At 48.5% G+C, this 141,214-nt stretch overlaps 6 protein-coding genes across 12 annotated transcripts in view; 4 read left to right on the top strand and 2 right to left on the bottom strand.

Annotated features, from left to right (window-relative positions):
* BCORL1 (BCL6 corepressor like 1) overlaps positions 1 to 14,705 on the top strand; it is a 38,651-nt gene extending 23,946 nt beyond the window's left edge. For all 3 annotated transcript variants that reach the window (XM_067548492.1, XM_067548490.1, XM_067548491.1), the window contains 2 exons: positions 5,526 to 5,679; positions 12,711 to 14,705. In XM_067548492.1, the coding sequence (XP_067404593.1) occupies positions 5,526 to 5,679; positions 12,711 to 12,990 (434 nt within the window). In that variant the 3' untranslated portion in view covers positions 12,991 to 14,705. The remainder of the gene's footprint in view (positions 1 to 5,525; positions 5,680 to 12,710) is intronic.
* Positions 14,706 to 15,693: 988 nt separating this feature from the next.
* Positions 15,694 to 23,418, bottom strand: ELF4 (E74 like ETS transcription factor 4). 2 transcript variants are annotated; one of them, XM_067548494.1, is made up of 8 exons: positions 23,340 to 23,418; positions 22,048 to 22,219; positions 21,613 to 21,705; positions 21,058 to 21,231; positions 19,818 to 19,901; positions 18,594 to 18,786; positions 18,049 to 18,357; positions 15,694 to 17,185 (listed from the first exon to the last, which is right to left on the bottom strand). In XM_067548494.1, the coding sequence occupies exons 1-8, from the start codon at positions 23,409 to 23,411 to the stop codon at positions 16,444 to 16,446; spliced, it is 1,839 nt and encodes a 612-aa protein (XP_067404595.1). In that variant the 5' UTR covers positions 23,412 to 23,418; the 3' UTR covers positions 15,694 to 16,443. The 2 variants fall into 2 exon arrangements, with proteins under 2 accessions (XP_067404595.1, XP_067404594.1); XM_067548493.1 differs by lacking the exon at positions 23,340 to 23,418 and having other exon boundaries at positions 22,048 to 22,360.
* A 37,788-nt stretch (positions 23,419 to 61,206) lies between these two features.
* AIFM1 (apoptosis inducing factor mitochondria associated 1) lies at positions 61,207 to 103,377 on the bottom strand. 4 transcript variants are annotated; one of them, XM_067548485.1, is made up of 18 exons: positions 103,219 to 103,377; positions 87,526 to 87,668; positions 82,130 to 82,220; positions 81,049 to 81,078; positions 80,128 to 80,160; positions 79,497 to 79,621; positions 79,224 to 79,354; positions 78,280 to 78,370; positions 77,474 to 77,558; positions 75,627 to 75,703; positions 73,530 to 73,638; positions 72,199 to 72,306; positions 68,686 to 68,774; positions 68,454 to 68,594; positions 67,709 to 67,851; positions 66,002 to 66,126; positions 61,988 to 62,184; positions 61,207 to 61,460 (listed from the first exon to the last, which is right to left on the bottom strand). In XM_067548485.1, exons 1-18 carry the CDS (start codon positions 103,307 to 103,309, stop codon positions 61,389 to 61,391), a joined length of 1,881 nt encoding a protein of 626 aa, XP_067404586.1. In that variant the 5' UTR covers positions 103,310 to 103,377; the 3' UTR covers positions 61,207 to 61,388. The 4 variants fall into 4 exon arrangements, with proteins under 4 accessions (XP_067404586.1, XP_067404587.1, XP_067404589.1 ...); XM_067548486.1 differs by lacking the exon at positions 87,526 to 87,668 and adding an exon at positions 85,913 to 86,040; XM_067548488.1 differs by lacking the exon at positions 103,219 to 103,377 and adding an exon at positions 85,913 to 86,040 and having other exon boundaries at positions 87,526 to 88,639.
* A 210-nt stretch (positions 103,378 to 103,587) lies between these two features.
* MARS2 (methionyl-tRNA synthetase 2, mitochondrial) lies at positions 103,588 to 109,133 on the top strand. Its single transcript, XM_067548484.1, has 3 exons — positions 103,588 to 103,831; positions 104,206 to 104,540; positions 107,759 to 109,133. The coding sequence occupies exons 1-3, from the start codon at positions 103,594 to 103,596 to the stop codon at positions 108,926 to 108,928; spliced, it is 1,743 nt and encodes a 580-aa protein (XP_067404585.1). The 5' UTR covers positions 103,588 to 103,593; the 3' UTR covers positions 108,929 to 109,133.
* Positions 109,134 to 116,737: 7,604 nt separating this feature from the next.
* RAB33A (RAB33A, member RAS oncogene family) lies at positions 116,738 to 122,056 on the top strand. The gene is made up of 2 exons (XM_067549782.1): positions 116,738 to 117,147; positions 121,482 to 122,056. Exons 1-2 carry the CDS (start codon positions 116,812 to 116,814, stop codon positions 121,935 to 121,937), a joined length of 792 nt encoding a protein of 263 aa, XP_067405883.1. The 5' UTR covers positions 116,738 to 116,811; the 3' UTR covers positions 121,938 to 122,056.
* Positions 122,057 to 129,777: 7,721 nt separating this feature from the next.
* Positions 129,778 to 138,749, top strand: RBMX2 (RNA binding motif protein X-linked 2). The gene is made up of 6 exons (XM_067548481.1): positions 129,778 to 129,912; positions 130,093 to 130,208; positions 131,891 to 131,942; positions 132,175 to 132,304; positions 134,502 to 134,682; positions 137,622 to 138,749. Exons 1-6 carry the CDS (start codon positions 129,908 to 129,910, stop codon positions 138,068 to 138,070), a joined length of 933 nt encoding a protein of 310 aa, XP_067404582.1. The 5' UTR covers positions 129,778 to 129,907; the 3' UTR covers positions 138,071 to 138,749.
* Positions 138,750 to 141,214: the final 2,465 nt, after the last annotated feature.

The following is a 141,214-nucleotide window of genomic DNA, read 5'->3' as shown; positions in this document are numbered from 1 at the left end:
AAGAGAGAACCTTTTTATTCCATCAGGGAGTTTTCTGAGGTACTGCTGAGGCCAAGCCTCCAGGCTTTAAGTCATGCCCAGACCATGAGGCAGCCATTCCTTTGAATGATTGGCATTTTAAATGTCTAGTGCTCGATTTGTAGATCTTTTTCGAAGCACATTCCAAAGGCTAAAGATGCACATTTAAAACTATTTTTGCTAGATTACTCCATGAAGGGAGGATCCGATTCTGAGATCCTTTGGCAGAAAGAGGCCCCTGCCACTCCATAACAGCATTCAGTCAGTGCCTCAGCTACTTGTGAGGTTGCTCTCGGATTTCAAGCCTCTTTGTGTTCAAAAAGACCAAGCATTCGTCAAAGGCTGCTGATACTCTGGTACAAATCCCTTCAGGTGAGTCTGTGGCTCCTGCTGCCCTTGACAGAAAAAAATACTTCTCTGAAATTGTCCTGGAATTTATCACCATCCCCAATATTAGCTAAAAACACAGTGAAAACATACCTCTCATCTGACTTTGTGCACTGCATAGGTACTGGAGTAGAAATTGTCACCAAACAGCATTGCAGACCTTGATGTCAATTGTTTTCAGCACATCTGGAAACTTGAGCTGGAATCTTCTCTACTTGATGTTCCTCCCTTGTCAGTAAATCTCTCACTGATAATGGAACCCAGAGACCCAATAATGAAGATTTTACTGCATCCAGAATCTTTCGCTTCAATTTCAATATCACATAGTATCAGGTTCTCCACAATTTTCCTCAACTGCACAAAGATCAGCACCTCCTTCAGAAGAGAGGTATTCTTCTGCCTCATCATCATTTTCAGTCTACAGCAGAAGTCCATCTCCTAGAGCTGCCTCCTTTTCTCCTCAGTCAACCTGTGAAGGAGATCCTGAGAGTAAGGTTTCAAGATATTCTTCTTATCATACAAGACAGTTGAGGAAGTTCTCAGAATTGTTGGATCCCTCCTCCTCAGCCCCACATGCTATATCCATATATGATGCAATCCTGGCAATCTATGGAGCCCACAGCTCAGTTCACTCCATGTTTTTCTAAGGCCCCTGTAGTTAGAGAGGAATCTCCTGAGGTGGATCTATTGCGACCATCTCATCCATCCCCACAAAGTGCTCCTCAAGATGTGGTTCAAGAATCCCTGAATGAAGAGGATGATAACATGAATTGTTATGCTGACCCTATAGTTCCATTAGCTATTTCTTCTTTATCTCTTTATGAAGTTATTAATCCTTAGGTACCTTCCACTGTCAAGGACTTAAAGGCCTTTCAAAGCCCTTTGAAGAGGACGGCTGATACTTAGAAATTACTCTTCAGGTGGTGCAAGAAAGGTCATATAGATTGTTTGATTCTATTGCACACTGATACAAAGGATGTCTTGTGGCACCTATTAATGGAGGCATTCTCAATAAAGCCAGGGCCCTCTGGCAGACCCTAGCCTCCATCTCAGTCACCTCTAAAAGAGCAGGCTGTCGCTTTCAAGTTCCACATAAAGGCTCTGATTATTTTATACTCACCTAGTTCCAGGTTTGTTGGCTGCTGCCCATGCACAGTCAGCCAAGGTTTACTCTTGGAGACAAAGACCCAAAGAAGTTGGACCTACTTGGGAGGAAGGTCTATTTCTTGGCTAGCCTTCAAGCCAGTATTGCAAACTGCCAGGTTTTGCTAGTCAAGTATGACTGTCTCCAGTAGGAGAGTCTCCCAGTTTTTGTGTAAAGTTCCTCAGGACTCTAGGGTTGAACTTAAGTCTCTATATTTAGAGGGCCAGCTAATTGCAACAATGGTTCTTCAAGCTGTGTTTGATGCCAACAACACTGCCGCAAGATCAATGATAATTGCAGCCACCGTGCATACAGTGTCTGGGCTCCAGTCATCAGGGAGCCCAATAGAGGATTTATCCATTGATAGTCATTACCTGTTTAATTCTAAAGCACAGAAAGCATTGCACTCACTGAAAGATTCCAAACTGCTGCTCCATTCCCTAGGCCTTTACACCCCAGCCCATAGGAGGAAACTGTTCAAACCACAGCACCAAATGAGACAGGTGCCTCCTTCCTCTTATTTTTACCACCAGGGACCATCAGAAACCTTTAAGAAGAGGCCTTATGATCAGAAGCAAAGGGATTCTGCTGCTCCTACGGTAACCTCTCACAAAACATCAGGCCCAAGGCAGCAGTTTGATGCCAAGGTTGAATGTCTGGACCAAATCATTGGGAGCTATACCCTTTCTTTCCTCCATTTGGCATCTGCCTCTCTTCCTCCCCTCCCCCCAATGCGTTGGCTGCAATTACTAGACTGCTGGGTATCAGTCATCCAGAAGAACTATGAGGTACAATTCTAGTCCATGCCTACTCCCCACACTCCACCCAATCTTTTTTCAGGGACCTTCCTGTGAGAGCATGTTTTCCTCACTGATCTCATAGAACGTTCCTCAAAACGGCTGTTAGGGATTGATGTTTGCCTCTCCAACTCCCACAAACACTCTGGTGACAGATGCCTCCACACAGGGCTGGGAAGAGCACAGTTGACCCAAGCTTTATGGTCCTCCTATGGAATCCCAACTACCCATAAATATCCTAGACCTTCAGGCTGTTTGTCCAGTTTGCAGGGCATTTCTACCTGTGATTCAGGACACCACTGTCCATGGTTTGACACACAGTACTACCGTGAGGCACTATGGACAAAGAGGAGCAAGATGCCTCGCCCCCCCACCCGCCCCCGTGTCTGGTGGCTAGTCTCCTCTGGGAGACTTTTCTGGCATCCAAAACAATGCAGTGGATCTAGTTGATAGAAAATGCTCTTCTCCTGTGAATATTCCCTCAAGGACTCAGTTTTCCTGAAAACATTTCAGAAGGGGGGCCTTCCCACCTGTTTGCAACCAGTCCCACTCTCCCATCTGCAAACCAGGGGAGGAAGAAGTCCAGGCTCCCCCTCAGAGGCTCCCCCTCTGATTGACTGGGATAGGAATCTGCTCTGTGGGTTTTCCCCCAATCCCTCTGATCCACAGTGTTCTTACGGCAATAAGATTAGACAGGGCTCGTGCCATCTTAGTAGCCTTGGCATGGGCATGACAATTTTTGTACTCAGAGATGGTACATCTATTGATTCAGCCACAATTTGAGATACTGGTCACTTTGCACATCATATCATAGGACTGAGGTCAAATTCTAAAACCGAGGCCCAATGTCTCTACATCTCATGGATTGGAGGCTATCTGGTTGAGCCTGAAGATAGATGTTGCTCAGCAGAGATACAGAACATTCTCATTCAGAGCCAAAATCCTTCAAGTGGAAATGGTTTTCAATATGGGCTTCTCACTGTAACCTCCCTTCTGTGGATGTGTCTGGTCCTGTTCCTGCTGGGTTACCAGTTTATCATTGAAGCTTTCAGGTTTCTCCAGCAGTTCTATTAAGTGCACTTAGCAGCAGTATCTGCTTGCCAGCCTCCAGTAAAGGGATGCATATTTTTTTTCCTATTCTCCAGTAACCAAATTTTGGAAGGGGCTATTAATGGTTTTCTGCCTGGTAAGGAGTTTTTCCCCTCCCTTAGATGTACATGTAGTCCTCCTATCTCTGACAGAGCCTCCATTTCAACCTATGCCTGCCCTCCTGTTCTTTGCATTTTGTCTATTAAGACAATATTTTTAGATTGGCGCTCTGCCCACAGACTGAGTGAAATCCAAGCACTGATGGTAGGGCCACCTTATACCACCTTCCATAAGGACAGTTACTCTCCATGCTCATCCTAAATTTCTGTCTCAAATGGCCTCGGTCTTTCATTGAAATCAGTTTATTCACTTACGAGTGTTCTTTCCAAGACCTCACTCTACCCTTTCAATGTTGTAAGTGCTATCTTCTCTTACCTCAAGAAGACAAAACCATCGCACAGATCACTCAGGCAATTTTTATCATCTGGTGATAAGTCCACAGGACTGGCTGTTTTGACATACTCTCAAAATGAGTGTCAGACTGCATTAGAATTTCTAATGAACTGAATAAAGAGCTCAGGCAGCCTCCTCAGCCTTTTTAGAAGATGTCTCTATACTCAAAATCTGTAGCACATCTCCTTGGAGCTCCATGCATACTTTCATAAGCTGCTATTCTCTAGTGTCAGACTTTAGATCTGATGCATAGTTTGGCAGGTAATTCTTACAGACCTTATTTAACTAGGACTCCGGGCACTCACCACTTTAGAGAGACAACTGGGCTGCCAATCACTTAAAGTGGGATCGGTGTGAACAGATACTCAAAGAAGAAAGAATGGTTACTTTATCTTATAGTAACTGCTTCTTTGGGATGCTTTGTCTACATAGATCCTACAGTCCACCCTCCCTCCCTCCAACGGTGGAGTCTCTTTGCCTTGGGGATTCTGTATTGGTGAAAGAACAGAGTGGAGTTTGGAGCCACCAAGCCCTTTATGTCCTCGGGTGAGGGGCTCAAGGGCATTCAGGGCGCGTGAGTGGCCCCAGCAGATACTGCTGGCCAAAAGAGCAATATCTCATGTGCATGGGCACCTAGAATGGGATCTGTGTGGGTAAAACATCTCAAAGAGCCATAGTTACTGTAAAGAAAGTAACTTCTTTTTCCAGCTATTCATGAGCCACAATACAGTCACCACTGCAACTCGGCCTGCAGAGTAACCAGCTGTCTGTTTCACTCAGCCCGGTGGAGTGCTTCAGTCTGAGCCATGGGACTGGGCAAGAGGATCAGGCAAAATCTGGTGGCACTGGTCTAGTAGAGGCTGGTGGGCATGGACTCGGGAAAGAGGAATGGTCCTGAGCCAGCATTGCAGAAAGGGACGAGAGCAGGAGCTCTGGGAGGGAATTGATTGTCCCTGGGGCACAGCCCTTCCAGTGGGAGATGCTGTGGTGGGCAGGAAGTGTGAGACTCAACTGGGTTTTATTTCTGAATTTGTTGTGGCATTTTTTGCTCGTGCAGGTGAGAGGCTGGTGTCACTGGTACAACTGGGCAGTTTGGGCAGACATGCCAGTTTCCTCCCCATGTCCCTTTGCTAGCACCCCTCAGTCCTGACCTACAGTTCTGGTGCACCGCAGTCCTGAGCCACACGTGCCCCCCCTACTTCTTCACAGACTGGCTTCTCAGTCATGTCATGTTGACCAGTGGTTTGTGAGGCACATAAATGGGCAATAAAGTAAAGATATGTCCTATTGAAGCCTGGCTTCTGGCAGTGACTGTTCAGGGCAGTGGGCTACTGTGTGCTGGGTTTCCTCCAGCAAAGAGTTTGCAGCCAGCAGCACGGGTTTCATTTGTCTGTTGGTACCTTTGTGACAGATCACAATCAAAGAGGTGAAACCCCTTCTTTGGAGGTGCGGAACACCACGTGTAGTGTTCTGAGTGGTCTGGGAGCAGAAATGTGCAGTAAGTCATGGCTGCCTACACCCAGATTCTTGCCGGGGCACTCAGAGCTTCCATCTCCTCTCCGCTTCCCCGGGAAGCACTATGCACCAGCAAGAGTGAGAATATGGGAGATGCCAACACATAATTTTGCTTGTTTCAGAGGGGAAGGATGGAATTGGGTGTGACCTTCTGCTCAACCCTCCCGGAAGTTCTGATCAGGAGGAAGAGGAGCAAGAATCAGACAGCTTCATGTTTGAGTTCTCAGACAAGCCACTGCTTCCTTGCTATAACCTCCAGGTGTCGGTCTCACGTGGGTGAGTGCCATTTCCTCTTTGCATAGGAGGTCCTGGGCAGAGCAAATTTGGGACTCAGTGACACAGGATGGGGACCCAGTGAGCTAATTGAGAAATGGGAGCAGGAACGGAGGGTTAGCTGAGAGTGGAAGTAAGCACCAGGCTGCCCAGAACAGGAAAGAGCAATATTCAGAGTATATGGGCTGTCCCTATACTAGGCAACAGATGATGCCTGCTTGAGCACTTCCTAGAGCCTTAGGCGATTAGCCACCAAGGTAGAATCCCAATAGAGGACGTTAACACTTTGCATGTACCATGCACATTCCATTGGTAGGTCTCAAAGCACTTTACCAAGGTGGGAGAAATGTTATCATTGTTATCTGACCAACTTCTGTTGGTGGGAGAGACAAGCTTTTGAGCTTACACAGAGCTCTCCCTCAGGTAAAAAGAAGAACTCTGTGTAACTTGAAAGCTTATCTCTCACCAACAGAAGCTGGTCCAAAGCAGATATTACCTCACCCACCGTGTGTCGCTCATACCCTGGGACCAACACAGCTATAGCATCCCTGCAAACGTGTTATCCTTATCTGACAGCGGGGTGGTGGAGGCAAAGAGAGATTGCAAGAGAGATCCCCAAAGTTACGCAGCAAGTCCGTGGCAGAGCCAGAAAGAGTACTCAAATCCCATTCTGGTGCTCTAGCTACTGTACAGAGCTGTCTCATAAAGGCATGGAGTGTGGACCATTATTCCACTGAGGAATGGAAGGGAGGGAAACAAGCCTTACAAACCCCAAATCAAAGAAACAAATAAGAGGTCGGATGTCAGGAACTTTTGGGTGGAGAACTGCACAGGGACTGCTGTAATGTCATTATCTAACTCTGTTGGGTCCATTCCCCTTCAGAGGGGCATTGTGGAGGTGTGAAAGGTCCAGACAAGAGCATGACTCCTGAAAGATGAGGGAATTCCATACAAGAAGAGAATAAAAAGACCCAGGCTGTGTGGTTTAGGAAGGAGCTTAGACCCAGGCCTATAAAAAAATGAACAATGCAGATGAGAGCAAACTTTTCTGTAGTTCATTTGTTTTTGTGGACTTCCTGTTCTTAACTCTTGTTTAGTATTGCTGTACACTTTTAAAGAGCTGGGTGTGGTTCAGTGTTGTAGAGGATTGAATGGAGCTCTTTCAGTATAAATTTAAAGTTATTCTTATTTATCCTTTTCCATAAAACAAGCACAGGGAGGCATTGGATTAAAAGACATGTCTTTTCAAAATACTTAAGAACTAATCTTTATCTAAGTGAAGTTCTTTTAAGAACTACTTAGGATGCAGTCTAGGAGTTCCATGATAAACTCTCTGCTGCAAGACACTGAGGCAAATGAGTACATTTCATAGCTAGAATAAATGCATGTATATAAGTTACATTAGCTGGGATAAAAGCACAAGGCCTAGCAATCTTCAATCTTTCTGGTGTAAGCAGACTTCCAGTTGAAGACAAGCAGGGATATCCCTGTGGGACAGTACAGTACGGCAGTGGCAGATGCATTCTCCTGGGAATTCATTACTCTTGACCTGCCATACTCAGGCACCTAGGCTGAGGAAGCCTGTCCTTGATTTTCCCTCCATAGCTACTCTTGTCTCTGTTCAGCTCCAGGAGTGGTAGTAACAGCAGCAGCTTGTTTAGACTTACCTCGAGGATGCCCCTGGGTTTTTAAATCACGTATAACATCTGACTCTGTTCAAATCTAAGCGACAGTACTAAAAACACCACCAGCTGCCTGTCTACACTAACACCTCCACAAGTGGAGCTGTCCCTGTTGTAGCAATGGGGGAAGCATTCTAGTGTAAACAAAACCTTAAATAGAGTGGGGCAATTAAGTGGGTTTTTTCGGTTTGCTGGCAAGCCTGAAAACATCAAAAACAACTTTCAGCTCATGTTGGGGAGACACCCACACTTACCCAATCTAGCTTGAAAAATATTTCTGGCCAACATTTTTTAATACATTTGTGTCAAATTCAGGGATAGTTTTGGAGCGACCAAAACTGCATTTTTTTGCAAATAAGCTATTTCTCTGAAAAATTTGCCTCGCTGTAATTTTGAGCATTCAGCTTCTTTTTCTCTATCTCCAAAATGGGGCCAATACCTACCGCACTGTGTGTGTGGAGGGGATTGAGGCTCACTGATGTTTGTAAAGCATTCTGAACACAAAAAGTATTAACAGGCTCAGTCAAGCTCCCCTAGTTATGGTTGAGACTCTGCTTCTCTTAGAAGCAAGGCCCTGTCTGTCATGGCAAACTGAACCTGAATTCTCTAGGATGGGCCCTGGATTCTCTTATCAATATGTCCCAGTTTTTTTGTGTTGACACCATGTAACTGCATCATATAAGTACCCAGGGGCAGCTGGGTAGAGGACAGTTGGGCCACTTGGCACCTGGGTAGATTGCTTGAAACTGTAGGATAAACACAATTTCAGTTAAAATGATCAGCAGTAATGAGTTAATATGAACACTGCCATTATGTTAGGCTTCAGTATTAATGTCCGATTGAGATGAACGAGCCATTCAAATTTCTTAGGGTACGTCCATCCTGCAGCTGGAGGTGTAGTTCCCAGCTCAGGTAGATAAACATGCTAGCTCTGCACTAAAAACAGCAATGTAGCTGTAGCGGCTCAGGCTCATCATCTGAATACATACTTAGGATCTATGGGATTGTACTCCGGGGAGCTAGGCAGAGCAGCTGCCCCTGCCGCCATGGCTACTCTGCTATTTTTAGCACACCACCTCAATAAGAGCTAGCACATCTACATCTACCCAAGCTGGCCATTGCACCTCCAGCTACAATGGCTAACCAGCGGAGTAAAAGAGGCAGTTAGAGGCAAAAAGATATTGTTTAAAAACTGTAAGTCAGATCATACTGAGGGAAATGGAAAGGAGCATAAACTCTTGCAAGTCAAGTGTAAAAGTATAATAAGGCAGGCCAAGAAAGAATTTGAAGAGCAACCAGCTAAGAACACAAAACTAATAGCAAAAAAAAAAAAATGTAATTTCATCAGAAGCAGGAAGCCTGCCAAACAGTGGGGCCACTGGGTGATCAAGGTGCTAAAGGAGCACTCGGAAGACATGGACATTGCAGAGAAGCTAAATGAATTCTTTCATCGGTCTTCACTGCAGAGGATATGCCATACACCCAAGACATTCTTTTTAGGTGACAAATGTAAGGCACTGTCCCAGACTGAGGTGTCAGCAGAGGAGGTTTTGGAACAATGTGATAAATTAAACAGTAATAAGTCTCCAGGATCAGATGGTATTCACCCAAGAGTTCTAAAAGAACTCAAATATGAAATTGCAGAACTACTAACTGTGGTACGTAACCCATTGGTTAAATCAACCTTTGTACCTGATGATGGGAGGGTAACTAATGTAATACCGATTTTAAAAAAGGCAATCCTGACAATTACAGGCCAGTAACATTAAGTTTAGTACCAGGCAAAGTGGTTGAAACTATAGTAAAGAACAGAATTATCAGACATATAGATAAACATGGTATGTTGCAGAAGAGTCAACATGGCTTTTGTAAAGGGAAATCATGCCTCACCAATTTATTAGAATTCTTTGAGGGAGTCAGTAAGCAAGTGGACAAGCATCATCCCTGGATATAGTATATTTGGACTTTCAGACAGCCTTTGACAAGATCCCTCACCAAAGACTCTTATGCAAACTAAGCAGTTGTGGAATAAAAGGGACGATCCTCTCTTGGATCAGTAACTGCTTAAAAGATAGGAAACAAAGGGTAGGAGTAAATGGTCATTTTTCACAGTGGAGACATGGAAACTGCAGGCTTCCATAAGGACCTTTACTGAGACCTGTGTTGTTCAATGTTTTCATAAATGGTCTTTAAAAAGGGGGTGAACAATGAGGTGGCAAAATTTACAGAGGATACGATATTACTTAAGATAGTTAAGTCCAAAGCTGACTGCAGAATCTCACAAAACTGGGTGACTGGACGACAAAATGGCAAATGAAATTCAGTATTGGTAAGTGCAACGTAATGCACTTTGGAAAATATAATCCCAACTATATATACAAAATTATGGGGCCTAAATTAGCTATTACCATTCAAGGACAAGATCTAGGCATCATCGTGTATAGTTCTCTGAAAACATCCACTCAATGTGCAACTGCAGTCAGAAAAGTGAACAATGTCAGGAACCATTAGGAAAGGATTAGCTAATAATACAGAAAATATCATAATGCCACTATATAAATCCATGGTACGCCCATACCTTGAATACTGCATGCAACTCTGGTTGCCCCATCTCAAAAAAGATATATTAGAAATGAAAAAAGTGCAGAGAAGGGCAACAAAAATGATTAGCGGTTTGGAAAGTTTTCTACATGAGGAGAGATTAAAAAGACTGGGACTGTTCAGCTTGGAAAATAGATGACTTAGGAGGGATGTTGATAAAGGTCTATACAATCATGAATAATATGGAGAAAGTGAATAAGAAAGTGTTTACCTCTTCACATAACACTGAGTCACCCAAAGGAATTAATAAGCAGCAGGTTTAAAATAAATGTAAAGAAGTACTTCTTCATACAGCGCACTGTCAACCTGTGGAACTTGTTGCAATGGGATGTTGTGAAGACCAAAACTCTAACTGGGTTCAAAAGAGAATTAGGTGAGTTCTTGCAGGATAGGTCCATCAATGGCTATTAGCCAAAATAGTTAGGGTCCCAACCCCATTTGGTCCCTAAACTTCCAACTGCCAGCCCTCACTCAAAATTGGCATTTCCTCTGAAGCAGCTGGCAGTGGCCATTGCTAGAGACAGGATACTGGACAAGATGGAGCATTGGTCAGACCAAGTACGGCCATTCTTATGTTCCACTGGTTCTCTTAGAACTATAGTTCAGCTGAGGGTTCTGGAGCACAGATATGCAGCAGTAGGGGGGGGGGGGGGGGGGCTTTTCTTTCAAACTTTTCATGATTGCTGGTGGGAGGGCTGTAATATTTTGCTTAAACTGCAAAAAACAAACAAAAAGGCAACATAAAAATGATTGCCGTGAATGTTCCCACATTTACATGCCATTTGCCCGCGGGCCGTATAAGGCCCGCAAAATCATTTCGGCGGCGGACACTCAGCCGTCTTCCGCATACCACCATCAGGCCCTCCGCAGAAAAAAGGTTCCCCACCCCTGGTCTAAATAGACATGCATTCGTGCATAAGATAGATAGCTAGAAAGTCAAAATCCCTTAGCATTTCTCATCACTGAGTGGGTCATAGTTACAGCAGCAGACCTTTAAAGTTGTAGTATTTAACTTTCAGTTGCAAAAGCTGAAAGGTTCCAGTGTAAGTAATTTTTGACAGGGAAACGTGTTCAGTGCCAATTTGCAGAGGACAGAGTAGAGGCAGAAATAAGTAGTATTTTCCCCAAGCTCCATCCATATTCTGAGCTTCACCCGTTCATGATGCCAAAATGAGACAATACAGACCTTCGTAACTAGAAACACATCCCACTTGATGATTCCCTGTTCACTATTACATTGTGAGATGTATCAGACAGTTTTTAATCCATTTAATGTGTGCCATGTTAATTTTCATCTTTCTTGTTTTTAATCAAAATGTCATGCTGTACCAAGTCAAATGTTTTACAGAAATCTAAGTATCAACAGTATTACATTTATCTACCAAACTTGTAATCGCATCAGAAAAAGATAGCAAGTTAGTTTGACAGGATCTATTTTCCACAAACCCATGTTGAATGGCATTAATTATATTATCCTCCTTTCATTTTTTATTAATCAAGTCCCATATAAGCCACTCCCTCGTCTTGCGGGGATTAGTGTCAGACTGACAGGCCTATAGTCAGGCGCGAATCATCCCATTTACCCTTTTAAAATATTGGCACACCATTGGCTTTCTTCTAGGTTTCTGCAACTTGCCTGGTCTTCCAAGATTTATTGAAAATCAACATTAACAGTCTAGTGAACTCCTCAGTTAGCTCTTTTAAAACTCTTGGATGCAAGTTATCCAGACCTACTGAGTTACAAATGTCTAACTTAAGTAGCTGCTGATTAACATCCTCCAGCAATACTAGTAGAATGGAATGATTACATCATGTTTTTTGCCAAATAGAGAACAGAAATATTTATTGAACACTTCTGCCTTTTCTGCATTATTATTGATAATTCTATTTCCATCTAGTAGTGGCCCAATATCATTGTTAGAATTCGTTTTGTTCCTATTATACGCTGAAAACTCTTTCTCATTGTCCTTAATTCTGCTGGCTATAGATATCTCCTTGTATCTTTGCTTGCCTTATCAATTTTCTACAATTCCTAGCTTCTGATTTATATTTACTATCTAATTCCCGTTTTAAAAAAAAGTGTAGCTACTTTCACTTCCCCTCTAAACCAGTTTGTGTGTTGTTGTTGTTTTTGTTTTTTTAAACCAATTTTCTTTCTTGATTGTGTCTTTTTTAGGAGTCTAATAAAGCTTGCTTAAACAATTCCTAATCATCAGTTACATTTTTCTGAATAAATTCTTCCTCTCAGCTGATTTGGCTTATGATTGTTTTCAGCTTTGGGAACTTGGCCCTTTTGAAGCATTAATTATATATAGCACTGATCTGGACTTTATTCTGTTTGCACTTTATAAATGTGATCAAGTCATGATCACTTGCACCTTAAGTTACCATTAAATTTAGTTCAGTGATCAGCTCCTCTTTGTCTGGTAAGGTCTTTCATAGAATTCCCCAGTATTGGCTGCAATGCTTTTTGAGTTAGGAAATTGTCATCTATAATATTTAGAAATTCCAAGGACATTTTAGTCCTGGCAGCATGAGACTGCCAGCATGTGTTAAAGTCCCTCATTATCATGCATCTTTTTTTCCTATGTATTCTAGATAGTTGCAAAGGAGCCAGTGTTCCTGTGATTAGTAGACACCACCCCATCTTGTGCTTGATCTGTGTGGCTGGGCTGTTCCCTTTGGAACTGGTGGAGGGACGTGGAATCAGTCCCTCCTCACTAACCTGTGCCTCTCTCGCTGCTCTCACAGGCCCTGCAATTGGTTTCTCTTCTCTGATGTTCTCAAGAGGCTGAAGCTTTCCTCCCGCATATTCCAGGCTCGCTTCCCGCACTTTGAAATTGCTACCTTGCCCAAGGCGGAGTTCCAGCATCAGGTGTCCTCAAGCCAGCTGCTGGCCCAGGAGGAGGTGCTGGAGAGCCCAGAGCCGCTCCCCCAGGGCCCTGCAGAGACAGTGGAGCTGGTGCGTTACGAGCCGGAGTTGCTGCAGCTCCTGGGCTCATCAGTGGAGTTCCAGGCCTGGAGCAGCTGACGGGGGATGGAGCTCTCCCTGCATTGGACTGCATCATGAGGCAATAATATGGACTAATGGGAAGCAGCCTTCTCAATGCCAGCAGCACGGCCTGGAGTCTTTGGCTATTTTGTTCTCTCCTCGCGGCCCCTGAACTCCGACGGGAGAGACTCCACATGTCTCCGAGGACTTCCCTGGGTCCCTTTGTGATGAGCAGCAGCAGATGCAGCTCTCTGCAGGTCTCCTTCTAGCTCAGCCAGGAAGCTTGGACCTGCCCCCTGGGCTACCTTAGCTGGGCCCTCCTGGCTGTAGGACCATGGGCTCTGTGAAATGAGGGGTAGTGGGTGCTTCTGACCTGCCCCATAGAACCACACCTCTCTCTCAAGCTGCCCTCCTCCCGCCCCCATGTCTTCCATGGTATTTATTTAATTAGTATTTAATTTGTAATGTTTCTTTTGTTTCTGCTGAGTCTGTATCACTGTGATTATTTCAGCCCCGGGCTGCGGTGAGGAGGGCTTCCCTCTCCCATGATGCTCCCAGAGGACACTGCTCTCCCAAGAGGAGCTAGCTGTCCAGTGACAGAACTGCTGCCTGGCAGTGAAGGGACCAGCTCTCACAACAGGCCCCAGCTTAAATACTAGGGCCTGTGGGCAGCCCCCTCTCTCACCAGCTTTGGAGCTGTTCCCTTCCCAAAAGCAAGGCCAGTGAGAGCTGTTCCTCAGCCCGGGGTTCAGTCCCCCCAGGTGCCTGCCTGGCTGTCTCGTGCATTTCACTTACATCGCTTGTTTTGGGAGCCTTCTGGGCCACTTTTGAGAAGCAGCTACAGCCCAAGAGCCTGAGCTGCTCCAAAGCCGCTGGCAGGGACTCCAGCTGCCTCCCATCCTCATGAGCTCATGCTGCTGCAGACAGACCAGCCTCCCTGACGCAGTGTCTGCCTGCAGCCAGGCCTCTCCCTCTCCTCCGACTGTGCCCCTTCCTTCTGTTCAGAGGAGCAGTTCTACTGCAGAGAGCTGGCCTGAGGGGGCAAGTCCCTGCCCTGGCAGGAGCAGAGCAGGGCTGCACCGCTGTGTAGATGGTACAGTTTTATTGTACAGGTGCTAACGAGGATGCTGAGGTTTGGACAATCTGGTTCCTGGCTCTCCCCTGTCCTGCCCTGCAATGGGAGTGTTGGGTGGTTTTTTCTTTGTGTTGTGTTTTGTCCCAGGCGGGGCAGTTGTAGCCTCCCCCAACCACCATGTGTCTGCCTCCCCTTCCCTGGGCCCAGACAGCTCCATTTTTAAGCTGAGGGTTATTGCCTTTGGGTGTGTATTCTGGCTGCTCTTTCTCATTTCTGTTTTATTATAAGCAACCGGCTGTGGTGTCAAAAAACACTTCTGTACAGAAAAACCTGCATCAGGCCCTCTGCCTCCTGACTCTTCTGTTGCTGTGTGCATAGGGTGCTTTTACAGGGGGAAAGAGGGATTGGCAGCATCGTTCCTGGGGTGAAAGATTCTGTGTTGGCAGGGTGGGGAAACAGAAATGACCCTGCGCACCAGGCCCTCCTTAGTGAGCTGCTGGTCTCCGTCTGCATTGTTACTGCTGGGTAAGCCAGAAGCACTAGCCTCAGGAAGAGCCTAACCCTGCACTGGCCTAATGGTAGCATCCTGCAGTGTGCTTTCCTAGAGCCTCCTAGCTGCCAGGCAGGGGATCAGCTGGGGCAAATGCTAGCAGCCTTCTACCTCCACCACTCCTCCCTTGTATCCCGAATTGCTTTAGTGCAGCCTGGTCCTATGCCCCAGCCTTGTGTTCCTTTCCCTGCAAGCAGCGTGGCACCTTCCATGCTGATAGGTGCTGCTGGCTGCGGCAGCTGTGCATGGAGATAACACAAAAAGGCAGGCCCAGGCCCGCCCTCACTTACACTTTAACTCTTCAGCTGTGCTTCAGCCTAGCTCTATGGAGGAGCTGCATCATGGGGTCCAAGGAGTACAGGCCGTGGGGCCTCAGTCTGGCCTCTCAATGGGGCGCCACATCATACACATGAGCAGAAGCCACAGGGACCTGCTCGCGGACCAGGATGGCAGTAGAGAGTAGCCTGAGAATGAACATCCAAGGGGGGTGGGATGGGCCACTCCTAGAGCAATGACCAGTGGTAGCAGAGGTGGGGAGCAGCAGGAATGGAACCCAATGGGTGCTATGGGCCTTTTCTCCAGCCCCAGCCCTACTATTGCCCTTCATGCCTATGCATGGCACAGGTGGGAGGGGCCCAGCCAGGGGTGGATACTGGGCTGTGGGAGCAATAAATATGCCAGCACAGCCACTGCCATGGTAGGGGCATGTCACTCCTTGGTGTGTGATTTGGAGGGGGTGTATTGCTGCTACAGGTTGGGGGGAGAGGGGGACAGGGACAGAGGTTTCTCCAAAGTGCATTTGCTACTGTGTTGCATGGCAGCAGGGCCAGCCCTGCGGCAGGAGCAGCAGGCCACAGCTCAGTGCTGTTGTCACAGACCAGGCCCTTCCACCAGACCCCTCTGCTGGGAGTGTGGTGGGGATGCTCAGGGCTGGGTGCTTTGGGGGGGCAGGGGGGGGTGCCTCATGGCAGGGGCCTAGGGCATGTGACTGCAACACCAGGAAGCCTGACCCTGCCTGGACGCTTGTAGGTGCTCTGGCATGGCCTCTGGCTGGCACAGCCCCTCGGTCTAAGGCAGTCCAGCTCCTGCCCCCTGCAACCAGGCCAAAGGCTGCTGGTCTCAGTCCACACAGAACCCAGCCTGCATGCTGTGGTGCAGAATCAGCCATTCGTAGGGCCCAGTGGGTGACACAGGGGGTGCTCTAGTCCAGCTGCCTGGGCATTGGCCCAGCAGCAGCCACCAAGCTCCGGGGGGTGGGTACTGCTACTCAGAACCGCCCTGTGACTGCTGCCACAACAAAGCCCTACCACAGGCGTTGCAGTGTGCTGGGGGGGTGAGAGGGTTGGGGCCTCCTTTTACTCTAGCAGCCCCCTGGGCAAGGCCCAAGTGAGGGTAAGAGCTAGGCCAGCCTTACCCTGTGCTAGGGCCACAGCAGCCCTGCCCTTGGAGACGCCACGCCCCTGCTGCCCTCATGCTGGAGCCCAGATGAATTCACTCCCTCCTGGCTGCCAGGGGAACAGCTCCCATTCCAGCAGCTGCACGCAGGACAGGGCCCAGCAGCTAGCTTGGGCCCTTAGCGCCAGCCACAATACTGCATACTGGTGTCTCCACCCACAGATGGCAATTCGGCTGTAAGATGAGGCCCTGCTGCACAGAATAACAGTGTCAGGTGCAAAAAATGTCTCTTTAATGGGTGAAGGCAAGAAGCAAACACCATGCAGCCTGAGGGGCTCCTCCTCTCCCAGTGCCCCTTCCCTGGCAGGCCCCAGCCGAGTTGACCCGCTCAGTCTGGTGTGCTGGATTTTTCCAGCATGGGGCTGCAGGCCGTCTCCTTTGCTGCTGTTGGAGTCGGGGGTGTCTCTATGTACTAAGCTACCCCATCCCAGCACTCCTTACTGCCCTCACGGCCCCGAGCCAGCAGAGGTGCAGGGCTGCTCGGAGCAGGGGCTTTGGACGAACCGGGCTTTGCCAGGAGCTGAGCTATCTGCTCCCCAGGACCTGATGCCTCCGAGCTGATGGCTAATTCCAGTTCCACCACTGGTGTCAAGCCCACCTGTGGGCAGAGGAGGGGGGTGCTGCTGTCAGTGCCTCCTGCCCGCAGAGGGGCTGTTGCTTTGCTATCCTGGGTGCTGCTTAGGGCTAGCGGCTGGAGCTCCTGGCAGTTTGCAGTGCCGGGCAGGCTCTCCTGCGTCGGCAGCACGCTGGTGAGCGTGGCAGGATCATCAGAAAGCAGGCGCGGGAGCGAGCGATCCAGGGAGGCCAGGCAGCTGCTGTTGGGCTCCATTGTCCCAATGATGGTGGAAACAACAACCGTGCTTGGCTGCCCCGTCAGAACCATTGGCTGGAGCAGGCTGGGCAAGGAGGGCAGAGAGGCAGGCAGAAGCGGCTCAGGCGCCCAGCCTGCTGCTGAGATGCTGCTGCCCAGGCATGGCCGTGGCTGGGAGACGCCATTCACGGGAATCCCCGGCTGGAGGGTAAGCATGTGCTGAAGGGGGGCGCTGCTCAGAAAAGGCAAACGGGTGGCGTTTCCCAGGGCCAGCACTTTGGTGAGTGGGATGGGCTGGGGCGCCGGGGGCCCCAGCCCCATGCAACCAGGCAGGAGCGGGGAGCTGGGGAAGGAGAAGGAAAAATGGTCACATGCAGGTGGGGGGGGAATGAGAACCCCACCCTTCCACCCCCACCCAGGCCCCCGCTGCACTGCATGCTGCCCCCTCTGCTCACAGCTGGAGCGCCAGCCCCTTGGCCCCCCTAGAACCTGTGCCCCAAGCCCCTGTGCGGCCTGCCTCTGCTGGCTCTGACATGCTGTTCTCCTGATCATCGCCTGTGCACCAGCCCCTGCCCTGCCCTGGCTTACTCAGCCTTGTGTCCCCCCCCCCCCCAAAAACTGCCTCTCACTGTTCTTCCCCATTGGGCCTCCAACCCCCTGCCCCGCTGCACAGCTCTCCTGACAGGCCTTGCTTGGCTCTCCTGCTCCTTCTCTCACCCAACCTCCTGTGCCCCTGCTCCCCAGCCACATCGGCTTCCTCCAGCCCCATCAGCTCCTGCAGCCTGGCCCCCCCCCACCCTGGGGCCAGCCAACCTCCACAGAGCAGGCTATGGAGGGGCCCGCTCTCCGAGTGCGCAATGGCAGCCATGGTCCTGTGCCCAGGGCTTGGCGCAGAGGCTGTGGCCCTGGCTGGATCCCCTTCCCCACTGCTGCTCTCAGGGTGCTGCGGGGGTCCTGTCTGCAGCAGCCAGGGCACCGTCAGCCCTTCCAACGCACCCTTCTCCCAGGACCAGCCCCAGCCTAGGCCTGGAGGCTGGGCTGCTCCACTAAAGACAGCATCAGTGCCACTAGTGGGTGAGGCATTGCGTGGCCAGCGGGTCCATGCAGACCCCCAAGCCTGTGGCTGGCTCTGCACCCAGCAGGGGCTGTGCTGGGGTGCCCCCCTGCTGCGTTGTCACAGACCAGGCCCTTCCCCCAGGCACTTACCCCAGGGCCTGGGTGGGCGGCCTGCTGGTCCCCTGCTGCACCTTGGGGTCAGGACAAGGGGCAGCTGTGGGCACCTGAGTCTGGGTTGCTGGTGCAGCCTCCCTCTTGCCGTGCGTGGGGGAAAGGGCCCTCTGTAGGGAGGCACTCCGGGCCGAGGACTTGGGGCCAGAGCGGCTGGCTCTGGAGTTCACGGTGCCTGCTCCCTCCCCCTCATCCTCAATCACCACCAGGTCCTTGGGCATCTCCTTGAACTGATACACAAGCCGCTGCCCTTCCACCTTGGCCAGAATGCCACGCTGGTAATAGTACCTGGGGGGGAAGCCAATGCAGCATGAGAGCAGGCCCCCCACTGCCGCAACCCCCCTGCCCCTCCTCAGCACCACAACCTCCACCACACAGCTCCCCTGCAGCCCCACCCTGCCCTTATACCACCACGCCCTGCACAGCTCACCCCGTCTCCCCCCCGTGCCTCAGCCTCCCTCATGGCTCCCCCCCCCCAGCAATGTAACCAACCCCCACAGGTCCCCCCCAGCTGGAGGCCCTACCGCAGGGCCCGGCCCATGGTTTCATAGTTCATGCTGGGTTTGTTCTTTTGCTTTCCCCACAGCGTGGACACCGCCTTGGAGTCCACCAGTTTGAAGATGCCCCTGTCTCGCTGGGTCCATTTGATGTATTTGGGGCAGGTGTTCCTGTCCTGGAGCAGCGCCAGCAGGAACTCCCACAGGTGGAGGGCGCTACCTGGGGGGGTGCACGGGTGTTAGGGGCAGGCACGGCACAACCCAGACCCCTCCTATCTCTGAACAGCCCCCTGCGCAGAGCCCCGTGCAGCCCCTGCTGCGCCACGGGCCTCACTGTGCCCCCCATTGCTCCTCCAGCCCTCCCTCTGCAGCCATGGAGGCCCTAGTCCACAGCCCGGCAGGGTGGAGGTTGTCAATCAGTGCGCTGGGGGAGCGGGCCGCAATCAACGAGCCAGGACGTGGCCCTGCAGCAGCAGCCCGGCCTGCAGAATCTCAGCTCTGCGCCCCCCCACCCCGCCCCCCCGCCTGCAAGGAAACCACAGAGTGGAAGGCACAAGCAGGAGGGATGAACCCTTCCCCCGCCCCTCCCTGCATCTGCCAACACTCGCTAAGCGGCTCAGCGCTGCAGGCGAGCACAGCAGAGCCCGATGGGAAATCCTTTCAGCCTCAGCCTGCTGGGTGTCCAAGCTGCGCAGAGGCCTGGATACAGCTCCAGAGAACCCCATCGCCGGGGGCTGGCAGCCCAGCCTGGCTTCACCGCTGGGCAGAGGGCAGAGCCTGGGAAAGTGCAGCCACTTTGCTCCCTGCTACTCTGTGCAGTACGGACACTGCCGCCTGGCCCAGGGAACTGGTCTGGGGACATGAGCAGGCGCCAGCAAGGTCGCCCAGCAGCCCCCAGCAGAGAGCGAGTCGCCATGGCTGCTCCTGTCCACTGGGGCCAGCGGGCCCCGATGGGGCTGGTGCTTTCCTGGGCTGCCAACCCTGCTGCGTGCTGTTTGTCCTGCTGTCAGTGGGAAGGCAGCTCTACCAGGGCTGGGAAGGGCTACACCACCTTGCGTCAGCATGACCTGGGGCCCACCCAGGAGCGACGCGTCTCCCGTTCGTGCCGGAGCATCTGGCTGATGATTTGCTTTGTCGGGCGCTGAGCCAAGCACGTCTGCTCCCTGCCAAGCTACAGGCGCTTGGCTGTAGCCCTGCCCGACCCGACCTCTCCCAGCCTGCCCCGCCGCCACTTCTCCGTGCCACTCTTACCTTTGCCCTGCTTGCTCTTCCTGAAGATTGGAAAGCCAGGGGCAGTGATGGGGGAAAGGCAGCGGGGGGGCTTTGGCTTCCGACCTGCAAGGGGAAGAGAGGGGGAAAAGGAAGAGCATTGACTGATCCCTCCGCCACCCACCCTGCCTCCCCCAGGCCATCAGCTATTCCAACAGCAGGCCCTGGCCCGCGTACTCCTGCAGCAGCTTTGGAGCTGGACCCAGGCTCCGTCCGTCCGTCCCAGGAGGCTGGGCGAATGGCCCCTGCCCTCAATTCACGTCAGGAGCAGTTTCCCTCTCTGTGGGCCCACAGCATGTCTATCTGTCCATGGACAGAGCGTGTCTGTCTGTCCATGGACACGCGCGGGGACTAGCCTCTCTGCCCTCCCCACTGAAAGGCAGCTGCTGGGCAAGGGTGCGTGACAGAGGGCAGGCGCTGCCCGCGGCGGGATCACTGCCTTAGTTGCTCATCCTGCCCAGCTTGGGGCCCTGTCATTTCCTGTGTTTCTAGTGCCACCTTGCCCACGGGCCAGGCGGGGCAGCGGCAACGTGTGGCGCACACGCAGGGGAACGCATGGCAGCGGCCCCAGAGTGCGGCATAAACAGCCAGCGACACTCGGGAAGGGCACCGTGGGAGTCATAGCGGTCCCAATGGGGCAGGAACTCAGCTCAACAGCGCTGCACTGGGGGGAGAGCACCCCCTGTTGAGTCCACCACCTCCCTGCATTGCAGCGCCCCCTAGTGCCTTACTCCTGCCCCTGCATTGCAGTGCCCCCTGCTGAGCTCCCACCCGCCCTACATTGCAGCACCCCCTAGCACCCCACCCCCACATTGCAGCGCCCCCTAGTGCCGCACTGGGGCACCAGGCTCAGCCCGGACTGGGGGAGAGCACCCCCTGCGAGGTCAAGAAAATTCAGATGTGGCCACAGTCCACAGGAGCTGTGCAAGCAGCAGTTTGGAGGGGCGCTTTCTTTTTGGACAAAGGGCGTCGCCAGCCAGTTTCTCAGTGAATTCAGGCCTGGCACACACAGGCTGTACAGCAAGCAGCCACGCAGCTCTCGCACTGAGCCCTGCCCACCAGCCTGCTACCCTGCAATGCACAGAGCTGGGGCAGCCCTTCTCCCCAGGTGCCACAAAAGCTCCTGTGTTAGTGTGCAGAACAGGCCCGAGAAGCCCTGCCGGGAGAGGAGGGCACCGCACACGCAGGCTGCCTCGCGATGGATTTAGGGGACGCAGGTTACCTTTCCTCCGGGGCTGCTTCCCCATCTGCTCCCTGGTGCAGCCAGCCACGGGATTCTCCTCGTCCCCAGACCTGCACAGGCCGCTGGCTTCTCCCGGGCCTTGGCTGGGCCTCACCCACAGCTGATGCTGCAGGGGGCTGGCCTCTCTGTCCAGGGAAGCACTGGTGCCTCCAACTAAAGAGGGGCACAATGGCAGGGAAGCCTGGCTAACCATGGGGCATCAGGTGAGCGTCAGGCCCCCAGGACCCTCCCTGTGGCTGGGCCATGCCAGGGACTTCCCCACCCACCAAAATGCAGCTGCCCTGATCAAAGGCCTCTAACCTGCACAGTTCAGAGTGTCTGCAGTGCAGGGAGAGCATCCAGGTGTGAGCACCCTCCAACACCCCCGCCCCACCCGTGAGAGCAGGGAGCCACCTCCTGCTGCTGCTTGATTGAGAGGCCCCCTGAGAGGGGGCCCCAGCACCCTATTCCCCCCCCCCCGCCCCTGTGAGAGGGAAGGGGCCCCAGCCCAGGTGGGAAGGAAGGGACCTGCCCCGGAAGGGCCAGGCGACTCACGCAGGCGCTGCTCATCCAAGATGTTATTGGGAGACTCCATCCAAAGCAGGCCCTCGCCCACTGCAATGGGAGGCAACGGCTGCTCGGTGTCACCTGCCAGCAAAAAGCCTGTGTCAGTCCCCCCACACGCTGCATCAGGGGCACCCACCTGCTGCCAGCCTTTCCATAGAGCCCAGCCCCCAGCAGCACCCCTTGTTTCAATGGAGGGGGTGATTCTCCATTGTTCTTGGGAGTGCAGGGGGCGGGGCAGGAATACGCACTGGGCGTGTATAAACACCCGGGTTTGCTAAGCTGCATCATCACAGCCGCCAGGGCAGAGCTGCAGCTAGACACGGGGCCAGCCTGGAGCTCAGCTCTGCTCATCTCAGCAAAGGCCTGGCGTTTGGAGCCGGGGGATCTGCAGTGGACAAAACGCCCTCCCTCCGTGTGACCCACCTGGCGCTGTGCCACTGTCCCCGATAACCTGCAGCTCGGGCCTGTCCAGCAGCCCATCCGCCATGATGCCACCGGGCCCCTCATCCAATTCCAGCCCCGAATACACTCGCAGCAGGTCCGTGCAGGGAAACTGCTCCTCCAGTGGGGCAGGGAACGCCAGTGGGTCATCGAGCTGTGGGGGGCAGACATACGGCACAGAGAGTGCAGCTTGAGAACATCCCTGGGGAGCGCCAGCCGCTCCAAACACCATTCTCCAGGGGCGGCGCTCTCCCTGAAACTCATCACTCCCCATGCAACAGACAGTCAGGCTCTGGGCTGGAAGGAGGGACCAGGACCCCCCAACCTCTGCACCGCTCCCCCTCAATGGTGCTGCTCTGCTGTCTGCACAGAGCCCCACCCTCGCCGCTGCGTGTACGGCTGGGCTCTGTAGCTCTCCTGGCAGCCCCACCCCAGGCCACAGGCACCCCACACACTCCTAGCAATGCCCCACTGAGGACAATCTCCAGCCGGCCAGCCCTTGGATTGGCCGCTGCACAGCTCGCTTCTGTCGGGTCACTGTGGCCGTGGGATCGGCCCTGACCCGTTCCAGAGACACGGGCACAGGGCCGGGTAGCAGGGCTCTGGCTGCAGGGTAAGGGCCTCACAGGCCCCAGGCAGGCTGGCTGCACAGAGCAAGGGAGATGCGGGTACATCCACCGGAGGGCAGCACTGCATCTCCGAAAGGAGCATCCCGCAGGAGGGGCCGCGGCCTTGTAGGCGACTGGTGAGAGCCGTGCAGTGCACTGATCCCTCCTGCTGCGCGGTCCCGCTGAACGCGCTTTAATTCTTTCCTCACACCACCCTGCATTTGGTCGGAGCCAGTCTTTCTTAGGTGCTCTCACCCCTGCCCACTAGGTCCATGGGGACACAATAAAATGCTCTCCGGAGTCAAGAGAAAGGGCTCCAGGGTGTTTAGAGCTCCTCCAGGGACAATCATTGTACACATTTCCATTCCCTGCCCCCAGCACTAGGCAAGATCTCTCCATAGGGCTCAGCCCCATGGCATCCAAACACCAAGCTCAGAGCTCAGCTGGCCGATTCCCACTGTACAGCTGAGGGGAATGCAAGGGGGACCTTGGCCCTGACATTCAGCCCTTCCCCTGCTAACCGCACCAGCGGGGTTGGAGTGTGATTGCCTGACATCCCCTGGCAGGGATCTAGGGCCCTTGCACATTTCAGAGTATCCTCTCGCACCCAGACAAACATGGGCCCCTCGTGTGGACAGGGTAGGAATGGGAGTAGATGGGCCCTACCTGATGGATCTCCTCCAAGCTGCTGCTGGCAAATTCAAAGCCCAGCTCAGAGGGGTGGATAGCTAGAGACATGGCCCAGCATCAGAGACGGGCACCAGCAGGAGCAACGGAGGGAGCAGTGGGGCTGAGAACAAGATGCCTTTGCCCTGGGGCAGCTGGTGTGACAGGACTGCGCGTGGATCGCAGGGAAAGGCCACCACATACAGCTGACCCGACCCAGGGATCTGGATGAGGGATCCCCTCAGCTACTGCTGCATTCTCAGCACAGGCCAGGGCCGCCTAGAGAGAGAAAGGGACAACATTGCTCTGCTGGGCAGCTGACAGGTCAAGGGACCAGCTCGCCAAACCCCAAAAGATCCCACTCACCCCAAACAATTCCCGCCCCCACAATCCTCCTACTCCCCCTGCCACCCACCCCATGTCCCCCCCTCCTATCGCTGGTCCAAGTCCCCGCAACCCCTCTCCCACCCACCCTCATGTATCCCCTTCCCCTAGACACATTCCCTTTACTGCAGTCCCACACCCGCCCCTCTCCCCCCACTCCTCTGTCCCCACTGCCTGCCCTTTTCCAACCGCCCACATACCCCTCACTGCTCTGACCCTGCACCCATAGTCCCTAGCTCTGCACCAAAAAGGGTGATAAGAATTGGAAAATGTCATGAGCAAAGGGGCTGTTTACCAGGAGCCCCTCAGCCAAATGATCCAGCACCTCGTTTTCCTTTGATCAGACTTGAGCCCACTTTTCAGGAAACATGATTTCTTTACCCTACCTGCTTACTGGAGTCTTTCATCTTCCCTCTATTAACCAATGCTAATTTCCTTGACAGTAATTCTGAACTCAAAGTGGAGTCTGCAGAGCACTCCGTGCTGTCTGCTCTTAAACCAAACATTTCCATCTCAGGGCAAGACTCCTCAAAGGACCCTGCAGTGGGCAGGCTGAGAGCCGGCTACACAACCTGCCAAGGCCAGGGCTTGAACTCACAGTGTGTGGGTGCAGCTCAGATCTCTGCCCACAGCACGGCACTGTGAGGTACCCAATTACTGCAACAACACACCACCTGCAAACTCTCTGGTCCCAGCAGAGCCCCTCTTGCTGCACATGTGCATTTCACGTGTAGGTGCAGTAGTCTGCCACATGCTGCCCTCAAGTTACAAACTTTACACTTACTAATGTTTTCTATACAGCTGCCCCCAAGAGACAGTGGGTGTCATGCACAAGCTGAGAGAAACACTTGTGACTGAGATCAGTGTGGGGAAGTTCTGAGCCCCAGCTGCGTGCAAAAAATGGTAGAAGAACAAGATGATTTTGTAAAGTGCTTTTTTTTTTTTTTTTTTGCAGAGGCCGTATCTCAGGAGCCTCTTGGTCAAATAAACCCAAATTTGGATCTTAACCTGCCCCATGCCCTCATGAGGCATAATGAATTTCAAGACAATCCAAGTCAGTATGTGGATTTTACAGCATGTAGAATAATCCACCTGTAAATAGAAAACAATGCTCAGGAGGGTGGCAACATGGCCTAGTGGATAGCGCACCAAACTGGAACTCAGGAGAGCTGAGTTCTATTCCCAGCTCTCTCCCAGGCCTTCTGGGTAACCTTGGGCATGTTACCCCATCCCTCTGTGCTTCAGTTTCCCCATCTGCAAAATGGGGATAAGGATGCTGATCTGCTTTGTAAAGCATGTTGAGATCTACTGAGGCAAAGTGCTGTGTAAGAGCAAGGGCTCAGTATCTGTTGGCTATGAGAGCAGGTAGCGCTGCTCCAACGTGAGGGTCAGTTCAATGAAGGTGCTGAGTGCAGCTCTTCTCCTGTCTGTTCCATGTAGCAGAGGTTGGTCTGTTGCTGCATTGCCGGTGGGTCTGTAGTGCCTGAGTGGGGGCTGTGCTAGAAGAGGCGTCTGAGCCGAGCGCTTGGTGTGCTGCGTTTGCATGGTTGCGCACACTGCTCCCAGACACAAATAGAACCGGCAGCCTCAAAATAGATTCAATAGGAAACTGAAACCAAAAGCCACCAAACACGTCACCCCACAGCCTCTTGCAGGGACAGCTCAAAATTGGAGCCAACAGCCATGCTAGCAACTGTCTCATGCAAAGGGAGGGGACCAGGGGCAGATCCCACCCCCTGCTGCTGCTCTGGGGCAAATCCCTCACAAACACAATCCAGCAGGATGAATGGCAAAACACCCTGATTCCAAGGAGTAGCCAAAAGCAGTTTTGTGCACCTCTGCCAAGTGTCAAGGCCTCGCACATTGGCACCACCACGCCAGCCGGTCAGAGCAGCCACTGCATCCGAGGGCTGGGTGCCGGCTTTGAGCGGAATGGCCTGTTAAACGGTCAGATCGGCACCATGTGGGATACGATATAGTCCCATGTATCTGCAATCCTCTTAGCAGAACCTCCACATTATCCGAAGCCGCTTTTTGTCCTGCAGCATGCAAGAAACAGGATACACACCCTCTGCAGCATGCATCTCACGCGGGGCGCAAGGGAAGGATTGGGAAAATGCAGAGGTTTGGGTAACAGAGCAGAGACAAGGAGAAGGATGATCCCCTTGCTGCCTTGCTGCCCGGGCAGGGCACCCTGTTACTGAACGGCTCATACAGCAGCGCAGGGAGCCCTCTGCAGTCCCATTGTCACAGGAGTGAGTGAGCAGGGCTGAGACAGTAGCACTGCCACACGGCAAGTGTCACCCGATCCCTGCAGGCACAAGGTGCAGGGAAGGCTGCGGTCCTGGTGGACAGAGCAGAGTCCTGGCCGGGGGGTTCTGCTCTGTCCCACCAAAAGCACAGCCTCCCCCTTTCACCTTGTGCTGGCAGGGATCAGGTGCTACCGGCCCTGTAGGCAGGTGCCGACTGCAGCCCCGCTGCCACAGGAGTGAGCAAGCAGGGCAGAGCAGAGACCCCCAGCCAAGACTGCAAGGAGGAGGCGGACAAGCCCCCACTATGGGAAAGGCCATCTTATGGCTGAGTGGCTCCTGACCTCCTGATTAGCAGAACTCCCAATTTTCCAAATAAAATCCACGTCCCCCATGCAGTTCAGACAATTGGGAGTGTATTGTATACATGATCTGAGCACAGAACAGCCATAGCTGGTAGTGCATTAAACTGTCTTAAAGAGGATACATCTTCAGGTACCTCTCTGGGGTGGAAGCTCTGCAACCAGTCAATATTTGATACATGACATTCAGCAAAAGTCAAGGCAGCCTAACCAGTGCCAGAGAGCAGAAACAGAAGGAAAGCAGCACAAAGGCTGCAGGGTCGCTCTCATCGACAGGAACTTCAGCTTTGACAGACCTTCACAATGGACAGACTGGAAGCAGCATTTCACATTACAGCTAAATGCCACAAGAACACTGGAGACATCCAGGTATGTGTTGTAATTTATGCTATTGCCACGGGCATATCTTTAACTCTTTTACCTTTACCCAAGACCTTCACAAAGAAGACTGTGAAAGGTTCTGGCTATGTTTGATGCACACCTTTTACCTCAGAGAAATGTGGTTTATAAAAAGGGCATGTTTTCACCAGAGAATTCAACAACCAGGGGAATCTGCTGAATCTTTTATCAGAGCTTCACACGTATTGGCTGAAAACTGTGATTTGGGGCCTGTAAAATATGAAAATATTAAAGATAGATTGGTTATTGGCCTTACAGACCGTAGTTAGTCTCAGCAGCTACAATTAAAATCAGATGTAACCCTACACACAGCTATTCAAATAGCAAAGCAAACTATGAACTTGTAAGGCAGCAAAACAAACTCAACAAACCAGACAAATCCAGAACTAACTTAGAAGCAGTAAACACAAGCAGCATAAGTGCTAGAAGTCATTATCATAACAACCCTGATGCGAGGAGAGAGAAATTCTAGGCTAACTACAAAGGTTTTTAGACAAAATGCAAGGTGTGGGAAAATTCATAGCCCAAGAGATGTATGGCCAGCCAAACATGCAAAATGTCATAAATGCATAAAATATGGACATTTTTGCAGCTGTTTCCCATCCTAAGGCAGTCAGGGAGTTGATTCGTATTACAGACAGACAATCAAGAAGTTATTGTTCCTGGGATCTATCATGTGTGATGATGCAGAGCCTGCATGGAGAGTGAAACTGAATATTAATAGCATGACTATTGACTTTAAAACTGGTTCAGAAGCAGACATTACAGTCATCTCAGAAGTGACGTACAATCACCGTCAACTCCTCCCAGAGCTGAAGTCTCCTATACAGCTCTGTCTAGCCCTGGAGCTATTCTGAACTGCATGGGCCAGTTCACCACAGAAACAACTTACAAAGACAAAAGCTTTGCATTCAGAGTGTATGTGATCAAAGACTCAAAGACCAATAACCTTCAGAGCCACAGCATGGCAGCCAGGATGAAGAACTCAATGGCGTTCTTCAATATTTGAAGATATTGGACTTTTGAAAGGAGATCTAGTACAAATAACTGTAAGAGTCAGTGCTGAGCCAGATAGTGGACTATTTTTCCAGGTATGTAGGAATAATGTGCCTGAAATCTATGTCGCAGTGTTATCAAACTACTGAAGTGCACTTTTGTTCACGTCAGTATTTGAGAACAATTAGTGATGGTCAACGGATGACAATTCACTGCAGCAGAATTTCTCAGTCCAAATGAATATGATTTTGATCATGGGCGGTGGGTATAATAGCATGGGCCGGCTACCGGCGGAAGTTCCCCATCTCTTCGCCCCACCACGCTCTACCCCTCACTCCATCCCCCACCTCCACGCTACCATGGGAGGAGTCAGCCTGGCTGCCCCTGGTGGCCGCTTCTGCGCACAGTAGACCCAGCCCGGGATGGGCCCAGCGCCTCAGCTACTGCTCTCCAGTGCCGCAGGGAATGCAGCATGGGGCCCAGTGCAGGCAGGGCCCGGGCTTCACCCCTGGAAAGCAAAGGGCACCTGCCCTCCCTGTGGGGTGTGTGGTGCTCAGCTGGCGCAGGGGATCCAGGTGTGCCCCGTTCCTGCTCGGCTCCCTACCCCAAGGCTCTGGCACGTACACCTCTTTGCCCTCCCCAGAGGGCAGTAGCTGCAGCGCTGGGTCCGTCCCAGAATGGCTCTGCCAACTCTGCCACATGCAGAGTAGAAGCAGCCGCAGGGGGCAGGCCAGGCTGACTCCTCCCGTGGCCTTGGGGGAAGGGGCAGAGCCATGGGGGACCAGTGCCCCTCCCCCCCTGCCCAGCCTCCCCAAAGGCAGGCCTCATGCGTCACCCATGATTTTGATCATATTACTAGCAGCCCACATTACACACAAGCAAATGGAGAGGCTGAGAAAGCTGTAATGACAGCCATGAACATCCTACTGAAGGAAGATCCATTCCTTGCTCTTCTGAGCTACACACTGACAACAGCACCTGGAGACAGTCCTGCACAGCTCTCAATGGGAAGACAACGCAGCACTACAGAACCTATCTCCAAAGTGCTTAGACATGAAGAGAATAGCCAAATCAGACAAAAAGGGCAGCAAGGGCTTACGAACACTTTTACAGCAGGTGTCACTCAGTTAGAGACCTGCCAGGTCTAGAACGCGGTGACCATGTGTGTGCCAAATTAGGAGGAGAAAACTGACGGAAAACTCCAGCTGTCATAAAGAAAAAGACTTAATCTCACCCAGATCATATGTGATGGAGACCAAACAGAGAGTGGAGAGTTCAACAGAAATAGTTGCCATCTACAGTTTATTCCTCAGAAAGAACAATCACCAGAGCAAACTCTACAGATGGCAGATGCAGAACAAGAAAAAGACAATGCAAAGGTTCCAAATTGACCAACCAGACACTGCAGCTAATGACCAGACAGAGGGCCAAGCTGTTATTTGTTCAGGTCATGCCATTGGAAAACCAGGACAACTCAGAGACACTTAGATTGATCCAGACTGAGCTTCAAAGACAGCTTGATAGTGCAAATTTTGTAAATGGTAGGAATGTAGACCTTAAAGGGGGAGCTGTAAAGAAATATTTAACGGTGGCACAGTGTGTAATATACGTTATCTGAGCCGAGAACAGCCCTAGTTCGCGAACAGCCCATTAAAGTTTCTTAAAAAGAACACATCTTTAAGTATCTCTCTGGGGCGGAAGCTCTGTAACCAGTCCATATCTGATACCTGACACCAACCACACCTATGTAAGCAGGCAATCCAGCACTCACAGCATGCTCCTTCCGGAGGCCTTGAGCTGTGATATGTTGAACTTTGGACCCTCAGGAAATTCACAAAGCTTAAAGAGGGCCAGGCACAGTTCTCTGGAGCACCCACACCCTATGGCGCCCACATGCTTCTTTTAGGAGTCTCTTGCACACACATCTGTTGCACATTATACACCTGCTTTACACAGAACTGCCCCTGCTGCTCCTTGCACTGCCCTGGTGGAGCACACACCCTGAGCCACTGCCCATTGGTGTTTTTCTCTGTTTTTAACATATTCCTAATTTTCCTGCTCTCTTTTCCTTCCTGGCTCAGTGCCCCACAGCTCCGGTGCTATGCCGCGAGGAGAACAGAAGGAGAACTGCTGGTGTTCAGAGCAGGTTAGCACTGAAGGGCCCCTCTCCTGTTGGAAATGTAATTGCAGTCCCACGTCCATGCTCTGGGAGCGTTTAGGGCAGTCTGGCCTTGGCCCCAGCAATCTGCTGCCTGTGCCCCGTACGCCACAAAATATCAGGCAGGCCCAAGAGACAATGGCAGGGCCTGCCAGACAGGCCTCAGTAGCGCTGCTAGGGGCCAAGGTTGGCGTTTGGCTCCATTTAATAGACATCAAAGCTCTGCTGAATGCCATCTAGCCCTGGGCCCAGAAGCGGGTTCCTTCTGCAACTTTATGGAACAGGGCCTCCACAGCTCAGGTTTGACCACTCTTCCATTCTCAGCTGCTCTCGCCGGGTCTCCAGTGGCATGCCAGGGCCTGCAGCTCTTCAGGATCCCTTGGGAAAGCTTGCATTCATTGACTAGCTTGTTTCTTGAGTTTAGCAGGGTCTCACTTTCTAAGACTGGCTCCAAAACCAAGCCCCAAATTGACACGGAACAAACTGTGCTGACCCCGGGTTCTGGAGCCACTGGCCTGGCCATGTGAAAACCATAGTCTCTACCAAACCTGATGTGACCCATGTGCAGTACCTGGCTGCAGCTCATTTCTAGGGCAGGGCCGTTCTTCAGCACAGTCACTCGAACCACTTTAGGAAGCTGCCATTATGGGTGGAAATTCTGCATGATCCACACTTCCTGAGCTGAGTCGATCAGAGCTCCTGGGTAGGTTATAAACACAGGAGAGACTTCAACAAGGAGAAATCTGCCTCAGAGTACCCCACAGCCAAGTGGCCAGGGCACTCACATACGTTCCTGCTCTGACTCAAGCAGACTTGGGATTTGAACCTGGGTCTCCCTAGGATAACAACTAGAGAGGACACCACCACAGTTTGGTGCGGGGGCTGATTCTGTAGGTGTGCTCCAAGAACACCTCCAAGCAGACTAGTGGATCAGGCCCTGCAAACAAGAGAGGTGGAGGAACCTCTAATCTCAGGATCCTGCCAGGGCTTAGATGCTGAGCAGTTCAATGGTGTCAAACTTCAGGTGGCTTGGTGCACAGCTACTGGCAGAAATGTAGGTGCCTAGGGATCTTTACTGGCACAAATTTAGGTGCATAAATTCCTAAATTCTACAGGGCCAAGCAGCAGCTGAGCAAGGATTTTGAGGATTTAAATTTTGGACTTAGGCACTTAACATGGCAGTTAGGTGCCTCAATTCTTTTGTGGATCTAGCTTTGGTGGCAGAACGGGTGTAAGGCCAGGACAGGGGTTTGCAGCTGTTCCCCACCCCTCCTTTAGCCAAAGTGTTACAGAGTCTTTTCCAACAGAGACTCAAGCTGACCACAAATTCTCAGCAAGTGCTACTTTGGGACACGATGATAATAAAGATGTGGCTAGAACACACAGCAAGAAAGAGACAATTCTTGTGTGGGTGAGCATCACTTCTTCGTAATACCTAGCTCTTAGATGGTTGGGATGTGGGGCAGAGTTAAGGCTGATATCTGAACTTTAACTTCAACAAGCTAATGATTTCCTAGACACTCTTCTGGCTGCCTTTTTTTTTTTGGAAGGAAATAGTTTGTCTAGCCTAACGGTTCCTTTAGTATTTGCCTCTGAATATTTTTCAGTTTTAAAAGGCCGACGTAGGGCCTCCATCCAACTCTTAGCAGCTCTCCCCAGCAAGAAGCCGCTCCTGAGATTCAGTGGCATTTTCATTTTCTTGATTTCCTCTCCTTGCTCCTAATTCTGGCACCTACTTCCACTAGAGACACTACTGACAGACTGCCCCGCTGCCCTGAATCACTTCCTTTTCAGCACTGATACCCTTTGGGGAGTCAGATTGGATGTGTTTAGGGTCTGCATAGATCAGAGATGGTCACCCTTGCAGGTGTGTTGCTCTTTCTGCTAACGTGTGTTGGTTGGTACCTGGTTTGGAGGGGTCCAGAACCACAAGACTCTGGTCACCCTGCTCTATGGTAGGCGGTCTCTTGCCTAGAACCATAGTGATCTACCTTGGCACCCACCCTCACACCATTGATTTTATCCAACCCTCCCTGTACGTCTCTCCTGCCATGCCTCGTCCCCTCTTTTCTGCCCTGCTGACTAGCTGTGTCTCAGGTTATTTTTCTCCCAGATGGATGGTAACAAGTTGCATTAATCTATGATCCAGCATTTAAAAAACATATTGTGAGGAATGGGTGCTGCAAGTTATGAGGGCTGAGCCTTTCACCTCCACAGGGCCAGTTCAACTCAACCTGGCTCAGGGGATTGGAGAGCTTGTTTTAGACAGTGAAAGAGCTTTTCACCTCTAAGTAAGGTGGGGCTGTGCAGGCCAGGCAGGAAGAGACAGAAAGAGGCTCAGCCACAGCCCTTTCCTCCTGCACAGTGTGAACAGTGCAGCTCCTCTTCTCGCATGGGAGAGCCCATGAAATCCCCACTGGGGGCTCAGCCAGTGTCTCAGCCAGGAGAACTCCCAGCAAATCTCACCTCCGGAACATGTGGCCTGGGTAGGGCCTTTGTAACTTTGCAGATTTTCAGCGGTGAGGATTTTCAGGCTGGGGAGGCCGGCACGTGGCTTTGCTTCGCACAGAGGAAGGTGGCTCTTCCATCCAATGAATCCTGGATGTTTGCTGCTGCTAACACAGCAGTGATACCTCTGCAGAGGGATACTTTCCCGCTCCAGCAACACTCCCTGCCTTGGGGACAGCTCTTCCAGAGTGGGGGTGTCAAACCCCCTCCCTAGCCCAAGATAAACCTCCCATCTCAGAGCATACATTTCCCAACGCAAAACTAACTTTGCCACTGTCTGTCTAGGAGACGTGAAATGTGCGTCTAAGGTGGTAGAAAATAGTGCACCTAAAATAATCTGCGAGACTGTAATTAAAGACTGCACTCTAATGTGTACACAGAGTACACACGTTGTCTGTTCAGCCCTAGCTTTGCCATTTCCCAATTTCTGAGAGCCTAGCTGTACAGCCTCAACATTCATAGGGTGAGATCCTGGCTGCAGTGAAGATAATGGGAAAAACTCCCACGGACTTCAAAAAGGTCAGCAATTCACCTAGAGATTTGAAGACCAGAGGGGATCATTATGATCATATAGCCTGACTTGTGTATCACAGGCTAGAGAAACACGGCCAGGGATTCCTGCAATGAGCCGGAGCTGAATTAGAGCAGATCTTCGAGAAAGACACTATCTCGATGACATGACTGCAAGCGATGAAGATCTACCACATCCTTAGATGAGTTGTTCCAGTGGTTGATTACTCTTATTGTGAAACATTGGTTGTCCCCCATTCCAGTCTGAATCTGTCTAGCTTCATTTACCAGCCACTGGAGCTTATTCTGCTCTCAAAGATCTCTTCCATATTTACTTAGGTATCAGGATCAATGTCAGGCTAACTGGCCTGTAGTTACCCAGGTCATCCCATTTAGCCTCTTTACACACTGGCACAACATTAACTTTTTTCCAGTCCTCTGGAACTTACCACTATTCCAAGCATTGTTAAATATCAACATCGATGTCTCAGAAAGATGCTTTTCCAATTCTTTTAAAACTCTTGAGTGCAAGTTCTCTGATCCTGCAGATTTAAAAATGTTTAAATTCAGTAGTTGCTGTTTTACATCCTGCCTAGCTATTGCTGGAATGGAAAGTATTTCATTATCACTGTACTGTATACATCAGCCTGCTTCTTTCTATATACAGAACAGAATTATTTATTGAACTCTTCTGCCTTTTCTGCATCATTAGTGAAAGTTTTAACGTCCCTGTCCAATAACAGATCTATAGCATTTCTTTGATTTCTTTTGTTCCTGATGTGTTCCAGAAATTCTCTCTTATTGGCTTTTAATCCACAGGCTGTAGATTTTTCATTGATTCCTTTAGCTTTCTTTGTCAACTGTCTGCATTTCCTAACTGATTATTTGTATTCGTTGTAATGAGCTTCCTCATTTTTCCATTTGTCATATATTTTATTTTATTTTTATTTGTTATTGTTGCTTTCACTTTCTTTTGTAATGAGGACTTTTTTTTAAACGGAAGAAGCATTATATGATTTCAGAATTGTGGTTTTTTGGGGCATCTAAAAAAATTGTGTTATACAATTCCTAATTATCATTCACATCGTTTTGTTTAATTTTTTCCTCGCACTCGAGTGACAAGGCCCCCCTCAGTAAAAATCTTAGACTTAGGTCCTATTTCCATTTTGTTATGAATTATGTATTTTTAAGTGATCTTTGTTCAGTTCGACCACTTCATTTCTGTTTCCTACATCATGCTTATCTTTTACCTTTCTTGGTCTCCCTTACCTTTCCTTCCCCCACCCCCTCCCACCATGTCTGTGGGGTGGAGTGGGAGAATCCAGATATACCATTCTTAGACTTGGAGGTAATAATGGCCCAACCAAGGACACTATTCGGGCACCTGATTGTCACGCTGTCTGAGGTGTATTCAGGAGCTCTGATTACTCCTTTCTACACCAGTCGCGTGTTGGGGGTGTCATGCTGAGTAGATTGAGGAGGGGCATTTAACATATGGGTTGACATCAATATGTCAAAATCATAATAATTCATGTAAGATATGCCATGTCAGGTACTGTTAGAAAGGTTATAATATGCTAAGTCAGATGATAATACTTATGTTCATGTGTAATATGTGAAATGGAAGTTATAGATATATTTGAGATATCTGTATTTCAAATTGTGCTGCCTGGGCAACACGCCAGATAGGATGGCAGCAGGACAATAGCCTGCTTAATGGCCCATTAAGACACTCATGGATGCAAGGGGCCCAGGAAGAAACTAAAGGCATACCTGAAGAGTTACCAGGATTGGCCCATGTGACTCTGAACTCCATTTTAGTTCTTGTAATATTCCACAAAACTACATGGCCAGGGCCAGAGGATATATAAGGCCAAGCCATAGAAACCATTTTGTCTTTGTTTCTGTTCAGCTACTGACATATACATGCCTATGGATCAATTCACTTTGCAACTGAACCAAAGGACTAAGACACATCCAGATACTGGATATATGCCAGAGGAACTGTACAAGCCTGCAACTCCACAATTCTCCCAGAAATCTGATGAATATGGATTTACAGTCATCTGTATGTATTTGCTTTGCTTTGACCCTTTAACATTTCTCTCATGGTTTATTTCTTTCTTTTTGCAATAAACCTTTAGTTTTAGTTACTAAAGGATTGGCTGGCAGTCTGGTATTTTAAGTAAGATCCAAACTTATACTGAGCCGGTGCTGTGGCTGACCCCTTGGGGTCAGAGGGAACCTTTTTAGTAAAGAGCATAGAGTTTAAATAATTGGTCTCTTTACTGGACCCAGTGCTGATTTGGGAGCCAGAAGCTGAAATGCAGTAAAGGGGCTGTGTGTATTTGTATACTGTCTTCTGGGGGGATTCAGAAGCACAGTTTGTGGCTGGTTGGGAAGCCTGACTTCAGTGTCACCCACCAGTGTTGGGAGAATCTGCTCTCTTTTTACAGCTTGCCCTGACCTTGGCATTATCAGGTGGCTGCCCTGGGCATGGAACGAGTCACGCTGATAAAGAAATATTTGACCTAAACACTCCTTATGTTACTATATTATATTATAATAAATTGTTTCCTGGAATATCAAAGGAGTGAATCACCTAATAAAAGGGAAAAAAATTATCACCCATCTATAAATACTGAAAGCAGATATTATCATCCTGCAGGAAACCCACTTTAATGACTTGGAGGCAGAGAAATTTAGAAAAGCATGGCTGGGGGAGGGGTGTTTAACAATTTCTCCTCTGCGGCCAAAGGTGTGGCAATATAGTTTCACAAAAGACTCACTGTACAAATTCTAGATGTAAATAAAGATGAAGAAGGTAGATTTTGCTGATGAGGGCTAAGATCTCTGACTCTGTGTATACCCTGATTAATATATATATGGACCCAATAAAGATTATCCAATTTTTTTAAAAAGAGTTTTTGCCAAATTAATTAATATCCCGCTAGAATCACTCATCATAGCAGGAGATTTTAGTGAGGTGCTGAACTCTATTTTAGACATGTCAGGCCAGCCTCAGCATACACAATCACGTGCTAGAAACATTACACAAGATTATATGCAAGAATTGGGTTTAAAAATGTATAGCAGTTGCAAAACCCTACAACAAAAGATTTTACTTGTTTTCCTTCCCACAGTCCACATATTCATGAATAGATTTTCTCCTGATTTCTATTAATCTAGTGGGCTCAGTGCTTACTAATGACATCAAGTCTATCATGGTCTCTGATCATGTACCAGTGTTACTAAAATTTCCCCCTCCTGAGAAAATTTAGACTTTTAAAAGATGAAGACTGAACTCCTCTCTTTTGAAAGATAAAGATAAACATTTGGGTGTGATGGAATATACCACTATATTCACACCTTCCACCCTACTCTACTAATCTTTGTACAAAGAATGCCTTGTAAGGTATCATCTGAAAACTCATAATTTGCTGGCCAGTATCATCCTGGTAAAACAAGTGTGGCAACATTGTATGTGAAGTTATAAGATTTCCCTGTATGGTATTAGACTAACACATGTTCCAAACCGCACAGCCCTGCCCAAACACAAGTTGGCAAACAGGTCCGTCCTAAACAAAGGAATGTGTGCTTGCCTTAATTTGCATTTAAGCAATAAACAGAGTAATCAAGCAGGAATGGAAGACAAAGGAAATTCAAACAGGTGTAACAAACCCAGCAGGGAACATCCTTCCACAACAAGTCTTTGTCTCCTGAGTCTCAGCTGGAAATGTTTTTCAAGAGGGGGACTGAAACTATAAAAAGGAGGGATAAACATATCAAGGCTCCCTACTCTCTCTCCTTGTCCATTGCAGTCACTGCACCTGAAGAGGCAAAGGAAGCAGCTGTTGGATTCTGAAAGAGGGGTCCTGATCTAAAGAGTTTGGTCAGTAAGACGGTTGAAAGCATGTGGTGAGAAAACTTCGCTTGGATTCTAATGTAGTTTGTAAAGTTAGATGCTAGTAAGTATTGTCTTTATTTTTCTTGTAACCACTTCTTACTTTTATGCCCCATTACTTGTACTCACTTAAAATCCCTCTCTTTGCCATTATTAAACTTGTTGTATTGTTTTATCTAAATCCAGTGCCTTCAAGTTGAAGTGTCTGGGTAATTCTATTTGGGGTGACAAGTTGAGTGCATATTATTCCTTTAAAGGAATTCCTTTAAAGGAATAATAGACTTAATATATTTGTACTGTCCCGGAAGGGGGCTGGGCAGCACAGGACAGATATTTCTGGAGGAAGATCTGGGACTGGGGATGTGTTGGGTCACCCTGCAGCATAAACAAGGCTGGTAAGAGCAAGAGGTGGCTGGCTGGCTGCCACGCACACAGACATGGCTGGGAGTGACATATGCTGGAGGCTGTCTGTGAACAGCCCAGGTTGGAAGCGGCAGCAGCAAGGCATTGTAAAAGGGACCCCAGGTTAAAGGGAAGGGGGTGACAGCCACTCAGTCTGAACTGCACCCTGGTATGTAACACCCACTAAAGCTTTTATTAGGGGCAGGACGGTTGCCTACTCAGCGGGCAGAAAGAGGGCTAGTCATGCTTAGCTCCTGGAACAAACCAAACAACTTCCAGTTCTGGTTTTAGAATGTGCAACCCGCTCCTCCCAAGGGAATCTTAAAACATTCACCTTTGGCAGGAAGGAAATAGATTGACTACTGCACAAGGCAAATTTGCTCTTTTTAGACTCACACAAACATAGGGGGAGTCCGGGGAGAGAGCAGGGAACATTCTCATATACAGATTAAAAGTGAGAGGACAAAGTATGCCCCAAATAGTCCGACTCAAAATCAGCACAAGGGCAGGCTACTACTAATCAAAAAAGATCAATGACCACCATCAATTCAACTGGGCTCTTTACTATAATGATTCACCACCTGACCCAGCAGGATTAATTAATTTTTTAAAACTCTTATCCTCCCACAAATTTCGAAAAGCAGCAGACCAGACGAGCCTCTCCCTTGCAATCAGAGGAAATAATTAAGGCCATGGAGGAAATTACTCTAAGCACGACCTTCAGCCCTCATCACCCTCCGAAAGAATTCTATCAAAGTGTCAAAGAAATGCCGACTCCTAAACTGGCATATATTTACAGAGATGCCTAAAAAGAAAGGTATGTTACTGCCTTCTGTCAGGGAAGCCCTAATGAGAGGACTACTTGAATGAAGTAAAAGTGGAAAAGTATAACAGCTACAGATCCATCTCTCTGATCCGTACCAATACAAAAATACTTTCCCAAATATTGGCTCGGAGGCTTGAGAAAGTAATGAGTGATGTGGTTCACCCCAATCAAGTGGAATTTATTTTAAAAAGGCCTAGTTTAGATAACACACGACAGCTGATTAATGTTATGGCATTCCACCAACATTCTAGACATTCCCACCCAACCATTTCACTCCTTGCAGAGAATGCCTTTCACGGAGTGAGCCGGCAATAACGGTTTCTTACCCTGGATAAATTTGGGTTTGGGAAATCCTTTATTTCATGGATAAAGCTGTTATATTCAAATTCCAACGCTTGTACCCAAACAAATAGAGCAAAATCCCCCCCCGCTTTGATCTGTTTCTGGGAACCAGATAAGGATTCCCCCCTCCTAGTTAATTTAGCATGAGAACCACTTGCAGTACTAATTAAGGATCAAATCAGGGTCTCAGGAGACAAAAATCTTTCTATATGCAGATGACATTCTCCTTTTTATTAAAAATCTCGATCAATCTATTCCAAATATCCTAAAAACAACAGATAATTTTGGCAAATTCTTTGGCTACAAGATCAATTGGGATAAGTTGGAAGCAATGAAGATCTCATTGGATTTAGTAAGAAATGGGTCTCCTATCCTATAGAGACATTTAGCTGGTATGGCAAAGCTCTTCCTTTACCTTGATAGGTCCAGCGCTTCCGTCTAGCGGTAGGTCAGGGAACTACTTCACCCCTCGGTGTTCTTCCACCCTCTAGTGCTGGGGGAGAGTAATACAGCCACTCTAAGATGGCCACTCCCTGCTGGTCCCAGTCCTATCTCTGGTTCTCATAGGCCCTTGCCTCTTCTCACTGGGGCTTTTGTCCCTCCAGTGAATGGCTGTTACGGGGCAGGGGGGGGACCCAGTCCCACCCTCAACTCCAGACCCCAACCCAGGGACCCTACAAGTAGCAGCCTCCTTCAGTGGCTTCAGAAGGCTACTAGCTTCCCTGGGTTACTTCCCCGTGCCTCTCGACTTAATGTCTGCACCCTGCCCAGACAGGGGCCCTTCCTGGCCTCCTTGCCAGGGGAGGCTCTTGATCCCTGACAGCCCCACTGGGCATGGTGGTGCTGAACCAAATGTCCAGTTTGATCTTCCCCTTCTGGCAGGGTCTTTTCCCTCAGGCCTCCAGGCTTGGAAAAGGTCCTTTGCCCTCTTTGGGCAGGGTTTTCCCTCCCCCAGTCTTTGTACCTGCAGGGTCCTCTCCTGCCAGCGTTCTGCTCCTTCTCCATAACCCTCCTGGCTTTTTGACAGCACCTTGCCTGCTCACACACTCTGGTAGCTCCCCTCACTCCCACAACTCCAGTCACACCCTCTCTGGAGGGGAGGTTTTTAACATGTCCTGGGCGGGGCTTTGTTTGGCTCCAGGTGTGTTAATTAACTTGGAATAACTCCTGCTCCTCTACCAGGAGAAAAGGGACTTGCTGAATCTGGGGCTGATATATCGGCCTTCTGGCAATGTCCGGTAGCCATCCGGTCTGACCCTGTCACACTGGCAACAGACAAATGTCAGATATTTTGGCATGCTGTTCCCTAAGGAAATTAAAAACATCGTCCAGGTTAATCTAGCCCCATTAATCATGCAGTGAGCAAACAATTTCAGTAGGTGGCAGGCACTACCTCTCCCCCCTTGGGGAAACCCAAACAATTACAATGAATGCCCTTCCCACGATCATTGTTATTCTGACCTCCCTTCCTAACCGTGTTCCTCCTTTTTGTTTTACCAAAATCAACACAATGGGCAGGCCCTTCTTTGTGGGGTGCTGGCAACAAGCCCAGAATCTCCATGCCCAGATTTACACCTCCCTCTCAAAACAGGTGGTTTCACATTTCCTAACTTCAAACTTTACCATCAGGCCATAATTCTTAGCCAAGCTGCACAGTGGCTCAACCCCTCGTCCTGTGGAGCCCCTGACTGGTGCCAGCTGGAAGCAGAATTGATTGCTTCTTAACCCTTTTCCAATGCACTGCACTCAGATTACTACTGATTCCCTAGAGAGCAATGACCAACTATTGCAGCAGCCAGAAATACTTGGCCTACAATGTCTATTAAAGTTAAAAATCACCCCCTTCTGCGCACCAAGGCTTCTATCTGGGGTAACTGAAACCTCTGTCTAGCAGGCAATCCTATCATTTGGCCAGATTGGATTATGAAAGGAATTTTGACCATCAGCCAATTTATTGAAAACGATACCTTCCTCCTTTTTACAAGATGCGTAAGAAAGAATGACAATACATCCAACTTAAACATGCTGTCTCCTATTTGTTTGGCCCCGATCCTGACACTATTCACAACCCACCTGAATTGATTTCATTTCTCCAAATATTGCCAAGACCTACAGCAACACTACCTATACACTTGGCCAGAAAATTTGAATGAAACACAGATTCCTTAAAGAAATGGGAGGCGGAACTAGGCCAGTTATTCTTTCCTTATTAATGGAAACAAATTTTAGCCAATGCTCTAATCTATTCTGTGGACCCCCGTTTAAGATTAATCCAGAAGAAAATCATATGGAGGCTGGGTTGGACCCATCTCTCACTGTCCCAAACAGGCACTGCTAAGACAGACGAATACTGGCGCAGTGATTCAGCTGATGCTAATTTAACCCATATGCTCTGGGAAGGCTTCCACACCTGTATGTTTTGGGCAGAAATTAGTTGCAGAGTTAATTTTTTCCTATCAAATAAAATTGTGTTATAAGCTAAACTTGTAATTTTTAATCGAATTGGAAGCTGAATCAATTGATTAATTGGAAGCTGAATCAATCTGAATAACTTTGGCTAATAATTGCTAAAAGACTAGCACTACAGGAATGGAAATTCAAAAAGCAACCAACAGTTGAAGACAGGAGCACAGACATCCTAAGCTTGACCACCATGGGAAGAATCATATACCATAACAGAAATAGCCAAGAACAATTCTCAGAGACATGAGATGCTTTCCTGCATGTATTTGAGTGATCCTGTTTTAATGCATGCCCCGCCCTTGCTTCACCCTCCTCTCTGTCCACTTCCTTCCCTCCTCATCTCTATCTCCCTCCTCTGAACCTTGCTTCTATTTTTTATCTTAACTTAATAATTTTTCTTGAATTAACTGGAATTTTATAAACACTATTTGCTTGTTTGTAAATTGCGTAATAAAAATTGATTTCTACTTTAATCTTTCATATTATAATTAACTGTTTCAAGTATAGCTAAGCTTGTTAGCAAATGGTTAATATATTATGAGAAGTTTATGCATAATTTGTTTTTTTCTGTGTGTGTGTGTGTGTGTGTATTAAATTGAATAAAAATTTAATAGAAAAAAATGTTTTTCCTTACACTTAATTTTGCTTCCAGCTTTCGAAAACTGGCCCTTTTTAAAGCTCCGTGTGTGTGTGTGTGTGTGTGTGTGTGTGTGTGTGTGTTGCTTTAACACAGTTCTTTGTATTTGATTTCTTAGGTTTCAGAAAAGAAGAATTAAGTATTCAGTCCCAGGACTGAGCTCTAGAGAACCACGCAGACGTTAACAGTGTCCACACTAGTATTTACTAACATGTTACCTACTTCAACTTAACTGGCAATCCCTTAACCAGAGATTGAAAAGTCTAGTGTAGACAAACCTTGGAAACTTTGGAGTTCTGCTCTGTTCTATTCAGTACAGGCACTCCATCTCTGAGGTGTCTGAAGCGCCTTGTGTCACTTGACTGGCATCTGCCATGTATGGTTCCCTCAATGTCACCAGTCCGAAGTGATCAAACATCAAGAATCAGGCCCCCCAAAATCATGATTAGCTTTAAAATACTAAATGTTCAGGATTTCTCTTTGCCCCTTGGGATGAGAGGCTTCAGGCTGCACTTGACTCACGGTTTCCAGCTTTTCTCTGCAATCACCAGGAGTAGAAACTTACTTTTTAATGCAAACTGAGATTCTTAAGTAATCACCTGATGCCAGGAGCTGGGACTTGAAGAAAAACATTGCATGTTCCTGCCAGTGCTATGTGTTTATATTACCAAATGGCAGGTCCACATAGTGCACTCACATTTGGAAGGAAAGGGGGGAGAGGCAAGGGGTTGGTTGTGGTGATTCTTAAGGTCGCCACAAAAGTCTTCCTGTTTGTGATCTGGAAAATATGGTCACCTTAGCACAGAGGTAAAAGACAGCACAAGGGGCAGGGGAGGACCAGACTTTACAGTGTGTGCTGTGTCAGAAGCACCTTGCTTGAAGTGCAGATCTAGCTAGCGCCCATGTTTGAAGGAACTTGCCTGGTTAAGCAGCATGTTTCATAGGTTATTAAGGCTGACAGAAGAGCAGCCAGACACGTGTTTTTCACCACCACTGTGGCTGGTTTCGGGTTTGCCTTTTGTGGTAGAAGAGGAGCCCGGTCAGTTTCACATCTCTTTATGGTCATTTGGAGCCAGACATTCGCAAGAACTCATCTTGCCTGGGGGCAGAGGGAGCAGGCCACGGGTGCTGAGCTTTTCTGCCTCGGGACTTTCTGGCCTAGCACAAAGATGCTGCGAGCCCCACACAGGGAGGTATTTTTAATAATCGGCCCAGCTATTTCTATTGATCTCAGGCTCCACCATGGGGGCTTAGCTGGGCTGACAGCACCCCCAGAGGCTGTGAGTTTCCCAGCAGCCAGAGGGAGGGATGCGTCCAGCTCCCGCAGGGGCAGGTGTGTGAGTGTCTGGAGACTGGATGCATGCGGTATGGGCCAGGGGCATGCCGAGGCATTAGTAGATACACCACATGCAGGCAATCTGGGCCTGTGCTATTTGACTCTCCAACACCCCACAGAAAACAGCCAGGGGGCAGGGGCCCAGCCACCACTGATGAACAGAATTCCAGCTAGGGTCCCAGGAGACCCTACAAGGGGTCAGTTTTACACGAGAATACTCAGTGGGCCTCATACCCTGTTGCCCTAACACCCCTGCCTGCTCTGGCATCATAAAGGGGCCTTCAAGGTAGCAGGTCTCCCCCGCCCACTCAGGGAATTGCCCAGGCGTAAGGGACTTCTTAGCTAGCACACATCTCTATACTGCCCTCCTGCTAGTCCCCAGGGATGACGGGCCAGACTAAGGACAAGTCAGAGCCACGCTGAGGCTGAGCAAGCCCTGGTGGCCCAAGAACACAGGAAGCCCGAAAGGTTTCGTGGGCAGCCAGTGAGCCTGCAGGCCTGGCCCAGAGGTTGCATGCAGCACAGGGGGATTCCTTGCTCGCTCAGGCAGGCAGCATCACCTTCCATTGCTCCTGGCCAGCCACTGCCCCAGCCATCCAGGGCATTTGAGCAGCGTGGACAGCCCCTCTTGGTGGCATTCAGCATCAGCAGCACAGTGTGGCACTGGCTCTCCTCCTTTCCCTGTCCCTGCTACTCTGCACAGACCTGATTGGCTGTGGGACAGTGCCAGCCAGCCCTGCAGAATTAACCCTGACTTGTAGGCAGGGTGCAACGGAGGGGCAAACAGGGACCTGCTGGGAAGGGCTGAAAGAGGAGACACAGGAAGCAGGAGGCTAGCACCCTGAGCAAGGGCAGAGAGGGAGTGGCTGGCAAACAGGGACTGTTGTAAACTCTCAGCCTACACATGAGAGCACATAACCAACCCCTGACCATCAGTCCGCCCGCCAGCACCAGGCCAGCATGCACAGCCAGCTTGGCCTGACCTGGGAGGGGAGGGGGTTGCATTGGCACAGGGCAGAGAGTCCGTGTGTGTCTAGCCGGGGGTGAGGGAGTCTGTTAGTGAGCGACCCCTGCTACAGAGCCTGGCCTGGGCCTGCTCCTGGTTTGGCATGGGTTAGATAAAAGGGGGTGCTATTGTTAAGGGCGATGCTTGTGCCAAATGTTCCCTCGACCACCCAGGACTCCAGGAGGGAGGACTGGGGACGGGGTTTGTGCAGTGGTGCTTGGCTAGGAGCTGGGAGGGACCACTCCATGAAAAGGCCTTGGAGCCCCATTCTAAGGGATGCTGTGTTCCCACAACAGAGTGGATTGTGAGACAGGTTAGGAGGGGAGATGCTCTCAGAGCAACAGACCCACTGATCTCCAGGGAGTTGCAAGCCAGGCTAGCAGCAGAGACTGGCTCCTCTTGAGGCCAAGTTATGGTGAGGGTGATTGTGTGGGTAGGTGCAGCTGCCTCACATACAACACAGGGGCATCCTGAGTGGGCCAGTCCTGCTGCAGTTCCAGCTGCTTTGTGCACCTGGGAACTGGGCCCCTGCCATAGGAGCTGAGTGTCTAGAATGGCAGCCGATGTGAATGGCTGGGCTCATGGACAGCTTTGCCATACAGGCTGCAGAGGGACGTGACTGCGTCTTGCGCGCTCCGCCTCGGCAGCAGCAAACCTCGGAGCCAGGCTGTGAGAAAGCCCCTGCCCTGCACGGTCGAAGTGAGAAAGTTCAACCAAGATGCTCGTTTTGGTGGAGGCTTTGGAGCCGCTGTGCACTCAGTAGGGCACCATGGACACAACACACACGGGGGGGAGGGGGTGTGTGGAGAGGGGGGCTCTGAGTCTCTGCGGAGCAGGACAAGCAAGAGCTCCTGCCGCTCACTCCTCCCCTGAGCTCCTAGCAGTGCTGAGCTGGGAGTCTGCAGCAGATCAGTGCACAGACTTTACGTCACAGCTGTGGGATCTCAGCCAGCCAGAGCTGAAGTGGAGGTGCTGACCACACACTCAGCGCCTCCAGCACTGCCTCACATGGGCTGGATTTGACTGCTCAGGACAGGAGGGATTCCTGCCAAACAGCAGAACCAAGCTGCTGTTTCCATCCTAGAGCCAGGATTTCCTCTCCCCGGAGCCCAGCAAGTACAGGAAGGGTGACAGGGGGACAGGGACTGGCCCTGTATTCTGCCCTCCACAGCCACAGTTAGGGGAGTGGAGGAAACAGGCTAGTGGGAACCCTGCCTCTGTGATGGAGACACTTCAGGCACTTCCTATGTAGGAATGGCTGAAACAGCATCCAAGGATGAGGAGCGTGACAAGTGCGCCTTGCCTGGTTGCGAGGGTGTTCCCAGTATGCTCTGCAGGGAATGCGGACTCATCACAGACGGTGCCTCCCCCTGGACAGAGGGCCATGGACTGAGAGCAAGGGAGCCACTAACAGAGTTGGGGGCCAGGGAGCAGCCAGATGAGATGTTTACAGATGAGCCCAGTAGTTGCTGGGAATCAGCCCACCCAGCTGGACATCATCGAGAAAGTTATGTCCGAAGCAGGGTGGAAGAGTTACAAAGGGATCCGAGCAGACTGGGTGAGTGGGCGACATTCAATGCTGTTAAGTGCAAAGTAATGCGCATTAGAAGAAGTAACCCCAACTCTACATACAGAACGATGGGTCTAAATTAGCTGTTACCACACAAGAAAGAGATCTTGGGATCATTGTGAGTAGTTCTCTGAAAACATCCGCTCACTGTGCAGCAGCAGTCAAACAAGCTAAGAGACTGTTAGGAACCATTAGGAAAGGGCTTGATAATCATACAGAAAATATCGTATTGCCTCTTTATAAACCCTGTTATGCCCAGATCTTGAATACTGTGTGCAGATCTGGTTGACCCGTCTCAAAAAAGATATATTAGAACTGGAAAAGGTGCAGAGAAGGGCACAGAAATGATTAGGGGGATGGAACAGCTTCCATATGAGGAGAGATTAAAAGGAGTGGGACTGTTCAGCTTGGAAAAGAAACGACTAACAGGGGATATGATAGAGGTCTATACAATCATGAGTGGTGTGGAGAAAGTGAAAGTGTTATTTACCCCTCCACATAACACAAATCAGCTGTCATCCAATGAAATTAACAGGCAACAGGTTTAAAATGAACAAAAGGAAGTACTTCTTCACACAACACACTGTCAACCTGTGGAACTTGTTGCTAGGGGATGTTGTGAAGGTCACAAGTATATCTGAGTTAAAAAAAGATTTAGATAAGTTCATGGAGGATGGGTCCATCAAGGATGCAACCCCATGCTCTGGGTGTCGCCAAACTTCTGATTGCCAGAAGCTGGGATTGGACGACAGGGGATGGATCACTCAATAAATTGCCCTGCACTGTTCATTCCCTCTGAAGCACCTGGCATTGACCAGGGTCAGAGACAGGACACCTTTGGTCTGACCCAGTACAGCTGTTCTCATGTTCCTGTGATTGGATGGGCCGATTCCCAGCTCGGGGACATAAATGAGAGCTCCAGCTCCATAAGGGAGCTTGGGACCAGGGGAGAGCTAGGATAGCACAATCCTGGGGACACAGCAGCAGATGGTGAGAGGCGAGTAGGCCCTGCAGACACCCCTCACCTGGGGAAAGTCCAAACCATTTAGCTGCCAGAGGGCCCCACCCCCTCAGCTGGGAACAGGACCAGAATGTTATGGTACGGGTCTATGTTTGCATTTTGCGTGTGCACACGCTAGAGAATACACAAGGCCCTGAGGAAAGGGCTACAAAGAGAACTGAGCCTGACTGACTGTTTTCCCAGGCTGGTAGTCGGGCATGCTGGCCTGCACCTCCTCACTCAAGAAGCCATGTCAAAGCTGGTGGAGGACCGGGAGGCTGCTGGCTCTGCGTGGGGGAGTGTGTTAATGAGGGCAGGGGGCGAAGGAAAGGGAAGCCGTGGGCGAGAAGAAAGCCAGTGCAGGGGAGCCAGGAGGAGAGTGGAAGAACAAGGCCTAGCAGAGAGACTGGCCCAAGCCCTGGGAGAGGCCACTGGGCTGGGTTCTGGAATGATGCAGAGGGCCGGGGAGATGGGGGAGTGGTGGGCAGCCTCCTGCTCTGCTGCTTAATCCCCAGTAAGGAGTGAGTGATGCCAGTGCCTGTGGACAAAGGCCTGGCCTCGGGTGCTGGCAGCACCGACCCCATGGGCCCTGCTGCGGGACGCTGCCACTGCCTGGAAGCCATTACTAGGAGGCACCTGCCTTGGTTCTGCTGGGGCCTTTCCAGGGGCTGGCTGAGGGCTCATTTCCTGCTACCCGCTGGAGGAGAAGGTTGGTGCGCAGTAGAGATGCTGCTGCCGCCGTCCAGGGATTTCTGGCTACAGAGGCTCTGGAGCCACTCTGCCCTGGGGTGACTGCTCCTGCCCTCCCGCCTGTTCCCGAGCTCCCAGCTGGGGCTCAAAACAGGGCCCAGCTGTAGCCCCCGCCATGGCTCCGAAAGCAGCCCCGGTGGGTTCCTTGGTGCAGAGAAGCTGGCGCAGGCTGCGCTGTGGCTGCTGTGCGGTTGGCCAGTGACGCTTCCCTGGAAGGGCGCTGAGCAGCCCCCAAACAAACAAGGGCCCAGGCAAAGCCAAGAACAGCTGCAAACAAGCCACTCCCTGGGATAACAATAGCAGGGCCCTGCCCAGGCAGCCCCAGCCCGAGAGCACACAGCTCCCGCCGGCTCTGAGGGCCACACACGGTGCCTTGGGGCAGCACAAGGAGGAGAAGCTGAGGCAGGCCCCGGCCAGACTCATTCACCCTCCATGTTAGGTTCCCTCCCCACTGCTCCGGAGCCAACTTGCCGCACGGGAAGGGGACGCCCCAGCCCTCAAGGCCAAGGCCAAGAGCCCTCCTGCCCAGGCGCTGATGACAGCGTTTGGCTCAGTGAACTGTCAAACATTAACGCACAGGCGGGGCAGGCTGGCAGCTCCCGCTGAGGCGCCTCCCCGGGGGAACACAAGCCTGCTAGTGAGGGGGGGGAATGTGCCCTGGGGCAGGTAGTAAGCCGAGGCTACCCAGGTGTGGGGGGCTGTCCCGGGGGGCGGTGGCCTGCTCTGAGGTGGGGTTCCTCAGGGCTGGAGATGGGCAAGGGCCCACATGCTCAGAGTCCAAGTGCCAGGGGCGGGGGGGGGGGTTGTGCCACTGCCCAGTTACTAGCAAGATCTGCCCCAGGCAGGGGTGCGCTGGGCCAAGGATCCCAGCCACCTTTGCCAGATGTCACCGAGTGCCCCAAAGAATCCCCTGCTGGCGGCCCCAGCTCCTGGCCTGTCCATTCCTCAGCCCATGCCTCCTCGACACCCCTCACACCCAGCAAGGGCTTCCTGGAGCCAGTCCCTCCCACCCACCCGGTGCGGCCCTGTACCTGAGGGCGCGCGGCCATGCCCCTGGGCGCTGTCCCTGGAGCCCCAGAAGCCGGGCGAGAAGCGAGGGCTTCCCTAAGCAGCCCTGTCAGAGCAGGATGGGGAAGTGGTGACATCTGAAAAGGAGAAGTACAGCTGGGGGTTGGTGCGAGTGAGTCAGCGAGCCCGGGTGTGTCCGCCAGGCCCGCCTCCAGCTCCCATCACCAATGGCAAGTGCCGCAGGCATGCAAATACCAGGTGAGCCGGATGATTAATTAGTGTGACAGCGAGGGAAGGAGAGTGGGTTGGGGCAGCAGCCCTGGACACCCAGCTGCAGCTGTCACCATGCCCAGGAGTGAGTGCCCAGAGGGGGGCCGAGGGTGCCCCACGGGGGGGAGGGGGACAAAGTGTGAGAGGCCAGAATGTGCGCAGCGCACCAGGCCCCCTCACCCCGCAGAATCACTGCACACAGCAGCACAAAACCCAGGGTAAAGCAAAGCTCCAGCCACAGACGGCGGGCAGATCAGAGCCAAGAGCCAGCGCACTGAGCGTCACGCTGCATCCGCTGAAGGGACCCTGTTCTCTTGATGCAGGAGTGCCCCTAGGGCGGGATCAGAGGGCATAGCCCCATCTCCCACCACAAACATCTCTGCCTGGCTGGGGCCAGCTCCTTCCCCATGAGGCTCTGGCTCTAGTCCTGGATGGTGTCCGTGCTGCTGTAGCTGGGGCCACGACCTCTCACGGGCTCCATGGAGGCTGCAGGGAGATGCTGACGTGGCTGTGGGCACCCTCCCTCCCCCACAGAGAGCACTACAGGTGGAGGTGCTGCTGCCCATCTCACCTCCCGGGGATTGTTTGGCTGCTGGATCTGAAGTGACCCAGTGCCCAGGCAGCTGCCAGCTCTTTGAGATGTAGCAATAGCAGCTCCTGGCCAGCTGCAGGGGCACAGGTCACCAGAATGCAGACGCCCACCTGCCAGCCTGGGGGCCCACTTCAAGTATTGCTCAGTTCCGTGCGTAGCACTGGAGCCGGTCAGCCCCTCTCCCACCCTTGTTGCTGTGGGAGCCAGGGCCAGTAAGCCACGTGCCTCTCTTCCCCTCTCACACTCCAGCCACTTCCTCACCCTGGCAGGCAAAGGCGATTGTAAAGGGAGTAGCCGCATGTGTGCAACTCAGGCAGCCAGAGCTCCCTGCAGAGGCAAGGGGTGCAGGTGCTAGGATATCAAACAGGAGAGAGGCAATTTGAGGGTCGAGCAAGGTGCTCTGGGGGCAGAGGCGAGAGGACAAGATGGAGGGAGCAGAAACGGATCAGGGCAGCTCAAGAGCAGGAGAACGCAACTTCACTGAGAAGGGCATGACCGTCCCCAAGAGTATTAATGGGGGAAGGGGCTGGGGCAAATCCAGTCTGGGCTCTCATGGGGAGCAGGCCCTGGCTTTAGTCACTGATGTCTGAGAGCTGCTCTCTCCAAGACCATGGGGCCCGCTGCAGAGAGGAGAGTCCTGGGGCAGGAAAGCAGTAGGCTATGTCCACGCTATTTGCGGTAGGCCCGGCCACGGTGCAGATGGCCTCAAGTGCGTGGCCGGGTGACACAACCCTGGCTGTACCAGAACATCACTGCAAGAAGAGGCAGGGTCCAACAACCCACACCCTGGAGTGTGGCTCCCCCCACGTTCCTACTTATTCCTCAGCCCATTCATGGTTGTCCACGCCCAGGGAGCTGCTGCAATGAGGGGAAGTGAGTGGCCTGCGGGAAAGCGAGGGTGGGAGGAAGACAGTTTATTGGTGTGGGATGGCTGGAAGTGGGGGCTGCCAAGGTGAGCTGGGCCGTGGGAGCCTCCTGCCTGTTTGCTGGGCCTCCACCGCTGCTGCCTCTGATCCTGGAGCTCCTTCCCCTCAGTGGCAGGGGTTGGCCTACGCTGGGATGGGTGAATGATCTCAGGCTAGCGCTGTCAAGGCTCTATCAAAGAGGGCAGCTGTGCCACGCTGTGCAAGGTGCCATGACTAGAGTGGGCCTCTCTCCTTGCAGGTTGGTTCCAGAGCCAGCCCCCCTCTGGAGAGAAGGCTTTGCCCTCGGTTCCTCTGGTGGGCCAGTTGTCGTGCTAGGGAGCTGGGGCTGTGCTGATGGAACCTGCAGCGGGTTGGCTATCAAGCATGAGCAGCCCTGGCCAGGGAGCAAAGTCCCACCTCGATGTGCAGAGTGAAACAGGGCCCCCCTCACCAGAGCCCCGCTCCCAGGGAACCCCTGCTCCAGGCCCAGAGCAGTCCGGCTCATTCCCTCCCCCCACCTGTTGGGATACATCTCTTGGGCACATAGGTGCACTGCATACTGACACTGCTTCCTGGACCACAGGCCAAGGCAGGGCAGGTTATGGGACCCCCTGCCTAGGGGGACAGGTGGGTATTTTGGGGGCCCTGCCTCCACCCTAGGCCCTCCTTCCCTTCCCCTGCTGTCCAGCCAAGGCCCTCAGTTGATGGGCCCGCCCAGCTGGTCCCTAAGGAGCCACTGCTACTAGGGTACATGAGGAACAGGCAGCAAGCAGTGCAGAATGGGACCCAGCTGCCAGCCGACTGGGCCTGGCCCAGCCTGACACAAAGCAGGCCCTGGCTCCTGGCTGAGCTGCTGTGCACCCCCTCCCAGGGGTGTTAAGGATTCAGGCCATGAAGTGCAGGCTTGTAAAAATGAGAGGGCATAGCCCCTCCTCGTCTCCAGCACTTATGAGTTTGGGGCCCCTTGAGAATAATGTGGGTAGCAAATGCCCCCTTTCCGCCCCTCCCCCTCCCCATAATACTGGTCCTGCTAGGGGGAAGCTTACCCCAGAATCACTTTTGGTCTTCAGCAGCCTGGGCTCCACAAGCTTTGGAAGCAGATCCCAGCACCAGGGCCACGCACTGAGTGGTGCTGGCCTGAAGCTGACAGAAGACAGCCTTGAGACTCACCCAAGCTGCTGCAGGCTACACCAAGCTCCACTCCACTCTCCTGTGTCACTCTAGACCTTGCCCTGCTCTTGCTCTGACTGGGGTCATACAGGGCAGCGCTAGGGGACAAGCCTGTCGCTACACAGCATGCAGCAAGCCTGCCAGTTGTGTCTACACTGCAAACAAAAAGGGGTTAAAAAAGAAGTGAAGACCCACTAACTTGGTTTTTCACTCAGGTTAGCAGCTCCCATTCAGCACCAGGCTCCCGTATAGGCTTTAACTTGAGTTGCAAACTGTAGCCTGTAGAGTGAGCTGTAGCATTTCTTTTATTCAGCAGTAACACAGGGAACCTACAGCCCTGTATCCTGTGTAAAACATTAGCTTCAGCAGTTAGCATAAAGCTTGAGGCCTACGAACTTTAGCATAGGTAAATGGCCTAACGGTCACCCCTAAGTTTTAGGGAACTGGGAATAGAGTATTTAAGGGGGAAGTTTGTCTATGGCACCACCAGCCAACCACAGGAACATGAGCAAACACCAGCTTTTAGATATTTTAGGATAGGAAGATCTGCAGATGTCTGACCACACAAGTCAGACCCTTCCTTCAAGCCCTGATTTAGTTTGTAATGCTCCTGTCTACTGCATTCCCCTCCATCTACCCTACTAGCAGTTACTGCCTCCCACAGCTGGGCCAGGGCCTCAGGGGCACAGTCATGCCCAGGTATTAGGGGAGTTGGGTTGGGGTACACCCCCTTGCCTGGAGCAATGCAGACAGCACCCCAGACTGCTCCAGGAGGAGTTGCTCTAGGTACAAGTCTGGGGTGGCAGAGTGTCTCATGGGGCCCCGGGGCATGGAGCACACTGTTGCAATGTGCCAGATTCTTTCACTTGTAAAGTGAAAAAAAACCCAGTACACTGCAACCAGCAAGGCCAAAAGTGGTTGGACCCAAACCCAGGTGGGTGTCTGGCTCCACAGCCTGTCTCCTCACTCCATAATTCTGTCAGAGAAAGGGGACCCCGGTGTTTCTAGGGTAGCTGCCAGACAGCTCTAGCCAGGATCTCACTGCTTCCCCTTTCTGAGAAACAGAACAGCTGTTTTCCTTGAACCAGCTGCCTTCCCCCCTCTGGCCCCGGGGCTTTCACAGAGCAGATCTGTGAGGCTGGCAGCTAATTCCCATGCCCATTACCAAACATCCCCATCAGCCACACTGGTTCATGTGAGACAGTCCTCTTTCCCAGGTATCCAATCCCACCCCTCACTAAAGTAGCATCTCCCTTCCTTACTAAGCTGGTGATGTTGCTTGTCCATGTTGCTGTGGAAGAGCACATTGAACTCTTCAATAGCTCAGCTGTCCTGGATCATTAACAACAGTGACAGAGTCAGCAGGTTCCTCTCAGTCCAAAACCAGAACAGAGATTAAACCCAAGCTGCAGCTCCCCAGCCTCTCTAGCAAGTGGGTACAGTGAGATCAGCCTAAGATTCCAGGTACTGTAGACCAAGCAGGGAAGCCAACTGGTAAAGTGAGCACCCTGCTAGCAGGGCACTAGGACTACAGCTCAAGCTCCTGTACAACAATGCAAACTCACAACAGGGGGCAAATTAAGGTTGCACAGGCAGCCTTAATGCCAACATTTCCCATCTTTTGCGTGTTTGACTTTGCAACCTGAATGTTCTTTTAATGTAGAGTTTGTAATGGGTTTTTGTGGGTATGTTCCTAGGTTTTTAAAAAGCAGACTGAAAAAACAAATTCCCTCAGCAGGGTTGGAACCTTTAGCTCCATCACACAGACCTCAGTCATGAGAGCTAAAGCAGTGGTTTTCAACCAGAGGTCCATGTACACTTGGGGAAGGGGGGCAGAGGGAGGAGAACAGAGAAGTTCTCCAGGGGGCACATCACCTCATCTAGATATTTGCCTAGTTTTACAATGGGTTACATAAGTGTTCACGAAGTCAGTACAAACTAAAATTTAATACGACTTGTTTATACTGCTCTATATACTATACACTGAAATGTAAGTGCAATATTTATATTCTCAATGATTTATTTTGTAATTATATAGTAAAAATGAGAAAGTAAGCACTTACTCCGTAAGTGTGCAGTGACACTTGTATTTTTAGGTCTGATTTTTATAAGCAAGTCATTTTTAAGTGAGGTGAAACTTAGGGTACACAAGACAAATCAGACTCCTGAAAGGGGTACAACAGTCTGGAAAGCTTGATAGTCACTGAGTTAATGGAGTAGCTGGAAAAAGGGTAAACAGGATGACCTGAGTAATTATAGTCCTGTCTGTCAGACATCAATAGCTGGCAAGATAACAGAGTGGCTGATACAGGGCTTGATTAATAAAGAATTAGAAGGTAATATAATTAATGTCCATCATCATGGGTTTATTGAATAGATCCTGTCAAACTAACTTGATATTTTTTATGAGGTTATAAATTTGGTTGATAAAGGTAACAGTGTTAATGTAATATACTCGGACTTCTTTAAGGCATTTGACTTGGTACCACAGACCAGTTTGATTAAAAAATTAGAATATAAAGTTAAGATGGAACATATTAAATGGATTAAAAGCCAACTAATGGATAGGTCTCAAAATGTAATCATGAATGGGGAATCATCACTGAGTGGGTATGTTTCTAGTGCAGTCCTACAGGGATTGGTTCTCAGCCTTACACTATTTAATGTTTGTATAAATGAGCTGAAAGGAAACACAAAATCATTACTGATGAAGTTTGCAGACAACACAAAGACTTGGGGAGTGGTAAATAATGAAGAGGACAGGGTGCTTGGTAATCTGGGTACAAACAATGTGCATTTTAATATGGCTAAACGTAGATGTTTACATCTAGGAACAAAAAATATGGTTACCTACCTTTCTGTGACTGTTGTTTTTCAAGATGTGTTGCACATATCTAATCCACTGTAAGTGTACATGTGCCTCATGCTCCGTTATTGGAGAATTTTTCCCCTCAGCGGTAGCTGTCGTGGTGGCTTAAGTGCAGACGTAAGAGGATAGAGCCCCCCCCAGCTCCCCTCAGTTCCTTCTTACAGGATATATTCGATAGAGCAGGAAAGGAGGGTGGGTTGCTGTATGGACACGTGCAACACATCTCAAAGAGCAACAGTTAGGGAAAGGACAGTAACCATTTTTTCTTCAAGTGATTGCACATGTCCATTAAGCGGTAGGTGACACACAAGTAGATGCACATGAAGGCAGGTTGGGAGTCTACCTGAACAGCAATTGTTGCTGTCTGAAAAGCCATCTGAAACTGGTATCGTTGCTGGACTGATGGGAAATGGTATAACAAGCAGCAAAAGTATAAAGTGATGACCAAGTTGCCACTTTGCCAATGTGTCAAATAGATACATGATCCAGGAAAGCTGCTGAATCTGCTTCACACTCTAGAAGGTGGCATGACATTAACTAACTGGTAACAGACAAATGCAAGAAGAAATCCAGGAGGAAATCTGCTGAGTGGAAACCAACTGGCCTTTCACCATTTGCAACCACAACAAACAACTGTGCTGAGGATCTAAAGGACCTGATGCAGTCCAAGTAGAAGGCTAAAGCTCTTCTCACATCCAATGAATAAAGTTTCTCCTCATCTCTATGCAAGTGAGGCTTTGGGAAGAAAGCTGCCAATAAATTACCCAGCTAATGTGGAAAAAGGAAACCATCTTTGTCAGGCATTTTGGGTAAAGGTAGAGGTAAACTTTATCTTATGGAAAACTGTATAAGGAGGCTCTGAGACAAGGTTCTTAACTCACCAACTCTCCTTGCGCCACTTTCATAGAGAGGCGGAGTAGGGAGCAAGACATGAGAGGATTAAAGGATGGTCCCATTAATTTTGCTACCACCAGGTTGAGATCCCATGGAGGAAACAGGTTCTTGCACCTGTCTAACCCTTTTAGAAATCTGACAGTTACAGGCTTGGAAAAAGGCAGTTTCTTACAGACTGAAGGGTGGAAAGCTGGAATAGCTGTTAAAGGTACTTTAATAGAACTAGACCCTGATGTTTTAGGTGGAATAGATAATCCAAACCGTGGCTGATGGAAACTTGCACTGGAGAGACACATTTCTGTTGGGACCAGATAGAAAAATATTTCCATTTGGCCAGGTAAATATGCCTAGCTGAAGGCTTTTTGCTATTCCAAAGTACTTCCTAACGTCTTTTGAACAATCCCTTTCCAGCTGGAATAGCCATGAAGCATCTGCACTACCAAGCAAAGAGCTGACAGGGTCGGATGGAGCAGACGGCCACGGTCCTGAGAAATCACATATGGAGCCAAAAGGAGAGGCAGCAGCGCTCTCACTGACAACACTAGTAAGGTCAAGAACCAGTGTTACTGAGGTGCTATTATTATAGTCTGAGGTAATCTTGGCCCTGCTTGGTCTTTAAGAAGGCTCTGGACAGTAATGGTGACGGAGAAAGGCATACAGCAGGGACTTCTTCCATGGTAGCAAGAAAGTGTCTGTCCATGAACCCAGGCTGTGACCCCCTCCCCCCCAAGAGCAGAAGTGATGGCATTTTCTGTTGGCCTTTGTTGCAAACAGCTTCACTTGTGGAGTCTCCCACAGCTAGATGGGCCGGGCCACCTCCAGACATAGTGATCATTCGTGCTGAGTGGAGAAGGATCTGCTCAGGTGATCTGCCCATGTGTTCTGTGTTCTCTCCTGGGAGGTAAGCAGCTCTGAGGCGATTGGAGCTCGTTATGCAAAACTCCCATAGAATTGCCTCCTAGCACAACTGCGATGAACGCACGCCCCTCCCTGTCTGTTTACATAGACCATAGTTGCTGTGTTGTCCATTAACACTAGAAGCTTCTCTCTCAATGTGAGCGGAAAGCCGAGCAGGCTAGGCGGATAGCAGATAGCTCCCTGATGTTTGTATGAGTCCTCAGATCCTGTGAAGACCACAAACCTTGAGTTTGCAGAGTTCCCATGTGTGACCCACCAACCCAGGAAAAAGGAAGGCATCCATGATCAATGTAAGCGCTGGTTGCAGGGAAATGAAAGGAACTGCCATACAAATGTTCCAAGGATCTGTCTGTCACGCTGTCTGAATGAGGGGGGCTCTTTGGGGTGTATTCAGGAGCTCTGATTACTCCTTTCTACACCAGTCTCGTGTTGGGGGTGTCATGCTGGGTAGATGTGGGGGAGAGCATTTGTTATATTGTCTGACATCAATATGTCAAAATCATAATAATTCATGTAAGATTACCATGTCAGGTACTGTTAGAAAGGATATAATATGCTAAGTCAGATGATAATACTTATGTTCATGTGTAATATGTGAAATGGAAGTTATAGATATATTTGAGATATCTGTATTTCAAATTGTGCTGCCTGGGCAACACCCCAGACAGAGAGGAGGCAGGACAATAGCCTGCTTAATGGTCCATTAAGACACTCACGGATGCAAGGGGCCCAGGAAGAAACTAAAGGCATACCTGAAGAGTTACCAGGATTGGCCCAGGTGACTCTGGACATTTTAGTTCTTGTAACATTCCACAAGACAGCATGGCCACGGCCACAGGGTATATAAGGCCAAGCCACAGAAACCATTTTGTCTTTGTTTCTGTTCAGCTAGACATATACCTGCCTATGGATCAATTCATTTTGCAACTGAACCAAAGGACTTAGACCCACCCAGGTGTTGGATGTATACCAGAGGAACTGTACAAGCCTGCAACTCCACAATTCTTCTAGAAATTTGATGTATATGGACTTTTAATCATTTGTATGTATCTGATTGCTCTAATCCTTTAACATTTCTCTTATGGTTTATTTCTTTCTTTTTACAATAAATCTTTAGGTTTAGTTACTAAAGGATTGGCTGGCAGCATGATATTTTAGGTAAGATCCAAACTTGTATTGATCCTATGGGGTCAGAGGGAAGCTTTCTGGTAAAGAGCATAGAGTATAAATAACTGGTCTCTTTACTGGACCCAGTGCTGATTTGGGAGCCAGAAGCTGAAATGCAGTAAAGGGGGGGCTGTGTATTTGTATACTGGCTTCTGTGGGGATTCAGAAGCGCAGTTTGTGGCTGGTTGGGAAGCCTGACTTCAGTGTCACCCACCAGTGTTGGGAGAATCTGCTCTCTTTTTACAGCCTGCCCTGCCCTTGGCATTATCAGGTGGCTGCCCTAGGCACAGGACGAGTCACACTGTCCACCAGTCCAGGGAGGACAAAATTACCTCTGGATGATGTCTGCCTATATGATGTTGATCGGGACCATACACCAATGCTAGCCATTAATGAAGCCTCCTGAGGTGTAGTCTGGGATGCTGTACTTCGTAGGATTCTGCTACCATGCACCCTAGGAGTTTGAGGCAAGCATGGGCTGTGGTAATGGACTGTGCTTTTAGTTCCATGCCCGGGCCTGAAGCTCTTGGAACCTTGATTGAGGCAGAAATGCTTTGGCTTTTGTGGAATCCAGGAGAGCTCTGATAAATTCTATTTTTTGCACAAGTTCCAGAATTGATTTGTCCAGACTGAGCAACGGGCCTAGTGCATCGAAGATGGACTGGATGATGGTCATGCTGGACACTACTTGAGACTCAGACCAGTCTCATGAACCAGTCATCCAGGTAGGAAAATATGTGATTTCCCCAACATTCAAAAGGTATGCAGCTACTCCCACCATGCACTTTATGAAAACATGAGGGGCTACTGATGGGCCAAACGGTAGCAGTGTGAATTGGTAGTGGGCTCTATTCACTATGAACTTGAGAAACTTCCAGTGCCTGGACAAATCACTACATGCAAATAAGCATCTTAAGTTGAGGGCAGCATACCAGTCTCTGTCTTCCAGGGAATGAATGATGGAAGCTAGAGAAACCACACAGAGCTTCATTTTCTTCAGGTGTTTTTAAATTCCCTTAGACCTAACGTAGGCCTGAGACAGCCTTTTGCTTTGGGAATAAGGAAACAGTGGGAATAAAACCCTTCCTCGTGAGGAACAGAGGAACTTACTCTATGGCCCCTGCTAGAAGGAGAGATTGGACCTCCTGCTGAAGAATGGTCTCAGGAGTGAGGTCCCTGATGAGGGATTGGGAAGACGGTGGGAACAGGGGATGGAAAGGAAAGGACTATCTCAGATCCACCATGCTTACGACCCCACTTCTATATTTTGTGAGTCCAAGAACGGAGGAAGTGGGATAGACTATTGGCAAACATACGGGTAGGAACAGATTGGTTTGTAAGAACTGGTACGTTGCCCTTGACAAACCTGTTGAAATGTGTGTTTAGACTGGGGTGGTGGTCGAGAGGAACGTGCTGTAGCGTCCTGTAATTTCTGCCCCTTTTTCTTGGCAGGTCTTGGGGCCAAGGCATAAAGCTATGTTGTCTGTGAACCTCCTGGGGCCAGAACCGCTTGCTCTGTCGCCAATATATAGATTCCAAGAGGTTTGAGAGTTGCCCTGGAATCATTTATGCTATATAGCCCCTCGTCCATCTTTTCTGAAAAGAAGGAGGCGCCTTCAAAGGGCAGACCTTGTATGGTCTGTTGTACTTCAAGAGGGAGACCGGAAGACTGCAACCATTCATTGGTATGGTAGATGATATAGATCAAGCTGCTGAATCCATCGCATCCAAGCTTTCCTAGAGAGCTGTGCTGGCCACCAACTTGCTCTCCTCCACCATCACATTTAACTCCTACTGCCCATCTTTAAACTTCATGATATTTTCTCAGAGTGAGGTCACAGTGACTTAGAAGAGCTTGCTGGTTGGCAATTCTAAGTTGCAGCCCTCTTGTCAAATCAAGTTTACGACCAAACAAGTCCAGTCTCTTCAACTCCTTCCCTTTTGGTGTCAATGTTTGATGCCCCTGCCTCTTCTGCTCCATAGCTGCTGCCACTACTAACGAGCCTGCGGGAGGGAGAGAGTAGAGGTATTTGAAACCTGGGAGTGCCACTCTGGAGAGCCCTGTCAAAGCTATTATGTCCACTAGCTTGTGAGTTTTCTTGCAGACCTCTTCCTCCTGAATGTCTAACAATGAGGCTGCCCTTTTAAGCAGTTCTTAAGCTTTGTAATCCTCTAGTGGTGGTGAATCACACACCATCTGGTGATGAGGAAGAAGACACACCACGATGCTGAGGCAACGTCTGGTCTGTCTCTTGCGGTGGAGGAGCTGTCTGAGCAAATTCCAGCTGCAGAATCCTGCTCCCGGACATCAGAGAATGTTGTCTGTGGAGCAGGTGATCTCCATGCATCCTCAAGGCAAAGAAATGAGGAGGGTGAGGGGAAGTCCTAGCAGGGAGAGGGACATGCCACAGTGCCCAGAAAGGCCACAGCCTGAGCAGGAAATTGTCCCTTCAGATGTGCCCACTGGTGGGACTGCTGAGAGTCCCCATGGACACCAAAGCTCTGACGGAGGCTGTGTAGCCCATCTCTCATGGGACACCAAAGACCCCACCTATATGTCCAAAGATTACTCAGAATCCTGCAATAATGGTGGAGCAAATCCTGTGTAGACAGAAGATAGATAAGCCAAGCCTGGGGATAGGGGTATTGGGACTATTAACTGTGGTTTGCCCCTGGGTTGTACCGGCAGCCTCTTAGGTACAAGAAGCGTAGAGGGCATCGGTACCACAGGCTCTTGTGCAGCTGGTGTGGAAACCAGTCACTGGTACTGGCTGATGCCCTTCCTGCACTGCCGGAGACACTGGTTCCAGAAGGTTGAGTAGTTCTCTAGCAGCTGCATACGCCTCTGGCATCATCAGTACTGGAATTGGGTCTTGGGTTTCATGTCTTGCATAGGAACTTCAGGGGTCAATCTTGAGGGACCTGGCATATATTCTGGAGTCGATGATCTCCTCTTTCTAGATGAGGAACGCTTCCCCTCAGTCTCTCCCAGTCTTTGCTTCTAGATGGCCTTGGTACCCAAAGATCTTGCTGAATAAGGTCCTGAATCCTTGGAAGGTTTGTGTCTTTTCTTCAGTACCAGAGACACAGAACGAGTTGCTGAAGACATTTCAGGTGGTATGCTGCATGTGTTCTGAACCGGACAGCTCTGATGGACAGTGGAATGCCACCTCCATAAATAGAAACTTAAATTTCGCTGCTCTATTTTTTTTAGAGTAAGGCTTAAATCCTTTACAAATGTGACACTTGTCACTGATGTGGGAGGCCCCAAAACATTTTAGGCAGCTGGAGTGTGGGTTGCTGACCAACACTAGCTTGGCATACAACTTGCAGAATTTAAACCCCAGACAGCAAAGCCTGTCTCTGGTCTTGGTACCAAGATTCAAATTTGGTCCAAAATGGATCTAAAACTAAAACCGATCACTAGCACTAACTATACTCTATTCCTAGCTAACTACTCAGGAAAAACTCACAACAGCAAGACTGGAAGCCCTCCAACAACCACCACTGGTGGTCAGAAGGAACTGAGGAGAGGGAGGGGATGGCTCTATCCTTTTATACCTGCATACAGTGGTGCGCAATGGCAGAGGGCACTCGAGCTGCCCAAATGGGTACCACTGAGGGAAAAAGTTCTCCAACAACTGTGCACGAGGTGCACACCCCCCTACATTTGAATGGACACATTGAGTGCAATTACCTGAAGAAGAATGTAGGCCAGACTTACAGGGTGGGAGACTCTATCCTGGGAAGCAGTGACTCCAAAAAAAGATTTGAGGGCAAGGTGGATATCAGCTGAGCATGAGTTACCGGTGCAATGCTGTAGCCAAAAGGGCTAATGTGGTCTTTGGATGCATAAACAAGGAAATCTCCAGGAGGAGCAGAGAGGTTATTTTACCTCTATTTGGCACAGGCATGACTGTGGCTGGAATACCGTGTCCAGTTTTGGTGTCCGCAATTCAAGGAGGATGTTGACTATCTGGAGAGGGTTCAGAGAAGAACCACGAGAATGATTAAAGGAAAACATGCCTTAGTGGGAAAAATTCAGGGAGCTCAATCTATTTAGCTCAAAGGAGGCTCAAGGCTGACCTGACCCCAGTATAGCACAGAGAGTAATACGGTGTGAACGTGCGCATGGAATCCCAGACAGTGGCTAGGCAGGCTGCTAGAATGCAAACGTTAGGGAAGCAGACCAACAACACTGCCTTTGCCCCAGTGGAGCAAACAACAACAATTTTCCACAACAACGCACGTCTTTAAGGAAAAGACATTGAATTTAGAAGAATCTGGTTTTATTTACTGATGCAAATGTTAGAATTCTAGATTACTGGAAATATTCACAAAGTACTCAGACCGCAGAGCCAGCACGCCGAGGTGAGGCAAGAGCTCTCAGCCAGCAGCACGTGCCTCCCACTTACACCAATGCAGACCAGCCAGAGGGGGCTTGGAGCAGGGGCTCAATCTTCATGGATGTTGAAGAGCTTCGCTACTTCATTGAGGTCAGCATGCTCCTCTCCATCCTTAATGATCTGAGGAGACAGAAGAGGGCATTGAGGGCTGCACGAGCTACGTAAAGCCTTTGATTCAAAGTCCACATTAGCCATTCTAGTTGCCAACTGGGGGCGGGAAGAGGGGGACGGACGGACGGACGATGTGTTTCCTGCACTTCCTCTGAACCACCTGTTACTGGCCACTACTGGAAACACTATAACCAGGTTAAACCAATGGACCAATGGTCTGGTCTGCTGTGGCAATTCCTATGATCCATTTTAAAAGACAGTCCCCTGGCAAGTAAGAATGCCTGGCAAGGGATAAAAATAGGGTTACTCTCCCTACAAAAATAGCCTGTCTACCTACTTCCCAGCTAGCTTTAAAGACAGGACAAGATATCGTAGGTGAAGGTATATTCAATTCCAGTACTCAGCCACAATTTCCTACTACAAAAATGTATTCTAATGCTCTTATTAGTAGGGTTCCTGGCAATGAATACTACATACATGACATCTGGTGAAATCAAGTGCCCCAACCACTCATCAGTTGAGAGGAAACACCTGACCTTTCGAGCAATTGGCATCCTGTTGAAGATGTTCCATAAGACAATTCCCACCACCACTTTATCCCTGAGATAGAAGATGACCCCTTTGCCATAATCTTCTCCTTGCTTTGGAACTTGAGGTGTTGAGGGAGAACTGGCGGAGATGATGATCTCAGGAGCTTCTGCTTCCGTTTCGCTCTCTGAGCGGATGCCAGTCCCTACAGCAAAAAAACCCAGGGGAGAGTCACACACTGGAAATGTCATGCAAAAGTGCAGCTTTTAATCTGCAAAGCAGACCCTGTTACACGGGCTCTGAATTGCCTATCTGAGACCATACCAGCAGCTGTAATCTTGCAAAATACAGTGCACCACTGTAAAAAGAGACATGTCCTGAAAGCCAGGAATAGGCCATGATCCAAATGATGAAAACTTTACTTGGAACGGGTTCTTTCCTCCCATGATTTTATCAGGCCGCTATGAGGGAGCTCTTACTCATTTCTCCACATCCCGAATAAGGAACATCCAGCCAACTTGCCAGAAGCAGCCACCAATCAGTGCTCTTAGTGTAAACATTTTACATACCAAGGCTCTGCAACAGGAAACGGAACAAAATTATGACATCCTGGCCAACTTCCCTTTTGCAGTCTGCTCCCTGTAAATGCCTTGATGCAGAAGGAAACTGACCTTCTCTGCAAGGTGAGTATGCTCCCAAGTACTTTAATATGAAATGGGATGCAGGAAGAAACCAACTAGGATACTATGGCATATAAAACACTTCTGCTTGGCTGCTGCTACTTATCCAGTGAAGTTGAAATAAATAAAATATATTAAAGAGACAAAAAAGGAATGGTAACAGAGAGGTGACAGGGAGGAAGAGGAAAGGGAGGTGGGAGCTGTGACCCAAAAACCACTTAATGCTGGCACGAGGGTTTACAGGAATATCTTGATTCTGGTCTGTACATTTTGGTTCACCAAAGAATGTCACGTGAGGTCTCCAACGAAAGCCAGGGTCACACTGGTCATTGATATTAATGTGAAATGTAGATACTATATAAGCAATTCTATTCATATACTTATATATGGTTTTAAAGTCTGTGTCTAGACATGGAAAAAAAACAGGTTTTCCTGCAGACAGGAGGTAAGAGATGCATCTCTCTCTGTTGCAACGTAAGTTAAGCATTGTAAGCTAACAAAATGGATGCAAATTTCATATGAAGTCAAATGTTAACAAGAGAAGTGAAGTCAATAGGGAACCTGCACACAGAAAAAAAGCCATGGATGGTTGTCTTGTCTCCAAGAATAGACAATGAACTTGGGGCGTATATGTAGAAGGCACAGATGACACCCCCTCATCCTGCACCTAGGAAGTAAACGAGCAGTGCCTTTACTTTCATGAAAATGGGATCTTAATCATCCTTGGTTGAACATGATGTAAACTCAGGGGTTGTACCATATGACTGGAGAATTGCTAACATAGTTCCTATTTTTAAGAAAGGGAAAAAAGTGATCTGGGTAATTACAGGCCTGTTAGTTTGACCTCAGTGGTATGTAAGGTGTTGGAAAAAATTTTGAAAGAGAAAGGAGTTAAGGACATCGAGGTTAATGGTAATTGGGACAAAATACAACATAGCTTTACAAAAGGTAGATTGTGCCAGACCAACCTGATCTCTTTTTTTGAGGAGATAACAGATTTTTAGAAAAAGGGAATGCAGTGGATCTAAATTACCTAGAGTTCAGTAAGGCATTTGATACGGTTCCACATGGGGAATTATTAGTTAAATTGGAAAAGATGGGGATTAATATGAAAATTGAAAGGTGGATAAGGAACTGGTTAAAGGGAAGACTACAAGAGGTCATACTGAAACGTAAACTCTCAGGCTGAAAGGCGGTGACTAGTGGAATTCCTCAGGGATCAACCTTGGGACCGATCTTAATCTTTTTATTACTGATCTTGGCACAAAAAGTGGGAGTGTGCTAATAAAGTTTGTGGATGACACAAAGATGGGAGGTACTGCTAATACAGAGAAGGATCGGGATATCATACAACAAGATCTGGATGACCTTGTAAACTGGAGTCATAGAAATAGGATGAAATTTAATAGTGGAAAGTGCACGGTCATGCATTTAGAGACTAATAAGAATTTCTGCTATAAGTTGGGGATGCATCAGTTGGAAGTGACAGAGGAGAAGGACCTGGGCATATTGGTTGATCACAGGATGACTATGAGTCGCCAATGTGATGTGGCTGTGAAAAAAAACTAATGTCGTCCTAGGGTGCATCAGATGTGGTATTTCCAGTAGAGATAGAGAGGTGTTAGTACCGTTATACAAGGTGTTGGTCAGACCTCATCTGGAATACTGTGTGCAGTTCTGGTCTCCCTTGTTTAAGAAAAATGAATTCAAACCAGAATAGGTGCAGAGAAGGGCTACTAGGATGATCCGAGGAATGGAAAACCTGCCTTATGAGAGGAGACTCAAAGAGCTTGACTTGTTTAGCCTAACCAAGAGAAATTTGAGGGGAGATATGATTGCTCTCTATAGATACATCAGAGGGATAAATACCAGGGAGGGAGAGGAGTTATTTAAGTTCAGCACCAATGTGGACACAAGAACAAATGGATAGAAACTGGCCATCAGGAAGTTTAGATTTGAAATTAGACACAGGTTTCTAACCATCAGGGGAATGACGTTCTGGAACAGCCTTCCAAGGGAAGCAGTGGGGGCAAGAAACCTAGCTGGCTTCAAGACTGAGCTTGATAAGTTTATGGAAGAGATGGTATGATGGGACAGCCTAATATGGCAATTGACTAATCTTTGACTACTGGTGATAAATATGCCCAATTGGCTGTGAAGAGGTGTTAGATGGGTGGGTTCTGAGTTACTACAGAGAATTCTTTCATGAGTGTCTGGCTGGTGAGTCTTGCCCACATGCTCAGGATTTAGCTGACCGCCAAAATAAGGGTCGGGAAGAAATTTCCCCCAGGGCAGACTGGCAGAGGCCCTGGGGGGTTTTCACCTTCCTCTGTAGCATGGGGCACAGGTCACTTGCTGGTGGATTCTCTGTACCTTGAAGTATTTAAATCATTATTTGAGGATTTCAATAACTCAGTCATAGGTCAGGGGGTCTATTACAGGAGTGGGTGAAGTTCTGTGGCCTGCATTGTGCAGGTGGTCAGACTAGATGATCATAATGGTCCCTTCTGACCTTAGAGTCTCTGATATTAAGTCAAGGGATGATCCTGAGTTGAATCATGCACGCTGGTACATATACTGTTCCCAGACCTGGTCATTCTGTCAGCAGCCAGAGCCAGGGGCTGGCTATCACAGGGGAACACTTCAAAGGGACCAAAGTGCTGGCAGAGCCCAGAGGAGAGGGCTTGGGTGACTCAAAGGCTGGGGGTGTCAGGGATCTGACACCCAGCCAAGCACAAGCAACTCTCCCCTAGGCAAGAGGCTGGGGTAGCAAGGTGGTTCTATTCTGAGTACCCCGAGAACCGTCACAGCAGCATCCATTGCTATCCAACAATTTTTATAGCAAGGTGAGCAGCTCAACTGTGTTCCTGCATCTCCCCCCACCCTAAAATCTTTGGCTGGAGCTCACTCCCTGGAAGGCCCTGCAGTGAAACGACCTGCCTGCTGGTGGAAGAAGGATGGATGCTGAGTCCTACAGGAGGCAGAGGAGATTCATGCTGAAGTGCTCTCTCCTTTGTTTAGGCTGATAATGCTGTCCCCGGATGCACAGATCACTCATCTTTGAACCGGACCAGAGCAGCACCAACACTGACTAGAACTCACTCTTCTCCAGGTAGGTCAAGCAGAGCAGTGTGGCCAGAAGCATTCTCTGCAGCCTGGGCTGGAGGTGAGCTAAGTTCAAAGGACAGGTGTCTTCTGATGCTCATGCACCCTGCACAGTTCTGAAACCCTTCCCGAAGAGGAGCATAGTGACTGCAGTGATGCTGTCTTCCATATGACAGCCTTTCACGTATTACCACTACAGAGACAGCTGCACAGCCTCCAGCAATGCCGTTCCCCTACCTGACTGCTCCGTTGCAGACTTCGGTGTGTCTTTTGCTGTTGCTTTCGCAAAAACTCCCACAGTGGGCAAACTACTGTCCACAAGGCCAATGGCTTCATAGCCTACGTCAGGGCCCAGGTCACTCCTAGGAATAAACAGAAACAGCCCATTGCAGTGTCACAGTCTGAAACCTTAATCACTTATCAGCCATTCAACAACTTTATTTATTTAAAACAGGAGACCACAGAACACCCAATTTCTCCAAAACAGCTTTGTGCTGAGCTGGATTACCTAGTGGACAGAATATTAGAGGGGACACCACAGCTTTTGCTGCACAGCTCTCAGTCTAGACATTCAACGGACAAGTCTAGAGCTAACCCAAAAGGGGAGGTGGAGATGGCCTTGGAAATCTTGCCTGTTACTTCACAGTGAAGTACTACAACACACCCACCAAACAGGAGCTGCTCAGCAATCAACTGCACTTCTGGATGGCCAACTACACAAGATCTACACTGCGACCGCTAGGCCACTGTACCTGGCCTGGCAACACAGCAAGGCACTGGAGAGTAACTTTTAGCCACCACGCACTGACAAATGCAGAGCTAGAACCAGCCAGGCTTGCCTGTGGGCTTGTCTAGTTAAAGCTATCAGTGTTATAAGAATGTGTTAGTGTTTATGAGATGTTTGTGGGATGCTGCGTGTATTAATGTTTAAATCATGGGACTGGAAGGGACCTCACGAGGTCATCTAGTCCAGTTCCCTGCACAAATGGAAGTACTAAGTAATGGAAGTATCATCTAGACCATCCCTGATAGGTGGTCGTCTAACTTGCTCTTAAAACTCTCCAGTGATGGAGAGTCCACAACCTTCCTAGGCAATTTATTCCAGTGCTTAACTACCCTGACAGTTAGGAAGTTTTCCTAATATCCAACCTAAACTGCCCCTGCTACAATTTAAGCCCATTGTTCTTGTCCTAGCCTCAGAGGTTAAAGAGTAAAATTTTTCTCCCTCCTCCTTGTAACAACCTTTTATGTACTTAAAAATTGTTATGTCTCCCCTTGTCTCATCATACCTTGAATGGGGAAGGAAATAAAAATGCCTGTTAAGGAGAACTTATTATTCCTTTGCTTCTTGAACTCTGATGGGCAAGGATTTCTAAGCATAAGCAAGGAGTCCCCAACTATTTAGCCTGGGTTAGAGCCTTAAAAGATGTATTATGTTTTTTTATTGTAGACGTTTCTATCACCATTTGGAACTGAAGACTAACTCATTTGTGTGTGTATATTATCGGCTTTAACCTTGTAAATAACTAATTTCTTTTGCCTGGTTAATAAATCATTAGCTAGTTTGTTACAGGATTAGCTACAAGCCTTTGTCTTCGGTGAGAACTCTAGGTGCAACTGACTTGGGGTGAGTTACGGGTCCTTTGGAACTGGGAGTAAACGGAATATTATTGTGATTTTTGGTGTAAATGGATTATCTATCACACAGGCAGGCTTGCCTGGGTGGCAAGATAGCCCGTGCCCAAAGAGACTGTCTGTGACTCCATGGTAAGACTGTTACAGTACATTGGCAGTTCACACTTGTTACTGGAAATCTAGTTAAAGAACATACAGTCCATCTGGGGCTTATGTCCTGCTCTGCGACAGTCTTCCCTTAGCACTCATGCTCATGAGCCACTCCAGACAGCATGACAAAAGGTATATAGAAAGAGGGAATAAAACTACCAGAACATTGACTGATGCCAATATGGCTTAGCAGCTCCTGTCATGTTTTCTCCAGCTAATCTTCCACTCACAACAGCATGATCATGATGCTCCACGCGTCTTCTGCCTAGCTTGATATCGTAGAAGCAGGCGGCATCTCCTGCCTTAGAGAGAGATGCACACAATGAAAACTGGACAAGAGAAAAGGTAAGTTAAAGAGAAAAAGAATGAAGGGCGATATTGCCCAACCATAAAGGGAAAGTAATAAAAAGGATTGCAGGATGACCTCAGATTTAGCAGGTCTCCATGGCTTCAGCATTTCTGCCAGAATAGGGAAAACTAAGATAATTTTGTGGTCTTCATGATCACACTTCTGGGAGGTTTTGATTTCCTGCCAAAGGGGCCTCTCATGCATCAACATAGGACTCCTCTGGCATCAGGCAAAGAGATGGGAGGGTTACTGGGATATGTCAACTCCTCGTGCACACAGTGCTCATATTTGTCAAGTAGAATTTGCGCACAGGTCTTACTACTGGACAAAGATGTGCCAGTGAGTGTGCATTAATGAGCTATCTAAGATCACCGGGAAGGCCTGAGGCAGTTTCCTGGCTGAGACGCTGCTGCTCTCTACATCTTACTTGTATTGTCAGACCACAGTTCACTCATTCACCTAAACTGAGTTTGTAAGCACAGTTTTGCATACATGCTTATTCACTGCAACATAAAATGCAGATAAAAGAAGCATCTTCCACCTGCACACACTTACCACCCAGATATTAGAGCGTGCCTGCAGCTCTGCATTCACCCTGAACCCTCCAAAGTCAGAGTCTACCTCCAGACCAGCAGACTTTGCTAATTCCACATTGGGCTCCAGGCCCACTGCTGCCACTATGTGATCGGTCTCCACCTGATTGAGAGAGAAATTCAGACTGGTTACATTATTGGTTCCCTTTACACATTGCCAAGTGTCTGGCTCACCACCCACGCCTGGCATTTACCTTTCTTCCATCCTTTAGTTTAATTAACAGCCGGTCACCACAGACACTGACGGACTTCACCACAGCGTTGGGCATGACGTTAACACCCTCTGAAAAGGGAACACAGAACACTTCTAACTGGAAGCCAGAGGAGAAGAGCAGAAATTTCAAAGTGTGTGGTGCAGACATGCATGCAATGTCTCACTTCTTGATTGCACCAGGCAAAACTGTGAATGGCTCAGCAGTTAGGGGAGACTGGCTTCTTTTTGTTGTACACAGGATCCACAGAGTCCAGAGTAAAGTGTGAACAGAAAGGAAACCAACTAACAAGTCTGACAAGGTTTGTTAAGAAACACAGGAACAACAGCAAAAAGTATTTGTCTATAAGGAGATGCAAGTTACGTGCACAGAACCCTGCAGGGATTGGGACCTCTGCTTTTCCAGTCCTCAGATAATAATGGGTACATAGGTCAGCTATTGTTCCATTCCAGCAGGGTCTACAGATTCTACAAGAGATCTTCCAGGACCCAGTAGAAGAGAAGCAGACCAGCCCTGTCAGTCACTAGGCCCTGGGGCTAAGCCCCATGCCCAGAAGCCTGTTAGCTCTATTCTGCCTCCGCAGCTAGTTGCGTGATCAGTCCTCTTCCTTCCTCCAGCCCAAGCCTCGAGAGCACAATAACTTGTCCTACAATGGAACATGCCAAAGAGAAAGATACTTCAGACTTATCAGCTCTAGCTGCTAATCACATCCAGGAGGGACTGAACCAGGGGCTTGTTTGCCCAAGGGAGGCTGTGCAATACACATTCCGTCTTTCACAAGCTTGCGGCAGGCTAGATGGCTGAGGCAAAAATGAGGCAGAATTCCAGGCTGTGGCAGCTGTGTTCAGTACAGCTCAGGAGAGGGGTGGAATGTCAAGTCTTGAAGCCACACTTGCTCTCAGAATGCTGCAGCCACCTGGCTGCTGGTTTCATTCCTGCCACAAGTTAGAACAGCCTCAGGACCATTACAGAGATTGTCATGGACAGGGTGCCCCGGCCAGGCCCCCTGCACAAGTGGTCGGGAGGATGGGTGCCATAGGAGCCATCATGCTGGCTTTGTGCCACAGAGAATCCTCAATCAGACCCAGGGATGCCAGCTTTAGGGCTGCTTTGTGCCACCTGAACAGACCGGAGGTTCTAGCTAAAACTCATCCTGCTCTGCTAATGGGTTGCCTGGCAGTGGACTGGTGCTTCTTCTGCACCACAAATCCCCTCTCTACATTAGGCAATGTCCACGCAGGACCCCTCCTCCAGAGTGAAGAGACACTCCTCAGAGGGGAAGCAGCACTGAACCGTGCCCAGAGACAAGCCTGTCCACAACTGCTGAAGGCATGTCTTGTGGTGGAGATACGAGTTCCCTGGAGGTGGAGGGACCCAATGGAGGAGGGGACTGTGGATCCGGTAAAGCGAAGACATCCTGAGTGTAACCACAGATCTGGATCTCCCTGGCATTCGGGGCACTCTCTTTCTGGCCACCAGTAATGGTGAAGCCTTTACCAGTGTCGGCAGATCTTGCATTTGGTGAGGTGCTGGAGCCGGCAATATTGATAGGTCGCTGTCTGGAACCAGTGGATCCCACTATTTGTGTGTCTTCTTCTCATGCCTGTGGAACTCAGAACATGCTATGTCCCCTTGGGCTCAGCTGGTGGAGGGAACATCCCGTTTCTTTGAGGTGGACTTGGAGGAAGATGTAGTCCCATGCTCACCAGAGTGCTTCCTAATCTCCCGACTAGGCCCTGCCATGGTGTCTGTGGGACTGGCTCTGCCGGTACCGGAATCAGACGTAGCAGCAGCAGAAGGTACTGATTCAGGACGACCTACAGGATGGGTCCCTGACCTGGGTCTGATTGCAGTCCCACGAGATACTTCCAGAGACGAAGTGCTTAGCCTTCTCGGGTACAGCTGGGGAAAGACTGACAAATACTGCACCTCGTTCTCTCAGGAAGTAGAGACGGTGCTGGGAGTTGTTGCTGACTTAGGGCTGGTTCACACTGATCCTGCGATTCGGCTGCAGTCGATGGGAGTTACGCAAACTACACAGACAAGTTTGCGTAACTGACGTTGACTGCTCAGCTTTCTTTCTGCGTGCTGTTCACACTGTGCTGAGCCAATGGGAACGCTACTTGAGGGGGTGGACTTACTCAGTCAACTTCCTGATCAATTGAGCGGGTCTCACTGACCGCTCAATCGATCAAGAAAGATCGATCTGGCAGCGGCGATTTTCCCACCGTCAGTGTAAACGTAGCCCGAGAAGGATCACAAGCAGGAGGCACATAGCTTGAAGAATTCTGGGCATAGTCTGGTACCCGAACAGAGTACGGGGAGGAACAGCTGTCCCAAAACTCTACTCTAAACTGTTAAAATTGGTAAACTACTAAAACTAGGGAAAAAAGTATTAAAACTACCATTAAAACCTAATAAAATTACGTACAACTGAAAGTGTTAGAGATGCGTCAGAGACGAGGACATTGGAGGTGCTGCCCTGGACTATGCAGCGGAGACATAGTTTGTCCGCCCCCCCACTTTATCGCTTTGGGCAGAAGTGCGAGATGAGCCAGAATGCATGTGTGGACCAACGGCCACTCTTCCAAATTCTCCAGCCCCGGGCGCGTGGTGTGCACGTGTGACCCCATGGTACAATAGGAACCCTCACTCTAAGAAGAACATCAGCGTCCCCTCCTCTATAGATGGCTAAGGAACACACCACATGGACTCCAGATCCTCATCCTGGGAAGAGAGACAGCTTTCAGATTTGGGGCCAGAGCTATGGAGAAAACCACAGCCCAAGACAAGCTCTTTTCCTCAGACTACTTTGATTCTGTATAGGCAGGTGGTAATCTCTCTCAAACCGCCCTTTAAAGCAGTGGTTCCCAACCCATAATCCAGTCAGCACACAGCAGCAGTGTAACATCCTCAGGGCCATACGGGTGGTATATCTATTGTGTAGATGCAATCCACGTAACAGAGAGAGAGCTGCTTGTGGTCCGCAATGGTAAATAGGTTGAGAACCACTGTTCTAGAGGCAGTCTCCTAACAGGAGAAGAGAGGATGAGGAGGAGGAGGAAAGGCAGAGAAGTGAAAACCAGGAAGAAATATTTTCTCTGAGGGTCAAAACTCCAGCCATATGCTCTCTTGCATGCAGCTTTGGAGATATGATCAGGTCCAAGTGAAAACCACAAACTAAGACTAAAATCTAAGCAGGTTAGAGATTCTACAGCACATGCATAAAAGAGGGAACCAGTGACATTGGCCAAGGTATCAGCGAGGACACCGATTCCCATGGAAGGAGATGTCTGGCTGAGAGTTCATGGCCAAAAAGGTAGAGACTCTTTCCTGTAGATGAGCTACAAGACAGCAGCTACCACCATGAAGGTTGCTGTTGTCATATGCTTGACAAGAGCAATCCTGGTGTGGAGGGATGTATTCTACTGCTCCCACAGATACCTCGTAGGAGAAGGAGCTCTGAGGAGAGGAAGGGTTAAAGAACAGCTTTACCTCGCTTGACTTTGTCTGTGGTCCAGTTGCTCAGATACTCAGGCAGGACCTTGCCCATGTTGCCATTCTCTGGGAACATCTGAATCACCTCCAACCCTGTGGTTTGTACTGTGAAGAGAACCAGAGAGCAGGCTCTTTATACCATATGGATAACCAGGTGGCATGCAAAGCTTTAGAACACACACCAAGATAGTTTACCCTGCTTAGACAAAAGGAGTTCAAGTCCTTTCTTACTGCAATTTCTGAGACACAAGTCACTACAACCAGGAGTCCTGGCTTCCAGAGTTTGCGTCACAGGTGAGTAACAACGTGACTGTTTCTGGCCTTTGGGGTGAGACGTTTTCTGGATTCCCGAAAGGCACCAGCACACTTTGTGGAATCAGATGCTGGACTTAAAATCTTATCTCTGTATGTGTGCCTACAAAAGTCTTAGCAGTGTCCCTTTAACTCCCCAGAGTGCCTGAGGGGGATTATGTCCACTCACTGAGGCCTGTTCCTTAGGAGACGTTCAGAAGTTAGGGAAGGAAAATATTCAACATATGCACACTTGATAGTGAAAACCCAAACCTACACGGTGGAGCTTGTGTTCATAGGCTTTTGGAAGAATTACCGGAACGGGGCTTCATTTACAAGGCAAACTTGACCCTTTCCACAAGGAGCAATGACTTCCAAATGTACTCTAACCAGCCTTCCCTCTAGTCCCCTATAATAGGCACCCAGCCTACAAGAGGCCAGGCTCCAACAACAGGGAAGCACTTCAAGATACTTTGTGGCCCTGGATAATTAGTGAAGGAGAAGTCTGTGAGGCAATGGAGAGCCTGACAAGTCCACAGAGCCAGCCAAGAGTTCATGTAATAATGCACTGGACCATTGCAGGCAGATGTCAGACATCTGTTCCACTGGCAAACTGCATAGATCTGCAGGGAATCCAAGCCCACACCTTCTCTTCCCAAAATAAAACCAGAGGTTGGGGGAGAAGAGGGAAGTATATAATCTGAGGGCTTGTGTTTACACAAACACTTAGTTCATGGCAAGGTGGAGTGTGACTCTACCCTGCACTCACCTGCCGCATACGGAGGGTCTGTGTGGACCCTGCTGATGTGCACCAAAAGTTCCCTAGTGCATTTTCACCTAACTCTGAAACACGAGTGGATCAAAATGCACTAAGGCAAGCGAGCGAGGGGTAGAGTCACATGCTTGCTTGCTGCAAACTAAGTCTTCATCTAGACAAGCCCTCAGACTTTTCTAGCTGGGGTCTCTCAGGAGCTTCTTGAATGTGTCAGTCACATGTGTGAGAGACTGAAGTAAGCTGCCTGGTGCAATCCACTCACCCTTTCTTCCCAGAGCACAGGCCAGCTCACTACCCAAGAAGCCGCCGCCAATAATGGTGATGGACTTGACTTCTCTTGAAATCTTTTCTAGAGCTCTGAAGTCCTCAATCTGTAAGAAGATTTATTTCCGTTTCAGATGCCCTGGTCAGTGACAACAGCAGAAAGCAGTTTGCTCTAGGTCCTCTCTCAAACTGATCGGTGAACATGGGGAAATCAGTCCCATGCTCTAATCACAAGAAGCTAAGTGTCTGGGCTGAGAGTCAGCTGTTAATATTTCCCCTGATTTACTTTCAGCAGTAGCTCTTCCATTTCCACTGCAGTCTGACTTTACCCACTTGCAGAGACCCAGAGCACAAAGAGATCCTGACATCTTTTCCACTCCCGGATGAACCATTTCCTCATCACAATTCCCCCTCCAGCCAGGAAACCTAATCTCATTTAACTATGCTCCAAATGGGCCTCCACTATCACCTTACAGCAATCACCCACCTTCCTCTATCCACAGCTGAGTATGGCATCCCCTCTAGGTGTTCAGCAGGAGGTCAGGACCGAAAGCTGGCCTGCCAGCTGGTAGCACACAGCACTGCTCCTCATCACTGGCTCAGTGACTGACCAAGAGCACAGTCCCAAATTCCTCCCCCAACACTAACACTGCAGATAAAATGCATGTAAATCAGTGAGACCAGCAGTCTGCTGAGTCCAGCCTTTTGCCCTCATCCATTCCAGATAGCAGGAAGGGGAAGAGGAGGGACTGCAATAAACATGGTTATTACTTTTGTAGTGTCAACTCTCCACTGAACCACAAACTGAATGCTCTTTCATTCTATGCCCAGCTATATTTTCCATAGAGGATAGGAACAGCCCATAAAGGAAAGTTTCCTCCTACTCCCAGGCAATTAGGGTGTTTCCACTCAAGGAAATTTTGTACCTGTTTTCCAACAATGATGCAACAAGCACGGTATTAGTACAATGATGAAGTGCTGTTTTAGATAAAACTCAGACACTTTCACCAGCCTGTCATTAAACCTGCAGGTTTATTTCATGTCTCCATCATATCCTTTTATTAAGCTCTTCTCTGAACTAGACAGTCCCAATCTTTTTGATCTCTCTGCTTGTGGAAGTCTCTCCATGGTTGTGATCTTCTTCATTGCCCTTCCCATCTCTATAGTCTCCAGTGAGCTGGGGCGTCCAGAATTGGACAGCATTCCAGGCTGAGGGATGGGGGTGTCAGTTTATGTTCTTGTATTACAATACCTTCAGTTATTGTAGGGTGTCAACCTAAAGCAATGTATATTCTGACAATAGAGGCACTAACACCTCTTATAAAGCATGCTGCCTTGACCAAGGAAGAACAGAAGCATAAGAAAGACCTCTGCAAGCACAGATGGGACGCTATGCAGGAGACAGGCACCATACTGGGGCTAAGGAGAGGGAAGCACGAACAAATGAGGTAACTTTCCACCCTCTGCATGCACATTTAGGTACAACTGAAAATTCTCTGCACTGCAACTACCTACCAAAGCTAGCTGGTCATGAGGTTAATGGAATCTTCCTACATGTTTAGACCCTCTACTATAATCCATCTGGGCTAGAGAATACAGGGGTGGAACACTTGTGGTTATTGCACTGGACTGGGCATCAGGATATCATGATTCAACCAGTGTGGCTGTGGAGAAATAATTTACCCTCACTGTGCCTACATTATCGTTCCAATCTAACCTGCAGCTAACTCCACTCTTCCCTTCCTGGGGGTGGAGGGTGCTGAATTCATTAACGCTTTTGAAATGCTTGGGAGATGCAAGAAAGTCATATAAAAAGGAAGCTACTCCAACCCTATTTCTAAAATCCTGAAGTGAGGGCTCTAATTTCCTGGGAACATGGTGCCAGGATGTTTCCTGATACAATTTCCATGTCAGCTTGCTTGTGGCCAGCAAAGCCATATGTGTGACCTGCTAGTTACTGACGGAGGCCAGCACCTGCCAGGCAAGAGCTGTTAAGAACCTGAGGTGATAGAGTTAGCACAGGCTGAGGGTCAGAGACCCCCATCATGACAGGCTTCAGAGAGCACACAAGGAAAATAAAGCCCCATGGGATTACCTTTCGGAATAGCGTCAGCCTCTGTTGCACACTTTTTCCTGCTCTCTCGATTGCAGGAAGATTCCTTGGGGACCCACCTGGTAACAGGAAGAGACAAGTTAGCAACACAACACTCACAGGAGAGCAATAGTCCTCTGGGCTAACAGCAGCTCTTCAGAATCTGGGTTTGGGTTCTAGAATTTATTCCCCCTCCCCCCTGCTGCTTCAGAGCTGTGCTCCTCCCTCCTGCCCCACAGAGTCACATACATCTCAGCTCTATCCAAAACACAGGGTTCAAAAGAAATCAATATTGTCAAATGGGACATGGACAATTGGCAAGAAAAGACTGCCACGCTCATCAGCAGGTAGGAATGACACTAAAGAGGTCAAAGTCATAGAGCACAGCAAGTGTCAAATGTGGTCAAATACAACACATTTGATGTATTTACACAGCCTTCAGGACATTCAGAACATGCAGAAGCTTGTGGGAAAAGAAGGAATAAGTTTCCAGCCCTCCTGTCTGTGAAGGAACTTTCCTAATGTGACACGTATAACTGATGCAGGGATGTCTGCCTGAGTCTGCAGAGAGCCTGAAACAATGATTCAGGGGGATGAACTTCCTTGCCCTCTATTAATCTCATTGCAGTGTTAATGGTAGCCCATAGAGCTAGCTTTAGCATGTATTTTTATTTAGCAATAACACAAGGCACCTAGAGGCCTGTATCCTGTAAGACATCAGCTTCAGTAGCTAGCATCAGACTTGAGGCCTACAAACACTGGCACAGAAAAATGGCCTAACGGTCACCCCTAAGTTTTGAGGAACTGGGAACAAAGTGTTTAAAGGAGAATTTTGTCCATAACATCAGCCAATCACAGGATCACGAGCTAACACAGCGGATCCCAAACTCTACCACGTTGCGTACCACCAACATAAAACGCCGCCACCTGGGGTACCACCACCTTAGGGGCAGGGGAAAAGAGTGGGGCCAAGAGGGGGGAGTAGCCACCATCCTGCTTGGAGGCAGGGCCGGCAGTGGAGCAACTCCTGGCCAGCCAGTGTGTGTCAATGTTAGCTATTTCATTGTTGATCATTTTAGAGGTCACAATGCGGAAGGAAGTGGGAACTACTTCAGGGAAGAAATTGAAGGGGGAGAGAAAAGGAGAAGGAAAAGCAGGGAAGAGGTAGAAGGAAGAGCACATAGGGCACACAGCAGATTTTCCCACTAAGTAACACTAAAGGTGACAAGATACTGACCAAAAAACAGAGACGGTAACAACAAAAAGTTTAGTTACCATCTAACGGATGTATTCAACACTTCTCATGAGTGGATGGGGGCTGCACAAAGATAGTCATGGATGATCGACCATGAACTGTGTCCTAGCATCACACCCTAGCCCGCTGACCAGGATTAAAAAGGGAATTCTGCCCTCTCCACCAAATGAGTTTGGCAGCCCTGACTAGGAATCATAGGCTAGAGCAGCAATGCCCCGTTCCAGAGGGGACAGGAGCTAGATTCTCCCCCTCACTCCTAAGGCAGGCCAGACCTTGGGCCTTGCTCGGCGCTCTGAGCCTTATGTCAGACTGGAAACAAGAGCCTCTTTCCTGTCACGTCTTCTCAGGAGTCTCTTCTCAGTTTGCTAGGCAGGGCTCAGCAGGCCTCCCTCCCATCCCCCGCTGTCAGCTTCCCCATCGGGCACATTCCTGTCCAGGGAATTGTCCTAGACAAGTCTGCTCGGCCAAAGCCCCGATCTGCGGCAGGGCTCTGTATTACTGTCCCGGAGGACAAAGAACTGCCTCAACATGGTGTGCGACATTACCGGAAGCCCAATTAACATGTCAGAGAAAGAAGACACACCATGGGACTTACCTGTGGCAATTAAACATTTATCATAGGATATCTGGGTTCCATCATCAAGTTTCACCACATTGCCTCGAACATCCATATGTACCACCTGCAAGGCACAATGCAGGAAGCAGCTCAGGTTTACACATCCTGTAGGTACTCTGATCAGTGGGCACAGGCTTAGCAGGCAGAGAAGCAGCCACAGAGGATATTTTAGCATGAACAACGTTTTCCTGTGGAACCTCCCATTTTTGGAGAAAGGGAGTGGGGGCGGGGGCACAGCTTCAGGGTTAACAAGTGGTTTTAACTGGGCCGTAGCTCTCAGGTCAGACTGACCTTCCCTAGGTTTGTTCCTCTCTATGACATCAGACTCTCAGGGGAACACAGATCAGACACCTGCTACAATCCCACAGGACAGACGGGCTCACTGAAACCAAAGGCCGGTGGGGCTTGGCTACCAGGTGTACAGGAGAGGGAATGGCCTGCAAGGTTCACAGGAAGGGACCAGGCTCCCTGCTCACTCCAACCACGAGACTTGTAAGGAGGTGAGGGGAGGGCAATGGGGCTCCTGAAGGTAATGGCTCACACCAGCTCCGAGCAAGGCTGTGCTTGGCAGCCTCAACACCCCCTACTCCTCAAGCTTCAAGCTCCAGCCGACGCTCAACGGTCTGAACAGCTGTTTTCACCACCGTATCAGGAGCCTGCACCTGTCAACCGGGCTCAGAGACTCACTGCTGCAGCATAGACAGTCCCTTCGGCTGTAAGCTCTGCAGTTTGTAAAGTGCTGTGTAAACATATGGCACTGTAACACTGATTAACGCTGTACCAACCTTCTTGCCACTGAGGACGGCCACACCTCCATTCTCTATATAAGGCAGATCACGAGCAGGTACGTAGAAAGAAGGGGGCTGGAAATATACACTGTAGAGAAAAAGTGCTCCAATGTATACAGTATACAGGATCTCTGGTTTTCCGGCATTAGCAGCTACTCGGTGACTGGAAGAGCACCCCCTTCCCCTTGCCGAAACTCATACAGGAATTCACAAATAGAAAAGCCAACCTCTTATAATATAACGTTTCACTGCAAATTCCAGGACTTGGTTTAATAAAACTAGGATATTTATACTGTTCAAAACCAAGAACTAGTACAGCAATGCTTTGCAGTGGAGGAAGTCAGACAGATCTAGGCAATATTCCAGAAAGATCAGCTTCGCACCACTGGATTGCATCATGATCTTTACTCCACGCACATTTACTGGAGGTTATACAGTACAACTGTTCAGTATTTTCTCTGAAGACAGAGAAAGATGCAGGCTGTAGCACAACTGTGAGACACACTCACACTCTGCTTGGGCACTTCACCATAACGGCCTCCAGCACTACAACTGCCTAGGTTTATAGTCCGTTGTTTGGTGCTCCTGACTGACAAGCCTGTGCACAATCTTGATATTTCAAGCCAGTTACAGCATACATAATGAACCAAGCAGCTCAACAGTGCAGCTTGCAGTACAAAGATGTGGCTCTTGGAAACAAAGTGTGCCAGCACAGAGTGCTCTCTTTGAGAAGTCTAGCAAGAACGCAGTATTCTCCATAGGCTGCCCATCCGTAGTGGAGAGGAGAGCATGGAGACCTGCTCCATTTTAAGTCCAGTGGCCCTCAGGCACCTGGCTGCAGTGACTCCCAGATGAGCAGGAGTTTGGTTACTCCAAGGCAAGCGACATGAAGCAATTAATTCAATTCCCATGGATGTTCATTGTATACCAATGGCACATACCTCCTCTCTTTGCCATTCCACTGTTTGAATCGCAGAGTCTCTGTGACATTCGGATCCTCTGAAAACCACAGTTCTTTGGAAAGAGGAGGACGCATATATGGCAGATCAGGATCTTCCGACACAATCAGCACCTTTCACACGGGAAATCATTAACAACCTCAGCTACGTGAACATGTTGAGAATGCCAGAATGAAGCGTACAGGCTCTGAAGTGAGCATGTCATCTGGCTTTAGATAGATCTCATTCTAGAGCAGAGCTGTGCGCATCCCTTACCCTTGCCCCAGGATCACGAGCCCGAATGGATCGAGCAGCAGCAAAAGCAGCAGTGCCTCCACCAATTAGCAGGAAATGAGCATGGGATGGACACTCAGGACGAGCACTTGGATCTGTCTCCGGAGCTGCAAGCAACAGATCAGACAACCTGCTGTGAATATAGCAGCCAAGGTACATCAGGAACACTGCCTGTCCCCAAACAGCAAAGGGAAAACATTTACCCTTGAAAGAATCATGACTTCCTTTTGCATTTCAAATACTGGTAACTCTCTTTGGTGAGTTGATGTCCCTTCAGTATTTACTGAAGGCTACTCTCTCCCAGAAGGTTGCTTCTCAAATCTCACATGCCATTCTGGGAGATGTTACCCTCACCAAGGAACAGCCTGACACAGTGAAGGACCTGGATACGCAGTTAGCATCAGAAGAGGTACTATGGAAAAACTGCTTCTTAACTCAGCATATTAGCTCCCTGTACCTACCAGTCAGACCTACTGAGTTAGTGACTAAATCAACTTTTTACCCCTGTTAGCCCTGCAGAGCCGACACATCTAAGAGGGACAGCCCAGGATTCTTGACAGAACAAAAAGAGTCCAATAAGATAGCTTCCATTGCCAGGCTTGTGCTCACTCACCTCCCTGCTCAGTTGTTCCCAGCCCCTGCTCTGCTGTTTTAACAAAAAAGAGAGAGAGTTAAAGGAACCTGCATAATGAGATTGAACTATAACTCCATTGGGACATCCTGTTACTAGGCATCAAATCTAGTTGCTTACTCATCTGAGCGTGTGCTACTGCTCTTTAGCTGTCGAAAGCTATTCTAACTTTCATTAAGGCTCCTGTTGTATTTCTAATATCCCCATTAAAAAAGCTCTGCTTAAATTCACATAACTGGGTCAGGTGACATGGTTGTAGCATATTCAAGGAGCCACAAAGCTTATTATTGGCACTCAACATGCAACTTTAAAAGCTTCAGGTACGACTGAGACATTCCTTATATCTCGGAATAGTCGCTTATTCCAGACAAAGCATCAAAGATTCCATGTCTGAACTCCAGAGTTTCAAATGGCTGGTTAGTGCTGAGCAAGTGAAGTATTGCAACATCTGTGTATGTCACACAGCCTGCAAAAGAGTCAAACACCAGTGAGATGAGACCATGAGAGCAGCAAGTGATCCTGGTAATATCCTAGCATTTAAAATAGAGACAAGGCAAGAGTATTTAAAATATGCCAAATTCCAAGTGGCTGCTTTGGTTAAATCTCTTATGTAGGAAATCTTTACAGTTTAAAACCAGAATCACTTACAGGCAGGATCAAAAGTTCACTCTTGCCTCTAGGATTACTTGCAAGCAGTGTTCAAGTACACGGAATACTTAAAGCAACAGGAAAAAATCCTGGGGGACATTTTCTCTTACTCATACTCTGAGATGGAGATCAGCCCATGAGAACATGTTTTTCCTACATCCGTACACCCTGTTTTAAGCAACACATGACTATACTGCATATAGAAATAAAAACAGAGTTCAGAGTTACCAGGGTGATCCGTGGATTCCTGCTCACCTGTTGTGCCCTGGGAGACAGCATCCTCTTCTGGAAGAGACAAGATACTAGACTTAACTCAGCAAGGTGCAAACTAACAAGAATACAGTTGAAAAGCCACAATTCAACATGAATCTCTGTATTTCACAGGATCAGCAAGCTCCTCTCAGTGAGGGTGGTAGAGCCTCTACTGGGTAACACTCTCTGTTATTAGACTGTTGTTTCAACATTTAACCTAATCTCCCCCAATCCCAGCTCTGGCTTAGATCTGCTGCATTGCTAGTTATTGGTCTCAATACTGGGGTAACTGGTGAAATTCTCTGGCCTGTGTGATGCACGAAGTCAGAGTAGGTGATCTAATGCTAGCTTCTGCCCTTAATCTACAAATCCTCCAAAAAGCCGTGGATCTCCAACTTTTTCTTCCTGTTGGTTTCATAATAGAGCACCTCTCATGAATCTACCCCTCACTTCCCACGACCTAAAGTCCAGCTTTCAAGAGATTTCATTCTTTGGCCCAGCAGAAGTCTATGGACCACAGTTTGAGAAGCGATGCTCTAAAAGATATGCCGGAGCCTTTATGTTAAGGCTCAAAGCTGCCATTTCAGCTGCAGTTTGAGACATTTTATGGTATAAAAATTAAACTGGGAAATGTAACTGTGCAAATATAGTTTTTGAAATGGAAAGTGAGTTGGAAGTGGCTCTTGGACAATAAGGTGTTGCTAGGTTCACAAAGTGATGGAAGGGGACAAGCTACAAATCCAGGAAACTTGAAATAAGGTTAAGATTTTGTTTTTATCAAATGGCCAAGAAAAGGAGTTTAGAAACTTCCCTACCCCTTCCTCTTGCCCTTTTACAGAGTGCCATTCAGACTGCTGAGACCACTGTGCATGCTTGAAGGTAGAAGGCTGAGTGTACCAAAGGCTTGCACCAACAGGCAACAAGTGCTTTCCTGCCCTGGCTTAGTGGTAAAAAGGGCTTTTAGGAGTGTTTTGTCCAGTCTAGTTTTAGATGTCCCAAGTAAGCACTTTTAAAGAAAAACTCTTTCTTCTGAGACTCTTAAAACTGGGATACAGTTGGTAGCTATGGCAGGCTAGTTACCCACCAGAGGAGGGCTTCACATCAGATGATCTCACGGCCATTGCTTCGATGCGGTCTTTGAATCTCTTTTTGTCTTCTTTCAGCGTCTTGTACACCTGGAGGTGAGAAAAGAAGATGGCAGTTACACATCTACCACATGCAAGTCACTATATTAATGTAACATTCTGCTTCAACTCACTGATAGGCTTTTGTCCACACTGCTCACTCAGAAGAGCCTTCAATTAAAAGCATTAAGCAAAACACAGCTCATGGTTAAAAGAGCACATATGCACATGTCGAGAAGTCTACAAAATAACGTATCTAGCTGAGGAATCTCAAATTTCTCCATTGCCTGGGCACATTCCTGATCACGGACTGAGGATTTCTGCAGCCCAACACCCAGACATGTGAAGAGTTGTTCCAAGATGGACTGTATTGTATGGCCTTGCCACAAAGGCAACACAACCAACACAGACAGCCTCTAGGTTCTTTGCAAGGGCAGACTATAGCAGGACAAGGGATTTGGTTTTCAGGCAGCTATTCCAGAGCAGAGAAGGCAGACAGCAAGGACAGAATGTACACAAAGCTGCAGCAACAACAAGCAGACAGAAAGCAAAGCAGCTCCCAACTGCAGAAAAGCATAGCAGAGCCTGAACTAGTTGGATAGGGTTTCAAAGCCAGAGTCTAACTGGGAAGGATGGCAACGACTGGTGAGTAGGACCATTGATTTCTATGATGGAGAAGACCCTTTAGCATTGAACGAAGTTGGGAGATGCCAGGAGACAATTGCCTTGTAACCCCCTCATTTTTGTTCTCCATTTTGAAAGAGAAAGAGGAGAAATTCTGGCTGGAGAGCTGCAACATGTACTCTAGGCCAACAGGGTGAAGGAAGACGACAACAAGCTGACGGTTTTTTGCTTGCTTGTGGAGAGACACTGCTCAGTTAAAGATGAAAGAACACAAGGAAACAAAAAAATCCAGTCTCCAGAGAACGAGTAAAATATTCAAGTCTTCCCCAAACCCTGTTCTATTTGGTAACGGCTCTCCATTTATTGCTAGAGACCTAGTCATCTTAAGCTGTCCAGTGGCTTCCTACCTGTAAAATCAGCACCACACCAAGTTTAGGTACTGAGAGTCTGACCTTCTACATGAGGAATGATGTTGTGATTAAAGAATACAGGTTGAAGCAGCAAAGATTCACCGTGTTAACAAGGCAAAACTAGAGTATGGCTCTTTCATTGAGGAGAAACCATTTGGTGCAGACCTGGCAGTCCAAATGGCTTGGAATGTGCAATGGGCCCTGTCAATTAGGACTTGGGATTCATTCTGTTTCTCAAGGAGGGAGAGAAGTATTTTTTATAGCTCTTGGAGGAAAGACCAGACCTTCCAGAAAAAGCAGAGATCCAAGGAACTACTTGAGTCCCAAGACAAGGAAAACTTGTGGGGACCTGAGCCTTGTCTAGGCTAGCACTTAAAGACATGATGTTAATAAGTTTAAATCACATACCTTTAAATCCTAGTCTAGACAAAGACCTTGGAGGCTCTGAAATAATTCAACTTAAATGTCTTGGCTAAGAAGAGAATCCACATGAGATATTTTAACCGTCTCTCAGATACTTCTAGGTCAACTGTTACAATGTCAGTGTCAGCACATCCATGCAAGGGAAGAACAGGTGGTCTCAGTGGAGGTGTTTGTCAGGAACTAGATACTAAACATCTGGAAGCTCTTTCAGCTAAACACCTTTCCCTAAAGAGATTTTCTGAGAAGTCAGCCTGGAATATGTTTACACATGTGGAAAGTGATAGGTGAGCACAGGCTGTATTCTAGGACTTTTATTCTCAGAGAACATATGTGGATGATATAGTCCAAAACCAGTTTTCAAAAGCACTCGTGCATGGGGAGTGGAGAAGAAAGGGACATTCTGGAAGTGGATCACAGCAAGGTATTCCCCCCCCTCTCAGCTAGCTAATGAATAAAAGGGAAGCAAATTAACTGTCTGCAGGTATTGCCTTGCCTTGTGTGATTATCTAAATCCCACACGCATTGCACTTCTCATAATGCTCTGGAAGCTAAGGAAAAGCAATGCTACAATTTAAGATACAATAATTAAGCATCACGTTTTGGACCCTTCTGAGAGGACATTAAAACTGCATGAAAACTTGGATCTTTTCAATGTACAACCTACCACTTTTAAATTCAAAGTCAGTGCAACTAAAGTTGCAGATGGCAAAAACCAAAATGACCCTGAAGACATTTAAACAGTTTATTAGCAAAAAAAATCCAAAGTCTATTTAAAGTGAAGTTAACAATTCTCTTGAGGTTTTGGCATCTCTCCTACTGCCTAAATCAGGGGTAATCAACAGGCGGACCACCAGACACTTTTAAATGGACCCCAAAATCTTTTTATTTACTAATTTTTTTTTTTTTTTTTTTAATATTTTCTTTGGAGTCTGGACCTTGACTATACTTTGACCAAGAAATCTGGATCTTGACAAAGAATAATTGATGACCTTGGGGCCTAGACAGTTCAAACTTTACTCATCCCCAAGATTAAGCTTTGCATAGTGAAGCATAGTAAGATAAAGTCTCAAATGAAATCCAAAGGATTTCAACCTTGATGCAGAACATGAATAAAATGCAGAGGCAGACTAAAGCATATCTCTGGGATAGAAGTAACATTTCAAGCATAATAGAAGCAAAGTTGAGAAAAATTAGCATAAAACATTTTAAACTGTTACTTATAATCAATTATGCAAACCCAAGGTTTGTAAACCTACCTCTGTGTTTTAGTGAGAGGCAGAATAGTGTAAAGTTGAGAAATGAGTTAAAAAGGCAGCATACAACAAATCAAATCTGACCATTTAGGAAAGCAGGTACACATGTGGGTGCACATATTAGATCGAACCACTTCAAGTATACTTTTGGATAAGTTTTCCAAAGGGCACTGCTAAGTACTTTATAATAAAGAAACAAAGCTATACATTTAGCTATTTGACAGAAGTGCTTTATTTAATGCACCTTCTCTGCAGCATAATTAGAAGTAGGTAAATGGATTTCCCCCTTTGGCAATTTCACCACAGTGCAACCAAAGGAAAAAGTATTTTCATAGGTAATAACTGAAATGTACACAGAGGCAAAAACAAATGCTGCTTGAAAAAGAGTCTGATTTAAGGATATTTATTTTGTATATTTTGACATATGATGTTGACAATTTGTGTTTTAAGGCTTATAAAGCTTTAACTTTTTGAATATCAATGTCTCCTATAAATAAGAAAAAACTGAGCGAGCACCCCATAATTTTGCACAACTGTGAAAATTAAAAATGACAAAAATTGGAAAAGAAAGTGTTTAAAAGTAAACATATTTCCTGTCAAAATTATAAAAAATAAAAATCAAATTTTGCCACACCTATTTATTTCTACACCAGCATCAATGATATCAGCATAAATCTGGTCATGTGACTCGCTAATTAACTTTGCTTCCCTGCTGGCTATGAAGAAAAGCAAAAGACACAGTCCTACACAAACTTTGGCTAGTTTGATTTTAGATATTTGGTGTCAAAAGAATTAAACTCTGCAGGAAGTTTCCCCATCAGAGACTTGAACTGTGGGGACAGATCAAATTTGGAATTGTTCACTATTTGACAATGTCCCTTTAAATAAAACCTCAGAGAGGACACTTATTATAGGATTTAGTTAAGTTATATGACTAACTTGATATTATACAGATGAAGGCACAAAGATTTTAATCATGCCATAGTATCCCCCACCCACCCAAAAAAACGCATTTAGTTTAGAAGCATCTTACATAAGCTCCTGCCCAAGTGACTGCTCCTCCTACAATTAAGTAGTACACTAGGTTGTTGCCATCTTTCCCAGGAACGCCTGTAGACGTTACAGATCTAGAAGGGGGTCTGAGATGACGACACTGGAAAGCTGTAGGTGAAGACAGGCAATGAAAGAAAAAGAAGGAAAGGGTACTGAATATTAACGAGGACACTTCATCACACAGTTCTTGGCGAAGCAGGTTCATTTTCAGTTACCTTGTTGATCAAAAGAAATGTGGCTATAAATAGAGGCAAATATGTACTTATCATTTCAGGACTTAAATACTATGAAAGCCTGATCCCATACTTATGAACATATTCATTCGAAATGGATACAATACCCTCTAACCAGAAAGGTTCAGCTCCAATGCAGTGTCTCCTTTCCTGTGTGCAGCTGGGGAAGGAGCTGGGCATGTGTGATTCTCTCAAGGAAGACCATGTCACATGCAGTGCTCTCATTTTAGTTGGATTCTGATTTTTTACTAGTTTTCCAGCAGGAAAGAAGACTAGGCAGGCAAACATCTTATCCCAAGGTCACACACCAAGTCCATGTTTTGTTTCATATTAGAACACGGGTCTTGCGGTTCTCAGCCCTTTGCTCTAACAACTTTACCACAGAATCTCCTTGCTAGATAAGCCCTCATAGAGGAGCACATAATTTAGCATGTGGTTCTACTCCCTAAGGAAGCTTTTCACATCCAGGAAGTTCCTTCTAAAATTTGAGGGGGAAAATTAGTTCTGACCTTTCCCCACCTAGGTGCCCCACTTCTTGTTTGCAGCCCCATGACAGAGGTCAGATCCCATTTGCCAGGCAGAGGGGAGCTGGCATCTCTGATTACTGGGGAGGATTGTGCCTGGGCACACCAGAGAGCCAAAGGAATAGATAAAACACATTTCCACCCCAAATTTTAAAAAAATAAGTTCTATTTCCCAGAATCCTCCTGTATGTGAAAATCAGGGAAATAACCACACTAAGCATTTGAACTTTTATATCAAGATTATTAACTGTAGATAAACAACATACACAATGCTTCCTTGTAAGAAACAGAACTTCAAAATGGTAAATTCATATTCCTTAAAATGGAACCTTTCTATTACTAAACACTATTTCTGTCTTGAATTCACTTGAATACCACCTCAGCCTGGCTGAACCATTTTGCTCTCTTTAAAATTACGTAAGGGGAGGTAAAAACAGGTTTATAAATATCAGGCTGCGGCAACTGCAAACCTTAAACTTTGTTTGAAATTAAAAATGAAATTTGGCAATGGCCTGATTAAGTTTGTTGTTCAACAGATGAACCATCAGCACTATGTGCTAATTATCATATAGATGACAACAGGCAGAGCTGTGGTTAATCACAGAATATACAGAATAATGCTTTTCTGGTAAAGACAAAAGGTAACTGAAATGACAAGAGAAAATACTGGTTAATCAGCACCCAGTTCCGGGTAGCTCCCTTTGGAAAACTTCCCAGGAATCTAACATCCAAAGTGGGAAAGAACAGCAGAGGAAAGAAGCAAAGGAGTCAAGGGAAAGTAATTGTTTAACAGGAGCTGTGTTGCAGCTTCTTTCATGAACTTCCTTGCTACTTACATATGCACCTGCTCCTAACGTTGATAAGCCCACAATAAGGACAAAAACAGAACTATCGCCTTTGCCCCCAGGTACACCAGAGCTAGCCATTTGTCTGCTCATCTGTAGTTTTAAGGGAACATTCCATCGCTGCAACAAGTTGCCTAAGGAACACAATTTTTTTAAACAAAACACAAAGAATTGTCAATACACAGTAATGTTTTAGGGAATAGTAATTACCTGTATTATAAAGCTAAGTTCATCAGCCACTTGTTTGAAAAGCCCAGTCCCACATTTGACTGACCCTAGTGAATTATTTTGTGCTAAAGCGAGACCACTGTATTGAGTTTGAGATCCTTTCCCCCCCATTCAACAGCATAAAACGGAACTGCTACAGTCCTCAGTCTTGAGAATTTGTACTCGTAACTCCCATTACGGCTCCCAGTTATTTAATACAGCACTGTCTGAATAGCATCATCTCAAGCACAGATTAGACCATGTCCATATTGGGATCAAAACTCTTAGCTGCAACGGTGTTTGCACACGCAGGGGGTCAACAGGGCTCCAGCATGGTTCCCCTGTAGCCAATGAGTATTTCTGTGAACTCTGGGAGCCAAACTACGCTTCAGAGCTTCCCCTTCAACTCTCTAACAATTTAGGGATGGTTCTAAGGCTTGGTCTACACTATCAAGTTAGGCTGATGTAAGTCGCCTTGTGTTGACTTATTTGTGCATGTGTCTATGTTTAAATGGGTCTCCAGTTGACATCAGTGCCCCGTTACAGCGACGCAGTAAGACCACCTCCCGAATGGTCTTGAGCCACGATCAACCTACTGAGGTTGATGCAGTGCAAGCGTGGGCACTACATGAACTATGTTGACCCTAACAGTCCTCAATCAGCTGTCCCACAATGCCCCATACCCTGTGACACTGACCACTCTGGTCACAATTGTATTGTAAACTCCACTGCCCAGGGATCAGAAACCAAGAGCCACCCCTCCTTAAATCGCCCTGTATGTTTCTGAAATGCCTTTTCCTGATGGCCCACTTTGGCAAGTGCAGCTCAGCCTTGCTGTGTGCAACTGCCCAACCAACCACACTGGCTTCATGCAATAGACCACTGCTGATTGGAGTAGACAGGAGGTATTGCCTCTCCTGGGCCTGTGGGGAGAAGATACTGTGCAAGCCCTGCTATGGACCAGACACAGAAACGAGGACATCTACGAAGAGGCACAGGGGACGCAGGCAAAGGGGTCAGCAGGGATGACAGGGATCAGCAGCAGTGATGCATGAAAGCAAAGGAACAACAACTGATCCGGTGGTCAGCCGCAGACCTGCTGCTTTTGCAACAAGCTGCATGCCATACTTGGCAAAGACCCCCCTCGCGTGCTGTAGATCACGATAGATACCTCAGAGCAGCCCGAGACAGAGATCACTACCATGAACAGCAAGGAGAAGGAGAGAGGAGTAAGAGGGGGATGCAGCCGGGGAAGGGTCTAGCCATGTCATGAGGCAGGACATGCCCGAGACTCCACACAGACTAGCCAGTCCTGCCAGACAAACATGGATGAGCCTGAGGAAGGAACCTCGGGTAAGTGTGGGCACGTATTTTTCCTTATAATGCTTACATTTAAAGATGGCACTCGACCCACCTCCAAGTTAAGACACAGGTATCAACTTTTCACTGTTCTACTCATACAGGAAGAGGTAGCATTACAACAAACGGAGGTAGAATTGGCATCTGCTTTTTATTCCCCTTTTGGGCTAGGCAGGGGCTGGGGTGAGCCCTGTGGAGCAGTTTGTTTTTATGTACTTAGGTGTGTCCTTTGTATCCCCCTGCAAGAGCTCAATTAAACTTTCCTGGTGATACTCTGCAATCCTCTGCCAAAGATTTCTAGGGATGGCTGCTTTGTTTCTTCCTCGGTGGTCAGACGCCTTCCCACACCACTCGGTGATGAGTTCAGCTAGCACCGTCGCAGTAAACGAGCTAATGGCATACAGACCCAGCTGGTTTCAGGACACAAGTAGCAGCCACTGTGCCTTTGTTACCCACAGCAATGAGGATATCAGGTAAAACCACCATAGCCTGTGGAAAGCTGGGCCAATATTCAAGGCCACTGCCCTACACTCATATCCACAGAATAGGGATTGAAGTTCTATGGTTTCATGCCACTGAAATGCCTTCCCCACACCCGCCATCTTTTCCCTGGTGGGCCATATTCACTGTGGCTGGGGCTGGAGAGTGGAACGGTGTCGAGGTGCACCAAAGCTGAAGTGTTTATAACAATGTCTTATTACAAGTGTTTATGGGAATAATGGAAGGGAGGTTTTTAAACAACTCTTTCCCTTCCCATGGTGACTCTAAATCCAATGGTACATCCCTATATTTTTATCCGTAGCTTCTGGCATGGCAATCTTGGGGGTGCCCCTTCCACTCCCACAGAATGACCGGCCCTGACGAAGAGGAGAAAGAAGAGCACCAGGAAATACAAGTTCGGCGAGATCCTGAAAGTCAGTGCTGAATCAGACTGTGGCCTGGAGGGCCAACGTGGCAGACACGTGTGGACAGCAGAAAGGCCCAAGAGTCCTAGCAGGAAAAGGACAGGGAAACGCATGAGGATCTAATCAGTCTTCTCAGGCAGCAAACCCAAAAGCTGCGGACCCTGGTGACCTACGGGTCCAAAAATCCCAGACTCCTTTGGAGAAATCCATGGTTTCAGCTTCCTACATCTCATAACATAACACATGGCATCACAGGCCACATTCTTACCCCTACAACTCCATGCTGGGGGACAGCCAGGGAAACCACAGTGTCACATACTCTAGCCTGAGAGAACCACGTCAGATGTATGTGTAGCCACAATCAACTACATTTGTGCATTCGAATGCAGCGAAATGTTTGCTGCCTTTCCAACCTTAAAGTTCCATTCCATCAATTTATGATTAAAGTTTGTATTGCATTGCATGGTTTTTGCACATAGATTTTTTCTGCGCTGTTTTACCATTCAATACATTTCTGGTTTGAGAATAAGATTATCTTTATTAGTTCACATGTTGCGAACACCACTTACTCAAAGCACACAGTACTTGTAAATGTACAGGACCACAACGCACACATCCTGAATAAACAACCACACCCATTTATAAATATATGTCAGGTACTACCCATTTCCTAGCAGCACCCAAAACTCCAGGCCCAGAGAACACTCCAGAGCAGAACACTACAACAGCTCTTTCAAAGCCTCCCTTGGTCACAAAGCTCCATGTTGAGCTCTTGTGACGGCCCCTACATCTGGCTGTTCAAAATCAACAGACAGCCACTGGCGGCAGCTTTTTCCCCCCTTTGCCTCACAGATCTTATGCAAGACACAATAGCCAACTATAATCATGGGGCTATTTTTCTCAGTGAGATCTAATCTAGTGAGTAAACACCGCCAGCATCCCTTCAACCACCAAAAGCACATTCAGTAGTCATTCTGCACCTGTTGAGCCAATAGCTGAGTCTTTCCTTAGTGTTCTTGAGGTGGCCAGTGTACAGCTTCATGAGCTGGGGGAGCAAGAAGCAGGCTGGGTCTTGCCAAATCACTACTGGCATCTCAATATTGGCAATGGCGATCCGCCAGCTGGGAAAGAAAGTCCATGTTTGCAGCTTTCTGAACAGTCCTGTGTTCTAAAGATGTGAGCATCATTCACCTTCCCTGACCAGCCCACACTGACATCGGTGAAGTGTTCCCGGTGACCAACCAATGCTGCTTAACCACAGAAAGGGAACGCTTTCTGTTGATGTCTCTATTGCAAGGTGGGCTTGTGCCAAAATAGGGATGTGTGTGTGGTCTATCACCCCACCACAGTTTGGGAACTCCGCGCTGCCTATCCATCCCCCATGTCCTGCACACTGAGAAGAGTCACAGTCCTGAGTAGCAGGAGATGGGATTAACAACCATACACACTCACCTGAAAATGGCTCCCACTGGGGATTTTCCAAGTCCAAAATGATTTTCCACTCACTGGTAACAATCCAGCATTGCAAGTTTCAGGAGTGTAATCACCGCTCTCTTCTCCACGGTCAATGCAGCTCTCATTCTGGAGTCTCAGCGCTGGAGATCTGGGGACAGCTTGGCACACAGAACCAGCAATGTGGCCTTTTGAATCCAAAAGCTCTGCAGCCACTGCTTGTCTTCCCAAACCATGCAATCCCACCAGTCAGTGCTCATTTCTTGGGCCCAGAAGTGGTGCTTCTCTGTCTGCAGTTGCTTGATGAATGCCACCAACAATCTTGAACTGTTTTTGCTACATCCCTTAGCAAACTGTCCTTGAAGAAATCATCATGGGGCCCATTGCTCTGGTACTTCCTGCGGGTCAGTGCATCCTGTATTTGCCATGGTCATGAGAATAGTGCAGAGCTCTGTGTGCTCCCTGCTTCTATCAGAGAGGGCAGATACTGAGAAGTGCCATGTGGGTTGGTGGAATTTTTTTTAAAAAAGGCACAAAAATGATAGGATATGGAAGGCATTATGGGATGAAGAAAGTTGCATGCTGGTAACTTGACTCTTAGTCCCTGTGTGTCTCATTTCTACCACCCACACATTGCAAAAGGTTCCCAAAAGGCATCATGTGCCAGATGGTGACATACTGCACACTGGGATACCTACCCACACTTTGCATTGACACAAGCACTCCTGGTGAGCACAGACAGTGCAGATACAAGCAGCCAAGTGTGCATTCATACAAGCAATACCCAAACTTTGGTTGTTGCATGCCTATGTAACTTGCATCAACCACAGTTTATAGTGTAGACGTGTCTTTAGACAGGGATTGGTGTCTGAGACCCAAATCAAGAAGTTATTGGAAGCCAACCAGCAAAGGGCCTTGTCTACACCAGAACACTTTCCTGTAGGTTATCACCACTGATACCCCTAGCGGAGCTGGATCAGTGATATCAATAAGCATGCTCATGCAGACTGTGCATCAACAGCCACTGGTATTTTAAGTATTGTCATGCTAATCCACTCTGAATGCTGGGCTTAATGCAATGGGCCCCTAGAGCCCTGATGACACTAGCTCCCAATGCTGCTACCATTGGTGGTAGGAATCGTGGGGAATTTTAGCAAGACTCCCTAGTGTAGAAACAGATGATGGTGATTAAACAGTTAGTTTGCTAACAGCCGGCTAGACAAAGCCTCTTGATGTCCTCCCTACAGTAGACTTGCATGCTGCAAATGAAGCTTGTTACAAATAAGAACTCTGACATGCTTCCTACGAACATTAATGCTGTATATTACCCCAGGTTAACTCCACACAAAAACAAATGCCAAAGACAAGACAAAGAAGATGCTGTCTAGAGTGAAGGAGAATTGTTCCTGAGATTAAATGGCAATGGCCCTCATTCTGGTGATCCAAACAGCTACATTCCCAAGTAAGGTGTCAGCAGGAACTTCCTTCATTTCAGAGGGGCAGTCTACAGCAGAAGGGGCAAAACATTAGTCTCCCTGACAGAAAAAGTTTGCTAACTCGGGAAGTTTGCTATTGGTGCATGCAGGTGAGGAGAGAGACCAACTTGATTAATTCAATCAACTTTCTCAACTTCAAGGAGAGGGCATCAGAGTCCGATTACTCAGCATTGTGCATGGTGGACAAAGCCTGCATGGTGATCCCCTTCACCCTGTCTGGTTTCCTGTATGTGTGTTCCATAACATGCTGTTCTAGAACAATTTTTTGATTGAAGTCAATGGGAGCTACAGGCGCTAAGCCCCCCTGAAAATCTGGCCGCAAGTATGCTACACTGCTCTCGCAACAACTGAGACCCTGAAAATCAGTGACCACTTTTAGGTCTCTCCAGATGCAGCCACATTTTCCAACTGTGCAACAGAGGTGAATGGAGGCAAGACAGAGGAAAAAAGACATAGAAGCAAAAGGCTGTTTGAATGTGTCAAATCGGAATTAAACACACACCTATGTTTTATATTGATTTTGAAATATTAAATGCAAAAAATGGTATCCCCGCAACACCAGTTACACAGTTAAGATGACAAAACATCAGGAAATGCAAAAGTGAACTTGACCACATTACACATACTAAACAACGAGAGTTCTGTGGCCCATGAAAGCCCATGCCCAAATAAATGTGTTAGTCTTTAAGGTGCCACAGAACTCTCGTTGTTTTGCTGAAAACAGACTAACACGGCTACCCCTCTGGAACTCATTAATCATATTGTATGTTTTCATAATGTACTTCTAGGAACTTAGATATTTCAAAAGAGAGAAAGAGAAAATAGTACTTATATGCAATACAGCTGAGTAATGTTGGAATATTCAGATGACCTCAGGGGATGCAGCAGTCAATTATGTATTGTTAATGTTGCATTAACACAGTTCTTCTCTTTAATTTTAAGCTTACAGAGCCTGTAAATTATTATAACCAGAGCTACTAGACTGGCAAAATTTCCAATCAGCACAGGCTTCACAAGCAGCACCATACGTTCCTTGAACCAATCACTGCATGTACCTAACTAGCTGTGAACCTGCGAACAATCCATGTCTCCTGACATATGCACATGGAACTTAATTTTTATTTCATCAAGGCTTAGGAGGCAATTTTCAAACTGTCAATTTTATTCAATCAAACCCAACGCATTTTAAGTGCAGCAAAGGCACTATTTCTCAAAGAGGACTATGCCTATGCCAAGCTTCAATCTTCAGCCATTTTTGACATAGCTCTTTTTTAAAAAATGGCTAGTTTTTTTAATACAGAGGGAAAAGTATTTTTTGAGATCAACTGAAAGAATTTTGCTCCAATTTATGAAAGTCACTTTTAGGTAGAGATCAATATGTAAAATTTAGGAACAAAATAAGAATTTTCCATAAATTTGTAAGCATAAAAAGTAGTAGAGCAGAAGAGAAACTTTTGCACAATAGTGACCAGTATAAAGATTAGCAATTTTCAAGGGACGTGTGCTACTAGATTCTCCAATGGCCTTCCAAGGTGAGGACATTGATTTTACTACACTCCTCCTGCTGAAAGCAAGGCACTGGTCCTTTGGGATTCCTTTCACTTGGCTGCCATAGAGACCTGTCTACATTACATAGTGACTATCTGAATAGGTCTCTGAAGAATTGAATTAGCTGACAGGGCAGTCCAGGAAAAATTTGTCAGCTAACAATTCTTCACAACCACAATCAAACACAGCAACACTCCGTAATGTACACAAGGCCTAGAAAAACACAGCAAGTCTCATGCGACTCAAGACTTGCTGTGAACACAGTAATTCAGATTTCCCCAAAAGCTGCCACACTAAGAACAGCCCTTCCTGTGACCAACTCCACAAGTGAGAATCTGCCTCTGCCAGAAGAGTAAAAACTAGGGTTAAAAGAGTCAAGCTTCACCGCTACAGATATCAGCGGGAACCCCACCTCTACCCGCATTAGGCGCGTAATATCACAGCACACAGCTCTTGCTTGTAGCTCCTGCCTTCCAACTAGTGAAGAAATTCATTTCAGAGCTCCCTGATCCACTGGTATTTCAATTACATTCATAGGGAGACCAAGCTTCCTGACCAAGACGCTCTCTTAACACTAGAGCAAGGGGACATTCAAAGAAATTGAAAGGTGTTGAATTCAAAACGGGTCACAAGAACTACCTTTTCGCACCACACGTACACATACTGTGGAGTCTATAGCCACAGGATATTATTGCAGAATTGGACATTTATAAAGATAACAAGAATAGCTGAGCATAATAGCAAAAAAGTAAAAGTTTGGGCATTGATATCTAGCCTCCTGCTTTGGGGTTTAAACCAGTTTCTAATTATTAGGGCTTAGAATGGAGACATTCACGGGGAGCAGATTATCCCATATCTACCTACTGCATGTTTTCTTGCACCTTCCTTTGAAATGCACGGTACTGGTGACTGTTCGAGACATGATGCTGTACTTGTACTAGATGGACCATGGATCTGACCTAGTCTGGCAATTCCTATGCAGGAGCTCCTCTCCCCAGTCTTCATTTACCCAAGATGCAAGAAATTTAGAAAGCATCGTAAGGAAATCGGTTCCTACTTGGCCAGCCAATTCAAAGTCAAGCAGTGTCTATACTAGAGAAATTTTCCAAAATTTCTTGCTGTAGCTACCATCAGTTCATCTCCACAAGTGTTTACACTGGGGCTCCCAACACTGTTAAACCACCTGTGTTTTTAAACACGGTCACCTGATCTTGCCTACAGCAGGATCTAACAACACTGTGCTGAAAACACTGGCAGCACTGCATCTACACTAGGACTCTCGGTACTGCAGAGAGTGGACCTGAACCAGTACTGGCAACTGTGGCAAATCATTTACAAAATTTAGGCAAGGCTTGAGACCAGAAGTTACCTTGTAATATTTACTCCTAAACAAGGTTTTTTTTTTTCTTCTTCCAACAAAGGAGTTAAAGTGTGCTTGAGAGTCCAGCTACTACCCAATAATTACACCCTCTTTATAAAAATCCTACACCTCTGAACAAGCCAAACATCTGGGAAGCTAATATTTAAGGGACCCGCTGCCATATCTTCTCCATCGTTCTGCATCACTCACTACTACCTTACCTGATTTACACCAGCTACCCAACAGTAAGTGGAAGTTGTTTTCGTCTCCAACGGAATTTGCTGCTAGATCCATGTTGCTTATGAAAGGGTAGTAAATATTTCAAAGTGTAGCACCTCAGACACATTGTTACATCCAAATTCCATACATTTTCTCAGAATGAGGTATTAGGGAAATAGAGCAGAAACAGAATGATCAATCTGTGGTGCCATAATAGATAGGCCTGATTATATGGTATTGAAAGTTTATGTAGTAGTTTCCTTGCAAGTTTGTATTTTTATTACATTAACAATAAAGTGTAGCAACAAACAAATGCAAGTTTTGTAGCGAGTAATGTTGCATTATATATCTGCACTATAGTACCATGGAAATTGATTTTTTGAATAAGAAACAGGATTTTATGAACTCTTAGTCATTTTGATCTTTGCACATATACTTTTGCTAGGTTTAGAGGGATAGTTAAAGATGGTTGGGTGGTGTAAAACAGGCAGTGAGAGAGTGACGGATGAAACAGTTAACTAAAGTTCCAGAATCTTTAATGCTTTGGTTTTTCTAAATGTCAAATTTTGGTCCCAATTTGTTTTGGGAGGAAGGTATTATCCGGAGTCCACTAGGACACACTTTCAACATTAACATATTAAAACAAACGTTGTTTGGGATTCTCCGTTTTTAAATGAATGCCAATGGTTTAAATTGGGTTGGCATCTAAGGCCTGGAGCAGGGGGGAGAAGGAGGTCTGTCTGCCTCCTCACATAGATTATAGCAAGCTCAAAGCAGGGATTCTTCCCCTGCAGAGGGATACATGAATGTGTGGGGAGTTATACCTGGGAGGGACATAGGATAATGAACAATGGGCGAAGGAGAAGCCTTTGTGCACATGGAAAACACCACCTTTTACATCTAGAAAATTAAGTTTGGATTAAAAAACCACTTGGCCTCTCTCTGTCCCTTCCAAGTCAGACACAGCTCCCAGCAACCCCCTTCCAGGACTCCGCTATGCCCCCAATTCCCCTGCACCATCTTCACCCTGTCCCCCATATTGCACCAGTCTTCTTTCTCCTACAGAGCCCCTTCCTTGTCCCTCATTCCAGGAAGCACAGCACTTTTCCTCTGATTTGCCCCACATCCCCAAACCATGACCACCTTGGTTCCCTGTCAGCTTCTCCTGAACACTGCCCCACTGCATTTGCCACCAATCCCATACCCATTCTCCCCACGCCATTCAGCTCTGGCTCAATCCAGCAGCTGCAACAGTACAGCCTGGAATCAGCTGCAAGCCAGTTTATAGCTCTATATCAGGGGTGGCCAACCCATGGCTTGCAAGCCGCATGCGGCTCTTTGGTCATACAAATGCGGCTGGGTGTTCTTTGCATAAGGCTCTTGCTGTTTGTTCTTTGCAGCTCTTTGAAACTGACAAACTTTTCAGGGGAGGGTAATAGAGGAGGGGAAAGGGACAAGTGAAATTGACAAGCTGCTGCTGAAATTGCAGCAGGGAGGGTGAGGGGAAACTGAAAAGGTAAATGTGGCTCTTTGCAGCTCTTCGTCTCTGACTGCTCTATATGAATGTGGCCCAGGCTGGGACTGCAGTCCCAGCAAAGGAGAGGAAAACAAAGAGGGTTTGTTAGCCAACCCATTTTGGAGATGATGATGATGATCCAAGAAGCTCTGGAAAATTTTTCAAAGAGACCATGATGGGGAAATAACTGTAAAATGTCTTTTGAGTTTTCCACGCTTTCCAGAAAAATTCTACCCTGGAATGAGATGTGACACATGATGTGTCAAGGAGAATTATATCTTTTGGGTAAGTCAGAAGGAACTGGAAATCAATCTTATAATGGAAAGATAACTTCAGCCCTAACTGTTAGCTTTAGTTTATTATTTCTACCAACCATTTTCTGCTCTGATGGAGGGATGATATCTGCAAGTCGTCCTCTCTCTGGTCCCTGGACAGTACTCTCAGGCGGAAAGAGAAACAGATTATTCTGCACTGACAGAGTGATCAAATTAGATGGTAGAAAATTTTGCACCACTGAACTGTTGGAGGTGATTGATCCAATAGCCAAAGTTGTCAGAAGTGCCACTAGTTATGCATCAAAAAATGATGCAAGATATGCTCATATGCAGTCACCTGAGAGGCATGAATTGATCAGTTTGGTATTACCTTTTGGGACAGCCTGTATGTAGTACAAGAAGGATGAAAGAAATGAAACCTGGAGTAATTGTGCACTAAACTGGAATCCGGACAAGGATGGCAGCTAACAAGAAATAATTATTTCATTTAAAAAAGGATGAAACTGTTGAACAGTCAGCATATCCACACAACACTACCACAGGGTAAAACAGTTTGGAATTGCTACCAGTAAGGGACAAGAAAGGGTAAGTGTTCACACACATTACACATCATTGTGGAAGGCAATGAAATGTTTCTTATAGAAATCATAGAAGATCAGCACTTGAGTGCCAATGGCAACACAATGTGAAAAAGGCCTATCCCAAAAACACTGTCTTGGGATTGTTAATGTTCCTTGACAATCCAACTTCCAAAGGAGCTGCATCCCATGGACACACGTTTTTTTTCCTTTGGTAGTTGGAGCCCTGCCTCATAAGAAATGAAATGACAAACTCACATATTGTACGCTGTTCTAAACACTCACTCTCCTGCAAAGGGGATTGATCTGAACCCAAGGCACTAATAATGTAGGAACAAGGAAAAGAATAGTTTTGATATTTTGAGTGGAATCCAAGATGGAAGCAGAAAATTCACAAGTGAAATGGACTGACTTCACTCTGTACGCTAAATTTGGCAACAGTGGATTTTATATCTTAAACAAAATAAACCAGTAGCTTGTATTTTTAAAGATGTGATGAAACTAAGGTGGGTGAGGGAATATCTTCTATTGGACCAACTTCTGTTGGTGAAAGAGACAAGCGTCCAACCTTACACGGCACTCTTCTTCAGAGACATGAAGAAGAGCTCTGTAGCTCGTTAATCCTCAGATCATTCCTATGAAGCAGGGAAGTACTAATATCCCCACTCCACAGATGGGGAACAACCTATAACTGTATGCGCCAATGTATGACCCAAAGGATTAAGATTTTATAAAATAAGATTTATAAAACCCTAATTACGCTTCTTCTATATACTTCTGTTTGCACATGAGTGTATGTGACAAATGTTTTAAGACAGTGACAGTGACTTTGGACACATAGGGGTGTGAAAGCCAATCCTCTATTGTATTTAGAGTAGTTTCCTTTGTGTGCAAACATTCCTAGTACAATAATTCTGTTTCATTAACTTTAGTGTACTTGGCCAACAATGTCTGTTCACTTTAAACACCCCAGTTTGATATTTGCCAAAGTAAGATATGCCGAGTTTCCTTCTCACAGCCCTTGAACTCAACTGAAATTAAAGCCCTATTCCTCTCCCTCTCTGACAGCATTTCACACACACAGAAATACCGAAGATCTTCATCTAATCTTTTTAGGTAAGATCACTTGCGATAAACGGATATAATAGAATCTGCATGTTGCAGTTTTGAAGTTTAAGTAAAACTTGTAGCTCCTTTCTGTGGAACAAAGACAACATACATATAAAAAGTTTTAGGTAAGAAAACTCAAGTTTTACCAGGCTACTGGCAGAATATCACAAGTGAATTGGCTATGGTGCATGGAAAGCAGGACTATAACAAGATGACTATATTTGGGTCCATTTCCCTTCAATAACATCAAAGCAAATTTCACTTCCATTGCACTGTAGGACTAGTCTTGAAACTTCTATTGCACCTTTTCCAGTTAGAGAGTTCTCCAATTTACATCCTTGCAATAAGAGTCAAACTTCAAGACAGGGGAAAGTGAGAAGGCAGCATTCCATAGTTCTTATCTCATCTCATGCACCATTGGGAGGAAGAGGGAGGGAAGGAGAGAAAGAGCGAGAGAGCTGATGGTTCAAATCTGTCACCCTTTCCAAGAGGAATGGGTGGAAAAGGCAACAAGATTCTAAAAGATTTACAGATTTATTATTTCAATAGCTATCAGACAACATGTCCTCTCTAATGAAAAGATAATTTGCAAGATTCTCTGGAGTATTAATTTGGCAATGCTTAGAAACTATAACAAAAGGCCATTCCTCTTAATCAGTGATCTAAGAGGCACAGGGGAAATCTCTTCCACCAAAAGATTCGCTGAAAGAGAAAGAATATGCCATTTCCTTAAAGGTTAACATCTGATGTCAAAAGTAAATGCAAGGACGGATAGCGTAAAATAGCCTGCTTCCTTGCAAGGATGTGCAATAAATTCCCTTGCCTTGCCTTTTCATTTCACTTCTCATGCAAAGCTCTCTGAATACTTTAAAAGTCCAGAAAAAGAAAACGAAGAGAGGATGAGTTCAAGCCAGTGTGTTTAAGATGGACTGAAATTCTGAAAGAGACTCAAATGCTTAGGTGCCCTATGACATCAGCTGACATGAGATAACAGTGGCAATTCAATGCTAACAGAACCTATAAGAACAACAGATGCATCATTTGATTCCTCCTGTATGTAGCTCCTAGAAGTACTTACTGGAAAAGGTTGTAAGTCACTCAATACCCTCTGTGTGCTAGAGTGATTAGGGATCTTTAGTTACTGAATCAGCTTTTGCTGGATTTAAGTTTTCATTTAAAAAAAATTTACATTTCTAGAAATGAAGAAATATTTCTAAATGTACCTGATTTCAGGATGCCTTCCCTAAGTGGGCGGATAGATGAAAAAATAGCTCTTAAGAGGATACTCTGCAAGTGCCATGGGGATGCATGTGGTATAAGAACGTAACAAAATAAACCGCTCATCTCGATTATGCGCTCACTTGGAAACAAAAGAACAACATTTTAAGAGTTTGATAGTAATTATTTAACTGATAGTTATTTCAGCCAAAGATCCTGGAATTGCCTGCGAAGTTGAAGAATAGTACCAACATTTCCCACTCCCCATTCTGTCCCATGAAGGGTCCACAGAACAGAACTGTAGGAAATGGGACACATTAGCGAGAGACAGTACCAAGAAGCCAAGAGATCTCTAAGCACAGAGGTTCAAAGGCATGGGCATCGTTTAAAGGTGAACTACGAATAAGGATACGACTGTGTCATGGAAATCACAGAAGTCACGGATTCCGTGACTTTCCAGAACTTTCATGACATTTTCTGGGGCAAGGCTGAAGCAGCTGTCAACCCTGAGTCGCTGAACAGCTGTTTGGCAGTGATGGGGCAGGGGCTGGTGGCCATGAATCAGCTGTTCAGCAGCAGCCTAGGGCTGATCCCATATCAGCTGATCGGGGATGGCCAGCCCCATCTCCCAGCTACCACCCAACAGCTGATGGGTGGCCAGCCCCCCACGATGGGGTTCCAGCTGTCATTCTTCCCTCTAACTCTGTCCCGTCCCATCCCCTCCCATTATTTTAGTAAAGTCACAGACTCCCTGAATTTTTGTTTATTTCCCATGAGCTGTTCCTGACTTTTACTAAAAATAACCGTGACAAAATCTTAACCTTAAACTATGAAGCACAAAGTCTCATTTATTCAAAGACAGTTGCAAGCCCTCTCCCCGCATCTCAGAACACTTTTCATATTTGAAAAATCAGATTCTCTCATTTTGCTCAAAGGGTCCAGGAAAGGTCATTGGACGACTAGATCATTGACATCAAGGAAGGGTAGGGAGATGAGAGAATACTGATTCTTAAACCACCAACAGTAGTCTTAGGCTGTCAGTTTCCAGTGTGATAATCAGTACTCCTCCCCCACCTCATTTTGAAGCATGGGGAGTTGAAACTCATCTTATAGCCTTGTGAGACTTCACTAACACCATCCTCCAAAGATCTTGTCAGAAACTATCAACAAAGAAGGAAGTGAGGACCAGATATTCCAAACATGAAAGTCAGACAAAGTTTGAGGTCCTCTTCAAGCCCTTATATCAAGGAGCAGTAGAAGGCAAATGCAGGTTGTGTGTTGCTTCAAAGTTCATTTTTAAGGAAATGGCAATCTAATTTCTCAAACCTGGAGATTAAGATGGCCTTTTTACAACAGAGGATTAGATTCATGGAATAGGAAGCTGCCCAGAGGACTTCATTCACTGATCTCATGCTCCAAAAGCTCAAAACTACATCCTCAAACAGCTCTCACATTGAGCTGTCACAATCTCAAGGAAGATGAACACAGCAGTTCAAGAATCCATGTAATGGTGTCACAGAAGCTGTTTCTCACTACCCACATTCTGATGCAAAAGGTCACAGAAGTGGGTAAAAAACAGCACAGCTAAGAGCTCCCAACTTTTACCATTAAACTCCACTGGGTTTTATTTCTGTTCTAGACTCGAAGTCTCTCTGACTCATACCACACACCAATAACTGTTTGAGGACTCACTCACATCCTGTCTCTCTTCCACTATTAGGCACTCAAGTTCCAAAGCCAATTCAGCAGGCAATGCAGCAGTGAGCTTTAACCTAAAATTCTTCTTGTCATTCAGAGGCCCAGCTCCTTCTAGTCATCATCCTGACCTACCTGGCTGACATCAATGAGCTGGGGTACCCGGGAGGAGTAGGAACAGCCATTTGGTCAGACCAATGGTCCATCTAGCCCAGTATCTTGACTCCAACAGTGGCCAGTACCCTAGCTTCAAGGACAGAGAACAGAACAGGGCAGCTGGAGTGACCCAGACCCACATCCCCTCCCGGCTTCCAGCAGTCAGGGCACTAGGAGCACGGGTTGCATCCCAGACCTTCCTGGCTAACAGCCTCTGATGGACCTACCCTCCACGGACCTGTCTAGCCCCTTGGCTTCCTGCGCTTAACCCACGTTGCCTTCGTGCCTCACAGACGCCTTGCTCAGCTAGCAGCGCTCGGCGCCTGCCAGGCGGACTCTGATTCCGCCCACCTTTCCCGGAGGCCCCAGGCAGCTCCCACGATCCCCGCTCACGGCACAGCGTCGGGGCTGCGCGGCAGGAGAGCCGGGGGGGAAGGGGAGGCTGGCCCGGTCAGCTCCCCAGGGAGCTGGGCTCCAGGGACTGGCAGCGGGGGCGGGCGGGGATTCGGCCCGGGAGCTCCCTGGGGGGTCGCGCCCATGCCCGGGCCGGCGGGCGGACGCCGGGGCGCGGGACGCGAGCCCCGACCCACCTGCCGCCGCCCGGCCCCGCGGCCTCGGGGTCAGGGAGCGTAGGCTCCAGCCCAGCTTCTCCGCCACGGCGGCCACTCGGCAGCGGAACATGGCTGCAGCGCGCCCCGCTCCGCCTCTCTCCGACCGTCCGGCGTCCCCGCCGTCCGCACGCGCTGAGCCCGATCCCAACTCCCCGCCCACCCTCGGCGCATGCGCGCCGCATACCACGCTCCACCCCGCGCCCTGATTGGCTGCTTCCCTCCACGCACGCGCACGGCTCTACGGTGTGCGAGGCGCCGTCGTCTCGTGCCAGCCAGGCCAGCTCTCGCGAGACCGGCCGGGCCGAGGGGTCAGGTGACAGGTGCATTACTGACATTCCCACCCCGCCCCCCGCCATGCTGCTGTTCCCGGCGCGCGGCCTCTTCCGTCCCGCGCGGGGGCCGCTCCGGGCCACGCCCCGTCCCCATCCCCGGCGGGGAAGCTCCGGGTCCGGCCGCCGCTGGCTTCTCTCCACCCCGATCTTCTATGTGAACGGGCCGCCGCACATCGGGCATCTGTACTCGGCGCTGCTGGCCGACGCGCTGCACCGGCAGCGGGGCCTGCTGGGGCCGGGCCCGGGCCTCCTCGCCACCGGTGAGCGGGGGGCGACGGTTACCGCGAGTCTGGCAGCAGCGGGCCGGGCCCCCGCTCCCGGCCTCATGGCGCCCTCTGCTGCTCCCAGCCGGCTTCCCCTCCCCCCGGCTTCTCCGGCCGCGGGCCCGGCCCGCTGCCTGTCGGGCTCGCTGCGAGCTGGGCGGTGACTGCGATGGGCCCCGCAGCAGGCCCCCATGGGGGGGAAGGGTACACTTTACTGGGGCCTGGGAGGCCTGGCCCAGGCTGTTACCCCCATTATGGGAGGGGTCCGTGTTAAAAGTTTGTACTGGGCCTGGAAATATGATGCTTGGGCACTGCCTGCAGCCCAGCTGTGTTGGGCCCAGTGCTCAGCAGGTCCCGCTTGGCTGTTGCAGGGACAGACGAGCATGGGCTGAAGATTCAGCAGGCCGCGGCAACCGCCGGCACATCTCCCCCTGAGCTCTGCGCGCACGTGTCCAGCCTGTTCCGCGACCTGTTCTCCCAGGCTGGCGTCTCCTTCACAGACTTCATCCGCACCACGGAGCCGCGCCACCGTCGGGCAGTGCAGCACTTCTGGGTGGCGCTGCGCGACCGTGGCCTGCTCTACAAGGGTGTCTACGAGGGCTGGTACTGCACACCGGATGAGTGCTTCCTGCCCGAGGCACAGCTTACCGAGCGTCCTGATGCCCATGGCCGCAGTTGCAAGGTCTCGCTGGAGAGCGGCCATCAGGTACAGCACTGAGCTGCTCTGCCTTCGTCCCTGCTCTCCCCTCGGCATGCCCTGGTGCCTTCCCTGCCTCACCAGGCAGAGCAGTGGCAGGTACTTTCTCTTCTTCCTTCCCAACAGGGCTCAGGCCCCATGCTCCCCTTGCAGCTGCTCAGCAGACTGCCTGCTAAAGAGAACCAATAGCAGCAGTTTCATAGTTAATGCTGCAAGAGAGAAGCTGAATCTTCAAACCTCTCTAGAATTGACTTGCATGGTTAGATCAGCTTGAAAGCTGGTGAGTCTGTTCATGGGCTGGAGCAGAGTTTGGGTCTAAATTTGCAGTCAGAGGGTTCTGGAGACAGAACACTCTAAAATGGGTCATTATTAAAACATCAACCTTCTTATAACACTCTCTGTGCACCAATGGGGACAAAACAGAGAGCAATATCCACATAATCCCATTTCACTACACTGCCTCTGTTGAGATATATTATTCAGCACCAAGAAAAACCCCAAGTACATAAAAACATAAAGTTATTGGAATTTGGTTGTTGGTTCTAAGGCATGAGACAGTGGAATAGCAAAGAGCTAGATTTTTCTTAAAGCTAAACTGCACGGTCTCTTGGGAGCTGTCCCTTAGGTAGAGAGAGACCATCCCTCGCAACATAGTAGCTTAGGAGCAGGTGCACTGGCTTGGAAGCTTGAAGACCATGAGACGGCTGACCATCCTCTTCCAGTGCTTGTTGTTAATTATAAAAGAGCAGCAGCTCCCATCGAGTTAAGGCTGAGTCAGTTTTCTAAGTACCCTAAGACACATGCATATTTGGATTGTCTTGAAAGTTGTACCTCACTGAGATGTGTATGGGTTAGTGGTCCAAATTTAGAGTAATTTGAGCAAGGGGTTCCCAAGGGATACAGTTCCCCCCCATGACCAAGAAAGTGAATAAGGTGATTTTGTATTTACCCCCTTTTTTGTGCACACCTTGGGCTCAAACAATGGCCCTGGTTCTCCCCAAACTGATCTCAGATACTTTGGACTGATCTCTGGGCCTGACACCCACTGGCCCTTTGAGGAAGCAGTATTTCAAGTGATGTTGAGGGCTACGTTGGAAACCTCCGTGTGGGTCGACCCGAAATGACAGAGAGTGAAATGCATATGATGGTGTGTCTGGGGCCATGTTGTATGTCAGAGGCTTTTCAGACAGCCTGATACCAGCATAACCGTGTGGCTCATTGTGACATGCTATAGTCACTGAACCTCAACTGCATCTGTGCACTGCAAGTTTGAGCCCTGACGTTGGCAGCTTTCAGAGAATGTGTGTTGGGTATGCTCCTTGTCTCTGCATGCGTATGTACTGCAAGGACTTCTTTGGGAAATTTTCCCTCAGGACAAAACGTCTGGTTTAGTGCTCTAACATCCACACAGAGACTCTGATTTTACTGTAGAAGAACTGTCAATGAAACTAATATTGATTATATAGAGGGAAGACAAAAGACTCTAGTAAGCAGTTAGGATAATGGAATGATGATTCAGTCCTTTCCTGAACTATGCGACTGAATGTGGCCTAGGAGGCCTGCTTTCTGTTCTGTGTTCTGTCACAGACTTCTGGGATGTTGGAGGAGTCACTTCAAGCAGCATTTTTGACCGTGACTCTGGGTCTGATACGTGCAGAGAAGAGCCCTCTCCTGCGACATCTAGCAGGAAGAATTGTCTTGTGGTGGATGCAGGAGCTTTGTGTTCACTCAGGTTGGTGCAGTGTCAGAAAACCAAGATATGCTCTACAGAGCGACATTAATTGCTTCAGGAGGAAGCATTTTAACCCCGCCCAGTGCAAGATTATACAGCTAGGAAAAAAGAATGCAGGTCACACTTGCAGGAGAAGGGGGCTGTATCCTGGAAAGCAGTGACTCTGAAAGGAACTTAAATGTATGCTGGAGAACCAGCTGGATGTGAGCTCCCGGTCCAATGTTCTGGCTAGGTAGTAGCAGGGAGGTTGGTATTGCCTCTGTACACAGCATTAGTGAGAGCATCACTGACTACCATCCAGTTCAAAAGGATGCTGGAAAATCTAAAAGGATCAGAAAAGAACTACAAGCATGATTCAAGATCTGGAAAATCTGCCTTACAGTGAGAGACTTTTTGCGGGGAAAATAGTTAAATCTTTAACAGTGAGGGTAATTAACCATTGGAACAATTTACTAAGGGCTGTGACAATTTTTAAATCAAGATCAGATGTTTTTCTAAAAGATCTGCTCTGATTCACATGGGAATTATTTAGGGGAAACTCTCTGGCCCCTGCTATATAGGAAGTCAGATTAGATGATCAAGGGGTCCCTTCTGGCCTTTGAATCTAGGAATATTTCTGGTAGCAGAGGGCTCTTTTAATATAGCGGGCAAAAGCATATGGAGATCCAGAGGCTGGAAGTTGAAATCAGGCAAACTCAACCTGGAAATGAGGTGCAAGTGTTTAACAATGAAGGTGACTATTCATTGGGACACTTTACTTAGGGAAGTAGTAGATACTTCGTCTCTTGAAATCAAGAATATATGTCTTTCTAAAAGACGTGTTCCAGCTCAGTCATATAATTGGTCTCAGTGCAGGAATCACTGAGTGAAATTCTCTGGTCTGTTTTATGCAGGAACCCTGGCTAGGTTATTATGATAATCTCTCTTGTCTTTAAAATCTATGAATTCCTAGTTTGGCCTGACCCTTCCTGTGTTCACTTATCAATTTACTTAGGGCGTGTCTGTCTGCAGAGTTTGCACCATTTTAACTGATGTGTGATTTCAAATTAATTCAGTTAAATAAGTGTAAAAGGTGTATATCAGTTTATCTTAAATGGACTGGGAACAAGTTTAAACTAAATTGAAGTAAGACACTCTTAAACCAAAGTTTGCACCTGTTTCACTAAATGGTCTTAAAAACAAATTTAAATTAAACCAGTGCAACATTTGCATGTTGTCCAGGAGGTTTCATTTCCTGGATTTTTTTACTGCTGGAGAGAGGGAGGGCAGCAGTCCTTGTAGTAGAGACGTAAGAGGATCATAGTTCTGCATTTCTTGGTTTTTCAAGATTTGAATTTTGAGAATTAAGCTCTTGTGCAGTGGGAGGGCACATGGGGCACCAGGCCCTATTGGATGCCTACAACCATAACTCCATGTTAACAAAGCTATGGGTGTATATTGTAGAACTACTAGTGAAGGGTATTGGTTGTAATTCATTTTTCTCTCTCACTCTCAGGTGCACTGGACCAAAGAGGAGAATTACATGTTCAAGCTGTCTGAATTTCAAGAGCCATTACAGAAGTGGCTCCAGGGGAACCATCATGTCATCTCCCCTGAGCCCTTCTACCAGCTGGTGCTCCGGTGGCTGGAAGAGGACTTGCCAGACCTGTCCGTCTCCCGTGAGAGAAGCCGACTACAGTGGGGTATCCCTGTCCCTGATGATTCAACACAAACCATTTATGTGTGGGTAGATGCCTTGGTGAACTATCTGACTGTAGCAGGTTACCCTGATACACACCAGGCCTGGTGGCCGGCTGCTTACCATGTTGTTGGCAAGGACATCCTCAAGTTCCATGCCATCTACTGGCCAGCATTACTAATGGCTATGGGGCTGGATCCCCCCAGGCAGATCTATGTGCATTCCCACTGGACAGTCCATGGGCAAAAGATGTCAAAAAGCCTGGGCAATGTGGTGGATCCAGTGGCATGTTTCAATCAGTATACAGTCGATGGCTTTAGGTACTTCCTGCTAAGGCAAGGTGTCCCTGAGCGAGACTGTGACTATTCTGAGGAGAAAGTTATTAAGCTGGTGAATTCTGAGCTGGCAGATGCCCTCGGGGGGCTTCTCAACCGCTGTACAGCCCCTAGCATCAACCCTAGTGGGACTTATCCACATTTCTCAGAGTCATGCTTTCGAAAGGGCTCTGACCAAGGGGCCTCAAGCAGAGCTTTGGCTGAGGACTACGAGCTGGTAGCATTAGTTGCACACCTGCCTCGCCAGGTGACTGACTATTTTGATCACTTCCAAATATACAAGGCTTTAGAATCCATTATTGCGTGCGTGAGGCAGACCAATGGCTTCTTCCAGAGACACGCGCCCTGGAAACTGTGCCGAGACAACCCTGCAGAGAAGTGCTGGCTTGACACTATCCTTCACGTGACTCTGGAATGTCTGCGGATTTATGGGATTCTACTGCAGCCAGTGATTCCCGCCACTGCAGACAGGTTACTTTCGAGGCTGGCTGTTAAGCCCGAAGAAAGGGCTTTCACAGACGTGACCTTCCTACCTCGCTACCATGGGAAGCTGTCACCGTTTGAAGGGAGAAGACTTGGTCCTGACACGGGGGTCTTATTTCACAAGCTGGAAACAACAAGAAGGCGTCCGATGGAAACCAAGGGGCCTTAGACCTTGACAAGTAACTGCTGTGAATAAAACCTCCACGGACACCCAGAACATCTGTCTCTGTTTAAGTATGTTTTTAAAAAACGTTAGCAGCTTCTCAGAGGAGGTATCAGCCGGGCAGGTCTCGTGCAGCCCCCTCCTGACTGGTATGCCTTTGCCAAAGCAGGAGGCCCGAATACCGCATTGTAATAAAACTCTAGCGGTGTGAGCCAGGCCTCTTGTCTTTTGTGGGGTACTGAGTGGAGCCTTCTCTAACGGGGTTGCTGATAAATGCCATCAGCAGCTCTTTGATTCAGTCAGCAACAGAGAGAGAAGGAACTGGAATTGCAGCACAGAGCTGGAATGTTGCTGCTGTTGAGTGTGGGACATGAAAAGGGATTAGGATAATGCTTGACTCTGCTTTTTTAAAAGGGTAGATCCTTGCTGCCGGCCCTTTCTAAATAATATTTGGGCTTTGAAAAGTTCACCTCATCCCCACCTCTCACCCAGTTAGTTTCCTTTTCCGTCCTCTTTGCCTCTCTCCTTAATATGAGGAGGTGTGGTCATTCTGCTAATGACATCTGGGCAAGAGCACAGCAGCCTGTCCCCAAATGCCCTATCCTGGGGTGTGGCCCCCCAGCTGGCACCTCTATACATTGAAGAAGAGAGGACCCAGAGATCTTGGGGGCACTCAGACCTGCTGGTTGATTTGTGGGCAGCGGTGTGAGAATGAGTTGGAAGTGAGAAGGGCAGGGGCTGATGACAGGGCAGTGAGGGGAACTGGGGTTGCTGACAAACCGTGCAGCCAGCTGTTTGCAGTGGTGCTCAGAGCAGAGACGAGAGCTTTCATTGCCGGGGCTGGTTCCTTTGCCTGCTGTCGTCTGTGAGTTCACTGACAGAGCGCCCTGTTGATGGCTGGTAGAACATTTGCTTCTTTTGTCCTCTGGGTATACGGTGGTCCCTACATGTTGTCTTTAGCAGCTTTGTCCTCCCAGGAGGTTGCATTGGGGGTTGCGGCTGGCTTGTTACAGATGAAGAGGAGGGCGGTCAGATTGGAGCACATAGATCTATAGCTGAGTCTGACGGATTGCCCCGCAGAGTTGTGGAATGTTATGCTATGAGGGGGATGTGGGAAGGCTTCTTCTAGCTACTACCGCCATACAAGTAATGACTTTGTACTGTGGGGCAACGGCTCATCTGCCCTGGGCCACGTGCAGGCAGGATTGTAGCCTGTCACTGCTGCTGTTCAGTGTGTGCATGGCACTGTGAGGAAAATTGGAGGAAGCTCTATAGCTCTGGCCCCTGGCCAGACTGCAGCTGTAACTGAGTCTGTAACCAGTTAATGGCTATTGGCTGTAGGGAGGGCTAGTCTCCAGCTCTGTTAATGCCGTCAGTAACCACGGCAAGCAAGAATCAGTGGCCCAAGCCAGAGGCCTGGATGGCACATGGTCGCCTCTGCTCACTGTCCTGCTGAGCAGTCAGACCCTTGTTCCTACCTAACCAGTGTGGTCACTGTCCTTGCTCCCAGGACAGCCCAGAGCACATTCCCCCATATGTCTGGAGGGCACACATTATCTCCCGCTGGGGCAACGTGGGTGTGGCCCAGATCCAAACATCAGGCAGTGTGGCAAGTGCAGTTGCTCAGTCAGACAAGCGACATGGTCATGTTGTGACGACAACTCAACTCCGCTGTAGTTGGAGCAGATGGAAGTGACGCTAACTGGTTACAGAAACTCTGCGGCTGTACTTGTGGCGTGGACAGGGCCATCAGTGCCGTCTCCTCGGGCCTGGTCAGTGCATTGGAACAGTGCCTGGCAGACGGGGGCTTAGATGAAGGTGAACTGGCCAAGACTCCCCCCGCATATGCTGGGGGAAGCCATTGGAAGAGTCAGTGGGGGTCGCTGAGTAGGGGAGTTGACTTGCTGTACGGTTTCACAGCCTTGGGAGTTCCTGGGCCATCCAGCAGTTACTGTATCTGCACTTGGCTTGAAGGCAACAACTTACTTTTGGGGATGCAGGGACCTTGCCACTGCTTTCCATGCCTTCACCACCCCAGATTCTGCAGCACACTGGGCCTCACGCCCTGCTGACAGGCACACACAAACCTCAGCCAGTGCTGACCCTGGGTGGCTTGGATCCTGGCTACTGAAGAAATGGCCCCTCTCCTCACGTGGAGCTCTGGGATGGGCAGAAGTGTGCGAACTAACAGTCCCTGGACTTGAAAAAGGAGGGGGCTGTGAGCAGGGTGTTCTAGGGGCTTCCTCGCTCCAGGAACTCTCTTCATCCCCCCACCCCCCTGTCCTGATGGAGCTTGAGTGCTGACCTTAGGGCACCTGTACTACTGGTTTATGGGAACAGATGAACCCTGAAGGGCTGTCACAGGCGTGGCAGCCCAGTAGCACCCCCTGATGGCCAAGCTTGGATTTGCAGACATCCCCTGCCTAAATTTCTGCTCACCAGTTTTCCATCTCGCTGTGGCAGTGGTTCTCAACCAGGGGTATGTGTACCCATGGGGTACGCAGAGGTCTTCCAGGGGTCCATCAACTCATCTAGATATTTGCCTCGTTTTACAACAGGTTACATAAAAAGCACTAGCAACTAAAATTTCATTCAGACAATGGCTGGTTTATGCTGCCCACTGAAATGTAAGTACAATATTTATATCCTAATTGATTTATTTTATATGGTAAAAATGAAAAAGCAATTTTTCAGTAACAGTGCGCTGCCACAATTTTGTATTTCTATGTCTGATTTTGTAAGCAAGTCGTTCTTAAGTGCGGTGAAACTTGGGGTGTGCAAGACAAATCAGACTCCTGAAAGGGGTACAGTCATCTGGAAAGGTTGAGAGCCACTGCTCTGGGGGATCCATGAGACTCAGCCCTCAGCTAAGTTCCAACCCCTTCTGAGTAACAAATGTCCCAAACCAACAAAAGGTTCTGCCCTCCCGCTTTGGCATCTCTTCGGCCCTCCCTTTGGGCTCAGTTACCAGTCTCTTCTGGGCTCCCTTTAAGTCTCTGTGGCTCTGGAACAGGGAACTGGCTTCCAGGCGCCATTCCTGGCATCCTTCCAGACCAGTGGTCCCCAAACTTTTTGCAAAAAAAGGAAGGTGGGGGGACACACACCTTGTGCCTCCCTTGCCACATTCCCGTACCTCCCTTGGGAGCCTGCCCCATAGTGTGAGAACCGTGCCTCTAGAATCATGAGGGGTAGCAGCTGCTCCCCCCAAGCCAGGGGCTAGACAAAGCCCCACACTCTTCAGAAGATTGCCTTGTGACACAGCAGAGTCCCCCAGAAACAACCCCCCTCTTTCCAGAGTACAAAAGGAGATCCTGGCTGGGCGGGTGCTTTCTGGGTCCTCCACCTTTGCTGCCTTTCCCAGTTGCAGCTTTCATTTAAAGGCCTGGTCTCTCTCACGCAAACCAATGTGCTGCTGTCCCTTAACCAGCCAGGCAGGGAGCTTTCTCAGCATAGCCAGACATCCTCTCATGCAAGGAGGGGGGATGCCGATGCCTGACTGGGACCATGTACATACCAGTATTAAGCATTGGCCATTTTCTCCTTTGACTGTCTCAGTATTTCTCCCCCCTGTGCTTTGGGGAGAGCTACCACTCAGGGTTCAGCCTTGCTCGGGATTGCCAAGCAGGTCCCTCAGAGGTCCTGCCAGGACCCTCCAGCACCGGGCAGTGAGAACTTGAGACTCCACATGTGGATAAGCCAGCAAAGAGCAAAGTCCTGCTGTTCGGCACCTTCTACAGGAGCAGGAAGGGGCCCTGCTGACAGGGCGGCTCTGCAGCTCCATTTGCAAAGTCCAGCTGAGGAAAGAGGATCGTGTCCCCTGTTCCAGGGAGCCGACTGCCATGCAGTGCGGCAGCAATATGTGCACACAACTGCCTCATTCCTTTGATTCCCCCACTGTCCTGACCCACATGCCCCCTGTTGTTCCAGGGCTAGCTCTGCTAATGTACCCCCATCCTAAGGGGCCCGATCCACTCCTAATTTTCTCCTGGGCCTGCCTCTTGCACAATGCAGTGGTTTGATGAGATGCACAAATTGGAATTTGAATGAGACCTTTCTGCTCCCAGACTCATTTCACTTTTGGCCGCAGTTGAAGGGTAGGTGCAGGTTGTCCTGTGCACTGTTGAGGTAGGGGAAGACTCTGCTCTCAGGGCAGTGGTAAGCCAGTCCACCCTTGCTGATAAGTGGAGATTCCTGTGCATCTCCTAAATCCAGACCTGGTCTAGAATCATCACTGGCAAATTGCAGCCCCCTGAAAGAACACCAGTGGGCCTGGGCCTGGTCTGCTTCTGGCTGATGTGGGAAGATGTCAGAAGGGACGTTCTCCCAAAAGGATTTTTAGCTCACCTATTACTTTAGAAGTGTTGGGGACCCTGGCTGGATTTGCTGAAGCTCAGCTTTCATTTTAAAACAAAAAGTAAGTCTCTAGCTCTCCTAAATACAGGGAAAAGCGTGAAAACATGGCCTCTAATGGCCGAAACACAGAGACAAAGCAACAGGACCACATCATTATTAGTTTTTAAAGTCTCATGATTTTTAAGCCAAACTTATGACTACAATAGGCCTGACTAATGGTTCTTGGGGGCTGAGGGTCGGCCGTGCTACACAGGAGATCAGAGAATCACAGGAAAACATGGTGGGGAGAAATCCAGAATGGTCCTGCCAGTCACCTAGGTCATAATAGGGCCACGTCCTGTAGAATATTCACCCGTTGAAATGACGCCTGATGGTGACCTGGCAGGAACATGTTTCCATGCAATGGGCTCCCACCTCTGCAGCCTAGCAGGTCTCTGTGGGAAGGTGTCTCCTGATTTCAGCTTGTATTTTCCCTTTCATCATCCACCCCTTTCTTCCTAATTCCACTCCCTTGCCCACACTAAGCAGTCCCAGTGTTGCCAGCCCCTTGCTTAGCAATCGGGAGGTTGGCTTAAAACAGAAGGTGTGCCTTACCTAGGGACCAAACCCAAAGGTGGGTTCTGGTTCTTTGTCGTTTGGTGTGTGAGCCTTTGGGGTCACATTTAAAAGCTTTTCTTCAAAATAAGGACAATAAAAGTGCAAAAAGACTATTCCATCATTGCCTCCCTCCAGGACCTGGGGATTGAAGAAAAACACCAAATATCATGAGATTTATGATAAAATTGTGAGAGTTGGCAGAAGCTGTCTGTCTGTTACCTTTAGGGACCTGTCCCCCAGCTCCACAGATCTAGCTCTTTTAATATCTTGTCACAAATTGCTCCCTCGAGATCCTTTATGTTGCTCTTCTCTCAATTTCCTTCCAGCCTGTGTGCATCTTTCCAGAATGGTGAAGTTCCCCTTACTTCTTGAAGCTAATATAGCGTATGGTTGTCTCATCGGAGTTGTAGCGAGAGATGCGGTGACACCCCGGCACGTGCAGCCCAAAAGTGCGGAGGGTGGGTTATTGTCCACTGGAGCATCTACCTCACAGCTGGGTGATTGCAGGCTACGCGCAGTCCCAGAGCATATGCAAGTGCTCCAGCAGCTGCCCTGTCCAGTCCTCATCTGGCCTTGTATAACTAGCCCCTTTTTGTCCCTGCTGTTTAAGTGAGTCCTTGGGCGCTCAGGGCATGCCTACGCTGCGATCAAAACCACAGCACCGAGTCTCAGAGCTTGGCTCTATTGACTTGGGCTTGCGGGGCTAAAAATGGATGTATGGATGTTTGGACTCTGAGACCCGCCCTCTCTGCCAGGTTTCAGAGCCGGGGCTCCAGCCTGAGCCTAAACACCTACACTGCAATTTTTAGCCTTGCAGCCTGAGCCCCATAAGCTTGCTCAGCTGACCTGGGCCAGGCAAGGCCATGTGGTGGGTCTTTTATTGGAGTGGAGATGTACCCTCCACCCTCCCACTGCAGGCTGGAGTCAAAATCTGCATCAAGCTCCTCGGGAGAGGTTAGAATCCTTCGGTGTGTTTGTTTCTAATGCACCCGTCACCAGAGGACTCAGATATTCTCCAAGGGAGGGACTGGAAACTGTTCGAAATCCCTCGGGATTGCCATGAACAAAGAATGCCTAAAAGCATTTTCTCCCATCGCCTTGTTAGCGGCCCTGTCTATTTTCCACCAGCATTTTCTCTGGTGTATAATCCCTTCTGCAGTTGCGTGGCTATCGTCAGCCTGCTAATGTATGCGTTTCCAGTCCCGTCCAGGAGGATCCTCCTCCAAGCGACAGCCATGATTGCTAGCTGGGTTCTAGCATGGTTTCCTTGACTACGGTGAAGGGTATTAGAGCCATTTACAAAGCCAAAGGGTTGAGGGGGAAGGGCTGCAGCATAGTCTGGCTAGCAGAGTTTGCAGGGACATCTCTGCGTGCACTGCTCCAGGGGGTCATGCTAGATCCCCGCTGGCAGCAGTCACCATTCAGCTCCACCAGTACTAATACAGAGCAGCTGCTGGGTCCCCTAGAGAGGCAGTGCAGGGAAAGGCAGTCAGAGAGAAAGGAACGGGAGATTGAGGGGTGAAGGAGCCCTGCAGAGACTCCTGAGTAATAAGAAGGACCCCAGGCTGAAAGAGAGGGCAACAAAGGATGAAATCAAAGGTCTTGTCTGCACTCAGCTTTGTCTGAGCACTAGCCAGTGGTGCAGCAAGGCACCTAGGAATCAGCTTCACCCCATCTGCAATGGGAGTTTGCACTGGTGCAGATGTGCCACAGGCTGTAAGTGGAGTAGATCCCCAGTGTAGGCAAGGCTAAGGATGCAAGAGAGGGAAGAAAAGGCTGGGAAGCAGCCAAAGGAAGGGGTAAAGGTGACGTGAAACATTCCAATGCACAGAGAGTTGGGGCCAACCAAAGTGTCCAATGTGAGATGCCTCCCTAGGTATCATGCTTGACTGAGCGTCCAGCTGAAGGAAGCACAGTGACCCTACCCAGGGCACAAACCCAGAGGAGCTGGGCATGGTGGATGGATTCTTCCCCACATACCAGCGTGCATGGGAAAGTTTCCCCAAACTATCCAAAAGGACCCAAGAGCACGGAGGGAAAGCTGAGCCTTTGGTGGGAAAGGGGAAAGACAGAGACAGGGCTGTCCAGGCAAGCCACCTGCCAATGGGACAGGAATGGACTCTGGGCTAGTCCACACTAGAAGTGCTGCATCAGCACAGCTGCAGTGCGTTTGGTGAAGACACTGTGTCAAGGGGAGAGAACTCTGCCCTCAGCACAATAAATCCACCTCCCCGCCAGGCAGCAGCTATGTACTGCCAACACAGCACTGTCCGTACCAGCGCTTAGGTCACTCACGGGGGTAGCTTACGCACTCCCCTGAGCATTGTTAGGTATGCCGATATAAGTGGCAGTGTGCAAGCCCTGAGATGCCCTGTGTGACGAAGTAGGAATTTGCTGTAATATTTTTGATCCCTATGTGTGACTCAGTTTCCCTATACATATGTATATGCTTTGCTACGTGCAAAAGGGGTAAAAAGCTGCTCTTGGGGCAGAGCTTGCAACATGAGGTCTTGTGCCATGTAACTGTCTGGGGTGGAATTAATGGGTCGTTAAAGGACTGGCTGACACAGACCTGTAGAAATGACGTGACCACAAAGGCAATGGGACTGAACCATTGATACTTGTCCCTGGGACGCTCTGGGAGATGGAACTTGTGAGCTCAGTATGGATCTGCAGGAGCTGGACGATGGACTGAAAGGTGTCCGAGGGCCCTTCAGTCAGTGCGTGTAACCCGGCCGGCCCGGCGCTGGCAGAGGAGCCGCTCAGCAAGGGGCCCGCAGCAACAGAGCGCCCCGCCCCGCCCCGCCGCGCGGGGGCGCCGGGGAGAAGGGAGCGAGCGAGGGGCCGGGCCCGGGCGGTGCCGCCCCGCCTGGCTGCGGGCGGGCGGTCGGGCGAGGCCCCGCCGCCCGGCCAGGGGGAGGGTCTCCGCCGCGCTGAATATGTATCAGCCGCCGCCGGGGCCGGGCTCGGCAGCCGCCCGCCTTTGTGTGCGCCTGGCCGGGGCCGCCGCCGCCCGGCTCAGCGCAGCGCCCGGTATGCAGCCCTCCGCCGCCGCCCCCGGGACCGGGCCGGCCGCCGCCGCCGCGCTGGATGCCTCGCTGGAGCAGTGCCTGCGGCTCCGCATCTTCAAAATCATCGTCATCGGCGACTCTAACGTGGGCAAGACCTGCCTGACCTTCCGCTTCTGCGGCGGCGCCTTCCCCGCCAGCACCGAGGCCACCATCGGCGTGGACTTCAGGGAGAAGACGGTGGAGATCGAGGGGGAGCAGATCAAGGTCGGGAGTGGGGGGAACAAGCAGGGGGGTTGGTGACAGGAGGGCATGGGGTGGAGGTGGTTGGTGAGGCACCAGGGGGTGGGGGCCCAGCCCCAGCAACAGAGGGAGAGAAGGGGAACCTCGCTCTGATGGGGGGGCTGGCGAGGTGTCACACATCCATGGGTGTGCAAGGGCCGAAGAGCAGGCGTGGGGATGGGCAGGGGATGAAGAGGGGCAGGGAGTGTGTGGGGTGGCAGTGGGGAGGGGGCTGGAGTTTGGCTGGAGTGTGTGGGAGAGAAATGAGGGGGAGCGAAGTGGCCAGAGAGGTATGGAGGGGGGCATGGAGCTAAGAAAACATCACCGGGTTGGGAGATATGAGGACATCAGTGGAGTGGGAGAGCAGAGGTGGGGCACTAGCATGGGGGCAGTAACGTACAACGGCACTGGGCTGGTTTGTGGGAGGGCAGGGAGTGGAATAGCAGGTTATAGGGGCATCAGAGGGCAGAAGTGGGGCAGGGAGCTACAAGGGCACTGGAGGGGCAGGGTGGGGGGTTATGAGGGCACTGGAGGGGCTGGGTGGTGGGGTATGAGAGCATCCAGGAGATGGGAAGGTCTGAAATCATTGTTGAAGCATTGTCTAGCTGGCAGCCGGTCACAAGTGGAGTGCCCCAAGGGTTGGTCCGGTTTTGTTCAACATCTTCATCAATGATCTGGAGGATGGGGTAGATTGCACCCTCAGCAAGTTTGCAGATGACACTAAGCTGGGGGGAGTGGTAGATACCCTGGAAGATAGGGATAGGATACAGAAGGACCTAAACAAACTGGAGGATTGGGCCAAAAGAAATCTGATGAGGTTCAACAAGGACAAGTGCAGAGTCCTGCACTTAGGACGGAAGAATCCCATGCACAGCTACAGACTGGGGACCAACGTGCTAGGCAGCAGTTCTGCAGAAAAGGACCTGGGGTAACAGTGGATAAGAAGCTGAATATGAGTCAGTAGTGTGCCCTGGTTGCCAAGAAGGCTAATAGCATATTGGGCTGCATTAGTAGGAGCATTGCCAGCAGATCACGGGAGGTGATCGTTCCCCTCTATTCGGCATTGGTGAGGCCGCATTTGGAGTATTGTGTCCAGTTTTGGACCCCCCACTACAACAAGGATGTGGAGAAGTCGGAGAGAGTCCAGCGGAGGGCAACAAAAATGATTAGGGGACTGGAGCACATGACTTATGAAGAAAGGCTGAAAGAACTAGGCTTGTTCAGTCTACAGAAGAGAAGAATGAGGGGGGATTTGATAGCAGCCTTTAACTACCTGAAAGAGGGTTCCAGGGAGGATGGAGCTAGGCTGTTCTCGGTGGTGGCAGATGACAGAACAAGGAGCAATGGTCTCAAGTTGCAAGGGGGGAGGTCTAGGTCGGACATTAGGAAAAAGTTTTTCACTAGGAGGGTGGTGAAGCACTGGAATGGGTTACCTAGGGAGGTGGTGGGATCTCCATCTTTAGAGGTTTTTAAACTGCGGCTTGACAAAACCCTCGCTGGGATTATTTAGCTGAGGTTAGTCCTGCTCTGAGCAGGGGGTTGGACTAGATGACCTCCTGAGGTCCCTTCTAACTTTATGATGCTATAAGAGGGGCAGGGAGGTATGAGGTGAATGGGGGCAGGAAGGAATGTGGAGCTTAGGGGGCAGGAAGGTACAAGGGAATAAGAGGCACAAGGGGAGGGGAGGTACAGGAGGTCTATGGCAGGAGATGTATGCGGATTGGGTGGGGAGGGACAGGAGAGTTCTGGAGGTGCTGAGGTATGAGGCCACTGGAGGAGTGGGGGCCATGTAGCAGGCCCGGGGGGGTGAGGTTCCAAGTTTTCTGGTGGAGGAGAAGGTTCTGTTGGTGAGGATGCTGTGCAAAGGTCCAGCGTGCCCAGATTTGAGCAAGGGAGCCGCGTGGGGACGTGGGAGTGAGTGCTTGGAGGAAGGAGCTGGTGGCTGCTCCAGACCACAGGACTTCTGTCCCTGGGCCTGGTGGGTAGCGGGAAGACGTGGCATTGTAGAGCTGGGGTTTAGGCCCATAAAGGGGCAGTTTGCAGGGCAGAGCTGTGGACCTAGCCACTTGCTGTGACTGTGGCTCGAGGCCCAGTGCATGATTAGCTGCAGCAGCGTGTTCAGGCGGCTGGCAGCCCAGTGGGATGCTCCTTGCTGTGTCTGTCTGTAATGGCTATGCTGGGAACAGGCCTTGAGCAGCTGGCTGTGTGTGGGTGCCAATCCCCTTCATTTGGTGCAAGCTGCGAGACTTCTCTGTAGGAGGAGATGACCATTCCAGTATTGCAACCCCAAATGTTCCAAAATCATGAGCCAGACCCCCCAAATCATGAGACTGTTTAAAAGCTTGAATGCTGGGTCTTTTTTGCATTCTGGTTTCTCAGCCTTCAGGCTGCATTCAGGTGTTTTCAGACTGTCTTTGCAAATGTGAGGGCTAGAAAATAAGCTGAGATTCTGCAAAATGTTAACTCGTCTTTGAGTCCACTTCCATACCGTGCATGGGCTGGATCTGGCTCGCGGTTTGGGGCTGGTAGATTTTGACTTGATGGGTAACATAGCAGAGAGCAAGGGAAGATTGGCATGCTGCAGTGGGATTGGCCGAGCAGAGTCTGAGCACTTGTAGAGGAGGGACACAGTGCTCCCAACTCCTGCCATTTTATCACAGGTCTCACAATATTTGGTGTTTTTCTTAAAGCTGCAGGTCATGGGATCATGTGAGTAAGGGAGACTCTAAGCTTTTTCATTTGGGGGAAGAAAAAAATAAAAGCTGTTCATTTCTAGCCTTTACGAATGCAGATAAAAGCCTGAAAACATGACCCAAGTGAGACCGAACAGCTCAGAAACCAGGCGAGAGCCATAATCACTGGCTGTTGAGTCCCTCTTTCTGGCCCAATGAGTATTTAACTAGTCATACAAAGTGAAACGTTCCAACAGGAGCCTGACTGTGTAGCCCAGTGGTCAGGACACTTGTCTGAGAGGTGGGAGACCTGGGTCTCTGCTTCAAATTGGGCAGAACAGACATTTGAAGCTGGGCTTCCCGTGTGAGTGCTCTGCTCAGTGGGCTGTTGGCTGTTCTGGGGTGCTCTGCATCTCAGTTTGATCTGGTCCTGGATAAAGTGGCATTTTTCAACAGGAAAAAGTTTGGTCAAAATGCTTCCAGCCTGCTTTGTTCTTGAGCCCCATGTTCTTGCCAGTGCATCTTACACTGCATGTTGGCCTGAAGCCAACCTTACTGCTCTAGGCTTCAGAAATGCCCAGCTTGCTGCTCTCCTCTAGTGGCTTACACTTCAGCAGTGACCCAGGCTAAACCCATCAGAAGGGGAAAGTGAGGCTTATGTAGCCAGAAAGAGGGGATGTGAGAGGGTGGGAGCAGGAGGGTCTGAAGGGCAATGAGTCCAGAGCAGCCTCTCCTTTTCATGCCGTCCCTGTGCATATGCAAGGGGGTTGTTCCAGGAATCGAATGGCAGGGAAATGAGGAACAAACATGCTTGCTTTCTGTCTGTGTGCCCAGCTTGAGAGACTCCCTTGCTGCAGATGATGATACTGGGTTGATAGGGTTGACAAGGAAGCTGGATGGTTTCAGGATCAGTCTGGAGCTTTTGCAGCTTTAAAAAAAACAAAACCAAATCCCAGGGTTCAGGGTGCACCTGCAGGGTTCAGGAAGGAATTCTATTTCTTCCCCCTCCAGATTCACCATTGTACGATTGGCTGGGTGTGTTACAATGTTCTTCACCTCTTCTGGACTAGGATGCTGGACGAGGGGGACTAATGCCTCATCTGGTGTTGAAATGCCTCTGAAGCGCCAGGTGTTCTGTGCCTATCATTGCTATGGTGAAGATGGCAATGAAACACATTAAGAAGAGGAAACACTCTCTAAAAAGAAGCTCACAGGGCCTGCCAGACAGGTGCTGCAGGCAGGATGCTAAGCAAAGGTGACTGAATCCCAGACAGCCACTTTGCCTGGAGCAAACCATGCTCTGTACAAGAACAAAGGAGGCCATAGGCTGAGAGGCTTGTGGGCCAGAGTACAGGGACCATCTGCAGGTAAAGCAAGGGCTGCCCAGAGAGGGACCGCTCTCAAAATGTGCTGGATTCAGCAGTGTCAGCTGAGGTGAAGGGGAATTAGCTGTGTGGAGCTCTGTGGTTGTCACTAATCAAGGTGAACAAGGGTTAGGTACAAATTGATAATGATATAGAGTAGGAGGAAATGCCTCAACAAGGAGCGACCTGTTCCCAAGGCCTTCATGGTGTGCTGGGGGAGGGCCTAAGTGCTGTCCTGACCCTCCCTCTCGGCTGCCCTGGCATGCTGTGCTTTGTTTTCTAGGTGCAGGTCTGGGATACAGCTGGCCAGGAGCGGTTTCGGAAGAGCATGGTGGAACACTATTACCGCAATGTGCATGCCGTCATCTTTGTCTATGATGTCACTAAGATGACTTCCTTCACCAACCTCAAGATGTGGATTGAGGAATGCAATGGGCACGCTGTGCCCCCTCTCGTGCCCAAGGTGCTTGTCGGGAACAAGTGTGACTTACGAGAACAAATTCAGGTGCCATCCAGCGTGGCTCTGAAATTCGCTGATGCTCACAATATGCTTTTGTTTGAAACATCAGCCAAGGACCCCAAAGAGAGTCAGAACGTGGAGTCAATTTTCATGTGCCTGGCCTGCCGGTTGAAGGCCCAGAAGTCCCTGCTCTATCGGGATATGGAGAGGCAGCAGGGAAAGGTGCAGAAACTGGAGTTCACACAAGATGCTAACAATAAAAATTCCTGCCCCTGCTGAATAGAGGCTGTGCATTCTCGATTAATATTGTGGTGGGAGGGGTTTTGTGCCTGTATATGTCTGACACCTGCTTGTTTCAATATGAATTAATGTTAACAAAATAAAATTTGTATCACTGATGTCTGCTTTGAGTCTGTTTGTGCCTATCAACAGGTGATTTACAGTAACTATGTAGAAATAGGGCCTTGGCTGGGACTGGAACTCTCAGCAAAGCCTCAGCTGGCTGGCCATATAAGATATTAACCCTAGGTAAAGTTTAAAGGGCACATTGCAGTCATACTGTGGAATTTGACGCTTTGATGCTGTGGGGAGAGGCATCCTTGTAGCTGTTCTATTACAGGCCTCTATCTGGGCTGAATGCCTCCTCTGTGCTGGATGGGCTGACTTGCACTCATTTCTCTAAGGATTCCTGGCAGGATACAATCTGCAGCTTCTTTCTGGTACGGCATGACGTTTTGATTAAAAAAAAACGTAGAATGACATTGTGACATGAAGAACAGCCCAAGGGCAGAGGGAAAGGGACACCCTGATCTCTAGCCGTGAGTTTCAGTTGGCCTAACAAGCCCTGTGTACCCTAACTCAGTATAGTTATTACAGGACACCTTTTAGATACAGATTGTCATAGGATAACCCTAACTCACTGGTGATTGATAGTGTGTAATGTAGGCATAAGCAACTGATGCAAAAGTATGGACATACATTTTAAGAATTAGAATTTCAGTTTATTTGCCAGTCAAACAGGAGTTACCCTAAAGAAAGGAATGTTGTTTTTCCACTGGACAGTTACTTCCAAAGTACTTTGAAAGACCATGAGAATGTATTTGCATATCACATAAACAGACTCAGCAAGCTGACAAGGGGTGGAGGCAAACCTCACACTAACAAGTCAGCATGGCAGCTACACCCGGCAGAGGAGAGAAACTTGGTCTAGGTTTTACTTTTCAAAGAGTACTTTGCAAAGGCTTACTGGTCTATGAAGATGGGGAGGCTGAACCTCAAATCATAAGCAAATGAATAAATGGATTGTATACAATATTACTGTTATAAAAGTGTATGGAAAGTGAGGTCTTTTCTGAAAGACTGTGACCCACTGAAGACTAATATTGTGAAATGTACATATTTAAAACTATGTAAAGAATTATGGACAACTATTTATATTAGGCTATATAGTTTGTCCAGATAGGTAGGTAGCTGTGACATTCCCTCCTGTCTTCTTTGTAAATTAAGCATAGTGGAATCAGAAACAACAGAAGCCTTATTTACAGACAGGGGGATGGGAAGCCCACAGAAAGGAAAGAACATGTGGCCATCCTGCCGCCTGAAACATTACTGAACTTTGAAACATATAAGCAAAGACAGAAGCCAACTTTAGCATTCATCCCTTGACAGACATAAGGAAACAGAGCTCTTGTGAGCTGAGAAAGATGAGTCCTTCAACTGAGGAGGGCAGCATGGTGGAGGTTTGAAGTCTCTGGGAATTGACTCTAGGTGACAAAGCTGCCTAGGCAAAGATTGCACCTTACTAAATTAAATTTTGGACTTTTAGAAGCAGGTTTTGTTCCGTTTTACTTGTAACTCTATCTTCATTCCTTATACTTGAACTCAATCCTATGTATATTTTGTTAATTTATTTCATTCTTACCACAAACCAACTCAGCACTGAATTTAAAGGGTAGGGTATATTTAAAATCCCCCCCTCTCCCCAACGTAAGTAAACTGTGATGTGGTTTTGCCTCTTAGAGGAGCACTGAACCTCATTATTTCTCTGAGCTGTCCAGGAGAGGGCTGGACATACAGGGCACACAGTTTTGGAGAAATTCGGGACTGGGAGAATGTTGAGGTTATCTTGCTAGTTGTAACTAAGGCTGCTGGAAGCCAGAGTGTGACTGGTGTGGTGTGGTGTTGGCAGGCTGCTGGGATCAGAGCCACTGAACCAGGGTTGTAGCTATAGACAGCTACTCAGGGTGTGATCTGCAGGCTGGCTGTGAGCAACCCAGGTTGGCAGCTACAGCGGCAAAACAGTGAGGAACCCCGAGTTACAGGACAGGCAATGACAACCCCTCACTGGTCTGAATACACCCTGACCTGACCAACCCATCACAGATATAAAATTAACATGGCACATGTTAAATGGATTAAAAACTAGCTAACTGATAGGTTTCAAAATTAAACTGGAACTAGGGACCATCAGTGGCTATGTTTCTAAGGGGGTTTTGCAGGGATCTTTCTTGGCCTCATGCTATTTGACAATCAGTGACCTGGAACAAAACAAAATCATCACTGGTAAAGTCTGAGTATGACACAAACATTGGGGGAGTGGTAAATAATGAAGAGGACAGGTCACTGATATAGAATGATCTAGATCACTGTGTAAAGGGGTGCAAGCAAACAATTTGCATTTTAATACAGCTAAATATAAATGTATACATGTAGGAATAAAGAATGTAGGCTATACTTAACAAATGCGGGACTCTATCATGGGAAGCAGTGACTCTGAAGAAGATTTGTGGGGGGAGTGGATAATCGGCTGAACATGAGCTCCCAGTGTGATGCTGTGATCAAAAGGGCGAATACAATCCTTGGATGCATAAACTGGAAAATCTTGAGTAGTGGTAAAGAGGTTATTTTACCTCTGTATTGGGGACTGGTGTTACAACTGCTGGAATACTATGTCTATTTCTGGCATTCCTGATTCAAGAAGGCTGTTGATAAATTGCAGAGGGTTCAGAGAAGAGCCACGAGATGATTAAAAGATTAGAAAACATGCCTTATAGTGATATACTCAGAGAGCTCAATCTATTTAGTTTAACAAAGAGCCAGTTAAAGGGTGACTGGATTACAATTTATAAATACCTACATGGGGAACAAATCTTTATCAATGGGCTCTTCAGTCTAGCACAGAAAGGTATAACATGATCCAATGGCTGGAACATAAAACTAGACAGATTCAGACTGGAAAGGAGTCATACCTTTTTAACAGTGCTAATAAACCATTGGAAAAATTTACCAATGGCCATAGTGGATTCTTCATCACAGACAATTTTAAAATCCAGATTGGATGTTTTTCTGACAGAGATGTTCTAGGAATTACTGTGGGGGAAGTTCTCTGGCCTGTTATACTGAATAATCACAATGGTTCTTTCTGGCCTTGGAATTTTGAATATAATGAATGTTCTCTCTGCAGTTTTAGATAAATACAAGATTCATCTTCACTTCCTATCCTGTAGTGTTGCTGCTACACAGCTGCCCATGTTCCACGCTAGAGGTTGTTGTGGAGGGGCGAGTAATTTATTCTTTTCTCTAAAGCATAAGGGGGTGGGATCCTTTCCAACTGAAAAGTGCTATAATAATCTGAATTAAGCTATTTTTACTTCTCTGGAAAAGTGTTGCTGTAGCTGTGTTGGTCCCAGGATATTAGAGAGACAAGGTGGGTGAGGTAATATCTTTTATTCAACCAATTTCTGTTGATGAGAGAGACAAGCTTTTGAACTACACAGAGTTCTTCCTCACGTCCAGAGAAAGAGCTCTGGGTAGTTCAAAAGCTTGTCTCTCTCACCAATAGAAATTGGTCCAATAAAAGATATTACCTCACCCACCTGGTGTCTCTGGAAAAGGATAGTCTAGTTACCAAAACTGCCTAAGTCCCCAGCCCTGCACACTAGAAAGGAAGTTGCTTCTTTCAGGTTGAACCTGGAGCTAGCCCCTGCTGTTAAATTAGCTGTGCTGGGGAGGAGTGTTCCGGGAAACATTAGGCACACAAGCAGACTGAGCAAGACCAGTAGCATCAGAACCCCAGTGTCTAGGGCTACTAGTGCCAGGAGACAAGGACAGGAGCCCTGCTGCAGCTCCTTGGCCAGGTGTCAGTCACGTTACTCACAGCTTGGTGAGTCAAACACAGCAATGGTGAGATCAGCTGCTAAAAATAATGAATCTAAGGAATAAATCTCTGGCCTCAAAATCTGGTGGTTTTTTTCCAGTCTGATTTTCATTGCTGCTGCTGTCTTTTGCATCCATTATCTAACTGCATCACCATCACCCCATTTTACAACCTCACCTGGCACGTCAGCACTGAAAAATCCAGTGCTCAGTATTAACTGGGGGACCTTAGATCTTCAAGGTGAAACTTTCAAAGCTGCCCAAATCCCATCTCATCTAATGAGAACTGAGGGTCCAAATCCTAATATACTACAGTAGCCAGACAAAGGCACCGAGTAGGACCTAGGTGTTTCACAGGCAGGGCTTCACTAAACAGCTCCTGCCATGTTCTTGTAGTGCTGCTAATTAATCAGCCAAGGAAACCACAGCAGAGCAGCTGTGTGGTGCAAGGGTCTCTGGGGCGATAGGGCCTGGAAAGTTGATGCGATGGCAATTCTGTGGGATTGGCTTTCCAGAGTGGGAGGATAACTGTGGAGCAAGGAGGCCGAGATCTCAGCACCTGGTGTCCTGTGTGGGGGAACAGAAAGAGATCAGTACTATGTCAGTTCATCTCCCCAGTAGGCAAACAGTCTACTGTGGAGGCCTAACAACACCAGACTCTTGTGCCCCATTTCCAAAGCAGTGGAGCTGCCTCTCCTTCCACCACAGGATAGAAGAGTATTTTCCTGCCTCACCACCATCATGTCTCTAAAACTAGTTTGGGTAGTTGGGGTACAATTAATGACTATGGAAATCTGACCCAAGACTCTGCAGCCAGAAGGTCCAGTATACATTAGATGGCTAAGACTGGAGGCAGCAGCAGAGGTGGGCTTGTGAGAGCCAGCGCTGGAATAGCAGAGAGGAACTGGAAGGACAAAAACCTGGCTTCTGTGCACAATGCTGGTAGCATTTGCTGGTTTCTTCAGCAAAATACTTGATGGAAGTTGTGCTGCTAGTGGTGTTTGGCTCTTACCCCAACAGTCACAAAGGGATGGGCTATTCCATCCATCGCTTCCTTTTGGGGTCCTTAAGGGGACTGGGGGAGAAACATTGGCTACTGAAGTGAGCTTCACCAACACAGCTACCACCCCCATGTCTCCTGAGATGCCAAACCTTTTATATCCTAATCCTGAGAGATGTCCTGAGCCGACCAGGCCAGAGGAACCCAGACGACATCACCACATGCACAGGCTCTGGCTGAATCCAAACCTCCACCCGGATTGTGAGAGTTTGCTTGCCCCATGTGTCCTTTTCCTCCCCTACCTTATTTCTTTTCTTTCCTATCCCTCTTTTTTCCCCTCTGTCTAATGAGAGTCTGGACAAGCCAAGACTATATATTTTTGCAACACTGCTGTGAGCCTGTGACCAGAAAGAGGCAGCTAAAAGCAATGCCCTAGACAGTCTGATGCTGTTACAAGTTTGCCAGGTCTTGGAGTGGCTGATCAGAATGTGTGCTGCTGGGCCTGTGTTTTTCCAGCAATGAGGTTAAAAGTGAGAGTCAACACCCGAGGCAGAAGCTGCATTTTCTATCTGCTGTTCTTTTCTCTCCCCCTTCGTATGTGTTTGTCTTCTAAAAAATGGAATCAAATTTTAACAACAGCAACAACTCCAGCCCATCTCGACTAACTTATTTTTTCCTCCAAAAAGGAGAGTTATTACCATCTTTAACACCTCCTAACTGACTGTCAAACAAGGGGCATTTTCCTTCTAAAAACTCTCCACAGCTACATGGAAAAGGAATGGGAACAAGGCATGTTAAAATATAAGCCTTCCTTAATACTTTACATTTCAAATGCTTTAACTGTTTTTCCTTCTTTTCTGTATCTTTAATAAAAGGTTAGAAGGTTGTTTAATGACGTGTTTGACCAGGCACTAAGCAGCCTGAGGTCTCTGTATACCAAATCCCAAACCGTGTTTAACACTGTTTAATGCTGGACAATGAGAGGTCATGTAAACACCTGACTCTTTGTGTCTATATATTCCATCTAAATCAGTGGTTCGTAACCTTTCCTGACTACTGTACCCCTTTTAGGAGTCTGAAACCTGAGCCCCACTGTGCAGGGCTCAAGCCCAAGCCTGCTGCCTGGGGCTGAAGCATGTAACTTAGTTTTGTGGGGCCCCCTGTGACATGGAGCCCCAAACAATTGCCCTGCTTGCCATCCCCCAATACTGCCCCTGCACTTGCAACATCCCTAAATCCACCCTGTGACCCCCAGGTTGAGAAACACTGATCTAGATGAGTTAATGTACCCCCTAGAAGACTCCTGAGACCTGGAGAACTGGAAAGGAAGCAGGAGGGTTCCTGGTTGATCCCAGTCTCTCCAATGCAAGGGGAGAAATCTCAGCTAGCCTTGGTCTCTGGTGGAAGGAGAGGTGATGGGAGAAGGTCAGTCATGGCAATGTGAAGGGGGGAACCACATGCCTCTCTGCCCCCTCCTTAGGAAAATTCTGGTTGTGCCCCTGTGGCCAAGCATCTGGTACCCACTCCCAACAGGGGTGTGTGGGAGTGAATCCTAGAAGATTAGGATTGGAAGGGACCTCAGAAGGTCATCTAGTCCAAACCCTGCTCAAAGCAGGACCAACCCCAACTAAATCATCCCAGTCAGGGCTTTATCAAGTCAGGCCTCAAAAACCTCTAAGGATGGAGATTCCACCACTTCCCTAGGTAACCCATTCCAGGGCTTCACCACCCTCCTAGGGAAAAACTTTTTCCTAATGTCCAACCTAGACCTCCCCCACTGCAACTTGAGACCATTGCTCCTTGTTCTGTCATCTACTACCACTGAGAACAGCCTAGCTCCATCCTTCCTGGAACCCTCTTTCAGATAGTTAAAGGCTGCTATCAAATCCCCCCGCATTCTTCTCGTCTGCAAACTAAACAAGCCTTGTTCCCTTGGTCTCTCCTCATAAGTCATATGCTCCAGCCCCCTAATCATTTTCGTTGCTCTCCAGTGGACTCCTTCTAATTTGTCCACATCCTTCCTGTAGTGAGGGGCCCAAAACTAGACACAATACTCCAGATGTGGCCTCACCAGTGCCAAATAGAGGGGAATAATCACTTCCCTCAATCTGCTGGCAATGCTCCTACTAATGCAGCCCAATATGCTATTAGCCTTCTTGACAACCAGGGCACACTGCTGACTCATATCCAGCTTCTTATCCACTGTTACCCCAGGTCCTTTTCTGCAGAACTGCTGCCTAGCTCGTCGGTCCCCAGTCTGTAGCTGTGCATGGGATTCTTCTGTCCTAGGTGCAGGACTCTGCACTTGTCCTTTTTGAACCTCATCAGATTTCTTTCGGCCCAATCCTCCAATTTGTCTAGGTCACTCTGTATCCTATCCCTACCCTCCAGTGTATCTACCACTGCCCGTAGCTTAGTGTCATCTGCAAACTTGCGGAGGGTTCAATCCACCCCATCCTCCAGATGATGAATGAGGATATTGAACAAACCAGGCCAGGACACTCCCTGGTCAGAGAGATGCCGGGATACCACTGCCTCCCCACTTCCCCAGGTACCCCCTGCCCGATCCCTCCAGGCACAGCCCTGGGGCCCCTGCGCGCCCACCAGCCCCCTCACCCTGCGCCGGCCCGACTCCCCCAGTGCAACCGTCGCTAGCGGCGCGGCCCCGGGGACAATCAGGGGCGGCGGGGCGGGGCGGGGCGGGAGCGACGCACAGCAGCACCGCCGGGGAAAGGCGCCGAGCGCTGCTCAGGCGCTACCTGCGGGGAGGCAGGCGCTACCTGACGCGGGCGGCCGCCGACGGCCGGTCAGAGACCGACGGGAAACCTCTCGGGCTAAAGCCGCCCACAGGCCCTGTCGGGCGGCCCCGCACCCACCCGGCAAGAGGTGACGAACAAGTCAAGGGCGGGAGCGCGGCCAGCGCGCGGCGCCGCCTGGAGGCGGGGCTTACCGCCGGGACCCTGCCTGGGCGCGCCCGCCCGCCGCTGACGCCGTCTCTCTCTTCCGGGCGGGCGCGGGACCGTCAGGTCACCTGGGCCTGAGGGCGCGTGCGCAAGAGCTCGCGGCGGCGCGTTGCGCAGAGTTGCCGGTCGCGATGAAGTAGGTCTGGGGCTTGAAGGGGCCCGTTCTCGCGAGGGGTTGGGGGCGGTTGTAGGGGATAGGTGTGGCGGACGCGGGGGGTGGCGGGGATTGTGGAGGCGGGCTGGCGGGCAGAGTGTGTGGGGAGGCATTGGACGGGGAGATGTCCAGACCTTGGTAACTTTGGCTTTTGCCCTGCAGCCCCCTGACGAAGGTGAAACTGATCAATGAGCTGAACCAACGGGAGGCCGAGCTGGGCGTACAGGAGAAGGTGTCCTGGCACGCAGAGTACAGTGATAGCGCCTGGATCTTTGTGGGTATGTGCTGGGTTCGTCAGTCTTGGTGCGGGCTCCCCCGGTCCTGTAGCGTGACCCCTGTGAGTCAGCTCTGGAGGCTGAGCTCCAAGTGAAGTCTATTTTACTGTTCACTGTGTCGGTCTCAGTGGGGTGGCACTGAGAGAACATCTTGTGAGTGCAAAGACTCCCAGGCTCTGACTCCCTGGATGTTGCTCAGGGGCTGGATCATGCAGCCTTGGTATGCTTTTAGGCCCAAGGAGGCTGGGGAATAAGGTGCTCTGGGATTTCTTCCTTTCCCAAGACTTGAAGACTCTTTCCTGGCTCTCCCAGGTTTACGTTATGGTCTTCATATTTGGACATGCTCCCCTGCTGCTGTGAAAGTGTAATCTGCTTCCTATTTATCCAGCTCTGGATTCCTGACCTTGAACCACTTCTCTTATCCACATGTTGTCAAATGACACTGATTTTCCTTCATCCATTCAGCCTGGACTGGTTCTTTGGAGGCTGGGTAAAAGGCTGTTATTCACAGCTGGCTTTTTTCCATCTGAGATAAAATAGCATTTCCCCATTCTATCCTTTTTGCAGTAGAGTAAAATCTCTACCAATCTACTAGAATTCTTTGAGGGGGTCAACAAGCATGTGCCTTTGACAAGTTCCCTCACCAAAGGTTCTTAAGCAAAGTAAGCTGTCATGGGATAAGAGGGAAGGCCCTTTCCTGGATCAGTAACTGGCTAAAAGATAGGAAACAAAGGGTAGGAATAAATGGCCAGTTTTCAGAATGGAGAGAGATAAATAGTGGTGTCCCCTTATTAAAGGGGGCTCACTCAGAAAACTGAATTATTGTAAATTAGTTTCAAAGCAATTCAGGCTGACGGTGTCCCTTTCCAAAAGGAACATCAGGCTGTCTTGGCCTTCAGGTAACTTAAATGTCTTAAGTTCACACACTGTGTGGACAGAGCTCAGTGAGGAATACTTTTACTGGGGACTTGTGGGGATGAAATGGCACATTATGTTCTCTAAATAATTTACTTAAGTGCTTGGAATGCTATTGAGTTGAAGAAAGAAAAGCTTGAGAGGACAGTGCTGTACTTATGTTTCTAGAATGGTAAAGATTAATGCCTAAAGAAAAATGCAGAATAGAATTCTTCTATTCTGTAGTGCTCCAATAAGGGGATTTCCCTTTTCTTAACTGCTTTCTAAAAACCAAACTAAATACAAAAATTTGTATCAGAAACAGTGAGGATACAAAAACACCCATCAGGAAATGCAAAGTTAAAGCTGTCAAATCATCCTTAACTTGCCCGTGTTGCAGATACTGGACTAGATTCTCAAGTGCACAACCGCCACTAGGGGGTATTAGATTTTTCAAAAGAATTAAAAACATTGGGTGTTGAGTACTTCTGATTCTCTGTATAATTAGGTTAATCCAAATTCCTCCATGTCTAGTGTTCATTTCTAGATTTGTGTCTAAATTAAGACTGTTTTCTGCATTTAAGAAAGAAGTTCTGTAGAACTTCAGCATTATGAAAACATTCTGACTAAATCAAATGACTTGAATATTTGAAGAATTGTTGCCTAGAGTATGGGAGCTGGAGGAGTAGAATATTGGGTTGAGGGGGATAGCCATGGTAATCTGCAAGGCCAGGAGAAAGGCTGTACTGCAGTCCTATTCAGCAGTGTAACATCTGTTTCCTTCTCTCCAGGAGGTCTCCCCTATGAGTTGACAGAAGGTGATGTCATCTGCGTGTTTTCACAGTAAGTGGAATTTCATTTTTCATTCTCAGTAGTTTATGCATGGTTGCCAAAAGAGGCCAGGGTTGGTGCTGTGCCTTGGTACTGTGTGACACATATAGCAAGAGAAATATTGAGGGCTGGTAACCTTTCCTTCTCTATTGCACTTTCCCTATTAGGTTTTCCATGGAATTGTCATTTCCCTGGCTTTGGCGCTAAGGCTAAGCACTTGTGACTACACTTCTTTTCTTTCTAGATACGGAGAAATTGTGAACATTAATCTGGTGCGAGATAAAAAGACTGGAAAATCAAAAGGTTTCTGTTTTATTTGCTATGAAGATCAGAGGAGCACCATACTTGCTGTTGACAACTTTAATGGGATCAAGGTTGGTATGTCAAAGAAAAGAGTCCTGCCTTTAAATAAAGCCCTGTCTATGCAGATTGGCTGCTGGTATAGGGATATTTGCCATGACATTAGGACATCCAGAGCTCCAGTTCACAATTCCTTCCATGTCCGTGGGGCACAGTTAGAGGCATTTGTGGCTCCCATAGTGTCTGCAGAGGGAATTACAGCAGCATATTAGTGCCACAAGAAGCAGAGGTGTCAAATGTGGCACATGGGCTGGATCCAACCTGCAGAGCCCTTCCCTCTAGTATGTAGCTTCCTCTATAACTCATAAAGGGATCTGGTCCCCAGCTACTTACCTGGGGTAGCTCAGGCATGGGGAAGAAGATAGAGTAGGTAGAATTATGAAGGGAGCTGTGTCTGGTCCCAGGCACTGATTTAGCATCAGCCCTTTGTATAGCTGCCTTCACAATGCCCAACAGTGTGACCTTGAAGGAGGATCCTGTCCAGTCTTTCTCCTGCTGTGGAAGCAGGCCCCTTCCTTCTCCTGCCTCCTTAATTGAAGCTTCCCGGTACTGGGGTCAGAGGTGGCTTTTTTCCAGCTTTACCACCCCTCCCCCTTCACTGCTGCTAGTGGGACCCACAAGGGAGGTGGCAGCTGCTAAGCTGCACTTCTTTTACAGGGAGCAGATCAGGGTGTGGGGGAGAAATGCCCCAAATATTCAAGTACTGTGTATAACTGGAGGAGAATTCCCAAAGGGGAGCAGCAGATAGGGACAGTTGACTAAAAGGTGTGTATATGGACAGTGGCAAAGTGGTCATGGGAAATGCCAGGAGTGGGGGAAGTTGGTGTGGCCAGGAGGTTTCACAGATGCATTACTTTTTTTTCTTTTTAAGCCTTTGTCTCTAAATGCCACATTGAATTTCACCAACTAAACTAAAGAGGCTTATTTTGCAGGCAGACAATACTGCAAAATGGGCCTTGTGCCCTTAGCTCTTGAACCTTTCACTTGCCCCAGAGTTAGAGTTCCAGCAGAGAAGGCACTTCCATATTAAACCCCCGTTTTCAGGCTTGAACTCTTCAACAAAAGACCTTTTCTCCAAGGAGAATGCTGTTGACATCCAGTAAAATCTTTCTGGATATCTTATCAGCATGTAGAATAAAGTGTTCTCCCAAGAAATCACTGTGAAGCAGGAGCTTCCCCAGGCTACAGTTCCCAGCAGCTTGTTCTATCAGCAGATGTGCGGTACTCAGTGCTCTGACCACAACCAGTGTTGGTGTTCCCCGATCACTGTGACTGTCCTTACATGGAGCAGCTCTCAATCTCTCCTTGATACACCTCCTTCATGTACAACTTTGTAGACCTTGCTCTCAGTGGAAATCATGGGTTTTTTTGATATTTTGGTCTTTCCACCCACTTTCTGGTCTGCTTATTCTCCAACCCCAGCACCATACCTGCTCTGAGTGTCATTGCAGCCCTGCTTCTCAAAAGCTGCTGTATCCTGGGCCATGAAACGGACCTATGGTACTATCAGTGCTACAAACTCTCTTTGAGGGTTAGGAACATGCAGATTCTCTCTCTCTGTTTCTTATTTCTCCCTAATGTATAAATGGGATCTCACCCAACTCCAGGGATTAGGACCCACCTCCCCATCTTAAGCTTCTTAGTAGCATCTTATTTCTCTGCACAAGAAAACCTCCTCTGACTTTACTGTTCCAGGAGTGTTCCCCTGGCTTTCGGAACCTGGCCAGGTACTCTTCATTGTCATTCTTGCTCACAACACTGAGGGGTCACTTGTTATTTTGCCAGTGTATTGGTGATAACTTTTTTTAGTACGCAGGAGTATTTTACCCTGTGTGTGGAAGGCCATGGAAGTCGGCATGTCTCCCAGACTCATCTGATGCTGTGGTAGAGAGGGGTGCAGGGATGGTGAGAGCTCATGGCTGCCCCTGCTTGGATATGGGATGTTTCATACTACGGCTGGATCGATCTGGCCTTCTGGTGTCTGAATGGCTCTACTTTGAGTCCTGGGGGGAGGGCATCTTCTCTGACGGGTTTATAATCTTTTGCAGAAAATTTCAAGACCCCTTCCAATGTAATCACAAAGTGGAAGTGTGGTCATGACACTACGAAAGCAGGAGGTCCTGAGCCCAGGACTGGAACCCAAGCCCTGTGGCTTTTGCCTGGTGGGCTTGATGGCAGCTTTACTAATGATCCAGCCTTTTCTTTGTATAGATAAAAGGAAGGACAATTCGGGTGGACCATGTTGCTAACTATCGCCCTCCAAAGGACTCTGAGGATATAGATGACGTAACAAAAGTCCTCCGTGAGAAAGGCTGTGGAGCTAAAACTCCTCCACCTACTTCATCTGACTCTTCCTCAGAAGACAGTGAGGAGCCAGTGAAAAAACATAAAGGTGAAGCATGTTTCTATCAGAATCCTAATCCTGGAAACGCCCCAGGCGAGAGCTCCTCAATTCTGCCAGGGATCGAACAGCACAAACAAGCAGATGCCAATGGGAGCAGTATGGGGAGACGTGCTCTCTAAAAGAGCCATAGTTTTGGTGTCTAGGTTGTCCTTTGCCATCCTGCGAGGGGAATCCATTGTCAGGCATTCTGTCCTCGTTCTGCTGACTGTGGCTCTCCCCCCTCTCCGCTCTTCCAGGCCTTGGGGGGGCTGTAATAGCTGACATGCATGTTCTGCTTTACCAGATGGCCTCTTTATGCAGAGAGCTATCACAGCTGAAGCTCCTGGCTGGCTGCAGGACTATATTTGAGAGGGGTGGGGTAACCATTAATTCGGGGGGAGAGAGAGGATGGGAAGGGGTGGCTTCCTGATTTTAAAGCTTAAAGAGTTACTTGCCTGTCTCGTTAACATATGTGGGCCTTGCACAGCTTGCTTGACGCAATCAGATTGCTCAGAATCTAAACTTCTTTAAGTTAGCAGGAGGCACAACCGTATCCAATGGTAGGAAATTATCATTTTGAATCTATTTTTCATGAGATTATAAAATTGGTTGATAAAGGTAATAGTGTTGATGTAATATACACAGACTTCTGTAAGGCGTTTGACTTGGTACCACAACATTTTGATTAAAAAACTATTATATAAAATTAACACAGCACACCTTAAATGGATTAAAAGGTGGCTAACCGATAGGTCTCCAAATGTAATTGGAAATGCAGAATAATCATTGAGCAGGTGTGTTTCTACAGGAGCCCTTTAAGGATTGGTTCTTAGCCCTCTGGTATTTAACATTTTTTATTAATGACCTGGAAGAAAACATAAAATCATCATTGATAAAATTTGCAGATGACACAAATTGGGGGAGTGATAAATAATGAAGAGGACAGGTCACTGATTCAGAGTGATCTGGATTGCTTAGTAAACTGGGCACAAGCAAACAGTATGTATTTTAATATGGCTAGATGTATACATCTAGGAATAAAGAATGTAGGATTTATTTACATAAGGCCCTCTGTCCTGGGAAGCATGATGAATAATCATCTGAATATGACCTCCCAGTGTGATGCTGTGGCCTAAAAAACTAATGCTTATAGGACATATAAATGGGATACTCAAGTAGGAATAGAGAGGTTATTTTATCTCTGTGGCCCTGGCGGGACCACTGCTGGAATACTATGTCCAGTTCTGGTGCCCACAATACAAGAAGGATATTGATAAATTGGAGAAGGTTCAGAGAAGAGCTGTGAGCATGATTGAAGGATTAGAAAATATGCCTCATAGTGATAGACTCAAGGAACTGAAACTGTTTAGCTTAACAAAGAGGAGGTTAAGGGGTGACTCGATTAGTTTATAAGTACCTACATGGGGAAGAAATATATGATAGTGGCTCTTCAATGTAGCAATGAAGGGCTAACAAGATCCAATGGCTGGAAGTTGAAGCTAGACAAATTCGCACTGGAAATAGAGGTGTACATTTTTAATAGTGAGGGTAATTAACCACTGGAAAAATTTGCCAAAGATTGTAATGGATTCTTTGTCACTGGCAACTTTTAAATCAAGATTGGATGTTTTTAAAAAAAATGCTGTAGTTCAAACAGGAATCCTTTCAAAGAATTTCCGTGGCCTGTGTTATACAGGAAATCAGACTGCATGATCACAATGGTCATTTCTGGTCTTGGAATCTATGAAAGTCTTTAAATCAAGACCGGATGCTTTTCTAAAAGAGGTGCTCTTATTCAAACAAGTTATGGGCTTGAAACAGTTTATTGGGTGAGGATCTCTGTCTTGTGTTATACAGCAGGTCAGACTAGCATGATCATAGTGGTCTTTTCTGGCCTTAAAATCCATGACATTGAAAAAGTAAGGTAAGGTTTTTGTAAGCCTTCATGGCTGCAGAGAACTTTCAAAATGTTTACTGAGTGTAGCTGATCTATCTGCCTGAGTGTGCAGAGAGCCTGCAACAATGGCTTAGATGTGAGCTCCTCAGCCCTCTATTACTCTCTTTTGGAGTGCCAACTTTAAAGCCCAGTGCTAATGCTTCAATGTGAACATTAACTATTTAACTGCTAGTCATTTTAGAGGATGAAATAGGGAGGTCTGTGGGAAGTGGGTGTTCCTGCAGGGAAGGAAATACAGAGAGAAGAATACAGAGGAGAGGCAGACAGGATGGCGAAGGAAGAGAACTGCAGGGCATTGGGTGTAATGGAGAACAGATTTTCCCATTGAATGATGCTGAATGTGACAAGACTGAATAGTTAAAGTGTAGTTACTACCTAATGGATGTCTTTTGTCTCTCTCCCACTGACACCAGGGAGACTGACTACAGATCCATGGCAGGGAGGCTATATAGTCATTGATTTATACACTGGCCCTTGTCCCACAATTAAACATGGAATCTGGCTCTGTCCTCAGTCAGGCACTGCTGTCTTAAACACATGCATTGAGTGGATACCTTAATTCTTATTAAAGAAAACAAATACAAATGTGTTAAGGATGGACTGCACTAATCCCTACACTCAGCTACTTGGTACAGCAAATGATACCAAGTCAAATCAAACTGCCTTCACAGCCTAGCTGGTAAGTTTGGGGGATGGGGGCAGTGTGGGATCAGAGAATGGGGAGAAAGCTTCCTGTTTAGGGGTGCTGGCAGCATGGAGTGGTGGGAAGGGTGGGTGAGGAAAGAGCTTCCTGGGCTGGAGGTGAGGGCAGCATGGGAAGCCAGGAGCCTTCTGGGATCAGGAACTGGACATGTTGGAAGGAAAACTTTCTAGTGTAGATGGAACTTGTGGAACTGGAAAGATGGGGATGCTTTTGCTGTACCATGTGGGGTTAGGACTGAGGCAATGCTTGCAGAGGGGTCTCTCTCACAGGGATCAATCTGTATTTCAGATAAAGAGAAGAGCAAAAGAGAGAGAAAGGAGGAGAGGAGGAGCCTGCAAGGTGTGAAGAGGGCCTGGCCTGCAGGAGAGCCCCCTCCCAGAGCCTGGATTAAAAAGGAAAAGGAAGATTCTGCCTATGACAAATATGCTAACCCAAGGCAACAGTCCTGGAATGAGTCTGGGCAAAAGCACGCAAGCAGGACTCATCCGGAAGAGGAACTTGAGCAAGAACAGTTTCGCAAGAGAGCTGTGGAGAGACGAGAGGACAAGGGCCACCAAAAACAGAAGGGTCTGAGCAGTCCCTGGAAGGAGGAAAAGGCAGAAGACAAGAACAGGAAGGGGGAAGGCCACTGCAGCAGACGAGAGGAGTATGTAGGGGGCACTAGATCGAGAGAGCGATGGGAGAGAAGCACCAGGGAAAGAGAGCTGTCTAGCTCTAGGGACTCCAGCCGCTATTGACTTGCCTGGACTGTGGCTACAAGCCGAGCAGTACACCAGTGCCTCTCTTACTAAATTCCAAGCAGTTATGTCTGTATGAGTGCAGTAGGATAGCACCGTATTTTCTTCCATCAGCTTTATATCTCTGCTCCTTGTTCCTGCAACACCCACAAAAACTGGAGAGCCAAGGACTCTCCTGCTGTTGTCTTAGCTGGTGGGAAGTGACTGGGGTCTGGGGCACACACAATTGCAATCTAGAGTAAATGCCCTGAGCTATTAATAACAGCGAGACGTCTCCAGGTAATGAGCCCTGTCTAGCCACATCATTGTTGACAAGCAGAGTGTGCTGGCCCCTGTAGTTCTCTGAAATAACCTGTATCATCAGTTCTGTTGGTGAGGGTTCCCTGCCTAGACTGACCCAATTGATTATGGTGAGTGTGTCTTGTAACCTGGATTTATGTCAATTGAGCAATACCCATGTGGCCGTTTGCTATTGCCATGAATTCCCAAGAATTGCAATGTGGAGTCAGGATAACTTATTTTTTTAAATGTCACTTAATGCTTACATCTTCCCTCCAGATCCATGGCAGCCTCAGCAGGCCCAGGACATAATATGGAGAAGTCCCCCCTGCTTACACTTGACACAGAGACTTACTGTTTTATTACTTGTTCTAGGAATAATAAAGCTGCTTTGAACAAATGGCCTGCTTCAGGTTATCCCGGAGAGAGTTTGTGAGACCAATTTGGGGCTGTTCTGTATGTGTGTCTGATTGCTGTAAGAGGATTTGCTATATGAATACAAGGGGATAACTTAACAAGAGGCTGACTATCTACGATCCCCTGCTGAGTTTGTCAAAGGGGCGGGGCTGACCAGGTCTGGGGAACTGAGAATAAAGAACTTCGGCTGGCTTTACAAAGACAGTCTGGTGGATGGTGAAACAGACTGAGACCCAAACCCCCAGGAGGTAGGACTCTGAAGTAAGTAAGCCTGCCCGGAACTCCAGGTAAGATAGACATGCATTCAGACATCTGTTTTTGAAAAACAGGGTTACTTACCAGTAACTGTTCTTCGAGATGTATTGCTCATATCCATTCCAATATAGGTGAGTGCGCGCCCCAGGCACTGGTTCCCAGAACTTTTTTGCCCCTAGCAAGCCCCATAGGGCTGTCTCTGGCGCCCCCTGGAGTGCAGTGCACATGCCACGGTATATCAGGTGCCGCTGGCCCTGAGGGCCCTCAGTCCCTTCTTTCTGCCAACTCCAACAGTGGGGACGGAGGACGGGTGTGGAATGGATATGAGCAACACATCTCGAAGAACAACAGTTACTGGTAAGTAATCCTGTTTTCTATCTTTGAGTGATTGCTCATATCCATTCCAATATAGATGATTAAATAGCCATACCTTGGAGGCGGGTAGGAATCCGCATCAAGCCACTCTCGTCAGCACGGCCCTGCCGAAGCCTGCGTCCTCTCTCGCCTGCTGCACGATGGCGTGGGACATGAAGGTGTGGATCGACAACCAGGTTGCTGCTCTGCAGATGTCCTGCAGGGGCACACGCTCCAGGAAGGCCACAGATGAGGCCTGGGCTCTGGTTGAGTGCGCTGTCACAGCTCCTGGAAGCGGCACCTTCGCCCACTTGTAGCAGGTCCTGATGCTGGCAGTGATCCAGGTGGAGATGCGCTGGGTGGAGACAGGTGAGCCCTTCATCCGGTCCGCCACTGCTATGAATAGATGTGTTGACTTCCGGAATGGCCTGTCTGCTCGATGTAGTAGGCCAGGGCTCATCTGACGTCCAGCAAGTGCCATCTCCGCTCCTCCTCCAAACCATGCAGTTTAGGAAAGAACACGGGGAGGAAGATATCCTGGTTATAGTGAAACTGAGACACCACCTTAGGCAGGAAGGCCAGGTGGGGTCTCAGCCGCACCTTGTCTTTATAGAAGACAGTGGAGGGGGGCTCCGAGGTCAAGGCCCTAATCTCAGAGACCCTCCTAGCCAATGTAATGGCCACCAGGAAGGCTACCTTCCAGGAGAGGACAAGCAGTGGGCATGTAGCTATGGACTCGAAGGGGGGTCCTGTCAGTGTGGTGAGGACCAGGTTCAAATCCCAGGGAGACACTGGGTCACGGACCTGCGGATATAGCCTCTCCACCCCTTTGAGGAACCTGAGGCGGGGTGCGAGAACAACGACCTCCCCTCCAACGGCTGGTGGAAAGCCGAGATGGCCGCCAGGTGTACCTTCAGGGGGGCCAGGGCCAGGCCCTGCAGCTTCAGGTGGAGAAGGTACTCCAAGATCGCCCGTATGGGTGAGCAACTCGGTGGGATACCCCAGGACTCTGCCCAACAGGTAAACCGCTTCCACTTGGCTTGGTACACCACCTGAGTGGAAGGTTTCCTGCTACCCAGCAGAACCTGTTGGACCTGCACCGAGCAGGCTCTCCCTCCGTCAGCCAGAGTCTCCACGCTGTCAGGTGGAGGGAGTCCAGGTCCGGGTGCAGCAGGTGTCCCTGGTCCTGTGAGAGCAGGTTGTAGCGCCTCGGGAGCGACATCGGCGTGGTGATGGAAAGGTCCAACAGCATGCTGAACCAATGCTGTCTCGGCCAGGCCGGGGCGACCAGAATGATGTCCGCTTTGTCCCTCTTGATCTTCAAGAGGACTTTGGGCAGCAGCGGAATGGAGGAAAACGAATACATGAGGGTCCCCGTCCAATCTATAAGGAATGCGTCGGAAATGGAGCCCACCTCGTGGCCCCAGAGCGAGCAGAACTTCGGGCACTTCCTGTTCCAGGACGATGTGAACAGGTCCAGTTGGGGAACATCCCACCTGCGGAAAATGGAAGTCACCACCTCTGGGTGCAGTGACCAGTCATGGCGGGGTAGAAACGACCTGGAGTCCTTCAGGGTGTGCAACTTGTCATCCGTGCGGTCCAGGAGTCGGGGGAGGCTCCCTGTGAGGAGATGCCGGTGCTGGAGCACTCTCCATGGCACGTGGCTGGGGCATCTCCTGTGTAACCCCCGGCTGTACTGGTGGCGTGGGGAAGTCCATGTGAGTAGCACCCTGCCGCTTTTTCTTCAGCACCGCCGACTGCTGCATTGATTGTCCCGGTGCCGGCGGTGCGCTGCGCACTGAAGATACACTCGGTGCCGCGGGGAAGCCAGACAGTTCC

This window comes from Emydura macquarii, unplaced genomic scaffold, assembly GCF_026122565.2.
Source record: "Emydura macquarii macquarii isolate MOO-44397 ecotype Brisbane River unplaced genomic scaffold, CSIRO-AGI_Emac_v2 contig_1253, whole genome shotgun sequence".
NCBI classification, from domain to species: Eukaryota; Metazoa; Chordata; order Testudines; family Chelidae; genus Emydura; species Emydura macquarii.
The sequence above is the reverse complement of the archived record's forward strand: the minus strand, read 5'-3'. Positions and strand labels throughout refer to the sequence as shown.

Excerpts from the sequence above, each read along its gene's own strand:
- MARS2 (XM_067548484.1), top strand. The coding sequence starts at position 103,594 with ATGCTGCTGTTCCCGGCGCGCGGCCTCTTCCGTCCCGCGCGGGGGCCG. Across the intron at positions 103,832-104,205 it reads CCCGGGCCTCCTCGCCACCG|GGACAGACGAGCATGGGCTG; the intron begins GTGAGCGGGGGG and ends TGGCTGTTGCAG. Across the intron at positions 104,541-107,758 it reads CGCTGGAGAGCGGCCATCAG|GTGCACTGGACCAAAGAGGA; the intron begins GTACAGCACTGA and ends TCTCACTCTCAG.
- AIFM1 (XM_067548485.1), bottom strand. The coding sequence starts at position 103,309 with ATGTTCCGCTGCCGAGTGGCCGCCGTGGCGGAGAAGCTGGGCTGGAGC. Across the intron at positions 73,639-75,626 it reads GGCTGACGCTATTCCGAAAG|ATTGAGGACTTCAGAGCTCT; the intron begins GTAATCCCATGG and ends ATCTTCTTACAG. Across the intron at positions 72,307-73,529 it reads CTGTGCTCTGGGAAGAAAGG|TACAAACCACAGGGTTGGAG; the intron begins GTGAGTGGATTG and ends TTCTCTTCACAG.
- RBMX2 (XM_067548481.1), top strand. Across the intron at positions 130,209-131,890 it reads TAGCGCCTGGATCTTTGTGG|GAGGTCTCCCCTATGAGTTG; the intron begins GTATGTGCTGGG and ends CCTTCTCTCCAG. Across the intron at positions 132,305-134,501 it reads ACAACTTTAATGGGATCAAG|ATAAAAGGAAGGACAATTCG; the intron begins GTTGGTATGTCA and ends TTCTTTGTATAG.
- ELF4 (XM_067548493.1), bottom strand. The coding sequence starts at position 22,339 with ATGGGGAGTGATGAGTTTCAGGGAGAGCGCCGCCCCTGGAGAATGGTG. Across the intron at positions 21,706-22,047 it reads GGACAGTGGCACAGCGCCAG|GTGACACCGAGCAGCCGTTG; the intron begins GTGGGTCACACG and ends TTTTGCTGGCAG. Across the intron at positions 21,232-21,612 it reads CTTGGATGAGCAGCGCCTGC|TTGGAGGCACCAGTGCTTCC; the intron begins GTGAGTCGCCTG and ends GCCCCTCTTTAG.
- RAB33A (XM_067549782.1), top strand. The coding sequence starts at position 116,812 with ATGTATCAGCCGCCGCCGGGGCCGGGCTCGGCAGCCGCCCGCCTTTGT. Across the intron at positions 117,148-121,481 it reads TCGAGGGGGAGCAGATCAAG|GTGCAGGTCTGGGATACAGC; the intron begins GTCGGGAGTGGG and ends TTTGTTTTCTAG.